This window comes from Ooceraea biroi, chromosome 2, assembly GCF_003672135.1.
Source record: "Ooceraea biroi isolate clonal line C1 chromosome 2, Obir_v5.4, whole genome shotgun sequence".
Lineage (NCBI taxonomy): Eukaryota > Metazoa > Arthropoda > Insecta > Hymenoptera > Formicidae > Ooceraea > Ooceraea biroi.
This window is the reverse complement of record NC_039507.1, coordinates 12,770,238-12,899,382: the sequence shown is the minus strand read 5'-3', so window position 1 is coordinate 12,899,382 and position 129,145 is coordinate 12,770,238. Positions and strand designations below refer to the sequence as shown.

General features: G+C 41.6%; 3 protein-coding genes and 2 pseudogenes across 5 annotated transcripts; 2 read left to right on the top strand and 3 right to left on the bottom strand.

The window, feature by feature from the left end:
- Positions 1 to 11,623: 11,623 nt before the first annotated feature.
- On the bottom strand, positions 11,624 to 99,668 carry LOC105278943 (protein artichoke). 3 transcript variants are annotated; one of them, XM_026968046.1, is made up of 6 exons: positions 98,937 to 99,668; positions 61,814 to 61,920; positions 20,044 to 20,436; positions 16,321 to 19,413; positions 14,674 to 15,011; positions 11,624 to 13,823 (listed from the first exon to the last, which is right to left on the bottom strand). In XM_026968046.1, exons 3-6 carry the CDS (start codon positions 20,345 to 20,347, stop codon positions 13,248 to 13,250), a joined length of 4,311 nt encoding a protein of 1,436 aa, XP_026823847.1. In that variant the 5' UTR covers positions 20,348 to 20,436; positions 61,814 to 61,920; positions 98,937 to 99,668; the 3' UTR covers positions 11,624 to 13,247. The 3 variants fall into 3 exon arrangements, with proteins under 3 accessions (XP_026823847.1, XP_026823846.1, XP_026823848.1); XM_026968045.1 differs by having other exon boundaries at positions 61,814 to 61,902; positions 98,937 to 99,665; XM_026968047.1 differs by lacking the exon at positions 98,937 to 99,668 and adding an exon at positions 80,687 to 94,650 and having other exon boundaries at positions 61,814 to 61,902.
- Positions 40,182 to 53,639, top strand: LOC105278942 (maltase 2). The gene is made up of 2 exons (XM_011338407.3): positions 40,182 to 52,670; positions 52,861 to 53,639. Exons 1-2 carry the CDS (start codon positions 51,430 to 51,432, stop codon positions 53,333 to 53,335), a joined length of 1,716 nt encoding a protein of 571 aa, XP_011336709.2. The 5' UTR covers positions 40,182 to 51,429; the 3' UTR covers positions 53,336 to 53,639.
- On the top strand, positions 53,743 to 61,820 carry LOC105278941 (annotated as a pseudogene).
- Positions 99,669 to 105,380: 5,712 nt separating the features above from the next.
- LOC113561488 lies at positions 105,381 to 106,215 on the bottom strand (annotated as a pseudogene).
- Positions 106,215 to 113,906, bottom strand: LOC113563656. The gene is made up of 2 exons (XM_026975586.1): positions 106,494 to 113,906; positions 106,215 to 106,401 (listed from the first exon to the last, which is right to left on the bottom strand). The coding sequence occupies exons 1-2, from the start codon at positions 106,652 to 106,654 to the stop codon at positions 106,239 to 106,241; spliced, it is 324 nt and encodes a 107-aa protein (XP_026831387.1). The 5' UTR covers positions 106,655 to 113,906; the 3' UTR covers positions 106,215 to 106,238.
- Positions 113,907 to 129,145: the final 15,239 nt, after the last annotated feature.

Below are 129,145 nucleotides of genomic sequence, written 5' to 3'. Positions count from 1 at the left end.
TTAACAAGCTGTGTACGACATTTTACGTATAGACACACATAACGCGTGACAGAATTCAAAACGCGCTTTGACAGAGGAAGAGCGAGAGAGAAAAATTCTATTCTTAGATCAAATCATGCACAACGCTTAAGAGAGATACAAGCGACATTCACGCTTCATTAAAACAACTTGAATATTTTCCAAATTGTTCGGTCCAACATCCGAAAAAAATTTTCCTCTCTCTCTCTCTCTCGTCTTCCTTTTTCTGCGTACCAGAGAATTCTGATTCCATCGTAAAAAAAATGCAGAGAGCGGTGGAGCAGGCGGATGACGAATTATTCACAGTTTGTCGGGAACGACATTGTAGACGCGGGACTCGCATTTCGTCGATAATCTGGTCGTAATAATCTCAGCGCGGAATGTCCGGGGTGTGTCCCCGGGCGTTAGGCTAGAATCGCATGCTTCGAAATGCATGGAAATAGGAAATCTCACGATCCGCTCGCAATAAGGTCTGCACGTGATCGCTGCGCCAGGCCTCCAAGCCACCCTCCTTCGCCCCGCATAGAATTGGCTGGAGACCAAGCCGGGGTAACGCTCTTATCGTATTTTGCTCCGCGTTTTTCTCCCGCCTTATTTACGTTCCCCCTTTTTTTATTTTCACCCCCGTACACATCCCTCGTCGTCGCGGCATCGACGACAACGACGACGACGACGATGGCGACGACGGACCCGTTGTGCAGACGACGCTGAATTATTTACAAACTTTAAAGAGCACGCCGTTAAAACCAAGCCGACTACGGAGCAACGTCCCGGAGCCAATGCGGATGATTTTGCTGAATTTTCAATAGATGTTCATAGCTCGCAATGTACCTCGGAGGAGTTTACGTTACATCAAATGCATCATAATACACTCACGATATCGCGTCATGGAAGATGAATGCATCGGTTTATTTTTCTTGGGACGATTCCCGCGGATTGCACACACATGCACACACACTCCTGTAAAAATACTCCGTTAGCCGATGTTGTAACAGAAAACAACACCATGTAAAAGGACGCGCATCAAATGGAGAACCGAGCGCACGATATACAATGAATGTATAGAAATAATGTTTTAACCCTTAGAGGGCCGGAATTTTTCCATTGAAATTTGAAATTTTTTAACGTAAACTTTATGCATATATGCAACCTATAGGTTCCGTAAAGTTCCCAAGTTCGTACCTGGCTCCTATATGAGCCAGTCCGGCCCTCTAAGGGTTAAAGAAAGTTTTACATGGTAATAAATAATTTATTTCAATAAATCAAATCCTTCACAAATTCATACTTGATATAGCATATTCGATATAACTTTATTATTTATTTGCAAAAATATTATATAACATATATATAGAGTAATTCGCTTAAAAAAAATAAGAATTGGTCCGTGAGGGATTCGAACCCCCGCCCGTCGATATTTCAATTAGATCGATGCTCTTACCGCCTGAGCTAACGGACCTTGTAGCAATCTCGTCCTTATAATAGTATTTTCAACATAATTATACCTTTTATTTATTAAAACGTATAATGTAATACTAATTGTACGTAAAAAATGCAAATAATAAGTTTATACTTATTATGCAAAGAATAAGTTAACTATTTCAAAATTTATACTATACTTATACTACATATCATACCATATGAAGTAAAAATTGCATGAAACTGAAAAAGTTTATGTAAAGTAATAAAACAATGCTGTAATTAATGCAAAAAAATAGACTGAAAAGCAATTAAAATTTTTAGGTTATGTAAACTGCTTGACAGTGAATATGAACTAAACATTGCATAAAACGTAAAAAAAACTATACAATCTTATATAATATTGATACAAGTAACATTTAAGATTAAATATACTTACAAGTTTCCACAGAAAAGGTTAAAACGAAGCACGAAAACTCGAGCACGTGTCGGTGGTTAGGACATACGAGTGATCACTGAAGTTGAAGGCTTGCCCGATAACTCGTCGGTTCGGTTAATTATCGGGCAGGCACAATTTTTTTGTACCGATATATAGCCACGTAAATATTTATTTGAAAAATAATTTAAATGTCAAATTTTTCCTTTTCTATTTACTAATTATAATTTTAAGATTCTATAGCTATATTTTATTTACGCAGATTAACCTAATATTGTGATAATTATCATCTTGACAAGTACTACACTTTTCTTAATAAAATTGTAAGAAATCTAACAACATTCGCGGTGCACTCGTTTGCGATAATTTAAACCATTTTTCTTATATTTTAAACAAAATGTTTTTAACCATAATTTTTTATATAAGACACTTAATAATCGAATAAGATAAATCAGTAAAAATATCTTCGTAATATTGTATATACAGCTTAATAAAAAATATAATTCCCATCAATGGCTAGGTAATGGGACGTGGTTAGTCATTGAGACTTTTACCTTACACAATATTAAAAAATAATCATAATAATTATAATATATTAATAAAAATAATTATAATACATTAATAAAATACACAAAATATTAAACAACGCTACGGATTTTTGTTACAAAACATAGATTTTATCCTATTGACAATTCAATAGTTTTAATACAGCCACTCTGTCTGGAGATTCCGATACGCAAGGATTAAATGACAGTTTGCCTTTTCCAATTTTCTTCAATGATTACACGTATAACTGAAAATGAACAAGTTGTATGTTGTAAAACTATTATTAGTATGAGATTGCTACAAGGTCCGTTAGCTCAGGCGGTAAGAGCATCGATCTAATTGAAACTTCGAAGGGCGGGGGTTCGAATCCATCACAGACCAGCTCTTATCTTTTTTTAAGCGAATTAGTCTATATATATATGTTATATAATATTTTTGCAAATAAATAATAAAGTTATCGAATATGCTATATCAAATATGAATTTGTGAAGGATTTGATTTATTGAAATAAATTATTTATTACCATGTAAAACTTTCTTTAAAACATTATTTTCTAAACCTTTATATATCTTTTTATTTAATATGCTAGTATATTTTAATTTTTCAACGTTTTCTATTAACTTTTTTCTTATTTCGCCCTCTCAGAATAAATGTTTTTACAATAAAATTATTTTAAATATGCTACAAATATTATGGCTAGTTATTAGGACTTAAATAATTGGACGCTAGGACATATTGCTTTTTGATGGCCATGTATTAGTACATCAAGTCTACTCACATTTTAATTAAATTTTAATTCAATACTGCAAAAACTGTGAAAGTTCTTTGTTTCTATATGATATAAAATAGTAATATCTTTCTGTATATGCAAATTATTTTTAATATAAATCTTAATATTTCGTTAAATTTTAGATATATTATCTTTGTATTTCTAAAGTGGCCAGTTATTGGGACTTTTACCTCATATTAATATTTTATTAATGAAAAAAAGATGATAAGAGTTCTGGAAAGATGGAATCATGAAGCTAAAGATGACAAATATTGATAGAAGACGGTGCATATGTATTTATATATAATATATAATAAATATATAATAATTTTGTCTTGGAATTTCATTAATTGTAAAATAACGCTACAAACTTTTGGTGTAACAACCCAATACAAAATGTAATTTCCGCATTTGTTTTTTTCCTAAGGGAGGTAGTATGGGGACGTACAAGTTCCATCAGCCACCCTCTCCCGGGAGTCTCGTCTTTGGTGAGTACGTCTCAAACAAGTCAAACAAGTTTAGATATTTAGAACTAAAAAAAGTTCTTTTCGGAACATATGCGTCGCAATAGGTCCGACAGGATGAAATCATGATTACAGAAATCTCAAAACAATTCTCCGACATAATGCTCGTGAGATTCTCGTTAGATCGCCTGCATTATCAAGCACTCGTACGAACGCTCCGTCGTAACTCACCCTGGCGCGTCATTAATACCTGGGCATTCGCCGTACATTATCACGCGGTATTATATGGCAGATCGATCCCATTTAGATCCCGGCTAGCAGCCTGCGAACTCGGGCTTCCCACTATGAGATTTTTGTCGGCAACTGCCGCTAAACCGCTCGGAAGATGAGCTCTCGTCCATTCAGCGCCTTCCTCCCCGATTCTTTCGCGAACAATGGCCCCGCGTATGCCGATTTTCTGCGGGGAGGAATCTACTCGAGCGCAGCAATGCGTTTTTATTCGCGTGATTGTCTGCAGAAAATGCAATCCGATTTAACGCGGTCATGAAATTATGCTGAATATTAATAAGAGGTGATGCGAAAGAAGACATGAGAGAGGTAGATGTGCAATTGGAAAATGAAGCGATAGTCGAATTATTGACACGTTTCTTGTTACTACACGTGTGGCAGTTTGATACGACACAGTGAATAAATACATTTGAAGAAAATCTATATATATTCTATATATCCACAGAATATAATCGCTTTGAAGAATTTTTTTGCTGGATCTACTGTATTTTTCCTGGGACATTCTGTATTTATTGAATACCGTGTGTTTCTTGCGGAAACGCTTTTACCGGCGGCTTGTCTCCCCAACGCACTAGGAAATCAACGTCGAACGCTCTCTCCCTTTTTCTCTTACGGATGGCTAAATCTTATTTTCCTAAAAGTTCAAAGACATTGGCAGCAGCCGCGCAGCAACGCTTAGCCGGTGTCAGAAGGGTCCTTTGATCCTGAGGACCTTTGACCGCTTTAAGTCTCTGACAGCGCGACGTTTGCGGTGCACAATAACTCGGTCACGCGGATCCGCGAATTAATCATGCTTGTCACCATTCGCGCGGTGCGAACGTGATTAGAAGAATTTTCCAAAGTCTCCGGAATTGTGCGCGAGCGACTCGTTTCACTCCCTCGTCCGGTAATTTGTCGAGAAACTCGGACTTTTCGGCAGAGAGGAAGTAAAAGAAAAAAGAAGAGGAAGAAGAAGAAATAAGAAGAAGAAGCGGAAGAACAAGAAGTTGAAAAGAAGCGCGAAGACGTCGGGGCGAGAATTTTTGGACGTGGTAATGCGAGATTGATGTCACCAGAGGCTCTTGGCAGCCGGCTTGTAAACTTCCCTTGCGCGGCCGAACTTCGTGATTTGACCGGAATCGAGTTAGCGCGCGCGGATGCGGGCGGCAATAAAAGGATGGAATTCTCGCTGCGCGCGCGTTTCATCTCGGGGGCCGGGCAATAATAGGGTCACGCCGCGTCCCGATTTTCGCCCCTCGATATATGTATGTATGTATGTACATCAAACGGGAGGAATATCTCATTCGGAAAATATTTTACGATGTCGTCGCAGTACGACGGGGGCGCAAATTCGCCGGCCCGTGAAGTCGAGTCGCAACCCCCGGGGTTGTATCCGCACCACCGCGAGTTCACGCGAGTCTCAACTTTCCAGCGTGCGTTCGGAATTAAGCGCCTTGCGGCATCCGTTGTTCCAGGATTTCTGGTGCGCGACGTATTACCCAATGTTACAGGAGACCGTCTTTCCCCCTTTCTCTTCCCTCTTTCTCTTCTCTCTATCTCTGTCTGCTACGCGCGCTTCCCTTAACAGCCACCCTCTCCCGGGAGTCTCGTCGTACACACCGCAAAACCGCTTACCGCGAATTGCAGTCTCTTATTCGACAAAAGCTCCTTCGCGCGCGGTGTACGCAGCGAACCGAGCGATATGCATACTTCATAGAGTGCGCCGGAGAACATTGACTCGTTCGTGCGTTGACGCTTCGCCCTCGCAGCCGGCCCGCAAGATCTGCGCGCGCGGAGTCTGCTTCTGATGTACGCGCGAGCGATCCGCGCGAAATTAAGCGAAACAAATGATTAAACGCCGCCGCCGCCGAGTGTAACGAGACGGTGCAGACTCCGCTCGATTCCTCTGCGCTCCTCCTCTCTCGGCGTCGCGCGAGCAAGAAGAAAGGAGCGTGTAATAACGGCGTACGCGAAATTATTTAAGCGCGAGCAGGTCGGATCGAGACTCGGGGGCATGAATCGCAAATGAGTTCTGTAAAAGAGCTACATGGCGCAGCTTTAGCAGAATGCTCGACAATTGCCAGGTTGAATTTTTCATCGGTACTCCGCATTGACAGGAGCCAAGCTTTCGAATTAAATATGACGGAAATGTAAACCGAATTTCGTCAGTCTCTCTTTTGTATATGTAGCCGAGCGTCGACGAGCTAGAGCTGATCACTCATTTAACAGTTGTTGCACATGCACGAGATTGGAATATTAATTTTGTAAGCAAAGTATCAACGTTTTTTATTTTTTATTGAGATACGCGCGGACATTATTGCCAACGTGCTCTGGATTCAGTACTGCTTATAGGGAAGAAAGTATTTCCGAGCACACAGACCCGGTAATCAAATAAAGCCCGACGAGCCCGATTTGCAGGAAAAACGAAAGAACGGTCGCGTCAACATCCCGACTGTCCTAGTTTGCAATATTTGCTTGTGCTTGACTTTATGTGCGCGCCTATACACAGCAGAAAATAAAAGAGCTCCCTTCTCGCAACACAGATCTTGTATTAACTTTATTAGAAAATCTTGGTAACTTCCTTTCTGCAACATTTATTCGTATCTCTTTCTCTCTTTCCCTTTTCTCTCCTTTGTTTTTCCTGTAAAATTTTATCGAAATTGCGAGATATTGACAGAGCGACTATGTAGCACGTGATCGATTTATATATTGCGTCGCAAATATATAGATTATTTATAAGCTTATTTATCTCTTATTTGTGTCGCAATTAATATTTCTATTTACCAAAAATTAATCACGTTACTTTATATAAAATATTTATAGAAATAACAAATTACAAGTAGGAATTTTGGAGGATTTAATATGAAATTATTCTATAATTATTATATCTCAGATTTTATTTTCCTCCCGATCAATATATGTATTAATTTATGGAAAGAATAAAGTATAAGTAGCAATTTGAAGGATTTAATATGAAAGCATTCTATAATTATCTCTCCGATTTTATTTTCTCCCTGATCAATCAATTAATCGATCAATATGGAATGACTAAATGCATCACTTACTGAACAGAAAATAGTATCCAAATGTTATTGATGGGGAGAGAGAAAGAGAAAGAGAGGGGGGGAGAGAGAGAGAGAGAGAGAGATGATGCTCTTCTTCTTTGAGAACGATACACTTGGAAACAATGTTAGATTTCTAGAGATACGTGTATGTGTGTACACGTCAAATGACAACTGCATCGATCGACGCAATTATGTTTGAGTAGCTGATAGAATAATAGAGATGCTTAAAAAAAGGAACGAATGTAGAGATATTTACTTTAAGATACGTTTCAATATAGATGCGCAACATGAATCATCCCTTTGTGTTCGCGCAAAAAAACTTGAAATAATGAAAATTTTATTTATATTTAATGAAACCATTATTAATATGCAACATGACTGCCTTTGACATGATACGAGCGTCAGGACATTTTATAATTACCTCATAAAGCATAGTAGCGGTGCACATAATGAAGGGACACACATGCTAAATATGCAGAACAATTAACTTTTTTTATTTTCCTTCGTTAAACAAGATGCCAGTGCACTCTGGAAAGCAAACACAAATGAATTACTCTCGCCAAAAAATAACGCAATGGCGATATAACAAATAAATAACGAATTAATAAATATAGAAATATAACTGATTTTTGTCTTCTGTCATTCAGCAAATATCAAGTATATTTTAAGAAGTGTGACTAAATTGCGAAATTTATGTTAAGTATGTAAGAAGTAAAATAACATTCTATTTAAATCGTTACAATTAATTTTGGAGTGTGAATTAGGATCTTATTTAAAAAATTTTTAAACACAATTGCTCGTTGGAGCAAAGCTGTGTATATTGTATTTTTAAATTATTCAATGAAAAGTTTTGATGATGGCCAGATATGAGGTTTATAAAGTTTTAACTTTAGAAAAACCTCTAGAAGCTTTATAAAGATTAAATTATAGACAGTTGATGTCATCTCATTTATTCATCATAAGAAAAAGGAAATAGTACAGTTTCAGACACAGTTGACCCACATTTCTATTTCAAATCGGAGAATTCCATTGGCTTTTATTTTAATGTATTAATATCGAGATAAAATCTTTTATATTTTACCAAATCAGATAGAAATAATAATTGCGATAGTAATAATAGTTAATAGTAGAATATTCTAATGATTGTTAAATATCCTTCAGAACTCTCACTTATAATTTGCTATTTCTATAAATATTTTATATAAAGTAACATAAAATCCATTTTAGGGCGAAACCTCATCCGTCTAGAGGGAAGCGTAATACCTTGTAATTCTGTACGTCCGCAAAATTGCTCAGGTGCTTTTCGTTAGACGGGGAACTTGTCAAACGGAAAAATTGATAGCGACCTGCGGGCTATCTTTTTTAGCTCATGCAACGTCTTCTTTTTTTTTACGGGTTGGTGATTTGCAGACAGATGGCACGAGAGCGTGCAATAACTCACGGTCTTTAACGTTTAAGCATCCCCGTGCCGTGTTTAAGTTTTAAAGTCCCTTTTTGGGATGTGTACACCCGGGTACTAGTAAATTACGGCTAGAAACAACTGTCGCGGACACCAGGAAAGGCCATTAAATTACAGACAGATTTGTAACTGTCCAATCAATTGATTCTAACGGAAGAGAAACATACCCGTGCACAATGAGTATTTATGCTTGTATGGCAGAATTGTCTTTTATTCGATCTCGAATGCCATTCACTTTAGAAAACCACACGGCTTATCGGCTATTCATTAATCGAATAATACCGACTATTCATTAATCGAATAATACCGAGCACCCGCTCACCCTTCATCGGGAGGATCCTATACCTTTCGCGCTCGGCTAGGCCAATTACGAATCTCCGCCGTGACGCGTCTACGGACGAGGTAATTAATTAACCCATATTAATTACAGTCGTGCAAGAATAATAGTCGTCTCTTCCCGGTGACATAATAGCGGGTATTCGCAGTGACGTTCCCCGCGCGGTCGCCATTCCCGGACCCTGCCTGACCGTCGGCGGCACTAACGCGTGTTCTTAACGGCGAGTTTCAATTTCCTGGTCACGGGTCACCGCCCTTGCGATTCCGGAAGAACGAAACCGGGACTCGCTCAGCCTCCCTCGCGCACCAGGAACAAATGAAATATGCAGAACACTTCTACTTTGCGATCCAGAGCCCACGGTAGCGGCGGTAGGCGCGCGGGGGCGCGACGACGGCGCGGAGGGGTTAATTGCAAGGAAATACGATAAAGCAGACGGGAAGCGTTTCGTCGAGACGCTGGAAAATTTATGCCAGACATAGGGATGGGTTTAAAGAGACGACCGTCCTTCCGTGGACGGGCACCGAAATAAACGAGAGCCAGCTAAGCATACTTCGCAAATTCCGATCGTGGTACGCGTTATTCTTGGAAAAGCATCTTGGCATTTCGTCTTCGGGTCTCCTGATGTCTCCTGAATCGTAATCGACGCTATATGTGCACAAGAGGCATCTCGATGCCATCGCTATTTGCGTTTCGCCACCGAATATCGGCGCCCGGCTTTATCTCCTACTTAGCGATGAATGAGAATTCCCCTATTTCGTAAGACGTGATTTTCATTTCTCACAATAAAACAGCAGAATTTTAGCAGAAAATATTGCACCAATTGCCTTGATTGATTTAACAAGCAAGCGAAGTTCGGAAGAAACACGAGTTTTCATATAATCTCGCTTCCAGCCAATTGCGCGGGTAAATCAGTGCCTTTAAACATCGTATTACCTGCGTTACTTATTTATTGTTTATTCATTAGCTTGACGATATCCTTTCAATACACGCAGATTGCGAGAGAAGTCGATATAAAAGCGATAAAAAATTCTGCGGAGCTTACCTCTTTAATAAGTTATCCTCATCCCATTCTCTCTCTCTCTCTCTCTCTTTCTGGTAGTCAGCTTCATATATTCCATCTGTCGTAAAGCTGCCGGCTTATCCACGATGCACTGACGAGGCCCGCGCTTGCACACGGGCTTACGAGATGAAACTCGTCGGATTCCCGCGGAGAGAAGAGCCGAATGAAATTAATATATTCTATGAATCGATCTCGTTTCCGATACAAACCGTACTCTCTGGCGAGAGGGACCGTATAATTCAATGTAATCCACGCGTGTTTGAAACTCAGTTTCGTAAAACCCTTCGCTTGCAGCGGGGGTGAGGGGTGGAGAAGAAAGAGGAGGAGGAGGCGGGTGATATAGTCGACGGAGGTAAGAATTACGTCGTTCTCTTGCTCTTTCTTGTGCTCGAAACTCGTAAGAAAAACCTGACTGGTTATGGTTCAATCTCGTCGCACGGCGGTATCACGGCCGTGGACGGATTAATACGTTCTATCGAGTCGGCTCGCGGCGCACACAGGTGTGGGAGATGAAAAAAACACTTGATTACAAAAGAATTTGCATTTTTATTACAGTGACGTACGTACGTGTATGTTACAGTACACAGGGTGTAACGGCAACGCATAGACACACAGACCTCGTCTATCGGGGTTCGAAGCCTCGCGCTTCCTCCGGGTCCTCTTTCCTTTTCATTGGGGTGGCGGAAGGCGGGCGGAAACGGAGCCTCTCCCGCGCGCGTATCCGGTAATGCGATAAATGGATGATCGTCGAACGCGTCGAGCTGGCGTTTCCCCAGAACGCCATTGGCGCGCAATTATTATCCCGTAATGATTTTTCGTAACGAGCGCGCCGGATATCGCGTCCGCGCGCGCTCGATAATCACATCCCTCGAAACCGAAGGGGTGGGTCGGGGGCGCGGGATCGCTGGAACGAAAGAGAGAGCCGGCCGTGCCGGCCGACATTAAAAATTCTTCTGCAGCAAACGCGATTTTTCGGCGCGTTTGCATCGCGACTGTAATATCGCGCGCCGATTACACCGGTTATCGGCGCGATATCGGTCAAGCCGATTCGCCGCTCTCTCTCAATCGGATCCCAAAAATGCTGCCCGTGTTGTAACGCGAGCTGTAGCTCGCGCGTCATGCATCGTTAACGCGAAACACGTTACGTCGCGTCATATCCGACCATGCATCGTTCGACACCGCGATAAAAGTCCTGATGCGTCTATCCCGTTGGCATCCTCCGGTAGAATCGTGGAGACTCATCGCGCCGCAGCTAGTTTACACTACTACTCGTTTCGCTATTGAAGAAGACCATCAGAATTCTCACGATAATAATCTCGGTAATATGTATGTCGACATCCTTAGTCATTAAATACATAGTTCGCCGATACGCGTGTATTTATATGTACAGCCATTTCGTGTATATAGATCCCCTAAACGAGCGTTGCCGCAGAACAATCCTCGTCGTACATTTGCGGATTTTCCAACAATGGTTAGCATTCAGAGTACGTACGTAGATCGACCTAAAAAGATGTATAGAAATGTTCTTGCACTTGAAATCAGACTCCACCGATAATTTCATATTCTGATCTGGTATTTGTCAGTCTTTTACGCAGTTGACAAAGTGCTCCATGCGCATCGTAGCGTAGAGATCGAGTAAAATTGCTAGGAGTTCGCACGTTACGTGTAACAGCAATCAAGGGATCGTTACTTCAGTGCACGCTGTACCGAAGGTACATCGACGCAACGTAGTTGGATCGCATCACAGAATCGCCCTAGAATGCTAACCGAGTAAGAAATACCGTTCTTTTTTTTACACTTGCTTTTTACACCTGCTTTTTACACCCCTCCTCTTTCATCTGCAATCCGCGCTTGCGATCGATCGCTCGCAGGGACGCGAACAATTTTTCCCATCCCATCGTACGTCCTGATGATGATCCGCACCTCGGCCCAATCGGAAATTGATGGTACCGCCGGCGAGCGTTTACTGTAAAATGGCATGCCATTTTGCGAGATTGGTGCGTGGTGACGTTCTAAACCGCGCGGTTTGCCAAGCCATTAAGAAAACACAATAGCCACTTCACAGCCGCCTCGCTCGATTCCATATCCGCGCATATTGGTGACTGGATTGGATGATATGTAATAGCGCATTGTTTAGTCGTAAATCGTTCGGCAAATGCGCTCCGTGTTACATCACCGGGACCAAGTCTAGCGTGCCTCCTTATGCTCATATAATCGTCCGCAGCACGCGCGAAATCGAGTTTCATACACTCTTGAAAATTTCATATTTCTTGAAGAAGACGGAGCGTTTATTCTACAAAGACACGCGGGAAGGGACATTCGCCCCTCCGAAGCACGAACGAATTCGATCGATCCCTCGCGAATAAAACGCGTACTCGTCTTTATACTCACGATAGTTCCTTGTACCTCTATTCGATATACTTTTAGCTATCTACATCGTGCAGCTTTGGTCTTTCAGATTGCGCGCGTCGGTTTAGACGTTCTATGTATATCCCTAGTATTCCGAAGATTCCAATTTAACAAATAGGAAGTTTAAAAGAATCCCACAGAGAGGTAAAAAGGAGACAGAGAGAGAGGAAGGAATAGACAGAGAAAAGGAACCTTGGCTGAATCGATCGCAATTTATATTCTTGATATAGAGACAAAGAGCGCTATTATATACATCTCGTCTTGTTCAAAAGCTATAAGATTTTTTAGAGTATACGAGAGCTGCACGTGTGTTTCACATATCATTTTTCCTATATACCTCTATGTATATATAATATATATATATATATATATATATATATATATATATTACCGAGAATTCATTTCCTGCTCTGTACAACTCTTGCGAGACACCCGCGTTCGTTCCTCCAATTCCATTTCGTTCAATACGCTCGTGAAGTGATTAAAGCTATTTTGAACAGAAAAATCAGACTCGTAGAAAATCCTTTATAAAATGCTGCGTTACTCGATAAAGATTCCATTCGCGCACGCATTTTCTCACCTACGTATGCACACTCACTCACACTCGAGCTCACTCAAACTCTCTTTTCGTTGACTTGTTTCGCGAAGGTCCTGGCGTAGCCAGGATGGTAGTGATGCTCCTCGGCAACGATGACCGCATGATCAATTCGATCGCTGGTGAGTCAACCACGCGCACTCTCTCCGTGTCGAATGCACGTCACTTGAGCGCGCGCAACATTGCTAATTGCGACAATCCCGCAGTTCTTGAAACAGTCAGTGGCGTCGTGTTCGACACACAGAATTCGACACACAGTCGTCCAATTTCGAGTATACCCTCGTTGGCTTGAATTCGAAACTTCCACGTCGGGAGCCCTTCGAACCGCGTTAACATGCTCGAATCGCGCATTCGATCCTGCTCACACGTTCGAAACCTCCACGAGTCGGGAGTTCCGTGGCTTTTCTCATACGTTCAGCGTGGTGTTCCCGACCAAGTTCGGGTGCTGGCCGTTCGTGTCCTGATTGGCGATCTGCCTGGCGGCGGTCGTATGTCCGGCTTCGCCGCTCTGTATGCTGAAGTGCCTATACGATATGTACTCCGGCGGTATCGGCTGCTGTTCCCTCTTGATCGCCTCCCGTTGTTTCTTGACTTTGAGATACGCCAGTACGGACACCAGCAGGAGGAAGACGATGAAGCCCATGCAACAACCGACTATCAGACCCAGCCGCCTTGTCAGGAAGCTGCTGACGCTGCCGACGTCACCCATTGCCGATCCATCGCTGCTGATTATCGCGTCTGGTGCATCGAGCGTTTTCACTTCCGTGCAACGGCTGGTCGAGGTGTCCGTCATCTGCGAGCTCGGCATGGACGCGAGTATCTCGATCTGCGTGAAGTTCAGCTGCTCCGTCGTTGGAGCATCCTCCATCCGCGACATCATCCAGTTACCGAGACCAAACACGCAGATCAGGTAGCGAGTGTTGGACGACAATTTCGACAATTTCACCGAGCGCGCGCTGGGCTCGAGAATTTTGGCACGTACCTGGAATCCAGAGCGGTTAAAGTGACGCCTGTGAGCTCGTCAAATGAGCCCCAAATGAGAAAGGAATTGTATTAATATGTACACTGAGAAAAATATCATGGCCTATCTAATCGGATAATCCAATTAAATAGTAACAAACGGATATATCCGATTAAATTGTATAAAAGACAAAGAAAATGATCGGACATATCTGATGAAAGTAATCGGACATATCCATCATTTAATCGGAAAACAAGAGTAACAATCGGATACACTATTTAATCGGTTTATCCGATGGAAATTTTTCTCAGTGTAATTAGTATTAATTATTAATGAGATTAGAATAAGTATTATAATATATCAAATTTTTTTCTAGCTCTTAATTAATAATAATTAATTATTTTGTGATTACTGTTATAAAGATGATATTATACGGAGGGATTGCGGGAACGTTATCGCGCAAACTATTTATTATTTATCCGGCGAGCGCCGGAAGTCGCCATTATTCAGTAATTATTAAAAATGCCGATAAAAATTCCGCTTCTTTCGGATTCGGAATAAAAATACTTGATTCAACCGAAGAGCCGCGTCGCTGTTTTGCGCTCGCGCCGATCGATCAGCGAGGACGGTGTCGAATGTGACGACAGGTTTTTGTAAAGGATGAGTTAGGACCTCGTTGAACGAGAGAGGCGGAACGAGAGAGAGAGAGAGAGAGAGAGAGGACTGGGAGGACGTCCACGGCTTTTATCGATTGAATCAAGCACCGTTTACACTTTACACGCGTCCCACTCGATTTACACTACGCTTTGCCCGCACGCGCTTCGTAAACGCCGACATTGTCGTGATATACAATACGCCTGCTTTTTAGTACCTCGTCAACGTTGTTGTCCAGAGCGTGATAGGCCACCTGATAGCCCCGCAGGCCAGAATGATTCCTGCTCTGCCACGACACCAGAACGGAGAACGGTTGAATGTCCTGGATCGCCAGTTTCAGGACCAGGGGCGCGGAGCAGAAGGCGTGTGGGTCCAGGTCCAGAAACACCAGGCCGCGCAGCTCCGGCGGCTGTTCGCACCTCAACAGGCCGCCATCCATGTCATTTACCCTGAGTCCCCCGCGATTTCGGCTCATCCCGCCGCCGACCAGCTTCTGATGATCGCGTAGCCACTCCCAGAGCTCTTGTGACTCGCAGTCGCAGTGCAGTGGATTTTCTACGCGGATATGACGTCTGCGATTATGTCAGGTTTCATATTCAGGGTTCTCGCGGTTCGATGTGCGATCATTCGCCCGATTCCGGAAGTCTCCGCGAATGTTCCTACCGCGTCGTCGTCACGAAAGCCTCGGGACTAATGAAAGATTCTACAGCGTTCTCGAATTTGCTATACATGTCGCGATGTTCGCAACCGACATGAATTACCGCTCGTCTTGTAGTCCGTCCCGTTCCTGTTCGCCGTGACATTCCGTAACGTGGCTCGCATTTGTGTGTTCCGTGTTCATGCCGTTCACTCGACGTCAAGGAGTTCCGAGTGTAACTACCCCCGGGCTATTTTCGGCTATGCTGAATCCGCTCGCATGCGAAGACACATCGTCGACGAGCTTTGCATGCGGCCAATCATCTCACCGCGCTGGAGATAGCTATTGTCGACTGTGCCGCAACATAATCCGTGCGAATGGCGACACGTGCGCTACTCACGAGCAATATTGTCGAATACAAAGAAACTTTCTCGTGCCAAGTCACGATAAACGGGTGGCTATAAACTCTGAAGATATTTTCTATGAGAGTTGTAATTTTCTAGAGTAGAAAAATAGAATACGGCACGGAGAAAACTACTATACTGTTTTATCATGAAAAAAGTATTGCATAATTATTTATGTATAACTGTATTTACAAAGCCACATATAGAGTTAAGGAGGGTGGTTGCTCAAATCAAAATGATAAGAATTAGTTCATATTTATGGAGGATATTCGTCTGTGGGAATTTGTCATCCATACCAAAATTAAAGACAATTGTCTGCATGGTTGTCGAATAATTAATTATTGAAGTTGGGCGACATAGCAAAAATGTTACGATACCTGTAATTTAATTCTCAAAAACGTGTTAAAAATGATAAGAATAATGCGTCGATTATTTGACAATTCGTTTTAGAAAATTGTGATACGAAAATTCGTTTGCTCTGTATATCTTGTTCTGATTGAATTGGCGCCCATTATCAGAGCCGACTCAAATGCGACATTGCCGCTATGTCGCCCATGTATAAAAGTATAACTTCAATAATTAATTATTCGACAACCATGCAGACAATTGTCTTTAATTTTGGTATGTACGACAGATTCCCATAGACGAATATCCCCCATAAATATGAACTAATTCTTATCATTTTGATTTGAGCAACCACTCTCTTTAAAGGCAAAGTCGATTATTGATCACGTGTGAATATGGAACTAGACTGGTGGAATGACTTTCACACGTATAACGCATAGATCAAATCGGGCGACATGAATAAAGTAATCCTACTTACCCTCAGCTCGTAGACTTCGTATTTGCGTTTCGAGGGGTCGAAAGGCATTCAGTGGTAAGTTCGCTAAGTAGTTTCTACTTAGATCTAGAATCCTGAGCTTCTTCAGCGGCTTGAACGCGTCCGGCGAGATCGATGATATCCAGTTCCCGTAGAGGTGCAACTCCACCAGATTCTCCAGGTGCTGGAACGTGCTCTTTCCCACTCCGCTTATCTGATTGTACGAGAGATCGAGCACTTGCAAAGCCTTCAGATCGGGCGGGAAGTCCTCGAGCTCTTTCAGACGGTTGTGCGTGAGATTTAGCAACCTGAGGTGTTCCAGTCCCTTCAGTCTCTCCTGTGGCAGCAGCTCCAGCTCGTTCACACTCAAATCCAACGTCAGTAAATTCGGTAGACTGCGAAACGCGCTCGGCGATACTCTAGATATCATGTTGCTGCCCATGAAGAGATGCATCAGCGCGGGGAACGCCTCAAAGTCTTGGCTGGTAACTATCGTCAGGTTCGTGCCAGAGATGTGAATCTCCTGCAGAGCCGGATACTTTGCCTCCGAGCTAATCTCGTGTATTCGTACGAGGGGGTTAGCCGTGACGTTCAACCAGGCCAGGGCCGGTATATTCTGAGCCGTGAGCGCCACGGCGGGTATCTGCCGGAATTTGTTGGCCGCCAGCTCGATCTTCCGCAGCATGTTCGAGCGGGCGAAGAAGTTCGCCGGAAGTGCCGTCAAGTGATTGTGGCTGAGATCCACGGATATCAGGCGCGAGAAGTTGACGGACGCGAATCCGGTGAGGGACTTGATGTTGTTGCCGCGCAAGTCGAGCTCCCGCAAACTGATCAGTCCGCTCAATCGCGACATGTCCACGTGAACGAGAACATTGTTGGCCAGCGAGAGAAACTCCACCGTGGTGGCGTTCGCGAACGCGTCATATGGAACTTCCTGGAACATGTTGCCGTCGAGTTTGATCTCCTTGAGCGCCTCCAAGCCCAGGAACAGCATCGCTGGCAGTACTCGTAGCAGATTGTTGCTGAGCAACAACTTGGCCAGATTCTTGTTCTTCGAAAATATCTCGGCCGGCATCCGATGGATCTGCGACGAGTCCATCGCCAGATGCTGAAGGGACGGCAGCCCGTCCAAGGAGTTGGCGTTGATCTGGCTAAAGTTGTTGTACGATATTCTCAACACCCTTAATCCCGGTATATCTAGACGGTCTAAGGCCGTGGCAGTGAAATGATTGTGCTCGAGATTCAACTCGTAGAGGTTGTTCAGCCCGCGGAAGGCACCGTGCTCGATCACGCTGACGGTGCAATTCTTCAGGTTGAGAGTCCTGATCGGCAGTCCTTCCTGGAAGATCTTGTCGTGCAGCACGTTCAAGTGGTTATTAGCCAGGTCGAGGACGCGTAATCTCTTGAGGGCCGTCAAGGCGTAAGGGTCCAAGCGACGTAGACCGTTATCCTGCAGATAGAGCTCCTCGAGCTCGTGGAGCTCCGAGAAGGTCTTGGCGGTCACGTGGCTCAACCGGTTCATACTGAGCTCGAGAAATTTGAGCGCCTGCATCGGCTTGAACGCGGTATCTTCTATCCGCGAGATGGAATTGTTTGTGAGATATAGGCGTTCGACCAGCAACAGGTCCCGGAACAATGGGGCTTGAAGACGAGTCAGCCTATTGTGGCCGAGCCACATGATCCTGACTGAGGCTTGGCCCCTTAATGAGTCATTGTGCAAGACGCCAAGTCCATTGTTGTCCAGTTGAATGGAGACCAAGGAGCTACCGCTGTTTTCGCTCTGGCCAATATCGTTCGACACTTGGAACACGTCGCCAAGTACCGCGAGCAGATTACCCTGCAGGTTCACGTGCTGCAGACTGTGCAACGATCTGAGCGCGCCGGTCTCCATGTCCGTGATGGCGTTGTTTTGCAGATGCAACTCCAAGAGGGATGGTAACGGCGCGAACACGCCACGTTTCACCTCGGTGATCTGGTTGTCCTGCAGCCGCAGCTCGCGCAGTTGCTTCGCCTTGGCGAACGTACCGACCTCGAGCTCGCGGATGTTATTACCGTCGAGCGAGAGCGTTGACAGATTCTCGCAGTGCTCGAGGAAGTCGCGCGGCACTTTCTCGATGTAATTTCCGCTCAAGTGCAGCTGCGCTAATTGATCGAGCGTGGTCAGGCCGCGCGCGTCGATTCTCCTGATGGCGTTCTGCTGGAGGTACACGACCGAGAGGCTCGTGCTGCCGGCGAATGTCTCCGCCGGTATCTCGAGTATGTTATTTTCCGCCAGGAAGAGCTCCTTCAGTTCGGGCAGCCTCGAGAACACGCCCCGGATATAGTGTATGTGATTGTGGCTGAGATCGATCGACCTGAGCTTTTGATTGGCACGGAAGGTAGCCACGTCAAGGAACACGATCTTGTTGTGGCTGAGGTCTATCGACTCGAGATCGATCAGCGATATAAAGGCATCTTTGTCTACCGACTCGACCGCGTTGTAATAAAGGGAGAGGGTCTTGAGGGACGGACAGCAGCGGAAGCAATTGAGCGGGATGTCCTTGAAATTGTTGCTACTCAGATCGAGGAAGTTTAAGGCGTCCAGCCTAGAATAGCCGTCCTCCGGGAGCTGCGATACTTCGTTCCAAGCGAGTCTCAAGGACGTGAGATGCTCTAATCTTCTTAAGGACGTCATGGGGAATACCCTGATCTTGTTCTCCGCCAGATCCAGATCCTTTAAAGTACTCTCAAGCCCGGCAAAGGCGTACTCCGAAATTTTCATGATTTGATTACCTTTTAGATTCAGTTTAATTAACGAGAGCCCGTAGAAACTGAAACTAGGCAGCTCGTAAACGAGGTTGGCCTCTAGTTCCAACGCTTTGAGTAGGCTCAGAGTGGCCATAGCCTTTTGAGGTACGTGAGGTAGTCGACCGAATACAAGTGCCAAGGATTCCAGGCTTTTGCTTAGTCGCTCGAAAGCATCCTCGCTTATTTCACGGATCGCGGAATGCGATATTTGCAGGTGCCTAATTTGCGAGCCCGCCGGGAATGCGGCGGACCGAAGTTCCTCCACCTTTCGATCTAATTCGTACACGCTCAACGATTGAACAATTGCCCCTGGAACAGTCCCGCGAGATATTTCATTTAACATCAGTGACATACTTTCGCCAGTCGCACAGCCCATAAGAACTAAATTAAAAGCTGCATTCTTCTTTCATTCAGTTAATTTTTATCGGACACATCTGTGAAATACTCTATCGAATAAATTCAATGAATGCGGAATAAAGGATTGGACAGATATTATTATTCTCCAATAAATGCCTTTGCGCGCAACGCGAGAATCCGTGTCATTACAAAGCGTTAAATCCGTAAAAAGATTTAATCGGCAATATTAAGCTAACATTTCAATCGAACGATATCAAGAGATGCGACCGTTACGCTTGTAGCTTCCGAGTTTGAAAATATTACAGTCGAGCAACTCTGATGGTTGTGCAGGCTCGACAATAAGAGCGACAACAAAAGCATCGCGGCTTATTGACTATCTGCGCGGACACTGCTGAATGCTCTCTTGAGCATTTTCCGCTTTTATTTCGTGCCGCAGCTGTTCTCGCCAGCACGATATTACCCCCTAACTATCCGACCACGTATCACACACGGGCGCTCTGGCTGTTCCTACTTATGTATGCGACGAGAATACATGTTCTCCGGTGATCCCTGCTTTTTGCGCGTTGTATCATGGACGGTTACCTTCCCCACCGGCGGCATGTATCACCCCGGACAAAGCGTTCCTGAGGGACTCCTCGGTGGCACCTGCGCACTCCAGGAACAGACCGCCGTTCTCGAAGTTGTAGCACGGGCAGCCCGGTATTGTGTCCGGTGGCGGACACTTGGCGCCTCTCGCCTCCTGCGTCGCCATGCAGGCCGCCAGTATCACCGAGTAGATGATGCGGAAGCTGTCCCGACGGCCGCTCCGCCGATTGTCACGTTCTTTGCACGACCGGGTCGACGGCAGTCGCCACTTTCGTCTGGTCCGTGGCCGCGTCGTCCACATATTATTATTATCGCACCGCTTCGTTCCCGGCTCGTCCCGATTCGTTCATCGTTTCTCGCGCCGACACTTGGACTTCACCGCCGCGGCTCCTGCGAACAATGCAACGTGAGAGTCAAATTTAACTGAACGTGCATGAATGCGCTCGCGAGCTACTAGTTATCTTCATGGCCCCGTGAACTCGTTGTCTTTGCGAATGTACGGTCGAATTCGACGTTTATCGCAAAAAGATATACAGTAAGGGCTGCCCAAATCAGGAGTTCGGGAGTTGATAGCAGCGTTGCTTGACTCTGACTGAGCGACGCAATTGTACTGTGATTGCATTTCAAGCTCATCGAATTTTACATGAGGACCATATTTGATTTGGTATATCGGATCTTTTACAGCTCCGGATAAGAAGTTTATGAATTTGGTCATGTCGAAAAACGAAAAATTGTGTAGAAATATTAACTCGAAATTGGATTATTGTCTGACACATGTGTGATATGATCAACAATCGCATTTATCACGTTAGTAAATAATTATTAATATGCGCCCTGTTATGTTATATATTTCTATATTTATAATTCCTAAGCTGTTTCTCCATTTAACCACTGACGCTTTTAATAATGCATAAATGTAACAATAAATACGACAAATGATTTCTTGAAAAGCTATGACTTTTAATCTGCATAGCTGCACGTCGAGATTCACATTTTTCCCTTTTTTTCGGTCACGACAACAAAGTCGATGAAACGCGAATCTTCTCGTCGAAACATTTCGAATGTCGCAGCTTGTTTCATCTACGTTACGGTCGCCCGCAGAAAAATACGGTCATCCCGGTTTTCGCCGCAAAACGTGTACACGCGTACTTCCGGGGAAAACCTCAATTTTCAACAAGAGAAACTTGCAATCCCGCGGGACCGAAAAGCCGACGGGTGACGTTCTCCAAGAGGGAAAGGAAAAAAGGTCAACAGCGCCGTTGGTCACCGCGCATTGGAGACTCAACGTCTCGTTCAGGAGATACCGATCCCGGAGATCAGCCACGACGGTCGTAATTTAATGCCCGCAGTAAATCGCCGTGGCTCGGGGATGCTGTCACATACTCGCGTGACCCGTTACGATCGGAAAAATATGAGCGGATTGGGCGGTTGCCAGATGGTGTCTTAAGATGCTCAAGGTGACGCGGGGGGAGGTCACGTGTACGAACATGATCGAGAATACGAAGTGGTAAATGGGTGTCGATTTCCTCCGTGCTGCCGCTCCTCGTGTACGGCACGTCATTCTTCGGATAACTTTGTTAGGGTCGTGCTTGCAGCACGAGAGGTAACGTTAGGTCATTGGCTGCACCGGAGTAGAAAAATCAATATGCCTGTGACTTCCGTGTTCGGAGAGGGGGAGATTTCATTTTTTAATCTGCTTGTGCGTTTATCGTTGTATCTATTTAAGCGTACACGGCTGTTTCGGTACCGACGATCGTTAAACGCTTTTTCCTTTTTTTTTAGATACACGTCATTGTTAATTTTTCGGATTTTCGCGAGAGACGCGCGCGGCTCGTCGCTTTCCCGAAAATTGCGGTAATTAAATTTGATTCCAATTAATGTCCAGTGAATTACATAATTCGCATTACACGATTGAATGATGCAAAAGTGAGTTCGCGTTCACGCCTGTAAAGTGATCGAAAAACGAATACCGTGAGAGCGATAAAATTATGAAATATCGCGGTCGTTGAGGCTAATATTATTAATTTTATCGGAACGTTAACGTCTGACGAGGACAATTGAATTGGCTTTATTGCAGAAATAGAAACGAGTTTAATTATGCAAATCCGTGATTTGCAAAAAAAGTCGAGGAGAGATAACGAGAGTACGAACGAAGTAAAAGCGCTCGGCGCTATTACCTCGAGACTAGACGACCTGCGTGTGCCATTGCAAATTTCGAGAGATATCGTTGTAATATATTGGATCCAAATTGTAAGGTCGCACTTTGTCGTTTGCCAGTCGAGGAAGTTGTTCCGCGCGGTAACTTCGGGGAGCTCCTCCCGCGCTATTCCTGTTTTCGAACTGAGAAATCTTTCATGTACTCGCGACGTTTTATCCTCGTAGGACTTGGCACAATATTTGCGTGGCGTTACGTAATGGCACAGCATTGGACAGGTTTGAAAATCCACTAGAAACGAGTACCTATATTCGCATCTCTCGCCCGTCGAATTTAAGCGTGCGCTTGAAAACTCGAAAGTAACTCGAAAATACTTGAAAAATGAAAAGAGTAACGGGAGACACACGAATGCGCCATCCAATTCCAATCCAGTCGCGCTAAAGTCGCTCCGAAACTCGACGAGGAGTCTGCGATTGACAGGTAACGCGAGATTCCGCGTGCACATCCGTGCAATTACATATATATATACACACGCACACAATAATCTTGCGGATTTCGGATCGCTGCCACGACGTGAGCTTTCGCGGAAGTTGCAAAGCTCATATTCCACTTTCCGTGGTTATTTGCTCTGCTGCGGAAGCTTCTCCGACAGAAGGGATGCTTACGCATTCGCGGTACGCGGCCACGAAGCAAAGGTATTTCCGTCGAATCACCGCGCGCGATCGGATCGGCGTGCGCGACGCGCTGCGTCGCGATGCTCGATCGACGGTCGAAGGGGTGGACGGACGCCCGTGGAACGGACGCAGTCCGTCGAGAAGCGGCGCGGACGATCGCCGCGAGCCCGCGCTTTACGTGCGTTCGAACGATAATTCCGCTCCGGTGAGGTACACGCCGAGTCGATTGGCGTTTCCGACGCCGGACGTCGAGAGACGGCCTAACTCTCTCTCTCCGGCCGGAACGTTCTGGTCCATTACCGCCGCAGCGAAATTGAATTTCCTCTGGGCGATGGCGGCGCGGCTTCGCGCCGCGCACAAGCTCGGATTAAATCGTTGCGGCTGCCGAGCAAACCACAGCCACTAATGAAGCGTACCGCGTTGAATTTAAAAGATTCCCCTGTCCCCGTCGCGCGACGCCCCCGCATCGGGGGTGCGCGAGGATCCCGCGTCCTCGCGCGAAATTGCCATCGGGCTCTCGCTCGTCTTGAGAGAGAGCAGGAAAGAAGCTCGCGAGAGAGGAATGGGAAAGTCGAGGGTCTCTAGCGGTCTAGTCGAGAGTGAAGGAGCGAGAGGGTGCGTTGGAGGAGCGCGGACGCAACCTGTGCCTATGATCTCCCCTCTCATCTCCCTTTTCCTTTCCTTCTCTCACCCTCCTTGGGAAGGGACGCCTAACGAGCTCTCCGACCACCAGAGTGCTTTGCAGTTGTTCACCTATTTAAATAAGAACCGCCGATGGTAATGAGAATGCAAATTCCGCGACACGCCCTACGCGAGCTTCGTCTCACACGCCATGGAATAATAAAAAGATGAGCGTCGCGGCGACGGGGACACTACCTGTATCGCAAGCTTCGCCAGGCAGCCCCCGTCAGAATCGCAAAAGTGTAGCTGGCTGGGTAACGACATCGGCAGCGGTTGCGCGACCGCTGGGTTTCTTGTACGCCGCGTTGCGTCGTCCGAGATCCGCGAAATCCAGATTAAGGCACTGATTAAGGGATTGAAAATTTAATAAGACCGAAGAAGAGGACTGTCACCTCTTTATGAATTCTGCATTACAAAGCGACTACAAAGTGACCACGCGCACGTATACGCTTTTGATTTACGATTGCGATCGTAAAGAAACAATATCGCGCAGCGTGCTTGATAACACATTGGACTTTACGATCGCGGAGGAGACGGCAACGACAGTCGCCCTCGGTCGACGGTTAAGAAATAAACGCTGAGGAACACTACTTGCAGATAGGACCGGATTTATACCGGTCGTACGGAGCCCAGCGCGATGGCGGCGCAAAAGGCCTTAAAGCAGAGTCATAAGAAACGACAAATTTCTGCAAAACGCCTCGCCGCACGCATTTATGGTCGATATTAGCTGGAGACGGACTTTGATTTTACGACGAAGACTTTACGACTTTGACTCTTCCGTTTCTTTCTTTTTTCCTCCGAGATGAGACAAACGTCTCTTCCGACGGCGTTTGATGCGCCGTTTTATCAGCTGCTACCGCGACTTGAATCCGCCTTTATGAAAAAAAAGTCATGACGGTATTAAAGTCATGTAAAAATATATTTAAAACGTTAAAACATTATTTGTGCGCTTGTGAAGCAATCTTAATTAACTCCTTCAAAGTGTCTGTTGATAGGGCGAGTAATGAGAAACAACGTTAACTTAAGAGGGATGTACGACCAGCTCCGCGAGATCGATTCCGTGAGACGGAAATGAAGGAGGCTGAAGACGATACAGCGAAGAAAGCGCGACGAAGCGGATCCGCTTTTACGACTTGTAGGGTCATCGTAAAGTAACATCGTCGAGATCGTTTAATAACTTGTTCCCCACCGAGTTCTGTTGCCCGGCGTCTACGTAATATCGCGCAATTTCTGCACGGAAATAAAACGCTTCCCTTCGGTTCAGCCCTTCCGAGTTTACCGGCTTTAATCGCGTATCGATCGCCATATTCCGTAATCCACATGATGGAAATCTTTCCGAATTGGCAGACGTTAAATTCCTAATCTATCGATTGATCATTAAAAATTGAGCTGTGCACGGATTGCAAGAGACTCGCTGACCCACTTACACTTACGTGCTTCACTTACATTTCACCACGAGAGATCGCGTGTAACTGAAATAAATAACGTCACCAAAAATATCCGATAAATTTTATTGAGCAATTTTAGAAGTAGATCTTCTTTTAACATGAGTCATCTCAATATCTCATCCCTCGATCTATTTATGTTTCCAGAACGACCGATTATATCTTTCCTATGTGCTCCTATGAGGAATTAAATTGGATATTAAATTGGATGGTTTCGAACAAAGGCATGAATAGAACCCGATTCTCCGGTAAATTTTACATTTGCTTTAACTTAAGTATTATTACAAGGTGAAAAAATGCGCGATAAATGACGACCTCCATCGACATTTCTGCCAATAAGAAGTGAATTTTACGTTCGCCAGAGGAACCAAAATATCGTGAAAGAACGCGAGATGAAATCAATCTGTACAAAAGTGATTCGATATCGAGCCACCTATATATCATCGCGCAACACACGCGTGCAGGCGCTATCTGGTGCATCGCAAAATACTTTTCCACTGCCTTGCCAATGCAAATCTTATCTCGACCTGCTACCGTATTTGTCCGACATCATTCTCGTTATCTGAACACGTCAGGCGAAGATTGCGATGAGAAAAAGTCACACTTTTGCCAGCTGCATTTTGCAACTGCACGCTGAATGCCTTTTTTCGTAGAGATAATTGACGTGCAATCTACATCGTAACGGTATCGTGCTGAAATATTTGACACGCGAGTCCACACGAGTGGAGCGAAACCGCATTTCGGCATTTCCAGAAACGCGCTTGTTGGTTTAACCCGTTCAGCTCGATATGAGTCCGAGGGAAATCCACGCGAATCGCGGAACGATAATTCCTTTTTTCAATCAAAGCCCGCGCTTCAAACCGGAATTTTCCACGTTAAGCCACGTTCCTCAATTAAGGTACCCGCGATGAATCCCCGACGAGGTAATTTATTTCGAGCGGAAAATATAAACGACGTCGGGAATAATCTACCCGGGGAATTCGCGATTAAGTAAGAGCGCAAGTTTGGATGGTCTTCGCGCAGATGGTACATCCGCCGCCGCTCGACGGCGAAAAGCTCCGTTCGCGACGGAAGAAATTACGCTCCGTAATCAAACGAATGCGTCGAGCGAGGTTGTGCTTCGTTGCAACGCGCGAGGTAACGTCGAGCTTTATTGGCCCTCGGCGTAGTAATTAGCTCGTCTGGATCGTCGACGAGCGTTCTCGACGAGCTGGAGTCTTTCGCGTTGACAAGCGGGCTCGAACAATCGGCGCGACACCCTCGAGTCCGGTCACGAATACGGTGGATGGACCCAGACCCGGGAAATAAAGGAGCGAGGAGCGTTAAATCGCGACACATCGTACACCCGTTACGGGCTATTGATTTTAAGGCGCACAAACCTGCTCGGGGTACAAAGCACAGCGGGTATAAAATATCGCTGGCGCAGTCTCGAGAATAAACTCTGTCTCGGCGTCGACCCGGTGGTATAAGACGGTATGCAGGCACGATGCATAAAACAGGGAAGATTGGGCGCGCCCTCAAAGGCAGCTCAACCTTGTTGATCCGGCAAAAAAGTTCTCTCGACGGTGCAATTAGTACGGGGCGCGTGAAACAGCTCGGGGAGCATCCAGACTGCAGATAAGATTTCATTAGCCGTAATTAGCGGTTTTAAGGGCTAATTACCGCAGGGATTAAAAGACAAGACCTCTCTTGCTCAATTCGCGCGGGATGCTTCGCGTGAGATGGCGCAGTGGATAAACAGATACCTCGTGTGCGAAAAATGTTTTTCATTACTGCAAATCTGGCACCTTTTCTAATCTTTTCTCGTAACGTTTGTTTGTACAATGCATTCGCATATACTGGGCGGAAATTTCGCTGGAAACTGATTAAGAACGAGTCGTATTTATAGCTAAACTTAGAGGCGAGAAGCATACATTTACATCCGGCCTCTGCAAAATGCAAACAGGAGAACGTAGACCGGAGCAGTTTACGTCATACGGTTTTTCTTGGATGTAAATGTCATGCGACGCTGTATCGGATTCTTAAAATAGTTCGTGGAAATAGGCGGAAAGCACTTTTCAGATTTGTATGCATGAAATAAACTAACAATTGAAAATAGAACACCAACGTCGAATTACCATACAATGTAATTTAAAACTGGAAACTAGAAAACAAAAAATAGAATATTCGCTTTAATTGTATAAAATATAAAATATTGCCTTTATGACAATATCAAGAGAACTTGTGTCTTCTATTAGGGGTGTGATTTAGTTTTGAGGGTTTTTTTGCTCAAAAACGCATGTATTTAAATATGATAATGAATGAATACCTTAATCAAAATATTTTCCTTCGTTTTCTATAACTTTTTCCCATCTTTCTGGCAAGAGATGGATTCCATGACGATAAAATGACTCTTCTTTTGAGTTGATCCATTCGTCGACGAATTTTCGCACTTCTTCGAAATTATGAAAGTGTGTATCCTCTAAAGCGTGTTGCATCGACCGGAACAAATAATAATCGCATGGAGCAATGTCCGGAGAATACGCGGGGTGCGGTAAGACTTCCCATTCAAGCTCTAATAGTGTTTCTTTCACTGATAACGCAACGTCAGGTCGAGCGTTGTCATGAAGAAGAATCACTTTCCGTCGTTTACTCGCAATTGGTGGTCGTTTTTGGTCCAATGCTTGCTTCAACTTGTACAATTGGTATCGATAACGATCAGCCGTGACAGTCTCATGCGGATTTAACAGCTCATAGTACACTATCCCACCAAATACAGAGCATTACTTTTGAACCGTGAATATTGCGTCTCGGAGTGGATGTTGATGGTTCGCCTGGATCCACCCATGATTTTCTGCGTTTCGGATTATCAAAATAGATCCACTTTTCATCCCCAGTAACAATCCGAGACAAAAGACTCTTCTTTTTTTGCCTGGCGATCAACGAAATGCAAATGTTCAACCGGTTCGCAATGGCACTTTCCGATAATTCATGTCGAACCCATTTCCCTTCTTTCTGAATTTTTCCCATTTCTTGTAAATGTTTGGTAACTGTTGTACGATCAACATTTAATGCTCTGGCAAGTTCTGGAGTGGATCGTGTTGTATTTTCGTCCAATAATGCTTGCAAATCTGCATTTTCAAGCTTTCTTGGTTGTCTCGAGCGTTCTTTGTCCTTCACATCAGTATGACCACTTTTAAAGCGTCTAAACCAGTATTCACACGTCTTAATTGATGGGGCAGAATCACCATAAGTTTTCACAAGAATTCTATAACCCTCAGCCGCAGTTTTCTTTTGATTAAAAAACAAAAGCAACGCATGTCGAAAATGCTAAAGAGCTTTCGGAAGTTGCATTTTTACGATGATATAAACACGACTGTTATTGCATCTATTGCTATAATGCTACTAAATGTCATGGATAATGTCAACACTGTAAGAAACAACAATTATCGGAAACAGCTATTGGAACAAACTGACACTACAGCCATCTGTTGCAAAACCCTCAAAACTAAATCACACTCCTAATACATTGAGCTATAAAGTTCGTAAAATGTGCTATATTGCTAGACTGTTATCAACATTCATATTATGCACGAGTATCTATTTTGTTTGCGATCACGATCTATTTGATTTTTACATTTGACATGATAACGATCGTACGATCTGATAATCATGTTATAGGTTTTCTTTTCTGTTTCGCTATCGGAAATGATCACGAAAGGTATTATATAATCTGATAATCATGAAAAAGTCTATATCTTGTTGTGCGTCGAGATCTTTTTCACTTGAAGCCTGGCATCTATCGATAACAGAAATACGAAGGTGTTTGATGGAGACATCGTCTATACTTCTATTTATTTATATCATTCATACATACAATTGATTTCTTGAGCTGCAACGACATCGATTCCTATTTCTCATTTCTATTCGGCGACATTATGATCCACATTCAGAACGCGCTTACAATGATAAAAGCGCCTTTAAAAGTAGCTTAAAAATCCTCTGATTGGCCCCTGAAAAGCCATATTGAAGGCTTTTATCGTTGCAAGTAAGCGCGTTCTGAATATGAATATCTATTTTTTCGAGCGTGCTAGTTACTATGATGTAATCATGCATAAGTCATCTCGAAGATTGTCCGCAACTTTAGCGGCGTGTATCTTCTTGCGAACTGGAAATGGAAACGCGCGTTCGTCGACCGAGGGAAAGTTTGGCCGGACACGAACTAAATCGGAGAACGTCTCGTTGGGAGGTCGGTGACACGATAATCCGCAGGGCCAGCAAGTTTTATTACGGGATGACTTCTCCGTATTTATCAGATGAGCGCCGCTGGATAAGCAAATTCGGCATACAAAAGCGCGGGTCTGCTTTCCGGTTCGGTCTAGTGTGGTGCGAATTTCGCGATTCTGATTCCGGTCGGGCATGAAACGGGGCGGGACGGACGATCCAATCTGCTTGTAAAAGCAGAAACGCCGCGAGGTCCGGTCTTCTCTCTCGCTCTCGTAAATCCGGGTGCCGCAATCTCGATGGATTACGTACACTCCGCTGCTATTTTACAATGCGTCCGGTCCGGCGAGCTCGGGTCTCGCAACTTCCTCAATCTACGCGCTTAGATCTTCCTTTGGCCGTTTGCGTCCTCGCAATAAATTTTCTACACCCGCCCGTGTCCCGAAATATCTTTTCTTTTTACTCCCGCCACGAGCGACGACGACGTTAAGCCGCGAAAGTAGTAAAACGCTGCCGATCGCTTCCCTAACGCGAGCACGTAACGCGGATATAAAGTTGCGCGGAGATAATATGTCGCGCATCCGGGGGAGAGTAACACGTGAGCCGGCGAGAAATTCGTACGGGGGTAGTTCCGGGGTGTTACGTTAAGACCCATTAATGTAAAAACGACAACAGCCGTTCTCCGCGCAAACAAGGATCTCCGTTTGCCCGACATGCCAACGTCAACGCGAGTCGTCGCTTCTGTTTCGGAACTTTCGCCTTTGTGTCTGGGGGATTCAGCTTTGCCCGCGAGAAGAACGACGGCTGGCCCTTTGTGAGTGCCTGTGTTGAAAGTCCGGGACTCGCCGTGACGTTTCCCGAATGATTAAAGGGGAATGTGAGTTCCCGTACGCGGAAATATATATTTTTCACGGTACATGTCACAGTGGCGCAAGGAAAGGAAATTTGGACGATGACGTTACACGGTCTCCGGGATTCGAGAAATCCTCGTTGAAACTGCGTGAAGGACTCCGTGCAAATACGCACGCGGAGCAATCTCCTTTTTCGGCCACGAGCCCTTCAACGTCCAAAGTGGAAAACATTGCGTCGAGTGCGAGTGCGTGCAGTCGAGTATTTTCCAATAATATTTGGCAACGGTTCGCAAAACGGTTTACGTGCTTTTGTCCCGCTCGGATTGAGCGTCATTCCGTGCATTGCGAAATGAACAAAAAGCCCGCATTTAAAGGGACCGCGTTACATTTTCGTTCATTTGCTTATACACAGGAGTGATTTAGTAATTCCGCCGCTCCGCCCCGTTAGCGCAGAAATTACGCTGCTCCGGAAACTTTATAATCCAATTGGAAAGTTTCTCGCTGATGTAATAACCGCGCTTCAGTAACGAAAAAAAAGTACGGCGCTTTTTGCAAGAGCTTGAACGATGTCGATAGCTACACCGGCCGGTTTTATCTTGAAAGAAACTTCGAGCGCAACGATTGTCACAATGCGATAAAAGCAGGGGAGAGAGGGCAGATTACACATGAAGGCGATTTAAAGCATTACGTGCGCGTACTCTCGAATTACTCGCTTGATTTTTGCGTACACGTTTGTTAATCGCGCATGGAATATTTCATAATGTAATCCGATGTATTATGCATTATTTGCATGTTGTAACCTTTCTTCGATACGTGTTAATCAGGAATTAATTATCTATTAAATGCTAATGAAGGGAGGATTTGCGCGCTCGGGATTATTATTTATTATTGGATTTATTATTCGTACACACAGTTTTGTGTGTTGCTAAACACGCATCCCGCGGTGCACGCGCCCGGTGTAATTATTTCCTGAAGTACTGCAGTACTGAGTACGGAGTGCTCACCCCCAAGAATATTTAATTAGTTAATTAATTTAATCGAATTATGAATGAAATGGATCACTAATTTATTCTTGCAAATTAAATTAGTTGCATTAACTGTGTCTTCCATTGCCGTGTGTAGCGCGCGCGTGCGGAAGCTCTGTCCGCCGCCTCGTCGAGATCCGGCACGATTTCGCTCGTCGCTTACAAACGCGCGGAAGAGCGGTATAATCTACGGCGGCGTTCTCCGGGATGAAGCCTCGATGAAAACGCGTTATCGCGCCGAGAAATCGGCCAGTTGTGTCGGTGACGGAGTTTACGACATGCACGTGTTTTAGAGCGGGCGCAGCCTCGCCGTGGTTCACGGATTTTCTGCGTCCCGCTGCGAGCAAGTTAAAGGACAGTCACCCGCGGTGCCGCGTTACCATAGGCCATCCACTCGGCCTTGAGCGAGCTTTTTTTCCCCGGTGAAAGAGCTTCCACCAGGTGGGAGGATGGTATGCCGTTGAGATAACCGCCGGGCGGGAAACAACCACCGCTGCTGATGACGACGGCGATGACGACCGACGTCGGTGCCGGGCGGATCTGACGGAGAGCAGTCCGCGCGTTGCATTTTATCGCAACCTAAATCTGAAATGGAGGCGAATTCTCGCGACAACTGGGGCCGGTTTTTCCTTTTTCCTTTCTCCTTCTGGTTTTTTGGCTTTTTCTTTTTCTTTTTCTATTTCGGCAATATTGTATTGTAACGCGCGGAGCACCGTCCGGTGAGATCCGCATTTCGAATTGGTCCAAGTGCTTGTCCGACCTTTCGCGCGGACAAACGACTTCTCTAACGAGTGAAACACAAAAAAAAGAGAGAAAAGAGAAGCCTCAACTCAATCTGCTGTCGGTGAATCGTCATGGCCAGGATTTTATTTACGCGCTGCGAACTTCTCTATGTAGCTATCTGTTAAATGACAGAACGGGAGATTAATTATTTTATGGCCTTTACTGGCGTGCTCTTGACGCTCCGGTGAAGTGGGAATCTGCGTTGGTTGTCCATCTCGTTGTTTTCGCAGCGCTTCGTTTTTTCATATCTGCGTAGCTTTCAATCCTGATGAATCTCTTGTTAGAGAGGAAATATTTTTTCATAAAGAAATTAAAGGAAACGCGTGCGCAAATTATACATAATTCAATTTGATACTTATGCTTATTCTTCGTTCATTATCGAAGTGATTCGTTATCTTTACAAAATGTAAAATTAAAAACCTCAATTATCTAAAGTTCGATAAAAATAGAAAATAAGAAAGTCGGATAATTACATTCTATGGTTTATTAATGTGTCTAAACATTTCCATATGCTGTACAGCACTTAAATTGAAGTTGAGAAAATCTCATCTATAGAGCTTTTATCAGTAAATCCGAGTAATGCTCACCATCAAGAATACAATCGCTATTTCAAACAACGTAACAGTAGATATACAGCCGATTAGCTTGTTAACGATGCACTTCTTGCGCATTTTGCTCGTGAGAGCACTCAACAGAGAGAGAGAGAGAGAGAGAGAGAGAGAGAGGGGGGGGACCATTATAGGTAATAATTTTCACCGGCGCAATACGTGTACTTTAGGTGTTGGAGGCTCTCTTAATGACAGGGTTAAATAAGCTATTCCAGCGTTTTAGTTTCATTATCAGCGCATTTGTTTCCATCTTTACTTGTGGCGCAACCGTGATGACACACGAAAGCATTCCGACACTGTAATTGAAAATATAATAACAACATTCACTGTATTAATTAACTGCGAAACAAATGAGGATTCATTTTCGTTTCAAGTTTTAAATCTAATCAAATCTGAAATATACATTCTTCTAAAACGTCTCCTATATTTCTTTCTTTATTTAAAAAAAAACTTTATTTTAATTTTGTTGCGTTTCATAAAACATATGTCGGCTTCATAATTATTTTCTTTTACAGATTAGGAATACGTGATCGCAGTATCCAGCGTAATCTACCGTGTAATAGCGAACTATACTCGAGTAGAAAAGTACAATAATTCGTACATATGTGCACTGCTCGTACCTCGCGCTTCTTATCAGGAAATGTCAGTAGCAAGAATGTAAGAGACAGATTCGCCGATATTTTAGCCTCTTCGTGGGAATTGGAAATTCGTATATCGGAATTGGCTTTTTTCCCGCGCGCCGTAACTCAAACGAGGTTTCTAGTTCCAAATGGGGGAGCAGATTGGTTAATCTCCCAAGGGACAGCATATTTCGCGGTATTATTTATTTGGTACGCGGCACGACTTTCTTGGCCAATAAAAAGATCGGGAGCCGTTGTACACCGGACAAGCATGAATAAATGAATAGATGGAACAATGCGGACTACCTGGAAATTTATGACGTTCTCGTTGAAGAATTTATATTCTGCATTAACAATCTAAATAAATCCAATCGAAAAACGTGCTTCACACGCACACGCGCAGAGGAACCCCGCCAGCTAAATTTCCTCATTTGCATATTTAAAAGCAATCGCGAAATCTCGGTGTACATATTTCAGATTTCCCAAAACGCGTGGTAAAAAGGAGACAAAAATCTCATTCGGTCATAATTGGGCAAGAGAAGAAAGTGGGGAGCGATATCAGATTTAAAAAAAAAGAAAAATTGCCTGTTATTTACTAGTGAATTATTTCGAGGAAGCGTGGCGCTGGGTAAATGAATTCATTCGATGCTACCGCCGGCTCGTATTACGAATGGACTGGTTGATGGGGTTGCACCTGGGTATCTATCCATTTTACGACGTCTCGGGGCGCGTTCGGCTTCTCGTCACGTAGGTAAGCTGCCCGGTCGGGAGATGCAACGGGCGGGAATGCACGGGGCAAATAAGTTATCACTCGGACGACGTAAACACTCGCGGCGACGGTAAAAATGCAATCCGCTATCAATGCCGTATGTTTCCGCGATGCCGTGGAAAATGCAAATTCCATTTCTACGTGGCACGTAGCGTCGCGGAGATACGCACGCCGGCGTCGCGACGCCCAAAGAGTGCGGCCGCGAGCCTTGATTTATACGCGAGCCGCGGGAGCGCTCGTACACCCTATGATTTATATGTGCCGCGGCGCTGGAAAGTGGCGAAGTCGGGAAATTGCGGGAAGAACGCTTTCCCAGCGGGACGCGGTCCGGCGGGTCGATTAATTAATTAATTCAGGCGAAGAGCGAGCGCGCGACCGACGTAACAACGCGGCGAACACGACGTCGACATGGACGCCCCGTGCACTTTCGAAAGATTAAAGTACTCGTTTATGTCACGTTATCACATGATCTTGGAGCTCCTCCTGAAGCATGGCTCTGAAAAAGATTACTATTGCTCGAGCAAAAGATAGTCTTTCTTGAGCTTTGACAGAGTTTCCTAAACGCGAAATGTTTCGATATCGTTTTGAAAAAAGCGTTTATGAAAAAGCGCGCAAAGTACTATGTACAGATATACAGTTGAAAATATAAATCTACTGCAGCGTACATTTTGCACATTTTAAATATCATGACTATTTCATTATAATAGAGAGAAAAAAAAGATTAAGAGAGAAAGAATCATGAAAAAAGATTTAACTAGCATTTCGAGAATTTTTGTAATTTTTAATAAATTGTTTCATGCGTATTTCTCTTGGTAGCGTGCAATATTTTCTGAAAATTGGACTTACCGTACAGCAAAAGAAAAACAAATAAACGAGAACAAATTGATCCGCAATTAACTATTCTATCGAGCCATTTTTGTTAAAGAGAACATCGTTTGTGCGTTGCATGAATGGCTGAATGGTACTTGTATACGAAAAAGGTCAAGTTTTAATTTCGCCTGACGTTTTAATTATTAGCAGAACTTGCCGTTGTACCGTCGCTGCGAGGTATGTCGAACAATTTTATGGGACCATTGTTCCTAGCAAAAACACACGTCGAAATATTGCAAGTACGTTTAATGATGCATACCTCTCGTTGCTGCTTATAAACTTTACTCATTTGAAAAAGTATATTACATCGGAAATGTTACTCCGAAGTTTTTTACGGTTCATATTACGTGTACACGAAAGCGCGCGTTTATGGCGGCTTGTTTCGACAAAACAGATCGCATACTCTCGATGTTTAGTCGCAGTCTCCATATGAATACAGAATTTTTACACTAAAGGCTCTGACAAAATTTACACTTTATAATATTGAAACACAACCATCAAAATCTTCCAAAAATCTAGTTTCAAGTGTCAAGAAATTTATATAATTTTCTCTATTATTAACACTTATTCGATTTCACTTCTGTACGCTTCTCTCAGCTGCCTCTTCAAAAGCGAGGGAGCGTAAAACAATAGCTGGCAGGGAGAAAGGAGTTTATTACCGTTTTACAGTCGACAGCTTCTGCCGGATATAGGATTCGTGGACCAGCACCTGTCTACCCTCTCGTTTCCGACAATTGAATCTTATCTGCTGCTCGGCGTTAACGACACGATTCTCTCTCGGAAAGTTCTGCATTCCGAAACGGAAAGAAACTATGGTATTATAGATGAATCGATTAAGCTCGACAAGGAGGAGCTCCTTTAAGTTTTATCTGATAAAGATGTATATATAGCAACTCTGACAATACATTCAATTCGGAGCACAATCATTTTATGATTATAAGTAAAAATAGTAATAATCAAATACTCACTAAAGCGTTCTTTTAACGCATACATTTACGTATCCCCTCGAGAGCAATTTAAACAAAATTCCGATTTCAGAGAGTACTTCGAATTTGAAGGCTGAATTATGTTGGAGATTTTATCGGGATCACGCATTGCCAAAATTTTTTCGCCAAAAATATGCCGCGGTGCGGCGTAGTCGCGCAAAATGACCGGAATAAGCGCAATTCGATTATTTAAGTAGAAGCTAAAAGAGTGAGCCGTTGAGTTAACTCCGAATTTAATTGGCGGCTATCAGGCGATCGATTGGATGTGTTATACTATAGATTCGGCACGAGAGATGAATATCGCAAATTCTCAGCGTATCGCGTCATGTTGCATGTCGATCTATCAGGTGCTAACGAATCAATCTTAGTGTTGTAATTTAATGTATTGTGCTCGGCGGTAAATTGATTGTGTGGAATTTGTGTGTGTGTGTGTGTGTGTGTGTGCGTGCATGTGTGCGTGACTGTGTGTGATCTTAGTCATTGTATACGTGCATTTTACTGTCAATGCGCTATTGTTGCATCTCGACGTTGTCTTAGCGAATGAACAATAGCCCCGTTAAAGCTGATGTTCGTTTTACACTAGTTACGAATCGGTACTAGTCCTAAAACGATTCGCCGAATCCTGACATTTTACGTTGCATTGTAAGGCACAAAGTGTTTCGCGACGCAACTGCATTTTCGTCGTTGGCCGAGCTCATTTTTCAACATCAATAAAAGGCGACAATTCACGAAAGTGCTACTTCATGAAAAGTGATGCGAAATATTTTCAGACATCAATAATTCAGCATTTTTATTTTTCTCTGTCGGATATGCAAAGATTGCTTTTAATATTTTAAAAACTTATGACATTTGAAAAAATTTGGGATTCTCTCTCTCTCTCTCTCTCTCTCGCTGTTGCTTCACTTTAAAAATAGAATCGTGCAAAGAGCCGTATATTTGTTCCAATTCTTTCAGCGTTACCATTTCATCGATCGCGTTTATTGCAGAAGAAGCTTTGTCGCGCACACGTATGCGAGTTCAACGGACGAAACTCTTTTAATCACGTTCTCTTTTGAAAGCTTTCTAGATCCGTTTCTGTGTATCCGGTACGGTGGCCACTCGAATCGGTTGGAATTGATCCTTCACAGTTAGCCAAATATTGACAAGTGTAATGACACTCGGGGTAACCCGCAAAGAGAACCGTGTCAAACCTTGCAGTTTCACGTGTCATCTAATTCAAGTAGCTGCCATTATTTATGATGTTTTGCGGGCAACGTTATAGTAGTAAATTTATAATATACTGAGAAAAATTTCCATCGAATAAACTGATTAAATAATGTTTCCAATGGTTAATTTTGTTCTCCTATTAAATTATGGATACTTCCTTCATCCTTTATCGGATATGTTCGGTCATGTTCTTCATCGAATATTAAATATATAATTTAATCGGATTTATCCGTTTGTTACTATGTAATTGGATTATCCGATTAGATAGGTCATGATATTTTTCTCAACTATTTGGCTCTGCAAAATTATATCTGAGCAAAAAATATGTAATAATATGCAGAAATATACCAACTTTTATTTATGTTATAATTACACAATTTTCCTTTCGTAAAGTTTGAGTTCCACAACAACGAGTGAATAACAAAACTGTTCAGATTCGAAAGTAGTAGTGTATTATAAACTACTCTCGAGCTTGCGAAAGCTATAATACCGAGGATTTAACCGATGTATAAGCGTACATACATGCGACTGCGTGAATTACGGCTGGTGGCGTAAACTCCAGCTAAAGTAACTCCATAAACACCTTAACTACCGTAATCCAAATTATTGATGACGTTAATCTACACAATAAAGGCCACGGTCTTTTTAGCGTCGTGATCTTATTCTTCAGGATATAAGCGTAGCTCTCATTGTCAGCTATTCCCGCATGGATCTTTTTCTTCCTTGAAATAACGATAAGAGAAGAAGCGCTGTTCACCAATTAATTGCGCCACTCGTCGATTGTATTCACGTACAATGCTTTGCCGTAATTTCCGCGCTGCGTTAACAATGTGGTTGAGTAATGTAACGATCGTTACACCGCGGCTAACGTGGTCGGCTTGAGCGTACGCGCAAACGGAAAAGTTGCAAATACCTTGAACGCGAACGTAACACACGGACATACACATACACACGTGTACACGTGTATACACGTACGTGTATGAAACGCCAGCGATCCCTTCCTTGTGTGTATACTTTGTGGATTATTTCTGAAAAAATGGCGAAACTGAAAAAATGATTTAAGAAGGAAAAATATGTCACACACACACACACACACACACACATCTCCCGCATTACCGCGAGCGGTTCACCGCAGTTCACCGAAAGAAGCAGAAAAGAAAATAATATCGTTACGACATTTTCGCGTTTTCCACATGGACGTTTTTACGCGCGGCAATCTGTTGTTGCGGGTGAGTTGAGAGGGTGGGTTTCCATCATAACACCCCGCGCACTGCGCGAAAAAGATTTCAGACGTCTCGCTCGCGCGGTATTAGCGAAATTAGATTTCTCAGCCGGGCACTTCGTTACACGACCGGGATTGCGATCGTTCTTACGTGCGATGTTATTTGGTGGTTCGCGCGAGCGGTGCGAGCGTTTAAATCATGCGATTCCCTGACATTTGAATAACGCAATTTCCGGGTATTACCCGAGGGGGTGTGAGGTGGAGGGATGGGAGAGAGGGGCTTACACAACCCGGCTGAAAATAATCTGGCGCGCGGATAAAAATCCCGCGCCAACGATACGCGCGGAAACGGGGTGGATGTCAACGTTCTCGCGATTTCTGCGTTTACCTTCTCCTTTTTTTCGTGTATAATGCGCTGAGATGGGATTACGTCATATTACCAATTCCTTGCTCAAGCAGGGAAATGCAAACGTACGCGCGTACCGGAACCGCCTTTTTGCCTCTCGTGCTTTCGTGTCTTCCGTTGCTGTTTTGCGCGCGCGTTTCTTTTATCCGTACTGTAATCGCATTACGTTTAAGCGTTTCTACCACTCGCTGCTGCTGAGCTAATAAGGAGTACATCGCGATTTTATTTCATTGATCGTCACGCGAGTCCGCTTCTCGGAGCTCTCGTTTGCCATTTAAAGTACACAATTCATGGAAAACATATTTTAACGTACGCCGAATGGAGTCTGGTAATTTCTTTTTTTATTTTAATTTCTGTATGCAAAACTTCCAGTATTACTTGACACATAGGAAGTTAGACGGTTCCTTTTGGCAAGTCTTCCAGCACGATACTTTGGATTTAGCGAAAAGTTGTTAAGTACTGCGAAACTTTATTTGGAATCTTACTACCGCGCGCAGTTCCGCGGAGGATTAAAGTGTCATAATCATTAAGCTGCTTTATGCACATTTCGCTGGAAAATCTTGAAGGTCTACCGCGATTGTTCCGCACGCCCGGGATACCTACGATTTGCATATCGCCAGCGCCTTTCCGCACATTATTTTTGGTTCCGCGATCCAGGCGAACGTCGTTGCATTTTACTGCACTTTGCCACGTTTCATCTATAACAATGCATTCGCCACGTTTCACCGTGGAAAGTGTCTAAATGTTTAACTATAACCGAAGTTTGCTCGGATTACAGTTTTCATTTCTTCGGGCATATCATATATCCTTTTAGGTGACGCAAGGAAAGTTTGCAGAAATATTGTACGTAGCAATACCTCGGCAAACACATTTCTCTTACATTGTGATTTACATAAAAAGTAATTATTCTTATTAATGTATAACTGCAGCACTTTATATACGTGTCGCAAAACTGAGCTAAGCGAGATGAAACTTGATATCAATTTCTGAACTTGAAGTAAAATTTAAAAATTAATAGAAATAAAATTCCATGAAATCGTAGAAATATAGATATATACTCGCATATACAGACCATATTTGCACGGACATTATATGAGAGATATTCGTTTAAAGATTACGCGATATTCTTGCGAAGCCTAGTGCTATGTATAGATTTCAACATTGTACGCTTCGTGTGTTTCGCCGTCGTAACGTTTTTTTTATGTCATGACAATATATCTTCGAACAAATTCAAATATCACTCATGACGGAATTAGGACGTTAGTTGGCGCGATGCTTTGACGTAAAAATGGAAATTTCTGAAGCAATGAATATGTATTAGATCATACTACGACGTAAGGAAAATATTTCAAAAAGGAAATTTATTTAAATGGAAATGTATTACGTGTCTTCAATGTATTACATATTTCCAATAATGTATTGATTCAATTATTTATACCTTGTATCAGTTGTACATGTTGACTAATTCAAGAAAGAAAGACTGCTCTGCGATGCGTGCTTATATACCGCACGTTATGGAAACATGGAACATAATACATAATATTATATATATATATATATATATATATATATATATATATATATATATATATTTAATAATCGAGATTGCGCACGCACATATTATACAAAGAGAAAACGGAAACGCTTTTACTCCATTCTCTTCCACAATGTCAGAGTTTAATAAGTAGAATTCAATATAAGTTGAATTTAAAAGTTGAATGAGCTCTTAATGCCCATGATCATTTTACTCCTTTTCTGCGAGAAAAGAATTCTTTCCATCCAATCAGTCTTAAAGAGATTAACTCTTAGAACTTCCTACCATTTCCTTAGGGTAATATCCAGTTAAGCTATCTCGGTTGTTAATTACAGCTATTTGCAGTTATCAGTTTCTCAACATTAGTCGGTGACGTGAAATGCATGTTTATCCTAACGAAAACGTGTTCTTTGCAAGAGAGCCATTTAGAAAATTGCGTTACCCAATATTTTATCGAAAAAAATGCAGCTTTTCATCAGTTTCTCTGTCGCGCTAATTAATCACATAAATTGCGATTTATTCGTGTTCTTTTATTTCATCATTCTACCTATTTATTTCGTTATCTAGCTCGTTGTATCACTAAAAAACTGCAAGTGGAATATAGTCCGCTTGGTTGTCAGAGTTGCATTTCGATTAAACGTTAATAATTCGACAACTTGTTTACATGTGCCTGACAATATCGCAATGTGCCTATATGCTTTGCGCTTGTGGACCGACGTGCTTCTGCAATAATGTGTATGTACTGGAACCACCTGAATGCTTGCGTATTAAGGGAATGTGAGCTATTCGATAGCAAGTGGATATGTAGTTTACGTTACCATGTTGTTTATATAACGTGCTATTAATAGCTAAAGTACTGAAATTAATATAGATCCGAACTGGAAAGAGACAACTTTCGAGGAGCAGTGCAAAATGATAGCTTTGCAAATAAAATAAATAACGGACATTTATCATTTTATTCACTGTGCGCGCAGCAAGTAATTATCGCATTACTTAAACGATTATTAAAAAACTTATCGCACAATGTGAACGTAACGATGATTGTTATAATCCGAGCAGATGAACATTCAATATCGGCAAACACTCGATAAAGAAACTTAATATTCAGCATTAACAGTCGCGTTCAGAGGAAATTACTCGATTTAGATAACTAACGGGTCTCGTCGTCGTTGAAGGGTCGCGCCGGCATGATTTTGTAAAATAATATTCGCAATTGCGCGCATATCCATACTTTCATGAAGCTAAATGGCGTAATATTGATCGGAACGTAACGCCGCACTAATTATTAATCAGCCATTATACAGTCGCACGTTTCAACGAGCGCAAATCGGCAGCCGCAACCGCATGATGCTCGAGAATTCATCGTCATTCATGCGTCCATGATCGACGGAAGTAATCCTCTTAGATCACACGCGAGATCGGCGATAATGATTCGACCATGCTCGCCATCCCCGCGTCTCTCCGTCTCTCCGTCTCTCCGACGTTGATACTTCCGTCGGTTGCAGAAGTAACGGCCCGCTTTGCGCGCATACCCTCTCGTCAATCATCTCGATTATTTGAATCGCATCCGCGTAATTATCGGCGCATCCGCACGAGCCAAAGGGGAGGCGCCGATCGATGACACAGATTCGACAACGTTTCTGTCAGCACATAAGCGTATCGCGCGCGTATCGGTCCCAACTGCTCACGAGCGCGCCGCCCCGAAGCGAGCAAACATTTTCGATACATCGATCAGATGTGGGTGGTTTTTTTCCCTTTTTCGCTCGCTGCAGCGCTGATGCAGCCGCGTTGTGTAGCGGCATCAGCATCAGCGATAGTCGTTGAATGTACAAGCGACTAGACGAAAGCAGGCGGTTTCCCGGCATGTGCGTGCGTCACGTGCCATCAGTATCGCTAATTGCGCCAGCCATTAAGGATCCTCCAATTTGCACAATGCACGCTCGTTACGATTAGCGACTCCGTGTTGGCCGTGTATTTAAAGTGTCGTATATCCGTCCCGTGCGTCGATACACGCTGGGAGATGCTGCTTCCTCCCTTAGGCCGCGCGCTTAGGGGTGGCGACGGTCAATCGACAGCGCGCTGATAAATATACTCGACGCCGGATTCGGCTTGTCACGCTGCACTGTCGCGGCCGTATAAATTATTTTTCCGCATCGGACATATCAGTGGGATGTGTCCCTAGACGGGTGAGGGGTGGATGAGAGGAAATGCGATAGCAGATGATTATTCATGCACAGTCGGATTCTGATTTTCTCTTTTCTCGAGCTGCATGCGGAGATGGCGACCCGAACGCATTCATCACGGCAGAACTTGGGATATTCAGGACTCAGGAGTCTGTCTGGAAAATGCGATTGCGATCAGTAGCGATTACTCTCATTAGGCATGGTCTCGCGAAATTCTCTTTAAATTCAAATAGCAGCAATCGAATTTTGCGCGACGTAGGCGCTACGTTGAAACGAGCCGTGAACCTATTGTGGGAAATATTTTGAACCTAACGTGTAGATGTATTTTTGTTACAATACGCCTGAAATGGAACAGGGACAAATAAACGATCGGCCTAATATTGTTTTCGAGAGAGACAGCAGTTGAAAATAATGAGCGACAGATGAGAGTCCGCGATGAGAAAACGCGTTTATCGATTATTAAATATATATTATATTTTAATAAAACACCTACAGTATTGTGATACTGTTGCGACTTGCATTCCTTAAACTGATGTGAAAATATATTTAAAATGTTAATTTAAAACTACTATTTACACGTGTACCTTACACACGCGTGACTAATAAAGTTGTTGCGTTGCTCTGAAACAAGCACGAACAGCTTTTGTAACATACACACGGGAAATCGTAAAAATACACATGACACTTAATTTATTCCACTGTAAGATACACGTTGCATTTTGATGGCGAAATCGCGCATATGATTAACGCGTGCAGAGATTACATGAATTTTATACGAGAAAAATACCCTTTCCCTCTCTCCCTTCCTCCCTTTCTCTCTATCTCTCTTTCTCTTTGGGCTCTTTTTACATTAGCTATGCGAATCGTGTGTATTGCAACGTGCCATTAATGGCTTTTGGAATGTTAATTTTGAACTTGATTACATGCATAATTTTAATGCAAATGAATCCATTAAGAGAAGACGTAGCACGATAAGAGTTTTTATGTTCATTTTCGTCTTTGATGTGCTCGAGGAGCGAGCCTGATTTCCCGATAATTAACTTTAATCTTACAAGCATAAAGAACAAAATGAGAGAGTTCTTTTTCCAACACACCAAGTCATTTATTTTTTAATCAATTGTGCATCTCTCATGAATCGGTCATTTATTTTGCTAATGAATTTATGAAGCATGAGGCTGCACAACTCGAGCGCAAATTAATTGATACGACATTTGAAATCGCAGTGAATTTAATAATTAATTCACGTTCCTTGCGATTCGAAGATAAATAATATAACGAGCATTCGAGTGAATAGATTCTCCTCGTCATCTTCAGATTACTTGCTGAAGCGATTAATGTCAAGTCGCGTGATATCATTGGCTTCATTAGACCAGGAGTCTAATGAATAACGTCGCCGAGCGTGTTTATATAAGCCTAATTTTTCCACGTGCATTCGAGAGATCCCGACGTTATTAAAAAACGCTAAGCTGAATCGGGGAAAATCCACGAACGGAAGAAACGCCGCTAACAAGTGCTCGCCACCGAGAAGGAGTCATCGACGCGTTCGCCGTGCGGCAAAAGTGCGTGCACGTACGCTCGCAAGTACGCGAGCGGAATTAGAGTGCAGACGTACATTGCTACCCCCGTGCGTTTTAATTATGGCCGTTCCAGGCCGCTCGTGCACGTCTCGCACGTCCGCGCGCGCGCCCGGGAATACGGCACGCCATTTCACTCGAGATTATTCCTCCTAATTATTTTAATTGCTCACGTTTACGGGACACGCTGCGACAGACTGCCCGGCGAGCGCAGTCCGGCGCGGAAATGTCCGCGCGAGACGTGATTATCACGGAAATAGATATCATTTATGAATGCAACGGTCGCTGTTTTCTCTCGTACCTTACGCGCCTCCGGTAATTAGCGGTCTCTGCGAAACAGGCTCGCACCTACTTGTTTAATAAATCAACTGTCTGCGCTTGGTGCTTGGTAAATATAATGGTTTATCGATCAATACGAGAGAGCGTGAGAGGGGCGTTCCATTCGATGTATGTACAAGAAAGTGCAGAAAGAAACGCAGATTTATCGCGGTTGTAATATCGACTGTGATGGCCGATAAAATCCTCAGCGTCTCCCGAGTTACGCAGCGGCAATAAAGATGCCTTGCCGGATGCAACAATACGCTTCGCGGGAGGAGATAAAATTCCGATTATATCAGCGCAAAACTTCCTTTACCGTCGCGCGTCACCTTGCAGAAGCCGCACTCTCTTGTGCAAGAGAAATATTTTTCTCTTTAGCTTGCCGAGCGCGCGTCCGAGCCGTATTTTATCGTTGATGCAGCTGCATCGCAGTGTCGCGCGGATTTTATGCATCGCGCCGAGCTTTACTCGCGCGCGCGCGGTAGTGAAACGCGCGGATTCACGTAATGACATTTCGATCGTCCCGAAGAAGAACGATCGTTCTCGACGATCGCTTCTCATCAACGAGCGTCTTCTCGCGTTTCTTGTACGTGCGGCTGGGTATGCGGCATCGTACCCCTTGCAAACCGGGAGGGAGGGGTTCCTCGCGATCCCTCTGGAGACCGGTGAAACATTTTTCGTCGTCGGCTCATAAATATCCCATCTCACCCTCGCAACCCTTCCTCTTTTCTTTCCACGGAGCCGTTCTTCTTCGGGCCGCCCAAGCGCGGCGACATAAAGGGATCGCGCGCACCTTAGAGCGCGATTTTCTAGCGATGGGGGCCCGGTGCTGGCCCGGTGACTCGATTCATGGGTTTACTATCTGATCTACGGGCTTCTTTCGCGCGGAAATCCGCGCGTCTCGGGCATATAAACAGGGGGCGGCTATTGGAGTAGCGTCGGGGTGTATTCCCGGGGGTGTTTATAGGTGTTATCGGTGATTTTCGTTCGTCGCATTATCGGATGCACGAGAAATCCCCCGCGACTCGCAAAACGTGGCGTCGTTACTCCGTCATACTTGCCGGAAGCGTCAAGCACGCGACAAGCTAAAGCACCTTGTGCCTGTACGCTGAAACAGACCACTTGCTGATGAAGATCAAAGCGTTCTGCGCTCTGGATCAATAGCTACCTTTGCTGAACTTCCGCAAAATACTCGCACCGGCGAGATGTTTGTATCAATCGCATCTTTAATTATTCTTAAATTAGTAAATATAACTTTTTCTATATTTTGCTATAGTTTTTCTCTTGAAATTCAATTTCTGATCGTAACCCAGAAATCTTATTCTGGGAACCTTAATCCGGAATATTCATTCATTTATGGGATTAGGTAACCCACCGTTACGAGGTAAATTCAAATCAATTCTATTAGTATCTATGTAATAAACGAAGGATTCGAACGGCAACAGGGGTAAATGAATATTTTATCAGTCGCTTACGGATTCAAACAGATTAATTCGAAAGTGTAGAAATTGTCGTAATTTTTGCTGATTACCATTATTTCTCGACGTACTCGCGTGCAAAATTTATTCCGCACTCTGCCTGTACCCGCTGTCTCCATAAATCCCGCGAGAAGAGTCTCTCGCTCAGTCTCTTTACTCTCGAAAATATCTCGCAGCGTTTTCTTTTAGTTTCCCCTTTCTTCTCCCGCGACTCTGCTGCCACTTCGCGTTATCCTGAAATTACATTCGATGCGCATTACCGGGCGTCTTCCGCAAAATCAGTTTCCGTCCGTTCGACGCTGTTTCTATACAAAGTGAACGAGCGGCGAAGGCCCCACGCGGCCTATGCCGCCTGTGATTTCACGTCTCTCTCGCTCATTCTCTCTCTCTCTCAAGGGAGTTTCCGGCTTTCCTTTACGACGGCTGCATGCGGTGGTCGTGTAATGAAGTGCCAGACAGTGCCTCGAAGTCGTTTACATCGGAACTCGACAAAGTTCCCGAAAAGGGTCGGCGATGTCGACCGACCTCGAGGAGTCCGCCGTCTCCCCGCCGATTTCATGGCCGGAAAGAGACGACGACTGGTCTACTACTACCACTACTCTTTGTCAGCGAGGCGCATAATTATAAAAAAAGGAAAGGTACGAAAAAGGACAAGCACGAACGGAATGAAAGATGTTCCAGAACTTGATCCGTGCGGCTTTGAATTACGCGCTTCTGCGATACTCGTCGACGTTGAGTCAGCGCGAAGTTTTTAAATAGCGGTGTACAGGATTGCATAGGGCTCAGAGTCCCTCTGGTCGCGCAAAGTCACGTCTGACTTTATAACGAGCACCAGCTCGGAAATCAGAAATATCCCTTTTCAGCTCGATGTGACTCTTTTAACCCTTTTTGCGCGACGTTATCCGCTCGTAATATCGATGCGCGCGCGCATTTACATTACGAAATTAAATTTGGTGCATCTTTGAGCTACCTTGGGATTCTGAAAAGAATAAAGCTCGGAAAAGTAGCGCACACGAGATCTTCCTTGACCTCCTTTACCTCCTTTACCGCCTTTTTTTCAGGTACTTAATTTGCCGCAATTCTCGGATGCGTACAACACGTTGCTTTGTTACACGTGTAGTGTGCGAGTACAGAGGATTAAAGGTTTAAAAATAAATTGCATTTCTGTTTTGTTCGTGTTCAGATTCGCATTTACTGATATGGGTAAGCCTTTTCCAAAAGCGCTTTCGACAATTTTTGGCTGGGTATTTACGCAACTGCGAAAATTGAATAATACACAATTACTCGTTATGTAAAAATGTGTTTTGCAATTGCCGAAATATTATTTTACTTACTGATTAAGCGGTATGAAATTACAATTTGCAGCTTACAACGCAGTGTAATGTTGTTACCTTTGTTGTTCACCGTGCACCTCGTTATCACTCGACGTGCGTGCGTTTGTTTAATTGTGTAACGCGGCCGTAATACTTATTTAACGAAACGTTGATGAATATATGTAGGTACTATCAAAGTGAGTTCGAGTTTTATAAAGTGCGATAAAACATGCGCCATTATCGGATATTTTTACATTTTAACATTTACGCGATTATCGAATGCGTAAAAAAACCGAGCAACCAAATAGTGTTTGAATGTACTTTTCTTTGAATCCCCTTTCGGAAAGCTAATAATGTTAGTGCAGTGGCAGGGAACTTTTTAAAATAAATGTTAAAGTGTCCACGTAGTTCTTCGAGCTTATCCAAAGTTGGACGGAGTGGAGTATTCTTCGGCGAAATCTAGATACGAAAGTTCGCGCGGCAAATGGAAGGAATGTCATGAATTCTGGTGGAATGTGCTACCTGTCGACGATCGCCTGCAAACGCAACAGATGCCGCCCATCACTGCGGAAACGAGATACCGCAGTTTCTGAATAAGATATACGAAAATCTTTGACAGCTTGAAAATTGGTCATTTCGTCATGCCTATTCCGAGAGAAGCAGCCGACTGCTTGGTACCAACGATCTTACGTTTCTCGATCAACCGGAAGTTTCAAGAGAAAGTATAACTATTCGTTACCTGCTTGTGAGTCTCTCTCTCTCCCTCTCTTTCTTTCCCTCTCACCTCCTCTTTCCCTCTCTCCCTCTCTCCCTCCCTCTTTCTCTTTCTCTACCTGTATCTCTATCTCTTTTGTTTCTCGCGCAACGCCAAATGATTATGCGACGGCTTCCGCGCTTCGAACTTTTAGCAACTTCTGAAAACATTACTTCGCAAAAGTTGGCGAGATAAACTTACCGGTGTCGCCGGACGCAGCTCATAGGACTCGGCGAGTTGCGAGAAAGAACTCGAGACTGAGTTCCGCAGAGAGGAACAGAGAGAGAGAAAGAGAAAGAGAGAATCGCACCATCCCCACGAACGAGGGCTAATAATCCGGGAAGTTAATTACGGCAGTAAACTGCGAGGGGGTTGTTTGACTACCCCATCGCTCTGAGGGTGGTTGACATAAGGTGGCCTCGTTACACCAGCTATGCCCAGTTTCCGCCAACGTCCTTCGACAACACGATCGCACATCGTGAAAAGCGATTCTCGGAGCTCGCGAGAATTAACAGCGTGCCGCGCCGAAAATCATGCGGAAAATCAAGCGTGCACCCCCTCCGATATACAACGTGAGCGGGCTTTAATTAGATGATGGGAGCGCGCGGCGACGGAAATTGGCTCTCGTCACGAGAGGACGCGATTCCAAACAGCTATCATTTTTGAGATCAGCGAGATAATCGCGTTCCGATACCCCGTCATTAACTCGCCTGTTCGGGGTGCTTTATTACTTGCACGATGCGAAATTGTGTTTTGTTCATACGTCGTTTATTTTTCTTTTTTGTTTTGCGGAAATTGATAAGAACGCGAGTCGATTTTTGTATTAAATACACGTGTGTCTTAAATATGGAATATATTTCGAGATTACGTATAAATAAATGTTTGTCGCGATGTCTATGCGTGTTAAAAAACGCGCTTTATTTATTAATTTGTTGCCTTATAAAGAATAAAAACGCGAGCGCACGGGCAATGTTCGCACAGAACAAACCAGTTGCAGCGCTGCAATGTTAATTAAAAATAACTTAATGTGTTTTGCCGCCAAATATTACACGTACGATAAGCTTAATCGAGTGAAGATGGAGCGCTTATGTGTTTCAACACATTTCCCGGGGGTATGCTAACATGCTAACATAATGATAAATAACGTCACGGAGCAAAACAAAAATTCGAATGAATTCCTACGGAAGCAGGACGGTGAGAATAATTCCGCTAATAAGAATGATGTATCATCTCGACGAAATTGTCTTTATCGTCCGTCCGGATAATGAATGAATTAAGTTGGCTATAAGCCATGAAGAAAATTACCCGTATAAATAACACCCGGAGAGAGACAAAACTTCACGGTAGTAGTCGTATGAGAATTCTTGCTGACGGTAATATTTCCCGACCGTCTCGCTGCACTCGTAACAGTAAATTTTTCCGCGGAATGCGGAAATGTTCCTGTGTTCCCTGGAGACTGCGTTTTTAATACGCGCCCAATTTACGCATTATCGCCGTATTGCTTCTTCTCGCCTTTATGAAACCGGATTTGCGATTTCGCGCTCCGTAGTTCTAACGTTTTTATTTCTTAAAATTTATTTAAGGAACAGAAATATGGTTGAAAGTCTCCACACTTGTATTATACAAATTTTCAATTGCATCTTTATCACTTACAGATAACTTATTTCTTCAATAAGCTTCAATTATTTCGCTTTTTTTCGCCTAATTGATTAAGAGGCTCTTTACGAGACTATACAGGACTTTTTAATTCAATTTGACGTGATCTGTGGGCGAAAGGTTTTTACCCTTATGTGAAATACCCTGTATAAGATCTCTATTTATCGGACAATTTGCCAAAGAGATGTGTAACAAGGAAACTCATACATTCGCAGCAAAAATGATCATACATTTTTATCGGAAGATCATGCAGGATTCGTCCAGAATATCACACTTTTCCATTTATCGGACAATTTGCCAAAGAGACGTGTAACAAGGAAAACGATACATTCGCAACAAAACTGCTTGTACAATTTTATCGGAGAATCCTGCAGGATTCGTGCAGAATGTCACTTTGTAGAAAAAGGTTTCTAAAATTTTCCGTACACTTGATACTTTTTCCTTGTTGCTCTGTTTATCCGATTCATCCACTGTCCATCAAATGTCGAGTAAGAATATTACTCGACATTTGAAAAATATGAGAAGCGAATTGTCAAGCCATGGACAATAATATCTTTCAATGTACGAAGAAATACCACTCCATTGCATCTTTTTTCTGCCTCGAAGAAGGGCACGAATTTCCGATTATATGAAAATTTTTTACCGCATCCTCTGCATAATGTAACTTACACCCGTAGAATGATGTTACTTTATCGCGGAACAACGTTTGCTTCAAAGGCGGTACCGCGCCATTGAAGTTCGCAGGTATAAAAGCGAGAAATTTTCATAATTCTCCGCTGAATATTCGACACGGGTGTAAGAGGTGATGAAAGATAGAAAAAGCTCTCCAACGATGTCCATACGATAGTGGGAAATTTATTCTCGATAGAAAGCTCGGTGCGCGGCCGCGCGTGCGAATGTTAAATTGGCCCTCGGTGCGGCGGTGCCGTACTTACAAGAAAGTAAGAAATGCGAGTGGCGAACGCGCACCCCCGTGTAATTAGGGGTAGGCCGCGATAGCAGGTACGAGGGTAACACGCATAAACGCCTCGCACACGCGAAATGGTGCGGTTCTGAATGTTTGCCATTTTTCAAGTGGCCGCAACTCGAAGAATCTTATCGGCGTTCGCAAAGGTATAAGGCGCAATAAGGTAAGGTCAATACCTTTTCGCAGGAAACTGCAAATCTCTTCCTGTCTAAGAGAGCAAGTTATAATAACGCGCAGGTTCTGAGCGATTCCGCGAATCTCTCTCAAGTGGCCGGCAAAATCGATTCCCGTGCACGTCAATGCATCATCAAGAGAAACCGGCGCCTCGCTCCGGGGAGATCTCTCGCCGCGTTGCGTCGGTGGAATCTGCTGCAGCTCGTTTTGAAATGCAACATTATTTTGTGATTTCAAACGCGATATTGCGATACGCCGGCGATACATCATGAAACGTGCAGCACGTGTAAAATGTTTTATGGAACGGCATCGATTACCTCAAGGCGAGTTAAGCAGTGATACCCGAGCAAATATTGCATCAAGGTATCTCTCATTCCGTATAAGTATACAAATTAAAGATAACAAAACTGGAATAATTTCACGTGCTGTACACGTGATAAGTATGGCGAATGATTCCTTCATCTCGCTCCTATGAATGTTGTGTTTAAATACAAGTATACAGATTAAAGATAACAAACTGGAATAATTTCACGTGCTATACACGTGATAAGTATAGCGAATGATTCCTTCTTTTCAAACATCTCGCTCCTATGAATGTTGTGTTTAAAAACTAATACTAAACTCCGCAATAAGTTCTACATTTCTCAGTTGTTGTGTAAAACTTTAACGCCAGGAATATTTCCGTGTAATTAACACAGCTGTGTTTGCAAATGATGCAAAAGAATTGCATAAGAAACCTTCTGTTATCAATTGACGTATTTACGAAGAATGCAAGTTATCGTATTATTATCAATTAGTCATTCCTGTGCAACTACGGGCTTATCAACTGCAAGTGATAATATACAAAGAACACATCTGTTATTGAGAATTTTTCAGAAGCTCGTAATATAAAAGCGCACGAATCAAACAACCGAGTAAAACAGTCACAATGTTTCATCTGAGCATCTGCGTCACAGCACTGGTCGCTCTGACCAGCTCGGTTTCCGACGCGAAGACGGGCAAGGATTGGTACAAGAACAGTCTGGTGTACCAGATCTATCCGAGAAGCTTCAAGGACAGTAACGGGGATGGCATAGGCGATTTAAATGGCATTACGAGCAAGCTGGAGCACATCGCCGACATCGGCGCGGACGCGTTATGGATGTCGCCGATCTACACCAGTCCGCAGGTAGATTTCGGCTACGACATCGCCAACTTCACCGACATCGACAAGGATTACGGTACTCTGGCTGATTTCGACAAACTCGTGGCAAAGGCGAAGTCTCTCGGGCTGAAAGTAATTCTCGATTTCGTGCCGAATCACAGCTCTCACGAACACGAGTGGTTCAAGAAGAGCGTGCAACGGATCAAGCCTTACGACGAGTATTACGTTTGGCGTGATGCAAAAATGGTCAACGGCACCAGAAGGCCACCGAACAACTGGTTGAGCGTCTTCCAAGGCTCCGCCTGGGAATGGAACCCCACACGAAAGCAATATTACCTACATCAGTTCGCCAGTGGCCAGCCGGATCTCAACTACCGTAGCGCCGCGTTGCAACGAGAGATGAAGAACGTGTTGAGCTTCTGGATGAATCGGGGCGTGGAGGGTTTCCGCATTGATGCCATCAACCACATGTATGAGGACGCGCGTTTTCTAGACGAACCCCGTGGAAATGTCCCGGGATTGCCTGACGACGACTACGACACGTTGGATCACATTTATACGAAGAATCTCCCCGAGACTTACGAGGTACTCAAGAGCTGGAGGGAGCTGATGGACAATCACTCGAAGGGGAGTGACACGAAAATGATCCTGACTGAAGCCTATACCGACTTCAATCTCACCATATTATACTACACGTCCGGCTCGACGGTGCCATTCAACTTCATGTTCATTGCTGATCTAAACAACAAGTCCAGTGCGGCTGATTTCAAACGCTTGATAGATCGTTGGATAAATCATGTACCTGCTGGTCCTGCATACGTCGCGAACTGGGTGGTGGGCAATCACGACAATCATCGTGCGGCTTCGAGATTTGGCGTGAAACGTGCCGATCAGCTCTCCATGCTGGCGACCGTTTTGCCCGGCGTGAGCGTGATTTACAATGGCGACGAGATCGGCATGGTCGACAGGAATTTCACGTACGCGGAAACCGTGGATCCCGCTGGATGCAACGCTGGACCGGACAGGTACTATCGCGAGATAAATCCGAACAGAATCGTATATTGTTACACAGTGTCGTAGATATGGAATTCGAATTCACAAACAATATTATTTTATTTGCAAACCATGCGTCTCCTTAATTCAAACTTTAACCATACCAGTCGGACTATAAATTGTCCAATATTTTAATTGCATTTTGCCGTTTTGCGTTTCCAGGTATCACCTGAAATCTCGAGATCCGGAGAGGACGCCGTTCCAATGGGACAACACCATCAGCGCCGGTTTCTCCACTAGCAACAAAACGTGGCTTCCGGTGAACAGCAATTACAAGACTCTGAATTTGGCGGCGCAAAAGATCGCGTCCGTCTCCCATTACAAAGTGTTCAAGTCCTTGACGCGATTGAAGAAGAAACCCGTCATCGAGCGGGGCTCCCTGGAGACCGTGTTGGTCACAGAGAAGATCTTGGGGGTGGTACGACGGCTCGACCGATCCGTCGTGGCGCTCATGGTTAACTTCGCCGACACGCCGGTCACCGTCGACGCCAGGACTTGGATGAATATTCCAGAGCAGTTGATCGTCTATGCGCCCAGTGTGCACTCCAAGTTGCGTGCAGGATCGCGCGTTAACACGGCTTTCATTACCGTGCCCGGCTCGGCCACCGTTGTGCTCACCACTCCAGAATTGGTTTAGTAAATTCCTGCCTATCTCGTGCTCATGGATAACTCGCCCGTAGCGCAAACTTTCGCGAATCTATATCTGTAGATGTATACAGAGTCATATTCTGCTGGCAGATCGTCTTTCATGAGAATGAGACTAGATATGAAGGTGTAACAGGACGTAATAGAGAGTAAATTTGTAGATGTTGTCATCCTGTCGATTATTTAGTTGCAAGTAACTATTGTGATAGTATATAAATTAATGCTTAATCTGATTATTTACGTATATATTTATAAAATTTGTACTTTTAGTGGAATAAATTTTACCTAAGCATAAATACGTATCGTTTTTGATTGCGCAAGACCGTAAAGTTGCGTAAATTCGTAAAACTATATCGTTCAAGTTCTCAACTTAGCTTCCACATGTTGGGTTAATAATTAATTTTCTCTTACGTAATTAATCCAATATTAACTTTGTTCGCAAAACTCTGGCTTTTCTCCATTAAAGTATTTTCAGTACACACTAGATAGTTACGGTTATAGAAGAAAAATGTGCAGTGTTTAATTAATATTAGTGTTTTTACCAAAGTAGAATTATATGAAAATATATTATCGCTTTCTATAACACATTGAAAAAGAAGCTATTTTTTTATATAATATAGCCGATCTTTTCAAAGTAAAATTAAAATGCATAACTCTGTCACGCAACATGGATAAATATTTTTTTATTAAGATGCAACCACGATCTTATTAATTGAAAGTGATAACAATTTTTCATTTCTTATAGACTTTTAGAAGCTCCTCACATATAAAATTAAGCACATCGGAGAGAACAATCGTGAAATAGTCTCTATGTTACGAGCGAGCATCTTTATTACAGCGTTGGTCGCTCTGACCAGCTCGATTTCCGATGCGAAGACGGGCAAGAATTGGTACAAGAACAGTCTGGTGTATCAGATATATCCGAGAAGTTTCAAGGACAGCAACGGAGATGGCATAGGCGATTTGAATGGCATTACGAGCAAGCTGGAGCACATCGCCGACATCGGCGCGGACGCGTTATGGCTGTCGCCGATCTATTCTAGTCCGCAGGGAGATTTCGGCTACGACATTGCTAATTACACCGGTATCGACAAGGATTACGGTACTCTGGCCGATTTCGATGAACTCGTGACAAAGGCGAAGTCTCTCGGGATGAAAGTAATCCTCGATTTCGTGCCGAATCACAGCTCTCACGAACACGAATGGTTCAAGAAGAGCGTGCGACGGATCAAGCCTTACGACGAGTATTACGTTTGGCGTGACGCAAAAATGGTCAACGGCACCAGAAGGCCACCGAACAACTGACTGAGCGTTGTCCATGGCTCCGCCTGGGAATGGAACTCCATACGGAAACAGTATTACCTACATCAGTTTGGCGTTATTCAAGCGGATCTCAATTACCGTAGCCTCGCGTTGCAGAGAGAGATGAAGAACGTTCTGAGTTTCTGGATGAATCGAGGCGTCGATGGTTTTCGTATAGACGCTATCAGTCATATGTACGAGGATGCCCGGTTCCTCGACGAGCCACGAAGAAACATGTCCGGACGATGACTACGATACTTTGGATCATATTTACACGAGAAATCTTCTTGAGACTTACGACGTTCTCAAGTCCTGGAGGAAGTTGCTGGACAATCATTCGCGGACCGCTGACACGAAGATGATTCTGACCGAGGCCGACGCAGATTTCGCAACGTATTATAAATCGGGATCGAACGTGCCATTCAACTTTATGTTCATCCTTGAGTTGAATAATAAGTCTAGTGCGACTGACTTTAAGCATCTCATTGATGGCTGGATGAATAATATACCCGACGATCCGGCATACGTCGCAAACTGGGTGGTGGGCAATCACGACAATCATCGCGCTGCATCCAGATTCGGTGAGAAACGTGCCGATCAGCTCTCCATGCTGGCGACCGTTTTACCTGGCGTGAGCGTGATTTACAATGGCGACGAGATCGGCATGGTCAACAGAAATTTTACGTATGCGGAAACCGTGGATCCTGTCGGATGCATTGCCGGACCCAACAGGTACTATCACGAGTCGGGTTGAATCCCAATAGAATTGTATTGTTACGTAACGTGATATATTTATGATGGAATTTGTAAATGCACTATTTTATTCACGAGTCCTGCGTTTGACTCTTTCGTTTTCGATGAGATCGTTGCATTATAAAATATCTATTATCGATTATTAGATCGACAACTTTTCTATTGTAACATGACATTTAATTTAACATTGTAATTTAATATCGTATGGGCATTTTGATAACAGTTTGAAGGAATAGATCCATTTACATCTAACATAAGTTTTTAAAAATCCGTTACATATATATCCGACATCTAATTTTCAGCTACTATTACATATTCTTTAATCGATATTCCTTCCTTTCATCATCTTCTCAGATATCATTTAAAGTCGAGAGACCCGGAAAGAACGCCCTATCAATGGGATAACAGCACGAGCGCGGGCTTCTCGAGCAGCAAGAAAACGTGACTTCCAGTGCACAGCAATTACAAGACTCTGAATTTGGCGGCGCAGAAGGCCGCTGCCGTTTCCCATTACAAAGTATTCAAGTCTCTATCACGTCTGAAGAGGAAACCCGTCATCGAGCAGGGGAGCCTGCAGACAGTGCTGGTCACCGAGAAAATCCTAGGGGTAATACGACGACACGGCGCATCCGTCGTGGCGCTCATGGTTAACTTTGCTGACACGCCGGTCATCGTCGATGCCAGGACTTGGATGAATATTCCGGAGCAGTTGATCATCTATGCATCCAGCGTGCACTCCGAGCTACTTGCTGGATCGAACGTTGACACGACTTGCATCAGCATGCCCGGCTCGACCTCCGTTGTGTTCACCACAGCAGATTTGGTTCAGTAGATACTTGATCTTGTGCTCGTGAATAATTCTTCAGTGACGCGATGTTTCGGATATATTATAGTATATGTGCAAATCTACACGAATCAGAGTCTGTCTGTTTCCTTTTCTTTCTAGAAACGTGTTGCTTTGTAATATAAAAATAACGTAAATATATTGCAATAAAATGTATGTTTAGAAATTTTCTAAAAGATTAGAACTTATTTAAGAGTTAATGCTCTTTAAATTGGTTAACATAGTATATTTGTTTCATGTAGCAACAATATGTTTTAACGTGACATGAAATCGTAATGGACTATGCGTATTTAATGCTTGGTGCATCTTTAATGTAGTTAAATGTTACATGTGAGTTTAATGTGAATACGCATGACATGATAATAAATGTTTTTCCTTTCTCTTTTTGTTCTCGGTTTGTGAAACGCGAAATGGTAGCACGTAGAATCGGATACCATGTTCTATCATATTGTTTGATATTGCGGTAACTACAATATATATCATATATGTATAACAACATGAGTTTGATCTTTTAATAAATATTAGGCTTTGACAAATACTGATAGTACTTTGTTCAGTTCGATTTACATTGCAACTTGCAAACTGCAACGCTGTTTGTTGTTTGTGTCTACGCGAATAAACCAGTAGCTTGTAACACGCTGAATATTATTTATTATTGGAAAATCCTCCTCTTTTTCTCTTTTTCAATTTCTTCCTCTTTCTCTCTCTCTCTCTTTCTCTTTCCCCTCGTAAAATCCCAACGCAAATTCACTTTTCCGTTCGGTAAATATAACAAGACAAGCAGAATTTGGACATTTGTCTGATTTACGATTTCATTTAAAGCGGTTTAACAGAATAACACTCGGCGCTGTGAAAAGCATTAAAACTTTAAAACGTACAGTACGCAATGGGGTAGAATTAAAAAATTTATTAACTCTATCAACATGTACCTTTTTCTCGATCATTCTCCCTTCACACCTATCACAGTATCTAGTAATATCAGCACCTCGCTTATTTTTGACGGAATAAGTCCATGCGAATCGTGAAATTTTTCAAGTCAATACAAGTCATACAGAAGCAACGTTAAAATTTGAAGTCTCCTTCTCCATCACAGGAAGCATTCGCGGGTAACAAAGAATCTTTGCACTCTCCTATACTTGGATACTTGACCGATACGCAGATTGCCGGGGAAAAGCTCGCGCATCTTTCGCCATGTTAAAATGGAGAGGCGAGAGAAGAAAAAGCAAAGAAGAAAATAGATTCGCGACAGAGGAGAGAACCGATAGTTCGATCACGATGGCTGAGGTGTCGCACGGAGAGACGGGTCCATACGCACAGTCTCTTCTCTCTTTCTCTTTCTCTCTTGCGTGCTCGTGAGCTGCACATGAGCACTCGGAAAAATTCTCGAGTTTTCATGCCGACAGCCGGCACTATGCACCGGCGCGCAGTACCAATCACGCTGAGTGCACATTCTTCAACCTCTTCTGTCTGCCAGCCCCGCCGCCTTCGTTCTTTCGTCCCCGAGACAGCCAGAAGAGATGCACCACTCCGTCGCTGCCACCACCAGCAGCGCTCGGGGTATAGGGCGGTTTCGTTTGTATATCGTATGTACGTATACCAGCAAGGGTGACTGCGGCGATGGCGCATGCATAGGGGAGGCATATAGTGTACGCTGCAAATCGCTGGATTGCAGCTTGCGATTTTTAACCACCGCTATATCCTTCTTTCGACCGATACCCTTTGAATTTGAACGCGAATCAGCATCGCAATCGCGGATTTCGGATTTTTGAATTATTTAATAAACGCGGCCGGTTGGGGTGCGTGCCTCTGCTGCCACGTCTCATTTGCTCCCCGGTAAGTCAGAAGTTCCTTTGATTAATTTCCGCCAACCAGCCGCAGTCGGTCGGTTCTCCTTTTCCACATTCTCGTCTTGCCTTCTCTCATTTTTACCTTTGTGTGCTGCGAATAATGGACATCCGAGGAAGAGAGAGAGAGAGAGAGAGAGAGAGAGAGAGAGAGAGAGAGAGGGAAGGGAGAGAGAAAGAGGGAGACAGCTGGTCCAGTGCAACGGCCACCGCGCGAAATTGCATTCTTTCTCACTTTCCATATATATTCCGTATGCGCGAGCTCTCTTTGATATTTAAGAGTATTCGACTAAATGAAAAATCTTTGTACCTAGTGCGTGCAGGATGCAATTGCCGAGCGCACAGGCGCGTGTTCTTGCTTTGCAGACTAGGGAAAATTGGTTCGCGTTTCTCTTAATAATGCAACAAAATATACGGATGCAATCTGCGATGTTAAAGATCAGCGTATTTGCAAACGGACCCTTTGTGAAGTTCTTTTCAAGAAAATAGCAAAGTAACTGACGACCGGCAGACGAAGCAGTTATTAAAGTGCCCCTGGATAACGAAAGAGTGATAAAACGCAGAATACGTAAACGGTAATATGAAAATACTTATCCTGTGCAAAAGAGAGAGCGACGTAACAGCAGCATTGCCAGTCTAATATGCAGACTAACGACAAAGCATCTAAATTAAACTTGACAAGCACGTTAACAAAACATTAATAAATAAGTGTTCCAAGTATATCTGTACCGAGATGTTAATAAATGTAATGTAAAACACCGTACTTAGTATTTCAATAGATATCATAATATTGCCATATTATGTATCACTTTCAGTATTACGTGCGTAGACTTGCTCGAGGATTAGAATCGTGGAATTATTTCGCTCGGGCGTGAAATTATAATAAATACCGTGCATTATGCACGGCTCGTTGCAGCATAGCGTTGATTTACAACACATAACGATACAATACACGCCATGGAGGCCAGTATAAAATAATCTCTGTCCGAGCATTAGCTCTGCCCTCTCTCCCTTCGCTTTCCCTTTTTATGCATGTGCCGCGACTACTTACTAAATGCGCGCTATGTACTAAGTGGATTTTATGTACGCTCCGAATCCAATTATCCTGAATAATTTATCGTCGAATCGCAGACGTTAATGACATCAGACCGAATTAGATAAGCTTTTCATAATGGCCCCATAAAAATAACGGCGCATATGGCCCGCTCGCCACTCGGCCTTTACTCGCTAATGAATCATCACTGTCAGTGACACAAATGGAACTGATAATTACGTTATCCCCGAATCATTGATCTGTCGCGAAAATGAGGCTTCGTTTTGCGTATCTCGACGAGATATTAATTAGCCTTTCCGTGAAACAATAATGTGTTTAATCCGCTACAACGGCGTTTATTCATCCATCAACGCGTATAAATATAATTGACTTATTAATCAAATACGAGAAGAATGCTAAGAATATCTTAATTCACTGAAATAAAAATAAAAAATGAAAATAGTATCAATAGAAAGGAAAGGATGAAAAACACAAAAAGAGAGGGAGAAAAAGAAGAGATTCTGAAATTTTTTATAGCCACCGCGTCCAATGATTTATTGTACATTGTATATTAATATTTACGGATTCCCGAAACATTGTCACTTTGCGGTATGTTGAATAGAATTCACTCGTTAGCAACGCGATTCAGCGAGCATTCTCGTTCGTGTATGAAGGTGTACCAAACCCGTGCGTGGATTTACGCACAGCGTCAATAAAATTTTATTCCCGTTGTTTCGGGTGATATTTCGCGTGCATTATTGACTGAGTTTTTCGGCGTATGATAACGCGATCGCTTTTTCCATTTCCATTTATAAATATCCCGTGCATTTAGCACGTTCGCTGAACATTGGCACGCATGCGTCTGACAATGTGAATGGAAATAAATGCGGGGGAAAAAAGGGTCGGCCAAATGGATACGTGCGGCGCAGCCCGTATCGGATACTCTTTTGAAACACACGTTTCTATCGCGCCGTTTTGCAATAAGAGTCATCGGCCGGTGGTCGATTTGTATTCAGGCGTGACGTAAAGGGAAACTATCTCGACATCGGTTTAATTGGATAGGAAAAAAAAAGAATCGAATCAACTATTTTGTTCTCTTGTGTGTTACAATTTGAGATAACGGTTTCCGCGAATCTGGCGATTCCTATTGTAGTTCGTCAAAGCATTTAGACAGTACGAATGTGGTAAAAAAAAATATTGTAACCATCGACCTTTCGTCGATTATTTCGATGCACAAATGTGCATTAAACATCATGTCACTACATTCAATTCTATGTACATATGTGTGCGCGTTCGTGTTGGAAAAATTTAAAAAATTGGAATTGTGAATATCAGCACAGCATAAACTACTATATTATTTTCGCAGTGTATTTTTTAACATTTTTTGAGGCAGAAAATTCTGGTAATAAAATACCAGGCAATATTTGAGTTTCGGCTTCACATGTTTGTTGCAACTTCATGACCATTCCTCCGTGCGAACACGTAATTACGGGCGTAGCGGTCGCGGCGTAAAATCACACAGAGCATATTACATTTAACACTTGAGGTACACTAAGTTGGCATACTAAGCCAGCGTAAAGTGGGTCATGTAAACGTCGTCATCGACGTAGAATACTGTGCCGTTGCCGACATTGCATTGCTTCTCGCAACAAAGCCTTGATTTGTCGCAGTGTTTATGCGGCAAACAATGCTGAAACCTTTGACGAAATAAATAATAGGAGCAATTTTGCGCGACGCGACGTCGAGAAATTTGCTAGAAGATGGGAAATGCGAATAAAACAAGATATCGCAAAAATACTCAATTTTGAGGCTGTCCAACGTGCGGAAAATAATAAATAATATGATATTTCATCTTTGTGACTCTGCTGTAAGGTTTGAGAGCGACATGACGCCCGAAACGCTATTCCAGCGACCGCCTTTAAATATCGTTCTTTTATTCCATGATTTTCCTAAGACGCCTTTGCTACGGAAATGATGGTGCCACCGCATCACCGCGATAAGAAATGCGAAAATGCCGCCGTGAGCATTTCCACGAAAGGAAATGTCATCCGCTCGCAATGAAGCAGAATTTTTCACCTCGCTTCTTTTAACGGTAAGTTAGAATTTCTTTCCGGCGCGGAACTAAGCGAGCCCGAAATTCTTACAGACGTAAGTGTACTTGGCACGTCGTTGGCTACAGAGGAGAGAGCGGAGGAGCACCACGCAGAAGAGCATTAGGAACTATTTATCAGTTGACTTTCCATTTCTCGTGCACCTCCTTTGGGTAGAAATGGTGCTCAGTCAAGGAAAAAGACTTTGAGCCGCGATAGGTTCGCGGAGCAAGAACTTCAAGAGTCAAGAAGAAAATGTAAAAAGGGATCTCCTTGATTAAAACTATCATTTGTCGGGATCGTGTTTGCGAAACTTTGTCATTCCACGTCGAATGACGTGACTCCGGGAAATTGGGTCCTTACTTGTGCGCTTTATTTATGAACTTTCCAAGTTGACTTTGGCTTAAAAGATTGATTAAACGCAATTTGCATAATGTAATTCAATGTGATCCACAGAAGAAAATGTTTTGAATACGGTGGACGTACAACATCTTGTATGTCTTGTTATCTGTGGGCATGTTACGTAATGTACGCCAGTCGATGTGCAGGTGTTGCTCAACAAATTTACCACAAAGTTGTCTACTAATCAACTTGATTTCCATACCTCGCTTTGCACCCCCGTTACATCGAAAGTTGTCGATGCACCTTAGGCAGAGTATTTGTGCTGCCACACCATTTTGCCACGCGGGAAATCTGTAACAAAAGAAACCGCTTCAATTTTTGTGAGCTGCATTCTCGTTCGAAGTTCGCAACAATGTAAAACATTTTCTCCCATTCATCTCATTCCGTCCATTGTTGCAACGTACAAACGATCACAAACGAAGTACTACATCAGAAATTTCCTCTCTTAATTACGAGTGCCCGATAAAGAACCGCCTGATAGATTAGATTTCCGTGAATTAAACGGATACAAAGCCGACGGACTTGCGGAGCTAAAAATACGGTGAAAAAGCCCGATTGCGAAATTAGCAGAGTCGACTGGTATGCTTGCTGAAAAAAAAATCGCCAAAGAGAAAAAGAGCAGAGATAGAGAGATGGAAACGGAAATACGAATATCTTCTCGGACGGAGAGATACCATAGATTGCACATGAGAACTTGATCCACGTGCACGATCCCGTGCAGTATTCCGCCACGCTCGGAACCGTATTAATCCTCGGAAGAGTGCTTTACTCGTGATTTAACTCCGCGCGTTCGACGTCGTGAGCGCGAGCGGGTAACGCCGTTGCAATGCATCAGAGGCGTGTGTAGCCCGCAGGGCAGACGTAGGTAACTACGTTAGCCCCCTTCGTGACGCTCGGTAGGGTCCTTTGAGGGTGGCATGAGTGCCGAATACCAATCAGTTATGTCAATTGGCCCCAACAAAGTAATGAATGGTAATTGCAAGCCGCCGGCTCGCACGTCTGTCTCCTCCCTCCTCGCGCCGCGCGCGCTATCCGACCCTTCGACCGATTTCAAACACGCTCCCTCTCTGAACTGCCCATCGTTCCTACCCCTGTCCGGGGTTCGCATCCCATCCCGTCCCGTCTCTCCTCTCTGAATCGCGCGGATCCGGCACCACTCGCAAACCATCGATTTTAAACCGTCTAATCGGATTTTCACGTGGGACAGGCGTCCGTAATCATCAGCGGATTCACGCAAATCAGCGTATCGGAGTCTCGCACAGCCGCCGTTGTCGGAAGAGTTCATCAACGATTTGCTGATGAAACAGGCGAGCGAGAGAGAGAGAGAGAGAGATGCTCGATTATCTTCAAACAGAGCTAAAATTATAAATAGGATAGAATATGCTATTAAAAGATATAGAACGATAGTTCAGGAACCTAAACTTGGAATTTCGATTTGGCCAATATCTGCTATACGACGATAATTGTAACAATAAATCATGCATTGACAAGCGTATTATCGGAAAACGCAGATTAATATCAAATATCTCTAAAATTACTAACATCTCGCTGCTACCCGAGTATTTCAAGTTTGGTCGATCATGATTCTCAACATATTACAGATCCTATTACTTTGTCTAATTTGGAGCCACGCGCGGATATAGTCTTACTCGTGGCTGCACATTCAAACGCTCTTATCAAGATTTCATCAATCGCTTAGAGCGCTCATAAAGTAACGTTATCAGCCACCTCAAATTCCCACCGTAGACGCTTCTCGGAGCCATTTTAAAATTCGCTTAGCAGACTACCACCTTTTTTTGTAGCGCGCGGGGAGATTTAAAGGAGGAAGCATGCGCTTTGCACCCAATGACGCGGCACGTTTCCCGGACATGTGGTGAAGGAAAAACGACGATAGGCGCCTGCCTATCTGTTATCTGCTAATTACGCGCCGCGTAATTACGAATCTTGCATGACCCAGGTCTGGTTGGTCGACCGCGATGACGTCGGAAAAATAGGATTCCGCTGGTAATTATGTTTTGCATTTCTGCGTGCAATTACGCTTGATTGCTGCCAGCGAAATTTCGCCGCACGAAATTTTTCGAGGGAAGAATCCTACCCGCTTCCGCTTTCCTGTCTCTATTTCTCGAAAGAAGATGTGTCGCGCGCGTAGCGGCGAGGAAACGCTCCGGAATCGCATCCCTAGTATCTTTATTGCCGTTATATAACGAACGTGATGCAAAAGCCATGCCTCGGATGAAATTTTTCGCTCGTCTCCGTGCTATTCATTAGCGTGGAGAGTCTTTGAACCGAGCCGCGATGGAGTTCGCGAGTTTATAATTGTAGTTTACAATGCGTCACGTAACGTAACGGGGATGCCAGTTCCGTTCCGCATCTTCCTCGTTTTGACGTTGAAACTTGCTGTTAATCGTGCAACGCAGTTATTACGCGGAAGCATAGCTTCCACTTATCGTGTTCGAATAGCAAATGCTCTGTTGCTTGCAATAAAGAAGTTTACTAGAATTGTAACATGTAAATCTCGCTTATTTGTTGAGAGATTTAAATACTGGGTTGTAACAAAAGTTCGTAGCGTTATTTCAGTGAAATTCAAAGACAAAATTATTGGATCTATATATACATAAATATTTATTCAACTACATATGCGCCGTCTTGTTCTACTAATTTGCTATCTTTGTGGTAGCTTTATAATTCCATCTTTCTAAAACTTGTTATCTTTTTTTCATTAAAAAATAATTAACGCTACGGACTTTTGTTACCATCCAATATAATTGCATGTGACCTAAAAAGATAATTCGCAGTTTTCAATATCGACATAAAGAACAGAATTTCGTCATTGATGCTGCACAAGAAATTAAAAAAGTTAAAGACTGAACTGCGTGTTAAACAACATATTACCACATTTCTTCTTCAGAGAAAACGCCCCCGGATTTACCGTGCAAAACACGCAGCAAGTACAATAGTTCCGTGCACCGTATCCTGTTTATCGAGCATTTTGAAATTACATCTGCAATTAATCGCGCGCTGAAATCGCTCACGCAATGATACGCACACCAGCTGTGTTTGTATTAATTTGCGATGATAATGAAACGATTGTTTGCCGAAAGTTTCCTTCGTGTGATTCGACCGCTGTTTATGATTGAAATCGATTTATTTGTGCATTAGCGAGAGAGCATATCCGTCACGTGCAAACACCGAATGCGAATTCGCGATACCGAAACGACGAAAGCGAGATGCTGGCAAACATTGATCGTCTCATGAAATTGAAATGCAACGGCATATCGTTGTTTACTCATTGTACTCCGTCGATTCCGTAATCAATTACAAGAGGCTCCGCGTGCATTCCGCCGCATCTCGCACGCAATCCGTGGCTGCGAATTTTTCCGTCCACGTGATTGATTGCCATCGCGCTCGCTGATAGCGAACACCTTAATGTACCGCGATGTCTCGTGCGCGATTATCGCGCGAGTTTCTTTTTTTCACTCGCCAAAGGGCGATTGAATCTTCGGGCGAGCGACGACGCAACGCTAATAAGTGCAACGCCCTCCGGCGCGCACAATGCGCCATGCGCCATGCAGTAGTAACGGGATTCGTGCAAAGTGCTCGCAAATCAGACTCGATAAAATGGTAATCGCACCCCGGGTGGAAGTTCGCTCAAACGTCCGTCCGCGGGGACGGGAAGGAAAAGAAAAAGTGACGCCAGGTCCTTTTCTCGCTGACAGCTCTTTCCGACGCGCTGCCAATCAGCACCCGGGCCGAAGTTTCTGCTTCCAGAGCACGCCGTAAAATGCATGAAAGGATTGATAGTCCGCATTGGAGCGTGATATAATTCTGCTTTGGAGGGAACACGCGACAAAGCTTGAAGAGAGTCACAGAAATGCGGCAGCGACTACGGTTCGTGCGTTCGATATTGGGAAATTCGACGCGAAGGGTGCAAGTTCAAAGAGAAGGGAGAAGAATATAGAAAAAATGGAAAAAATATAAAAAATAAATAGAAAAAAAGATTGGTCGCGGTCATAATGCGCGATTGCTAACAAATTTTACGCTGGAATTTTCGCGCGAGATCGCGCAAGACGCGCGAGTTCCGCGCGCTCGTGCAATTCGTGAAAACTGCCTTTATTCTCGCCGAGAGTTGAATGAACTTTTAAAAGAGTTTTTTTTCGGTGATTTATTCGTGTCGTACGGTGAGATTTACATCCGCGCGCGCGCGCGTGTTCGTTTCTCTTTTACGGAGTGCGGAGAAGCCACTCTTGCACCGGAAAACGATGTACCGAGATAGGAGTTCTGCTCCAACTTTATTCTAGCCGGGTTGTCACTTATGTACGACTAACTTACGCAGCAGACACAGATGCGGAAATATAAAAATAATAGAAACAGAGATCGTGCGATCATGCCGACACGATCTCCATTTATAGGTATGGATAAAAATGGATAATAGAAGGATTTATTGTGCGTTAATAATGCGTTTGATACATTCAAGACTGTTTTATTCGTGCTACCACGTATTTCCGTAACAATAATAATATTGTGCCGTCGAACAAATACGATATTACCCAACTGGTGGAAATACGATCGACCATCCGTTTGTGTATGTAATGCAGCAAAATATTACGATTATAATGTTACGAGGAATATTTATATTTTCCATCTTTTATGCTCTCTCTCTCTCTCTCTCTCTTGTACGCTGATAAATTTTTAACTGTGTTTTAACCGAATGAATCATTACAAATTTGTATATTGAGTCACGTCGCAACGCAGTAAAATTTCCTTTATATCCGATTATTCTACAATTTACATATGGTGTGTTTATTGTATAAATACACGAATATATCGTACAGTTAATTTCGAGTTACCATATAATAATCGTCATTGCATTGTACGTGACGGGAAACGGGCGTGGTCGTGACGGCTAATTTCTGGATTATTAGGCAAGTCCTATTAGCATTAACGCGAACTGATTCTATCTCTCACGAAACGTAACAAGTCATTCATCAACAACGCCTGAGTAATTTGCAATAATGTGTGTAACCAGTTTTTCCTTAATTTTCAGTAGATTGTCACTTTAATTTTGTTGCGCGTATTTTTATGATATTAAGTATTTACGTGTTTATCCGAAAATTATTTACTCCAAATATTTCTTGTCGAATTAATTAAATAAATTAATTAAATTTAAATAAAATTAATTAAATATATCATAACATATTATAATACGTTCAATAAAATAAACTGCTTAAAAAAGGCTTTATATACAAACAGTAACAGCAAGATATTATAAATAGATCATTATATTGATCAAATGGATCTAATTCTGAACGCAGTTGATCGTCTTACGTAAAACTCAACATTATTATTCTGAATTTTGCGTACATCCGCGTGTGCATCTTGAACGGTAGTCTCTAAGATTTCTCGTTGTACGAGCGGAAACAAAGAGGTCGTTAGAACATTTATATGGTACGTTGCATCGATGGCCCGAGTAAAAGCTCCTTAGCTTGCCGTGCTGCAGTTGGTGAAGTGCACCAATCGGTGCGGTATATCACCGACATCTGCACTGTACGTCGACTGATGCGGCATAAGCACGCCTCGCCTTTGTCTTACCTTTCCGCGGATATTTCATCTCCCGGGCTCTTCGGAGGCAAAATTCAGATCGTACCGATTGACATTCAGATATCGTGCGAAGCGAACTGTCTCAAAGGGCCGATTTCGTTGTTCATTCGTCCAAGCACTTTGCCAAGGCAAGTTACGTAATTCCACGCGGCTGTTATTTACGCAGCAAAGCTGAGATCGAACAATAATTTCCTGTGCTTTGAAATTTCACTTTTTAACTCCCTTGTCGCAGCTTTACGTCTTCTGACAGACGAGTTCAGACGAGTAAAATCGTGCACGTAAATGTCGCAAGGAAAGAGTCATAAATAAGAAGATCGCTGTCGGCAAGATGCACCTTTCAACGATATAAGGATCGCGGATGCGAAATTTATCTGCGGAATGCTACTACCCGCTACATTTGCGCGTACAAAGAAACGCGTGCTGCTTTGAACGTCAGCAACGTCGTCGAGAACTCCCATACGATTATGGCCGTTCTTGATAACCAATATCCGGGCATGCGAACCCCTGTATCGCTAGGTACATACATGCCGGATGACAAATATGCTCTTACGCCTATGGCGCATATATTATTCATACTGCTATTATCATAACGCAATGTCGACTGGTTTACGGAGCAAAGATGCCACGCTCGACAGTTTGGGAGTGCACGAGAGAGCGAGCGAGCGAACCGATCGTCGATCTCGCCTCTCGAACGACGGTGCATGATCACGTTTTTACGATCCAGAATTTTTTTAAACGTATCGGCGATATTCCGATATTAAATACGGTATACATTACGGTATACGATACGATACAATTATATACGATGGGCATTTGTAATACGTCAATGTAATCATAATTTGCATGTTTTACACGCGCGGTCGTGATAAACTCGACAGTGTTTTACGCGGGCGATCTGTGTTTCTAACGTAGCAGTTATCGGGACAGTTTTAACAGCACGGCTATGCATAAAAAGAGACGTAAAGGGACTGTTACGCTGTCTGCCAGCGCGTTGCGGGATGATTTAATGCTAATGATGCCACGGATCTCGACTTGCATCATATTTCACGGATTGCGATCGCGCGGCGACGTGGATGGACGGCGGCGAGCACTTTTGCCGGATGGATCTCGTGGATCGGGAGGAAGTGTTCATCGGCGAAATGAGAGTAATGTACTTGGAGCACGTGCGCCAATGATGATAGATAGTTTATGTGCTTCACACAGACGAGGCGGCTTGTGATCCACTGAAGCGGCTTCGTTACAGAAGGTTCGCGATGGATACTTGTGCAGTCAGACGTTGATTCGTTCTTGAGAAATTACAAAAATGTTTGACTAAAGACGCTGTAATAATAAAATAAACGTTAAATCCGTTTTAGATTATGCAATATATTGCGCAAGATTTGACGCAATTTTTAAGGGGATCCTGGAGTCGTCTGTATTACCGACGGAATAAATGAGTTTTTTAAATAAATCTTTTCATTGGTTGCGCAGAATGAAAAATCCTTTTGCACGATGAAAGAAATCCTTTTGCACGATATCAAGGACTTAATCTTGTGCTCTGTTGGCACGCTTGGCCATGATTGCAGACGTGTAATTTTCAAAGAAATGAATCTTTTTTATTACACTTCTAAATTCACTTCTAAAAGCATCCTCGTATTCGTTTATTGTGTCCCCAGTGTGGATGATAGTCATTTTGTATGTACAGAGTGCCAAATTTTTATTATTGTACGACATTCACCAACAAGCTCATAAGATAACTGTAATTTTCGATTTTTTTCCCATTTGGAAAGTAAAGTCTTGTTTTCCACACTACATTATTTTATTTTTATTTATATTTTCATCGTGCAAAAGGATTTTTCATTCTGCAAATTCAATAAAAAGATCCATTTCTTGAAAAATCACTAATTTCGTCGGTAATACAGACGACTCCAGGATCCCCTTAAAGCAAGAAATATTGCAGAATATCATACACAAATTGCAAACAAATTGCATGTATTTTATAACTAGCGTAAGATATTGAAAACATACTCTATTCTGAGCAATTTTTTGTCTGTTGGCCATGGTTTGTACGTTTCGAGATCTGTTTTTTTTAGCTGACCTGTCTGCACTAATACAAAAAGTATATATCTGTTCGTTTTAGTTGTCTGTATTAACTGAACTGTCTGCCCTGCAGAAAGAACCTCGAAGAAAAAACAACTTTTATTACTTGTTTGTTTATGATTAGTGCAAAGTTATAATAATCGTTACTCGCCTCTGTATTATTCATTTTGTTACATAGTATGTTCCTTATTAATAAGCACGCTATTCCTTTATAACTGATACCCATCCTCCATGTTTTTAGTTTGTACATATTGCGTATACAAGTGCATATTGCGTCAAATAAAATGTACAGTATAAAACAATACAATTTAACAGTAAGCAATTCTTGCAGCATAAAATTGCTCAAAAAATTGCGTCAAATCTAGCATAATATATTGCATAGTCTAAAACGGGTTTTAGGGTAAATAGATTTGAAAGATATAAGTATATTATATAATCATCTTAATTAACATGAAATGTGATTTAGAGAAGAAACCGAAGGTATAAATATAATATAATCTCCTTCATTACTTTCGCGATTTTCAGATTTTAATTTGCCAAGTGGATTGATTTCAGCTTTTAATAATTACGTGTGAATGAAGGATCTAACTAGAAAGAGTTTGGAAAAGCTTAAATCACGATTCTGACTAATTAATACTAGTTTTTAATCCACTTTTGCTTCTTTACTAAAGCATGAATATTAAATGGGACAACGAGAATATCGAGTATTGCATACATTTTATATTGAAACTATATTTCACAAAATATATGTTATCACAATAATAAGTAAATTACAATCATAATTAGATTATTATAAATATTTTTAAGACAAGATCAAAAATAACAGGAAGGCTTGATAGTAGATTAATCCTTAATTAATTTCTGGACCTATTTCAAAAAGTATAAAATAATGATATGTATTGTATGTGATACGAATCAATTCATTTAATCATTTAATCAATGTATGAATCAATTCATAAAAAGTACGTCCTGAGATTAAGCTTAATGACTTTATGCACCGTTGAAATTTAACGCGGAATCAATTCGCTTCGTCTTCCGTACTTTTCCGAAATTATAAGTTGGATTCGATCGTGGGGAAGTGGACGCGATTCATTGGGATAGACTCCAAGTTTATTACTCCCAACTTTTCGGGTAGTGAAAGTGGAATGGAGTCCCAAGCGTGCTCCAGGGACTCGAAGAAAGACATTCCCAGATCGTTACTCGACGTTTGGCTCCGATATTGAATGAGAGTCCTTTTCGGACTTGTACTAAAAGGGAACATTCAAGATTAAAAGACGAAAAGAGATACTTCGTAGTGACGTCTTGATGTAGTTACTTCGATATGTCGTATCTCGACTAGTCTGTTCAATTTGTATGATAACGACCAAGTTAACGCATCCATTTAGCCGCATTTAGCCGAATCTGTATCAATCATAAAATAAAAATCGTATTCATTTCTTCGCAATGCACTCTGTTTATTTGCGAAACGACATAGCATCCATAAAACAGCAAATAAACTCGATTTGTTACATGTTTATGTAACTGCACGCATATATCATCATCCGAAAATTGAACGTTCGCGTTAGTTCGTTCACCAAACAGCGTGTTGTACTTTTCGTGCGTTTGTATCCCTGACGTTGCTTAATATAGCAATAGATTAATTAAAGCCATCGTATATTTTACTTTTGCTGACAATTATATTTAATGGAATATTTGTTTTTTTTTTCATGGAGGATGTCGAATTATTCATCGTAATTGCATTGCTCTCGGAAATGCAAGTATCCTTCCATTATTGCACGGGCAAATACAACTTTAATGACGATGCGCGCGTGGGTACGTGTTTGTGCGCTGCTGTAACATTTACGTAGCGAACAATTGCACAAATTTTTTAAGAGGCGTGATTATTAATAAATTATGTCGGATATTGCAGTTCTAATACGAAATGACGAAATCATCTCGCCCGTATCATCGTCTACAGGTATAACATAACTACTTGCGTGGTTCGGACGCACGCAGATAGGAAATTAGTTTGTTCTCGCTAATCGTGGCGTATGTGGTTTACGCGTATGCTGCAGAGGACCACGCTGCCCTCGTAGGTTTTGCTATCTTGTGTGGTGTATCTGAAATCTGGACAGTGACACATTGTTGCTACGTCGGATATTTCTCTAACAATGAAGATCTGTCACGATGCGTCCCATCATCCCGTATGACGCGCATCTGACGTGTCATGTGGTTTTAGGATTAAACCGTATTATCGTCGTGCATGCCATGTATTAAATTTATAATTGCAGGGTAAGGTAATTTCTCGTTATGTCTAAGGAAATTCCGAAATTCCACTAATTTTAATTACGTAGAACAGTACTGTCTGAAATGCTGCGCGTGAGAGAATCCTAAATCTATTTTGTATCTGGTTCTTAAGATCGATGGTAATAAAAATCTACAAGAGCATTTACTATTAAATAGGTATATTCAACGTAATAAAAGACGGTAAGAGAAATCAGTGTTCGAAAATATCATGATATTACATATTACAAGTATCATATTATCAGATATTTATGGAAAATCAAAAATATCATAATACATCAATTTCCTCATTTCATAAAAAAAAATTTGTATATGGTAGAATATTTTTATTTATCGATGCTTCTAAAATAAAAAGGATAAGAATAAAAGAACATTTATCTCATTTTTTTTTCTAAAAAGAACATTTATCTCCTAAAATATTTGAAGAACAAAATAACATTTTGTTGCATTTAACTGCACAAAACATGTTAATTAATTTAATGATTTTTATAATGATTTATTGAATAAATCAAACGATATATATCGCGATATATATCATGATATGTATCTATTGATATATATCCTCGAACTCTGATAAAAATATATAAAAGCATTTACTGTTAAGTATATTTAACGCAATATCTAACTAAATAAATTTTCCCAAACTACTTTAATTAAAGAATCGGTTTAATTAATTAAATGACCCGCGAATAACGTGCTATATATAAACTTGTTTTCCTGTTGTTGAGGTGAGAATGCAATTTGCCGCTCCGTATCTCTCCCATTCATTTTTATTGATCCTTCGTCGCTGCCAGGAATGCTCAAGTATACGCGGAAAAGAGAAACGCGATGAGATGAACATGCGTTCCTCACTGCGGGATGAGAAAAGCACAATTCTATACAGTAGTGAGATGACTCCTAACGCAACAACGTAAGATCCTACAAAGATATCCTACATGACACGACGATGATCACCCCATTTGTAATGACACGAGCCATCAACTGTCGTGCACGACGTATGCGAACGAATTTGATTTATTACGATTAATTAATTTTGACAATAAGAGGTACGAGCAACTCGGCCACGTCGAAAGCACATACAGGGTGAGCCATTTTAAACAGTCCAGTTGAATATGTTGAAAACCGAGACCTCTGTGAAGTTGGCCCCCTTCTTCAAAATTTGAAAAAAATAAGCACAGTTCTGATTGCCTCCCGAAGAGTTCTAGAGTTCTCAGTCCTTTTTAGAAAGAGTTCTGCCATTTAAAGTAACGAAAACACCATTTGAAACACGGGGGGGGGGGGCTAACTTCACGAAACTGAAAATTCAAACGGCTATAACTTTTTTGTTTTTAATTTTAGCGCTTTGACCCTTAAGAATAATTTGTAGAACTCTTTGGGGGGCCATCAGAACTCTCAATAGAACTCCGGATTTCCCAAAAAAAACTTTCGGACCCAAATCTGGCGATCGTGGTGGCTATAATATCGGTTCATTTCGACCTATCCATCGATTGGAAAATGCATGATTTAAATATGCACGTACTTGATGTGCATAATGTGGTGGCGCGCCATCGTGCTGATACCAGAGTCGTTGTCTGATATCTAAATCAACATTTTCCAATAAAGTGGGTAATTCGTTTCGTAGAAAATGGAGATATACCTCATAATTTAACGTTCCTTCAAAAAAATAAGGTCCTATAAGGTAGCCATTCACAATTCCGCACCAAACATTTAAGCGCCACTGATGTTGAAAATCTATCCGTCTATACCAATGCGGATTTGCCACCGACCAATAATGACAATTGTGACGATGTAATTAGCCTGTACTGTGAAAAGTAGCCTCGTCACTAAATAAAACAAAATTAAAAAAATTCATCATGCCTGAATAACTGCTAAACTGCTAAACTGTTAGATATAGCTCACACAAGTCATAAATATTTCTTATGCAAAATTCGATAATCTTTTCAAATATGCAATAAAAAATACTAGTTTCCATTTAAAAAACCAAAGTTGACCTTCATATGTCCTCGAAAAATGACCTTGGTAAAATCACAAGGTCACCACCTTTTGACCCCCTCGGAACCCTACAAATTTCACTAAAACATTTTGTTCTATCGGACTCGGTTTTCGACATATTCAACTGGACTGTTTAAAATGACTCACCCTGTATATGCGTGTATATCGCGAAGTTATTGTAAGTGGTATCGATCAAAGCCGTCCGCGGCGTCGCGACTTCTAAGGCTCGCCGTTGTTTTCGTCAGTCCGCGGCTCCTTAGATCCGAGCGAGCCAATGAGAAATCGGTTTCGGACATAGGGGCGAGTCTCGGGTCGCGAACGCGGGATCGGTAGTCCCTCAGTCTTAATACGACAGTCCTGCAGGACGCGAAGACATGGTCGAGTAATCGAAATACGTTATAAGCGCTGTAATCGAGATACGCTGCATACCGACTCAAGGTTGAACGTCCCCCTAGGCGTCGTCGAGTACGCGCATATACATAAAGTCACGAGCCTTAAAAAGGTATACGCGTATTGTAAGTGGCTCATTGTCACGCAGAATAAACACTGTTTGGTAAAAGACGAAATCGTAGTGAGTGAATCATTCGTACCCACGTTGTTCACATAACACCATTATTCTTCCTGTCGCATTTATCGGGCTGCGCCGCAATTAATTTACAATTTTCAGTGAATCTGCGCGCGGAAGACTACTTGACTCTTATTTTATCGACAAGATCCATCCACGGAGGGATGAAAAATTACGCGACGAAGGAAGGATGATGAAATACGACGGCACGATGGCTATGCAACGCAACAACGGAGATTAAAGCTCACCGCGGTAAATCTCGATCCGATCGATACCATGATTTGTTTTCGGTCGACTGGTCCGTCGATATCAAAGCATGGAGGTCGCGGAGAAGCGCACGAACAGCAGCTGGAACAAATGATAACGCGTGCAACGAACGAAGCAACGACCGGGGAAAGATTGCCGCATATTTCCGAGGCAATCCCAAACCCGCTGGTATGCCCTTTTCCCTCCGAGAGGAGGCCAGCAACTTTCCAGATAAATCAAATATTTAGCGGAGCGTGCGAGGTCGGGAAATAGAGCCGGGTTAGAGGGTGCGGGGCGAACGGCGGGTAGAATCTCCTCGTCGAAGAGCTTCCGCAGTCCGGGCTGTCTGCGCGCCCCGCACGCTCCAACCCTGGAAACGCGATAATGTCGCGCGTAATTAATTCGCCGTTGAAGTTACGTTCCGCCGTCCCTCCATTCCAACCCTCCTCGACCTCGGTCGGGCTGGAAATCGCGGCGAGAGACGCAACCCCCTTCGGAGATGTCGGCTGTTTGTAAATAATTCTAATCGAGATATCGCCGCGCGGCTACATGAAAATTGAGCCACCCAATTCGCGGCGTATTAATCTGAATGCGAGATAACGTCGCGCGATCGCACCCTCGTCGAGTCGCGCGCCCGCGAATGTTGGAGTTGCAATCCGTTCGAGGGAACGTGTACACACCGTACATGTACGTGCGTTGGAATTACGTCTCAACGCGTATGTTTGCACGCGAGTTATCGATAATTTCCGTGCTGAACGGCTTCATGAGCCGAGCCTCGAATAATTGGATCTGTGTGCACAAGTGCGAGTAGCTCAAGCTGCATAAGGCGCGATCAAGTCACTTGTGCAATTTGTCTATGTGCCGAGACTATCGCAGTATCATTGTCGATTAGATTATCGATATGCTTGCTGATGGATCTGAAAGCGCGAATGTTTTTATTTTTTTGATTAATGTTGTGCAGATTATATGTGGGTTGTTGGGATACACCAGGGGTTGGTCACTGACAAGGAAGGTTAGCCAACCCGGAAATTCAGAAAATTCTGAAACTTTGTGTGCATATAGAGTAGTTTATCCGTAACATAAAACTATTTTTTTTCATGCTGAATTACAATTCAAGGGGATGAAATCACTCCTTGAAGAAAAATATAGGTATTTCTATTTTGCGAAATAACTGCCAAACGGTGGAAAGATATAAAAAAAAGTTTATACAAAAGTTGCATCTCTTTTATATGTCTACAAAGCTGTGTACGGATAAGTATCGAAAAACTAATGCTTTTCTATTTACCCCCTCCACCACCCCTTAAAATTGAATTTTTTTACTTCGTAAATTTACGTCAAAGTACTTCTCCCTGACCTCTTTTCATACGTCGTAATCAATTTATGTCTGTTATATTAAAAAAAAATAAAAACCTTAAAAGAAAAACTCCCAATTCCGCGCGTTTTAGCAGTTTAATTATTAAAATGATTTTAAAAAGTAATATTTAAATTTCTCGTACCGTTGATTTTATAATAGCCTCTTGGTTAATGCGGAAAACAGAAATAAAATGTTTGTTAAAATAATATTCACAACTGTTTATTAAAGCAACTGTATATATGATATAAAAATATAAATCACACGGGATAAGTCGATAAGGCGATAAATGGAGTTTTGCACTATCGCGATCCATTGGAACGTCTTTCCTCGCATTTTTATTAGATTATTTTGTAAACCGCACGATAAATAAGATGTTGCATGAACACGATATTGCATTTTGACATTAAATGACGCAGATTCATATTGATGCACCGATAACCTTGTCGAACTTTCCGATTTACACAAAAAATGCGGATTGATTCTACAAATTACATATTACATATTGTGTGATTGATTCTTGACTTATTGTTAATATATATTAGTAACATATTCTGTAACGATATAATGATGTCACAATATTTAAATCATAATGTATATCAATTTCAATCATTGTTCGCTTATTTCAACAAGGTAGTTTGTACCTATTTTCAACGAATGTATTAATTAATTTTATTAATCCTCATATATATAACATTTGCATTCGTACATTCGTTTTTTGTACATTCTTTATAGTTTACTTATACATTGAAAATGTTATTAATCGAGTACAACAATACAAGTGTTAGTAGTGACAAATACAGTAAAATTTGCTAATTGATACAGTAATGATATTCTTCGTAAAAATGTTTAAAACAGAAATATTAGTACACGCTCTATTGTTTAATTATACATTACAATAGTTATATTAGTGCAAAATGATAGATATACTAAAAATTACGGATTGTAATTGGTACAGTAATGATATTCTTCATAAAAGTGTTTAAAACAGAGATAGTCGCCACACCATGCACAGCGTATAAAAGCGGCCATCCCACAAATACTACATTTGGGTATATTCTTTTCATTTTTGAAGTAACAGAAATCTACAGGATTTTGAAATTCGGCAGGATGAGTTTCTACATATCTGCTTTTATACCAACCATATTGAAACAGGTTTTTAAATCTAGGTGAAGAAAACTGATTATGGGTTAGTGATTGCAATTTAATTATTTCATTACGGGAGTGTAGATTAACATCTCTCTTCAAGAATTACATTATCCGAAAATGTTCGCACAAAATTTTTCCAAACCCGGAATCCGAGCACATCTAAAGGCTGAATCATTCCCGTTGTCTTTTTTTGAATGGTTAAAAATTGTACCTCTCTGTCTTGTGGAATGTCAACTGCTCTAGTTGTCTTGGGCAGTGTCCATCCATGAATGAGTAACATGCTTTTACGGCCAGTATTCGGTAGATACACTTCGCTGAACCAAGTTTTAAAATGTTCAGACGTGAGTTTTCCTGATTTTGAAGCTTGGATGTAAATGTTAACTGGAAGGAAAAGAGTTTCTTCCACCCTCGGGCCAAATGTTCCCGTAGACTCCTTTAAAACTATGTATAGTGGTGAAAGAAGACGTCTACTTGCTGAAATAATAGGCATTATAGTATAACTGTGTGTTGTAGAAGATACTGATTGAATCATTGCTTCAACTGTTTTTACTCCTGATTTCGTCAATGTTCGCCTAGAATGTATTCAAGCTTGAAACCACTCTCGTCTGCATTATAAATTTCTTCAACTCCAAAAACTGGAATGTTTGACTTTACGTTTGAAATAAACGATTTTGCGATATCTTGTAAGTTGCCAATATCTTGAAGCGTAAATTGCGTCCTGAATGTTGTTATCTTGCGGGAAACAATTCTGTGCACATTCTTGAATTTTCAAATCCATCATTTACTTGCCTTGAATTCAGGTAGGTCCACTTGCTCCTTTGCCTCCAAAGCCCATAATCTTAAATTCATGTCATGAACAATAGATTTTCTATCACATGCTTCTTCAAACTTTTGCAGTACATATTCCGTAATAAATGTAAATTTATCTGCATTTGTTCCACCTTTTTCTACACTTGCTTCCCATCTGTATAGCTGCTGTAAGGATTTAACCTTATGAAAACTATTCTGTACGCTAGTTAATGTCCAACGTGCCTTCTTTCCACTTTTCCAAAACTCTACGGCCTTTCTCTTATAACTCAAGTCGACCTTCCCATCTTCATCATCGACAATACATTCTTCATATTCAAAACTGTCTTCTTCTTCTTTTTCTGCAGGCGTAATGTATTCTACAATTTGTGCTCCATGGGGTTCTGATGGATCAGCAAAATCAAGCACGTAATCATGTTCAAATGATGAACGTACGTCTTGCAAATTTTGTAGAATATCACGAATTTCATTATGCACTTCAATTTCAAAAGGCGTTATAGGTGCCTGTGTTATACTCGCAATTTGAAACGTAGTCGCTAACATGTTTATTATGTTCGCAACATTAACCGGCGTCATTTTCTATCAGGCAAACTTTTCAACAGAATGCTGATTCCTGTCGTAAATGAGACTGGAAAGTAATACTTCCTCGGGCATATTTACATGAATCGAAAACCGCGATTACATAAACTTGTTCACCGAAAAAATGTTGGAAAAAAGATTATAAGTTGCACCATTTTCCTCATTTGCGATAGTAGTCCAATCTATGCACCAACTTATCTAATTTTTCGTGTGGTTTGCAAAACGGATAGACACATCCGTATTACGTAAATCGGAAAGTTCGACAAGGTTATCGGTGCATCAATATGAATCTGCGTCATTTAATGTCAAAATGCAATATCGTGTTCATGCAACATCTTATTTATCGTGCGGTTTACAAAATAATCTAATAAAAATGCGAGGAAAGACGTTCCAATGGATCGCGATAGTGCAAAACTCCATTTATCGCCTTATCGACTTATCCCGTGTGATTTATATTTTTATATCATATATACAGTTGCTTTAATAAACAGTTGTGAATATTATTTTAACAAACATTTTATTTCTGTTTTCCGCATTAACCAAGAGGCTATTATAAAATCAACGGTACGAGAAATTTAAATATTACTTTTTAAAATCATTTTAATAATTAAACTGCTAAAACGCGCGGAATTGGGAGTTTTTCTTTTAAGGTTTTTATTTTTTTTTAATATAACAGACATAAATTGATTACGACGTATGAAAAGAGGTCAGGGAGAAGTACTTTGACGTAAATTTACGAAGTAAAAAAATTCAATTTTAAGGGGTGGTGGAGGGGGTAAATAGAAAAGCATTAGTTTTTCGATACTTATCCGTACACAGCTTTGTAGACATATAAAAGAGATGCAACTTTTGTATAAACTTTTTTTTATATCTTTCCACCGTTTGGCAGTTATTTCGCAAAATAGAAATACCTATATTTTTCTTCAAGAGGTGATTTCACCCCCTTGAATTGTAATTCAGCATGAAAAAAAAATAGTTTTATGTTACAGATAAACTACTCTATATGCACACAAAGTTTTAGAATTTTCTGAATTTCCAGGTTGGCTAACCTTCCTTGTGAGGTAATCTTTGTACAAGGTCTAGGTAATTCTTAGGGTAGTCTCGGATAATCTGAGGTAATCTAAGGTAATCGTGATACCACTGCCCTATAACTATCTCACTTGCACTCTCTCCATTCGAGTGAGACAGCTATTGGACACCAGCAGCGGTACCACGTCTTGTAATGTTTTCTCTCTCAATCGTTCGACTTGTGCTAACAATAAGGATGCAAGATCGGACTGCGATTGTTTCGCGCGTATGCGCGATATATATTCATTCTGAACAATCATCGAGGAAACTACCGGCTGAAATCAATACGGAAAATACGGCATTGATAAATTTTGATAATAAATTGAAACTTTTGCCAAGTTATTTGATCGAACTGTTGTAGTATTAGGTAATCTTAAGGAATCTGAGGTAATTTAAAGGTAATCCGTATCAAGGGTAATTTTTGTACACTGTAACCGCTAGTGACCAACCCCTCGGGATACACCTTGATCAAAATATTTCGAGTGGCTGCTTTAACTTTGCAAGAGTCGCCGTGGCTTGAAAATGCTTTTAGATAATTACAAAATACAATGCTTCAACGTCCTCTCGTGTAAGAAGAAATTTTAGATTTTATAAAGTTCAACACGCGAGCGATGGGGTATTAACCCCTCCATTATGCGTTCATCGATAACTTTGTACATGTTTCGCATACTCTGTTGCATAATAATTGAAGTAGGAAGTAATTGGCCGCGTGGTTTAATTTTGATATAGTATATTCTAAACAATGTAACACGATATTATCACAGAGTATCAGTATCATACAGCTTGGAGAAGAAACAATTGGAAAGTCTAAGCAATAACATTAATTTGCAAAATTTAAGCAACAATATTAGCAAGATACGTGTGATGCTTGAAGATTTTTTTCTTTTCTCTTCTCTTCCCCAACGAGCTTATTCGTCCCTTTCTTATCACGCTCTTGTCAGCCTTCTAACAAAATACTCCCATCTCCTCCCGAATCTCGCAATTATTATGCAAAATAAATGGCGCGCGCTATCCGCAGCGCACAACCGCTATCAAAATTTGCTAAACGCGCGCGACACCACATTACTTTCACACGTCGTGTGACTTAACATCACCCGCACCGTGCACGCGCACCGCAAATATATTGCCGGAAGTTTGGCGCACGTAACGCACGATCCGCCCGACAATATACGCGCGACCGTAGTCGCTTTTGTTCCCGTAACGGGCGTGGTATCTGTCCCGCATCCGGCGACGGGGCGCGGATCGGCGCTGGCAGACGCGGCGCGACGCGACGCCCGACCGACCAGACGCTTTAATGAAATCGGAAACTAATTTTGCGGTCATCAGGCCGATTATCATCGACATGCGCGGAAACTTACGGAGCGACGTCGTCTCTCACCGCCCTGACGAGCGAGCGTGTGACCATACGTCGTCGGCAGGGAGAAGCTGCGGCTTCCTCGGAACGGAATTTGACGGATGTCTCCGTGGTCGAGAAGCGGGAACAGCCTCTCTGAAGGATCTCTCCGGCCCTTCCTGGGGCGAGGCTTGCGAGGGAAACGGCGACACGTCGACGGGGACCGTGTCGTAATTAGTACGCGCAACTTTGACGTCTTGAGATGGATCGCGTCATTCCTCAAAATCCACTTTCCGGCCGCTCGCTCGGCACAAGTCGTTTCTCCTCCGCAGACCTCCTCCGACCCCGAATTTGCCACGGATTTTGCGGAGCAAATAAGCGACAAGGTCCGTTAGCTACATTGGAGATTTCCTCCCCCGTTGCCTCCGTATAGGGGTATCGCGCGCGCCTTTGAGCGACGGTCAAAGCGAAACGAAGTAATTAATGCGTCCACGTTACTCGCGCGGTTTCTCCAGCCCTTAGTGGGAGTTCTGCGTGGGATGATGCAAATTACTGTTGATATATCTGGCGGGAGAGTTTTATTAGAGATTAAGAGAAGAGATGCTCGCGCGGGATACGAGATTATTATCCGTTATGGGGTTTCGGAGTTCACGAGGTGTTTAATTTTCATCGGCCATCATGTTTGAGTTTCGAATTTGACGTGTGCGTTCTCGGGGATATCGTGTCGCTGCGACATTGCGATGCAACGCTCGAATTAAGATTCGTTACAAAACATTCCGCGCGCGCGCGCGCGATTAATTACAGAGTTAATTGTAAAGATAAGCACGCGCGCGCACTGCGCGCGCGACGGATTTGCGGCGGAGCGTTTACGTAGCCTTCTAATTGATTTTAACAGCGCGAATGCGAATGCATTGTTTCACTCGGTGATTTAGCGAGTACGCGGTTGCCCAGTGCGCGAACGCGATACCATCGATAACACGGCGTATCAATATTACGCGGCCACGTATCGTAATCTGCGCGTGTAGCGGAAAGCTCCCGTATAATCCGATCAGCCAGTAACAACCCCGCTCATGGAAATATATTTTTGGACTTGTAGCTTTTTTCCCCCCGGTTGGGCGGAGATTTCGGCGCGGCGGGAATTATGCGCTTAACAATGCGGGATACCCCCGTGGGAGACGTAACGCGAATTTTCTGTGTATTTAATTAACGAGCCGGTGTATCGTTATGGTGTCACGGAGGTATATGTTGAATTTATACGCGTTAAATGTTGATTAAACCTGAACGTCCCTTTTAATGAGCCAGTTCGCCGGGAATTACGAAGATTTCATAAATGGGCGAGCGAAATAACGAGTTTGCTGACAAAAAAAGAGTGTGCATTAACATCAGCGCATTAACGTATTCGCGCTGTTGACGCGCAATCGGATATACGTCGGGGCGCGTAAATAATACGGCGGGCGTATTTGACTCGACGCAAAAATGCGTCAGTATGCTGTCATTTGTATTACTATCAATCTCGATGTTATTACCATATAGAAACACCCGCACGCGCACGCGTATATATATTCCGCTCTCAATTTTCTAGTTCACCAGTGATACTATTCGACGTGACATTAGTAAGCTGATACGGTGCACATCAGTAAGATTCCTGTTTATTCAATCAGCGTGCTGATTACAATATTATTCCGATCGCGTAAATTAATTTACGATTAAATTGTATCGAATTTCTTTTTCTACGGCAAATATATATGTATAGGGAAACCGGGGTTGATTGTCACACTTTTCATTTATGAATTTTTTATACTTTATTTTTATGCACAAAAGTGATGCCGTTGTTAGATTCTATCCTTAACGCATCCTAAAAAAGTTAGTTGCAATTTTCTAATGATTTTAAACACACTTACAAGAACTTTAAAAACTTTGTGCAAAGTGTGACAATCTTCCCCGCTGCAGGATTGATTCTCTCAAACACAGGGGTTGATTGTCACAGTGTATTTTAAGCATGAACTGAAGAATATGACATACAATTAATAAATCTAATATGAATCTAATTAACATATAGTACTGATAAGAAATAGGAAAAACAAAATAAAAAATTCTAATACTACTAATTATAAGTAAATACAAATGAAACAATTTTTAATATCAAGAATCTATTCTAAAAAGTTGCAGTTTTGGTAAACATAGAGTTTCTAGACTAGAATGCTCAAAGCATAATAATGAAACATCTGCTGGACAGATGTTTAAACAAGAGGCTTAGGTATTAAATTTAGGTTTATTAAATATTTGAAAGTTATATTTTCATATAAAAAAATATAATTATTGTATGCGGGTTGTAACTGGGTTGTCCCAGTGTGACAACCATCCCATAGCTTCTGAAACAACCAGCCCCACTGGGCCATTTTGTAAACTAAAGTTTAGCTGTTAGTCTAACCTAAAGTAGGGATTTTGTAAAGGCAGAATAAAATACTTCAAATCATGGCCTATTAACTATATATAATAAAAATAATGTCTATGTTATTTTAATAATTAATAAAAATACTTTAGTAACATCATAATACTTTATCAGCAAAATGAGAAATCGTTTTTAAAAATCGATTTTATGTAATTATGTTCATGAAATTACACTCACTGTTTGACAAATGGATGGTTGTTGCTCTAACAATACCGGCAAACTCCTTCTAGCAATTCTAGCAACCGAAAAATCAACACTGTGACAACCAATCCGTGTGACAACCAACGCCGCACAGTGGGGCAACGCGGCCAAAAATAGGTTTTGAGCAATATTTTTATTTTCCATAATAACTATTAAAATCTGTTGTATAACATCTCAAAGTATTAGAAACTCTATAAACATCAAGTATTTAAAAAATTTAATGTTTTTTTGAGTATGTAAAAATAGCTAAATTTAATTCATATTTTTGATCAAATATTCGAAACAGTTTGAGTTGCTTTTAAAAATCAACTAAAGGCAATAAATGTTTTTAACGTATTGAATTTATTACTTACTGACGTTTAGAACTTATTTAAAAAATTAAACATTTAATTGTGTACATAAGTGTTTCTTAAACAGTCCCTGAGTACTAGGCTAATTTCAAGGAAATAGTGCAAAAGATCATTCTTTCAACACATTTTTAATAATGATATACAACAACAGACAAGTTGTGTGATAGATGGAATTCTTCTTTAACATCTCTCCTAAGTGTTGGTAAAAATCTCCTTTGCAGATATTTGCAGATGTGAAAATTACGAATAATATAAAGCGGAACGTTTTTGTAAACTATGACGCCGGACAGTGTTCCGAATTATATGCGAATACGTATGATTATACGTTATTCATTTTTCCACACAACATACGTGTGTATGTGTGTACAATATGATAGGTCACCATTCTCCATCGAGAGGTAGTGATCGTTTACACCTGTATACACCCACTGCTATGCATACATTTCAGTGTATAAAACCGACAAGTTTTTGTTTGGATTTGAACTCACAACTCTTTAGTTCCACAGAGTAGTGCTCATCTCTGTGCCACGATCGCCACTTATAATACTTTTAATAAGTTATTTTTATTATTGGCATGCTTAATTTAGAATTTTTAGTTCACATTTACGTGTATAGTCCCTCCCTCTAAAAGAAATAAACGCCCCTGAATGGATACATTACACATAAATCCATAATTCAAATATACACCCTTAATTTTACATATCTCGTAAATTTCATCGAAATCTGTTCAGTTTTACGGATTTTATAGATTTTTGGCCGTTTTTCCCCCGATTTGCCCCACTGTGCGCCGGTCTCCCTATATGATGAAAATGCGTATCAGCGACCGAAAGGATAAATTAAATAAAGTTGATGAACGCGATAGTTTATAGCAAAGTAGTATAATCCCTAATGATTGCGGCGCGATCTCCGAGATCTTGTTTGCAAGACTGTATCTCGCCAGCATCTGATTGTGAGTCGGCTCCGCAGGTTGCGTCTTTGTTTACCGTCTTGTCTGATAGTGCTCTTTGCACTCGGGAGCGTCAGCAGTAGTCTACTTGTTTCCATTTCCCCCGTTGCGGTACTTGTTCTGCAGAATCACGTCTCGGTGCTCGAGGGTGAGCACAAAAGTGCGTTACATTAACGGTATAGCTCGTCATACGTAAACCCCGCGGCCTCGTTCTCCATAGCGCTTAAGTTCTGCGCGCAGTCACGTTAGCTGGAAAATGGCGAGGAACATTATCTTTTTCGCCCTTTGTAATGCTCTGAAACAGCAGGTTTTAATCTCTCACGGGTCGGAGTCCCTTCTGGCTCGTTCGGGATATTTTAAATTCCCTTACAGTGAAACCTGTAATAACGACCGCCGTGGCGCTACGCGCTCATAACGGAAATCATGTTCCCGAATTTGATGTATTGGTTGCGGTATGTGCCCTCAATGAAACCGATGGAAAATCGAAGCGCGCGCTGGTCACATTGAAACTTTCTTAATTATGGATGGCATTATGTGAACGACGTTCTCCGTGATGGAAGAGAGAGAACACGTATGTGTGTACATGTATGTGTGTGTGTGTGTGTTAGAAAATTGCAGGCACCACAGTCAGCTGCGTTCGCTCACACATTTAGACCCGTTTGCATCAATAATGCGAGTCGACTAAGCTGGAGTGCCTCGTGTTCTCTTTCGGATCGCGATTCCGTCTGCAGTTACGTGGACGAGGGAGAAAAATTTAATTAACCCAAACTGCCATTAATTTCGTCGTTCCGCGTGATGGCCACCCGGGCATTCCGGCTCTCGCTTCCGCGCAAAATGGAAGAGCGAGATGGACCGAAACGGACGACAAGTCGGAGGAGCAAGCGTCGACGTAATAGGAGGCACGGCGAGACGCGATCTCGCGATAGTCAGCATTCGATCGCGCGCTACACACGAACGGATCGACGAGGAAAGGGAGAGAATGGGAGGATATTATAATGAAATCGGTTTTCGCTTAGCGCTCTCTCAAACGGTCTTTATTAAATCTGCGATTTCGTCGCCTCTCTTCTCTCTCTTTCTCTATCTCTGTCTCTTCCTTTCTTCGCCCCTCCTTTTCTCTCTCTGTTTCCAACTTTCCTTCTTTTTTTTATTATTATTCACAGCTTGCGACCCTTGCGGCTCTATTCCCGGTGACGGTTGGAGGTGAGCCTGTCTATTGCTCCCCGTTCCTTTTTCCTTCTCGACTTCCGCCGATCTCGGGCGAAGTTACAATGGCGCCGCTCACCTTTACTGCTGGATGGTCTCTTTCGTCCACCGTGGTGGATTGAGGGCGAATAAAACCGTAATGGACATGAAGCGCTTAGCGGTAACTCGACGTATTCACTTTAGCTCGCGTTCTTGTATTTCGCGCTCGCTGCGCGTTGAACGTGTTCTTGGTTTCTCTTCATAGCCAGACCACCAGCGGGCTCTCGCAGATGCGTCCCTTATTGAATAAAGTGCTCCGTTTAGACGAGAAAAACAAAGTGTTGGCTTCTTCGAAAATTTTCCGTCGGTGCTGCGAGTACAACAGATTCAACTTGAGTGTAAATTCTTATGTTTGGCGATACGCTCCTTTATCAGTCATGAAAATGTAATAAAGGATTAGCTTAGCTGCAAGAGCGTTCACACTTACTCGCGCGCGCGCGAGGGCGAAACTGCAGCATCATCACCGCGCAACATGATAAAGCGTTTTAAAGTTTGACAAACTTTAAGCGAGACGGCAATATAATTATTGAACATAAAACGCGTAACCGCTGTAATATTCCGAGCTCACTCTAGAGATAAAGGAAATTTATCAAATCCTTTTTTCTCAAGTTTGATTAACTTAATTTCCGGAAAATGCGATTTTTTTCAAGAAATCATCGTAGATGGTTTCTCTCCTTTTTCCTTCCTCTCTCTCTCTTTCTGCCTCTTTTTTTTCTGAAAGGCGATGTGCGGAAAGTGTTTCTTCTCTGATGCAATAGAAAAACTAATTTTCGGCGTGATCTGGGTTTCATCGCCAGCGCTGGAAACACGGCGAACGGAATTAGGAGAGCGCTGTTAGCCGCCGGGTAAAATGGGCTACGGGTCTCGCTCCGGTCGCGCAGTTAATTTTAGTTTCGTTTGAAACATTTTATGTCGGCAATAGCCGTAGGCAATTCTCTTATACCCCGTTCGTCGGGGTATGTACGGGAAAAAAATATCGCGACGTTCCTGAGCTGTTTGGACAGTGTCGCGTTTCGAGTAAGTAAATCATCGAAAGCGTCCATTTTGCCGGCGCACTGCGAAGGCACGCCGATTCGCACCGATCGCTGCTCCAATAAACGTGCTCGTTGTTCGGATATGTCATGCAAAAATATGTAAAGCGTACCGCAAAAATTCATAATGAAAATGTTTCATAAATAAATGCGCGCCGCTCGTCGTATTTTCCGCGTGTAAATTCACGTGGAAAATCAGTGCGGGCCGCGGCGCGCAAATGGAATCCGCCGCGTTGAAAAAAATTCTGGTCATCCAACTGATGCGTTCGTCTCTTTCCAATGTTTTTGTTAAATCTTACAACTTTCTCTCTTTCTGCATCAGGGTCGATCGGTTCTATTTAAAACTGGACGACGATAGTCGTTCTGGAATTCAACCTGAATCTCGTGGTGTTAAATCGTCAATAATGCAATCAATCAATGACCCACTTGCGAAAGGAGAGCAACCGATCAGGTCTACGTACATTAATATTTAAGCAGTCTTATAGCGCGTCTACACACACACACGCACGCGCGCGCATATAGCGCATATCACACTTTGCCGCAATTTTCGGTTACGTTGAAGCATGCTCTAACATTTATGACGCGAATAAGGTCGCGCGCGCGTGCGCAAATCGTTGATAAAAAGGTCATTGCACGACATGGTGGATTTTATAGCAGGTCTTTCTGTAAGAAAATCGTGTATCCTGCGATCGAATTTGTGATCTAACGCACGCGTGTGCGCGCGGTAAACACAATGGAAATAAATAACTCGGCGAAAGCGCGCGCGTAAATGCGTTTGACGAAATTACACAGAGATTACAATATAATGCGTATCGCGAAAGAAGGGATTTATCAAACCCGGCCTCCCGCAAAATCTCGCTCTGTTCCATTGGAGCGTCATATTAGGTATATTACGGATGCACAAATCGCTACTATCGGATACTTTCAATCAGAAAAGCAATCCGCTGTTTTCGGCGATTTCTTTCTTTCTCGGCTTGCCCGATTCCGGTTGAACGAGTATTTTACAAATGCGTGCCGCGTGCTCGTATCATGCGGCGCTCTGGAAATCGGTCATGCTCCAACTGTTTCCGATATCGGGAAATCAGTCGGAAAAGATATAGAGTTCTACCAGGCGGTACCATGCGGCGCGGCTTAACGAACTTTTATTAAAATCGAATTCGAGACGCGCGTTGCTCGCACGCGTTGTCAGAAACGCTTGGCACGGGGTGAGAGAGATGAGCAGGCCGGCGAGCAGGCGCTTTGTGTATCCAGCGTGACGATGAAAATGTACGTGGACATGAAAGCAGATTAATCGTCGCTAAGAATGTGAAGATAAGCAACGAAAAATCAGAATTCAACGCGCCATGTTATACGAGCGAGAAGGGATTTTTAATTTTGTGCAACTTGTATTTTTCCCGATAAAATCAAGGCATCAAGTTTTCCGTGCCACGACGGAGGAATACGTCATTAATTAAAATTACAGCACTCGACTTTTGTTGATGCCCGGGACACGGAGGATGCAACGTGCATCGAGAGATGCATATCTGACGCACTGTGTGTTTATTAATTAAAAATATTGATGTGTATTTCGGACACGCCAGACTCGGCAAGCAAAGTGATAATTGGCGAGATAGCCTTATACGTAAAATCCGTGTCGGACGTGACGTGGTACGGGGGAGGGCCCGTTCCGTAGCGTAATAAATAACCGATACGGGCGTGAAGTTGAAAAATGACGAGGGGATGCACGGGGTAATGCCGCCGTAACATCGAATTGCGCGCAGCTGCAATTGTATAACGACACTTCGCTCTAGTATCGATAAAATACGCCGCACTCGGATATGAATACTTGTGTCGCGAGTTTTCACGCGGACGCCATGGAAGGGAGATAGAAAATCGAAGCTGCAAAAATATCAATTACGGGAACATTAACGTTAATTTTGTCGGCTCTTCTATTCCCTGCGACCCGGGTATATTTTTGCTACGATAATTACGATCGAGAGAGAATCTCGGGAAGAACTTGTTATCAGGCTACGTTCGTTACCGCTAATAACTTGAAAAATCGTGCCTCGCAATCCAGGCGAGAACGAGGGGAGCGAGAGTTCGCGCTCGACTACCGGCGCGCGCTGTAACCGCGAATCGATAATTCATCCGGGCGCAGTTGCAATCTTCTGAAGCATTAACCGGCCGCCCGCATTTCTTCAGCACATCAATTTATTATGCATGCCGTGAAACAAACTCGTGTAAAAGCGGCCGCCATAAAAGCTCGAGAGATAGGTCAGCGTGCGAGTCCGCAGCGTCCCGTGTAATGGACGCCTCCTCAAACGTATGTGTATGTCAGGAGTGGGCGAGGTGGGCGAGGGGTTGCGTTCGTGTTGTAATGTCCCGGCGGGTAGTGTTCCCGTGGGAACGCGGCGGCGGGGAATCCGCCCGGGGAATTGCATATGTCGTTCGTTGTCAAATATTCAAGTCAATCTAAAGTGCTGTCGGTACTCGGCCAACTACGTCCCGAACTAATCTAACCAGCTCGTGAGCAATTGAACAGCAGCTTCGGAAAACGCGCTAAGTCGGGGATGTGCGGTCCGCCAACGAGCGCGAGCGTGCATCATGCAAACGCCGTTACTGCCGCTGCGGCGCTATGTGGTTCGATTTATATTTATTGATAACACGAATTCCCGCTGGTAAACGCATGCCTACAGGAGCGTATGCTGAGCGTCGAACTCCGGTTATTAATTAAACAACAACGAGAAATATTAATTGAATCCTAATTTTGCATGTGTCGCGCAGCCAAGTTTCCACACGAGAGGGACGTGGAATAAATGAGTCATTTGCATCGTCTTCCCGCGACGAACCAAGGGCTCCTTAAGCTTGTATCGTAATACATTTCTTTATCAAAAATCGTCGATAAAAATGAGATATTTTTCTTATTCATATGAACCATACGAAACGCACATTGCAACGCGTCATGTAACTCCGACTCCAGGCTCGCTTGTTAGCTGACAATCATTGCGAGACTTGACGTACAGATAAAAAGTCCTAATTCCATATTCTTTGCGTGCGCGAAAGCGAATAACAGAGCGGAAACAACATGTATCCGTACGTGAACGGCAAGTAGACTAGCATTTCTATTATGTCCGGCGCGACCCGATAAAGCAAGCTTTATTTTTTCCTCTTTTACAGCGATCGGTGCGAAAATCAAGCTTACGCTTGTATTTGCTTTTAACATAAAATTTCCATACGCGCACCAATTCCGCTAATAATCCGATGTAGAGTACAGTATACGTTTTATATAATAAAGAACGTGCGCGCGTTTTTCGTAAAACGCATTCAACGTGAATCTATCTCAAACGCGGTATATCATGAAATTCTGTGAAGGTAGCGAATATTATCAAAATTCGTTTACGTTTCGGCGAGTGATCCGCAGCGAATCAAAGCGAATCAACGTGAAAATATGCTACTAATGTGCAATTTAGTTACAAAGTAGATAACAGGTTAAAGCAGATTATCGTTATACATGCAGCCCGTTTTGCGTGCGATGTCGATATCGAACTGCAGAATAATTATACCTTTAATGTATTTACACGCCAACTACGTTCATGTTATCATCATTTAAATAATACTTTAGTTTCCTCCAATACTACATGTGTAGTGCGTGCGTGACATGAAAATTACTCTTACCATACTTAAAGTGATAAGAACGTGCAAGGTGTTACGAAATTCTTGGACAATCTAATCTATCCCATTTATTTAATATCTACTAATAAACTAATAGAACTATATTATATATTTATTTTATGACACATACGACATAATGCAAATTGAAGGAGACACAAAATTTCAAATCGATAATTTACTTTGCAGAAAATCAACTTATTATTTCTTGTTCAAGCGACGATACGTCGTCCGGCGTTATCGTTAAAGGATAATGGCTGTCAGCGCAAAAATGCATTTCATTACGTGGTTGGCTGTAACGTAAGAAAATGCCCTAATGACGAAATTAATTACGCGAGAAGGAACCTAGGTCCGGCAAGTTTTTAAAGTCTGGAGGAAGTGGCCGCGAGAGAGAAAGGCATTCTTACTGTACATGACCCGGTGCAAGTTTCGTGAGACCCTGGAACGCGATACCGAGCTTGGCCGAGCTTTTTCCGTCGGCGTGCGAGGTCACATAAACAGCACGATGCAGCTTAAAGAGGACCTCACGGAGAAATACGTTCGGCTGACTTGCGTTGCCTGAATTACCGGGGAACGCGCATCGCCGCCGCAATCTCGGCGAAATTTTTCGCATTAGCTATTAATCCACCCACAGAAATGCAGCCGAGTCCAACGAGCCTCAGTTTTGCGCTTTATTAAATTTATCACGCAACAGCGAGTATCATGTACTTCTTTGTGAGCTTTTTTTAATTCCAAGAGTTTTGCAATTTCTCGACTTGAGGAACTTGCGACGAGGCCTTTCATTTCGTTCTGTTATCACAGTTTTTTTTTTCGCCACTTTTTCGTGAGAAGATTGATTTTCCCCTGATACTAATGTGGCTGTTCGTAACTTGTCGGACGCAAATATTTATGAAATCAAACCACTTAAGTACACTTATATAATACCGAACCGATATTAGATGGAACATCAATTCGGAGCATCTCCGACTCTGCTTACGTAGTAGAGTTATAATTTCGAGAATAGCATATGAAACTCTCGCTCCTACATTAGTTAAAGCAAACCGTTCTAAATTTGGAATTGCTATTTCATGGCCATGTTTAGGTTTATCCTTGCTCACGTGGGCAACGTACGGGCAACATTCGCCTTAACCCGCGGCTTAATAGTATAGTAGGATATTTTCAGGTATACAATAGCGGAATCAAAGAATGAAAGACGAAGAGGAATCGTGGTACACATTCGATACAACGAAAGCAACTCGCTCTCGTTCAGAAAATAATTCTCGCGTCGTCATTCCTGCACAATGCCGGCGTACAGTGTGTTCCTCTCGATTACGTTACAACGCAAAAAAACCCCATGAAAGCCACATAATGCGAAGAATCTCGCGCGTGTATTATTGTTCGCGAGATCCGCCCGGCCATTCGTGGACGGCGATCGCTTTAAGGAACTCTTCTCACTCCTCGGTATAGCGGAAACCACTTGCAAATGAAATTCCATCTGGATATCTCTTCGTGCGAAACCTCAAGGTCTTTCGCGGAAACACCACCCTTTATGACACCGGAAACCTCGAGCGGAAACTTGGAGGCGCTCGAGGGGTATTCCGCTGGCCCGGCGGAATTTTTCAGGGGTGGCTTGCGCGTAATGAGAGCTCGCACGTGTACCATACGGTTCATGCACGGCGATATTCCCTCCCTCTTGATCAGCGGCGAATAAAGTAAGTGTTCGTGTTCGCTCGGGGTGTTTTTACGCGGGCGAGCGCTCGCGGTGCGGCGGTAACGCAGATTACCAAACAGAACTCGCTCGCCCGACTTCGCCAAATGGTCTCCGTAATTTGCGGGCTTCTATTTGCTTTATCACGCGCGATAACAAACTCGCTTTAGGATTAGCCAGCGCGCTATTAGATTTTCATTAGCTTGTGCGCGCTGTGCTTTTTGCCCCTCCCGCGCGCGCGCAAGCTTGTTCGTTTGTATCTCTATTTGACTTCCTAAAATATCCCATTGGGTATTTTGGAGTTACGAAAATTTCGAAATCGATGCCTTAGTGAGGCGTGTACAAACGGCGCGGACTCGTTCAATTTTCGAGTCTCCTGGGTATCTCATGCAAGCTAAATTTATTTCGTTTTGTTGCCGAAAATGGTGTGGAATCGCGAGCTCGACAAATATAGCGTGAAAATACCTTTCGCGCTCACGCTTTTAGTGAGAGAATAATGTAATATCGATATTTCAAATATTAATTATGGTATATATGTAACACTTCATACGTGATATATTATATTACGTTTTCGCGACGTGTGTGTATATATCACATTTCACAGAGGAGGATTTTATTTGGAAATAAATGTGTTTAATAATTTATCACTTGCGTAAAGTTACTGAAACGTGATACCTAAAATAGCCGTGTACGCAGTAACGTACACGCTTTGTAAGTAACAGTATCAGAGTTGCGTGAATTATCCAAGTAACTTATCGCAGAACCGACCAACGAACCTTCCGATTATTATTACATAACATGGTTGAACTTGTTCCTGTCAGAAAACGTTATTGCATAAATATAAAATATATCGCAGAATCAACTAACGAACTGTCCGATTATTATTACATAACATGGATCAATTTGTTCCTGTCCATCAGCAAACGTTATTGCATAAATATAAAGTCGTACTTTTTTTACATTATTAACACGCCTGAAATAGTGGCCGTTGTAAATTAAATACGAGTTAACGGAATTTAAATTTACGTCATCCGGCGAGTGCCAGTAGTCGTTAACTGACACGATAATTTACACGTTCTTTTTCTCTTATTTAAGCACATTATCATCGAAATAGTGGCCGCGCGGAGTATCTCCGCGGAAAGGGAAGAAAATTCCAGAGAGAGAGAGCTTCCAAAAATTATCATTTAAATTGTCACTCAATATAACTTTTCTCTGGCATTATTTGTATTCGTTTCTTTCCACTTTTGTATCCAGCTGCCCGGTAATAGTTCTTCATCTTGTCGGATTAGGTATTGTGCCGGCTGAAATTTATTGTCCGTTGTATCTTCCGGGGCGAGAAGTATAAATCTTGCGCGACTTTGAGCGTTAAGCGCGCTCCGCGATGCGGGATAAACCGCTTTTATAGTGTCATGCTGTTCGATTAGCCGATTCGCAATTATTGGGGAACGTTTCGCGGTAACGCCTTGATAATGCGCTCCCGCTGCATTTACACATAAATTATCAGCCGGTAAACGCGTCAGTCGATTCGGCAAAACCACGATTTTACATGCGGACGATTGTTACAACTCTAACTGGATTATCGGGTTATTTGTTCCTTTTTAAACGAGCGTTTCTTTTTAAACGAGTCAAAAAGTGTCAGCGTGCGCAATATGACGGGATATTAAAATTTCAGTATTAATAAAATCCAGAGAAATATTGAAAAAGGAACTGTCTAGCTTTCATATTAATCGCGAGAATTTTTGAGCTTTTGAACGGACTGTCCATTATAATTACTCCGCCGATTACATTGACAATGCTACGCGAACTTTATCAAAGAAACGAGTCTTCTTCACAGAAAGATGAGAGATAAGAAAAGTAGAAAAGGATGACAAGAAAAATAATATAAAATCAGCGAAAAAATATAAAAGTGATATAAGTTAACTTTTGAGTCACGATAGGGTAACTTAGGGTATGATGGCCATACGGAAAAGATGGCCAATGGCTGTAATTTTTACAATAATTGTTAAATAGTGCATTTTGGTACTCAATCTCAAAGATAATTAATATTTACAGTAGTTAATATACGTACACTAATCGAAATAACAATATTATGAATAATATCTAACATTTTAATTTTCAATTACCTGCATAGTTTTTCATGTGTCTAGTAAAAGCTGCTGTAATATGAAATAAATTATAGTTAAGCTGCCGTAATCAAAATTAGATACATAATACAGGTATGTAACTTGTAATTTGAGTTATAATTTGTATTTCCGTTATCATTATTTATTTATAAATACTATGGCTATCTTTCCCTCACAGTTTGGATAAGATGGCCCACTTTTTTCAAGATAAGTTAACGTATTTTAATTGCTAACTTCTTTTTGTTTATTTATCCGTTAAAACATTATGCGTTTTGTTTATTTATGTGTAAGAGTTCAGTTGTCAAATATATATTGTCAAAGAAATATTGTCAACATAAAACTAAATATGTGAAATTATATGTATGGTTAACTGTTAAAATATTATACGTTTTATTTATTTATGTATAATAGTTCAGTTGTCAAATATACATGTATTATATAAAATAAATATATTGTCAAATAAATATTGTCAAAATAAGATTAAATATGTGAAATTATATGTATGGCCATCTTTTCCCTAAAAGTCAGGTAAGATGGCCAATGTTTATGTTGTAATATTTTGATAATATAAAAGTTCTAGTAATTATTTTCTCTTTAATTTCGATAGTATTACATACTTTAAGCTTTAGTGAAATAATATGCCAAACGCCATTAAAAAATAACAGAAATAAATGTATGTTTTTTGCATTTAAAAAAACTACGGCCATCATACCCTAAGTTACCCTAATAAATAACTTTTTCAAAATTCCTTTCGTTTTACAAGGATTGATGCATGTGTCAAATTACCGAATAATAATCGGAAGTGTCGTACCGAGGGATCGTGGCGCAATCGAAACGACGTTTCACGTACGACAATCTACCTCGCGTGTCGTGCAAGATTGTTTTGACAGCAATTTCCTATCGATTCTTCGAAACGTCCGATTGTAGGGGCGAATGCAGCATTTCCAGCCGTCGAATCGAACGAAAATTACTACCCTGTAGCCGATGTCGGGCTATAGGAGCGTACAGCGGCTTGCTACGAGATTCGAGGTCAGCTATATGTAAAAGCCGTCCGCGCTACTGCGAGGACCCTGAAAGAACATACGACCTTCCTCTTCGTCGCAGCTACGTATCGATCTCGATGCAGACGCCGCGGTGTCCGCGTCGCGGGAACGGGAACGCTATCGGAACCGTACCGGCTCGGTTCTTTTTGTGCTTGACCAACGCGATATCCCGTAACGGTCACGTAGATTGCGTTGCGAGCACGGCATCCATCGCGATGCTAATCTGTATTCACGGCTTTCATCGAGGTTTCATCGCGGCTGCTTCATCACCGTCGTCGTTTCATCTTTAATCCCTTTTCTCCCGTGTCGGGCGGCGCGAGGGAAGCTTCCCTCGCGTAGCAAACAGCCGCCGAGAGTAAAGTTTTGATGGATATGTGAAACACGCGTATCCAACGTAATTTGTCAAGGATCCTTCTTATGTCCGCGCATCCCGCCCGCTCATCCTTCGGAAATAGGTGAGAAAATTTCGCCGCCACCCCACGTCGATAACCTGCTCGAAAGTTCCGGCGAAACTTCTTAACCCGAAACTTCCCGTGTTTGACGTTACGAGAGAGTGTCCCCGGGATTATGCATTTTCATGAGCAGTCGCTCATGGCTCCGCTAAACACGAAACGTTCGAGACGAGTACGTCCGGTGGAGAACCCGTTCCTGAAGAAGCTACGACGCCTGAAACTCGAGATCCATGGCCGCGGGCATTTCGTAAAATAGAAATACCGATCGCCCGAGCGGAGCAAACGCGCGCTTGCGGAATTACAGGGCGCATCCTGTTTGTCCTGGTCAGTTAGCTCGTTTTCGACCGTTAAAGGTATTGTCCGTCTACCCTCCGCCGCGTCCGTTCTTTGCTACCGCTGCTGCTACAATTTGACTAGGACCACCGCAGGTAGGATCTATCTAGCGTAGCCCTGCAGTCGCAGCTAAATTGTTTGACATGTCTCGTTCCCACGTCTAGCGTAACTAAGTTCACGCTCGTTCCACGGATTCCGAGACGCCCTCCGGCAGGATATCTCCCTGGAATCTGATTGTACCTGGAGATGTCGGACTGTTAGACCGACTCACCGCGGCTCCTCCTCGCCCTCCTCCTTCCCTTTCACCCCGGGAATCGTTATTGATACCGAGGATTTTCAATTTGAGGCAACCGACCCGCTCTTGGGATAAGCACCCGCTCTTCATCGTTTATTATCAAATATCTTCGCTGTATGCATGTACGTAACGCGCGTGTGTCGTATTTGCTTTTACGTCATATCGTTCCCCTGCCGCGTCAGCCTACCTGCGATAGTTTCGCGTTGCATGGTCAAGCAAAATATTTTTAGTTATTAAAACAAAAAAAAAGAGTTCGTCAAACAAAAAAATATACATAACAACAAACAAATGCAAACAGAATCTGGAAAATGCGTCGCGCGAGGAACGATTTTTAGCTTCGTTACATCGTGTTTTTCCCTTTTCGGCGGACAGGCGAGCTGTTCGAAACTTTCGTAAGTTCCTCTCGTTCGCGGATTGATATTAATAACCCCTGCGCAATCAATATCAATCCCCAGTTTTATTGCGCGCTATAACTAATGATCAGTACACACCAATATCCCGCAGTAATGAAAATCGGGTAGCCCGAAGCGCCGGCCAAGATTGCAGGGTGGTTTCTTTCGTTTTTCGCTCTCTTGCCCCGATCACGTCGGCATTCATTGTGTATTCCGAGCTGGTATTTACCGCGATGACGTAATTAACTGAACTCGAGGAGACTCAAATTTCGTCTTCCCTTCCGTCCGATGGAACATCAGCGCGCGCGTGTTTGCTCGGGAAATTGTTTGACGTTTAAGACTTGATTTCAGTCGCCGCATCAAGTTTTGCCTCGCTGGGTTTGTTACGTTTGTTACGTAACGTTGTTTCGTCCCGTCCTATCAGACGCGGGAAATTGGCACCGGGATAAGCAAAGACAGATGGCGACCAATGGTGGTCTAACGACGACTTCCCTCGTACGACCCTTTGACGAGTGTTTAACTAAACGTATTTCTCGACAATATCGCTTCACTGGGCAATTGTCGCGAACAAATACCGCCGTTAATAGAACGCCTGTGCATTGTGTGTGCAGCCGTGTTCCACGCATACAGAATGCTCAAATCGAAAGTCACGCGTTCTATATTTGGATACCGTATTTGGAACTGGTCGGTCAATATAATAACGAGCAAAAGTAGCCTCGTGGGGATTCAAATTAATTTGGCGTTTCTGTTTAATCTAGGACGGGCGGTAGGCGCGGTCAAAATCCGCGCGTTATTTAAATTTTAAATAATTCCACAACTTTCGAAAGCCCGTTTATGCGTGGATGTACGCGTGCGTGGCTCCACTTGTGCTCGCATTCTCGAGCCCGAAACTTGTAAGATATAAGTAAGCGCGCTTTGTGGGATTTATTGTGGATATTAATGGTGGGAATGGGTATTCTACCGTTTTTCAGTATTTGAATTCCGAGATACGTTGCACTATCGGCCTATGGAACCCTTCAAGTCATGGTTTCTATGATAAACGGAATATTCGCACCAGAGTCTGTAATTTCTGAGAGAAATCTGAATTACGGAAATTTTATTTTGTTGCATACTTTTTTCAGTTTTACTCAATCCCGAGACGTAAGCCTGTGCGAGCGTCAGATTTAATCTCAGGGACCAACGGAAAGAGATCTCGTCTTTTTTCTAGATTATTTTTTCATTCTCATGGATGAAAACGTTGTGCGGGCCAATCTCGGACGAGCGAAGAGACAAAATTATTTTCCCTTTAGCTCTACTCCCTTCAATTTTCTCAAGAGTGTCAATTATCGTTGGTGCTAAAAGTGAATTGCTTAATTGAAATCTCTTCGCTATAGCAGAAAAGAACGAGACAATTGTTTGAAAATGGTTTTACCCTTTTGATATATAATTAGCTTTCGCAATTTAAGGCAAGAGTGACGTGTAATAACGTAAAATAACGGTAAGGCCGCTCTGAATACTTCACGTCACGCTAAACAAGACACTCGGGGGTAGGCTTTTGAGCGCTCGACGGCTTATCTCGAAAATATCATTCGAGCAGTACTATAACACCTCTCACGGGATGTGAAATTTAACCTCCGTTGATTCGCGAGGCGATACGCGGTGTTTAATGACGTTCTCCATTTTTCATGCACGGCGCGTAGGAAAAACTGGCATAATCTATCTGCATGCGGGATCGTGAAAAATAATATCTACCGTACACGACACACTCGATTCACGCGTAGCTCGTGACACGAAGCGCGGCCGACTTTGCTCCGATGCCCGCTCCAAGCAACGTCAAACATCGATCACGGGGTTCGTAACACACGGCCGCCAAAAGGGGGTGACACGAAAGTCGCGGGAGACGCGACTCGCGCGCGAAATCGCAGCGGCTGCTGCAAGCAAGCAAGTTGCCGAATTTCTACGGAAATTCGAGAAAATTCCGTGGAAAACAGAGCAATTCCGATCGCGGGCGATTATCGATCGGGACCGCGCACGTCGTCACGTATTTACATGTACGTGCGAATGTATGAATGGATTTCATCGATCTCGAGCTGAGCATTACCTTGTGCTTATAACATGATCATGGATCATCGATAGATCCCTCCGTGGCACCGTGTATCGCTCAATGCACGCACTGTATCACACACACTACTATCAGGGAGTAATACGTCCCGTTGACCACTGCGCGCTTCCGGTCTGACCACGTACGCCTGTGATCACTAAGCCGGCGCGCACGATCGCACGTTGATCGGAATAAAAATATATACGCGTCGACGACGAAAAGACCAGGTCGGAGCACACGTGGTACCGCGACGTGCGCCCACGGTAGACTGGCGCCCGCGCGTTCGTCTGGCTCGTTCCTGACTCTCCCTACTGCCTGGTCGAGTTGAATGGGGTGGCCGGCGGGGTGGCTGTGACTCGATGCCAGCGAACATGCCGGCTACCTTGAGTGTCAAGTAACCCATCTTGGCGACGCTTACCAGCGAGTGTTTATGAGTCTGATGCAATTCGTTCTTATTATGTGTACCGAGTGTCCCGTAAAATTTGCATCAAACTTCCGAGGCCTCGTCGCTGTAGCAAATTTGAAACCGGCTTCTTTCACATCCTCTCTCTCTTTCTCTGGTTAGCGGAAACTTGATTGGACATCGTCCTCTCGCGCGACTCGTTGAATTTTTAATGTTAAGAAATTTTCTAACTACGACTTTGCATTCTTAAAGGTGTTATTCTTAACATTAAATAGTTTCGCGGAAATGTTTTACATGTATAATTTAGATTCTTGCAGAAGGATTGTAGAGATAACTTAATAAACAGGTATTTCAAGGTCTATATATTTCTGATTTTACAAAATACTTAAATATATTTTCTTGGAGTAAAGATATTGAAATATTAAATCTACTTAAGTTTTCTATAAATGCAATAACATTTTCATAGAAAAGTTATAATGGAAGAGCTTGACTAAAATATTAATGCGCAGCTTGATTTCTTATTTTTCAAGTTGAGTGAAAGATTTTCCTATCACAGTGGGAAGAAGTATTCAATATGTAATGAGGAATATCTTCTCTTTTACGATCAATCCCAACATTATCTTTGGAGAAAGAACGAAGAATGTATCAAAAGGAAATTTCAATTTAAATATTACTTTATTTTGTCGGTATACTTGTGTACGTCATCAATTATGATAAAAAACATATACGGTATAAAAATAATTCTCACATGCACAAGTTATGATTCAAGAACCCCAGTAGCGATTAAATTATATATTTGCATTACACTACGATATATTATAATCTTTGTACACAGTTTATTAATCATTCATGGAGTTCCACTAACGTTAATTAAATTAATGCATTAGTAAACATTGCGCATTAATACTTTTAAATTATATAGTATTTCTCATAATATCCTATTACAAAAGTAATTTTTATTATATATATTTATTATTATATATTATAGTATACTATTTATTGTTATATGTAATACATATTGCACAACATAAAGTGGAGTGCATGCTTTGGCCGAATGTAATTAAGTTTGCAAGATGTGTACGAGATAAACGTGAAATCCGAGATTACAAGCAATTAACTTCGATTTTTCGCAGGATACTTTCGTTTAACGTTGCTCAATCCACGACCAACGCTAATTTTTCAACTTGAATAAGAGTATTTAGCTGTCTGTCTCGCGTCAGTCAAACTTCTCGTACACCGCTATGCCTTGATAGCTGTACCTTCATTACTGCGATAAGCTACGTTGGGCAGCCGCTTAATCGCCTCGAAATTCTTTGCCTTCAACTCGCGAGGATGTTACCACCTTTACAGGCGAAAGTGGTCGTCAGTCGACCGTTTAACATGACACGATGTATCGATTACGACAGGATCGCTGTTCCGTGTTGGCATTCAACGTGTCATTTGATGCCACGAGCATGCCGGTTTTGCTACATTATATCACTTCATCATGCTTGCTATTTATCAAGTTTTAAAGGTATAATTAGTACATATATGAGCGAAAGAGGTTTTTTACCTTGCATCCTGTAAAGATAATCTTTTAGTCATTAAGCAATTCTTTGCTTTTTTCATTCAGTTGGATCCAATCTGCACTAATCTCAATCTTTAAAGAATCAGCCGAGCGATCGAGTTAGTTGCGATCGTTATACATACTGGAGAACTCGGAAATGACTTCCGAGTTCCGAAGTGAATAAATTAAAATCTTATGTGCTAACCTTTAAAGTGCACTCCCTGGAAATTTAATGGCATATTAATAAATCATTTAGAAATTGAACTACTGAACGCGACTAGTGCTTTTATTACTTTCAGAGTAATCAAAGCGAAAAGGACTGTGTTATTCAGAAAGTTTGGCTCCAGCGAAGGCTAAGGTCTGTTACCGTTAGCATTGAATCTTGTGTAGCAAACGAGAGTTAAATATTTCCTTTTCAGTATGCTTCTTTTATTAAAATTTCGCATAAATAAGATTTTTCGTGTTAGTTAAATTCCTCAACAATATTTCCTTATAAATTACCATTATTAAAATTATTCACGAATATCTTATATATAAAATTACATTTACAGACTCTGTCTGATGCTTTCTGAAATTTAATTTAAAAAAATTAATATATAGATTTTTTTCAGTTAAAATGAAATCATTGAGATCAAAGTTACTAAATACAATTTTTTTATTCTTCATAATAAGAATATTACAGCATAATATTTGTTAATAAGATGAAGTTTTGATCTAAATCAAATCCTAGCCACAATCTCTTGGAAGCTGATTGAGCTTGTAAATTTCATCCATTTCGTCAGTATCAAACTCATACTCTATATATTCATTTCGGAATGTTCTGCCTTTCACTAGCAAAGCTGCAGTTTCGGAACATTTCAACTACTTGTGTTCTGCTCCAGAACGATGTTCGATTTCGCGCGGTACATTACTGTCCTAAGACATGTTTCAACAATGCATGGATTTCATTGCACGTTTCCATAACAGGACGAATATCTTTTTGTCGCCAAGAGTTACTTGCATCTCGTCTATGTTCCGACAAAATCCACAAAGTATAAAGCAATTCAAGTCAACAAACAAAGTCCTTCTTATATTTCAACATGTACGCTTTCCTTTCTGATAGACGAGAAAATGGAGTACACTTAAGTGTATAAGTAAGCTCTACCGTTGAAAACACTCGCCGCGCACTTAAGATGATGCAAATACAGGAGAATGGTTGATAAATCATATTATTATGATTTAACTAAATCCATCCATTTCCATCACGTTAATTTGGGAAGAATTATACGTCGCAATATCGAGTACAGCGGAATTTATGGTGCAGCAGTTGGTACGAGACTAAACAGATCGTACGGCAGAATATCGCAAAATTGTACGCTTTCTGAAGTTTGCCGCGCACGCTGCATATTTGATAAGAGCATATTTTACATATTCCGCATACATTTCGTCTTGCGCGAGGGGCGCAACAGTGAATCACGTAATTCTCTGTTGGACATGCCACCATTTACTCCGGAGTACGGAGTTATGGTAATTCTAGTGATGCGCAGATCAGTACTCGCTGAGATATTGAATGAGGTTTCAACAGGAATCAAGTAGTTCCGTACAAATGTTCTGCCCTTTAATAATTTAATCCAGTTATCGGGAGCTCTGGGACTTTAGGCGACCAGAACTGTTCCATCTCGTATAACTGCGAGCTGTTACCTAAATCAAAATTTGCGTAACGTATACGATTAATATACGGGACGTTTCCGTGCCAAATGCGTAAAATTATTCGTGCTATTCTCATCTCGCGTTTACAAACACTCTCTTTTTGCAAAAGGAACTCCAAGAATTTAACTAGATTATGTCAGGAATAATAACGTATGCAATATTAGGAACGCATATTTGGTCGACGGAAATTAAATTAAATGTTAAATGACGTACCGAGGTAACGCTATTTCATTCAATGCTACTCAAAACGTCGCGATTGTAACGCCTTAAGAGCGTATCACACTAGCGGCTCGCGGCTGCGACCGCGATTGCGTTTGCGACTGCGTCTGCGATTGCGATTTCACATTTGTTATTGGCAATTGCACTTTTTCGAAATTGTCTTTTTTGCACTTGTCAATGAAAATAATACACTTTTGTTATTATTCTTTTTTCTTTTTATGTAGATATCTTCGAATAAATACAAATATATTTGTGGATCTTGTTATCAAGTAATTCAGAAACGTGATATACATCTCAGACAAAGCATTTCACCTGCTGAGAGACTATCAGTACACTACATCACTTAGCAGCATGTTTCTTCCGGCTATCTATTTAAAAATTTTCTGAATTGAAAGATTAAAAACAATGTTTCTGTTTATTTCCTAGATGAAACTCAGGAATCTCTTTCAATGAATTTTAGACTTGGGCAAAGCACTATTTCCAAAATAATATAAGATACATACATTGCTCTGAGAAGTATTCTTCAAAGTACATTTCTAAAAATTCCTGATTCTGAAAATGGAAGTGGCTGATGACTTTGCGAAAAGGTAGAATTATCTATGGCAAACACTGTCGCATAGATCCACTTCTAAAATCTGGATCCTTATAATTATAAGGATACATTTAGTATCGTGTTACTTGCTCTCGTTGATGCCCAGCTAAGATTTATTTACATTGATGTTGGTACAAATGGACGAGTATCAGATAAAGGAGTGTGGAACAAATGTACGTTCAAGAATTTATTGGACAAAAATGAACTGAAAATTCCTCAGCTAACTATTTTATCTGGTACAGACAAGGATTTTCTATTCGTCATTATAAAAGATGAAGGTTTTACATTATCAGAAAAAGGTACTCATACCTTTCCGAAAATGCATTTGGTACCACAGCCAGTCGTTTTGAAATTTTTAAATTTCCAATAAGATATGATCCGGATGACGCTCGTGATATTATAAATGCTATATGTTGTTTACATAATATGCTTCGAACTCGTGCTGTTGGACGTGATATGTACACATATGTACACCATCATCATATATAAATAGAGAAAACCGAAGAAATATCCTGCCTAGTGACTGAAGAAATAAACCAATTAAGGGTTTAGTGAGGTTGCAAAATAGAGGCTACTGATATGCTCCGTTACTTTAATAACATTTTTTGTTAATAATTAATTCATTAATTCATTTTCGCATTCTTTACGGCTCTCTGGGAATAATGTACGAAGCTTGCTTTCTAGATATGATGCCAAAGCATAAGCTGTATCATTAATTGTTTCGGACTGACTAGATGAGGCTGTACAAAATTGTTTGAAGATCTCTATAGCTTCCTCCATCAGTGCAAACGATTTTTTCTTTGTTGCTCCTCTCTTACGAAATAGATCCTCTGATCTATCTTCTGATGGTCGCTTTGTGTCTGCAGTGACATAATTTGTTTCTTGCTAAGCAATCTGGGAAAAGTACTACAGGGTGCAGGAGTAGATTCAAAATCATCGTGTGAATCATTAATATAGAGTTTCCTTGTATATTGGCTTTTTACAGAAACATCTTTCAAACATGTACCATTTAGACCTATATATTGTTGCGTCCAGGCGGACCTAGCTCGACGCACACGATCCCCGCATGCATGCACTCACGGAAACGCTCGCGCACCGAAGAAAAGCACACTTCGTTAGTTAAATAAGCGGTTTATTGCAAATCCACAAGCGAGATACAATACGTCCGGTCCAAATCAAGTCAGATCCTATTCTGTCTATTCCAAACTGTTTATTGATATCCTTGACGACCCGTCGCTAAGAACCCGCATCTTCTCCACGACGGCCGATCCGCGCTCAGCTGACAGCCGACCGGCTCGCGCTACACCGGGTGGCCAACCCGGACGTACCAATATGTTGTCGCCACTTCCACTACGCTTCGACTCTTTCATTGTTCTTAAATTTCTAGCGAATGTATCTTTTATATTTTTGAAACGGCTTGACACCATAGCACCTATATATATATTTCTATTTCATTTCTAAATTTTTTTATTTTATTTTATTTTGTTTAGTCCAACTGCTGTGCTATTTCATTCCATGCTGCAGTCTTTAAATCAGCGAGTCTATAAATTTTATTCGTGCAGTCTCAAAGTAGAGATTTGGACTCGACGAGATCAATTAAACAATAATCAATTTCTTTCGTAAAATGTCTTTTTGGATATTTTTAGGAACTGTCTCAGTAAAATGTCTTTTTGGATATTTTTAGGAACTGTCTCAGTGTTTCTGAGATGCACATGTAGGAAAAATATGAAATATTTAGCGACTGCGATTGCGATTGCGGCTGCTGTTTGGCAGACCGTCTATTTTTTTCGAGTCGCAAACCAAACATCTGCATCTCAGAAACTGAGACAGTTCCCAAAAATGTCCACAAAACAATTTACGAAAGAAATTGATTATTATCTGATCGATAAAAACCTCACTAAACCTTGAATTGGTTCATTCCTCCAATCACCACGCAGAATATTTCTCCGAATTATGTCCTCCCTATCTATATACGTTGATGGTGTGTACATGTCACTACCAACAGCTACCATCAGTGCTTAACATATTATGTAAACAGCAAATGGCTATGATGACAACACGAGCATCATCCGGATCGTATCTCATTGCAGACCTGAAGATTTGAAAACGACTGGCCATGACCCCAAATGCATTTTCGGAGCATCTCCTAGCACGAGAAAGTCTGTAAAAAGAAAAAATTTTGAATAAATTAAATATGTGTGTGTGCGTGCGTGTGAGTGTGTGTGTGTGCGCGCGCGTACCTATAATTAAAAATTCTTTTATCGTTTCTTCCAGAACACTATTCTTTAGGGAATGGTATTAGTACGTTTTCTGATAATGTGAAACCTTCATCTCCTACAATGATAAAAGGAATATCCTTGTCTGTACCAGGTAAAATAGTTGGCTGAGGAATTTTCAGTTCATTTTTGTCCAATAAATTTTTGAACGTACATTTGTTCCACACTCCTTTATCTGATATTCGTCCATTTGTACCAACATCAATATAAATGAATCTTAGTTGGGCATCAACGAGAGCAAGTAATACAATACTAAATATATCCTTATAATTATAATATAACGATCCAGATTTTAGAGGTGGATCTATGCGAGAGTGTTTGCCATCCATGGCTCCAAGGCAATGTGGAAAATTCCATCTATTTTCAAAATCATCAGCTACTACCTTCCATGCATCTTCACAATCAGGAATTTTTAAAAATGTACTTTACAGAATAATAATCAAAGCTTTGCATGTGTCTTTTATTATTTTAGAAATTGTGCTTTGCCCAAGTCTAAAATTCATTGACAGCGATTCCTGAGTTTCACCTAGGAAATAAGCAGAAAAGTTTTTAAAAAATCTTTCAATTCAGACAATATTTAAATAGATAGCTGGAGGAAACCTGTTGCTAAGTGACGCAGTGTCACTGATAGTCTCTCAGCAGGTGAAATGCTTTGTCTGAGATGTGTATCACGCCTCCGAATTAAAGGTGTTATCTTAGTAACAAGATTCTCAAATATATTTGTATTCATTCGAAGACATCTACATAAATGAAAAAAAGAGTAAATAAAATAGCAAAAAGTATATTATTTTGATTGAAAAGTGAGAAAAAATTGAAAATCTACTCTATTTACCTTCGAAATTTATTTGGATCCTTCAACTGTAATTCTAAAAAAAGGTTATGATGACACCCTTTTTCTTTTCTTCTTGCAACCCACGGTTTTATCCATATCTTCCTGCGTGGAAGAGTCTCGTAGTAATGTTTTAAAATAACAAACATAAAAAACGCACACATTTTTTTTCAATTTCTCAATCGTTGGAAATTTCTGTCCATTTTGTGTAAAGAAGTGGTTTGGGAATCTATTTCTATTTTAAATTGTATAAAATCAGACAGTTCAAAAATGATACTGTATATAAGTGACACCTGCAATTGTCAATAACAAATGTGAAATCGCAATCGCAGACGTAGTCGCAAACGCAATCGTGGTCTCAGCCGCGAGCCGCTAGTGTGATACGTTCTTTATGCAGAACACTTGCATTCTGTTGTCTGGTATTTTCGTGTTTTTTTCAATAATCAATATAACCATAATAAAACACAATAAGTGCATAATTACTAATCAACAGCATAATTCCCTTATTTTTCTACAATTCCTTACTGCTGATTGTCAACGAAATTGAATTTCCGCACAAAATGATATCGTACGGCATTATCGATCTTCAGGAATTATTTCTCCGTCCTGGCACAGAAATAATAAGAAAGATTTCTAACTTGAACAGCTTTTTATTTTTTTTGTTTTCGCGTTCGGTATGTGCTATGTTAATTTCACGTCGAGCTACTACTGGTATTCTTTGTTATCTGTCTTAAACGTGAGTTGGACGTGCACTCTTTGCAGGTCAACATGCTCTCTCTCTCTCTCGTCTATCCGTGTCACACATACCGAACGCGAGAGCACGGTACATGTACTACGTACGTCCGTTTTCTCCATAATAATGTAGAATTCAAGCAGCGTTATCGTACACGACGAGTAGCTCTTACATCCAGTTTCTCATTGCAAGCACAATATACAGCAATGATTCGGTCAAATAAATAAAATGATCGAAACTTGATTTCTCTATATTCTTGGAATTGCGACAATCGATATAAACGCTAATAAATTGAATACGACAAGTATAAGACAGGACGATGAAAGAAGTGAAATATATTGTAGTCATGTGACAGTCCTTTTCAATTTTCAGCAGAACTTAGTACATGAAATTATTAAATCTATTTTTGAAGAGAATAAATGCTCACATTGGCTATGGATGGTATTAAAAGAACCTCAAACTATTGTTGTGCAATAATTACTCGTGTGACCACTAAACGCGACATATTCCGCATGACTTTTATCATTACTAATGGAAACGTGAAACAACGTGACAATACACCATAATGTATTTACGGTGTACGGCGCTTAAATAAAACAATAAACGGGATAAAATCGCACACGTCAAATCTGACAGTTAAACGTTAATACTGAAGCGGATTGTGCAAATGGTACGTCAACGTTGTCGGAAATTAAGCGACGGAAATGTCCGTAAGTTAAACGCGGTGACAATATTTTTCTCGTACGCAATACCGCGCAAGCTCGTACGTCACAAACGCGCGGGGAGATCCGCATTCCGCCACCATATATTTTTTTCGGGTGCAATTCGCGTTCGCGCACGTGTACGTACAAATATCATCCGCAAGGACTCGCCATTAATTGTGCTTCAACTATCATCGTCATTCGAACGTGCTCCCGCCACTCGATCGCCTATTTGTCACCTGGCGATTGCAAGAGGGATGATCGAAATCCGCCGTGCGCGAACTTGTCAACCGCGATTTTTAACAACATGCAAAGGGCAAAAAACAACAAGGGCGTACACTCGGAAAAACGTAATTCGCATTTGAATTTGCTGTTTTTTTCCAGCGAGTTACCTTACCTCTGGCCGACACGCAGACTGGAATTTCGCTGACGTTATTGTTTGAAGTGCCGGTTAAAATCAACGGGCAACCTTTCCGAATGTAATATGCATGCTAATCACGAACACGGTATCCCGCATGGCCCGTTAAAGTAGCACGTGCGGATACGTCGCGATAATTAGACGAGGTATTACAATTATATTTTACGTTTTATATTTTACGTTTTATGTTACCTCACTGTGGTTCCTCTACTGTGGTTTGTCCAATTTGTGAATAAATTCAATACGTTTCTCATGATGGTTAATTAAAAAATATCGCTTTTTTAATATTCATCGCGTCTCCCCTTTAAATTCTTGATGGGGTGTATAAAAATTGCAAACATTATCTACAGAATTATCCAGTCTAATATTTATCTTTAATTAGCAAGCACACGAATATGCACAAGCACACGAATCTTTATTACGTTTTTGTTATCTTTGATGGACTCTCTGAAAATAATATCTTTTCTTGTTTTATAATTTCTCCACATCAGACTTTATTCAAACTTATGACGACGTTTAATTCTTGATATTTAATTGATGCAGATGTGTGTCGAAGATATTATCGTATATTGATGCTGGCCGTATTTAATGTACGCAAATATTATATAATATTATATATCTTTTACTAAAGGAAATTGTAAATCGTGACCAAATTATATATAATACAATATATCGCGCGCACAGTAATAGATATTCTATTAATATTAACTATTATGTGTACAATGTCATAGCGACTAATATATTTCTTTCAAATTGAATATTGATATTCGATATTTCGGTTTAAGCGCGTTAACAGAAATTGTGTTCCGTTGATTCACATTAATACCCAATACTACCAATGATCAATACTATTGATTAGTAACTCCCTTTACACGTAAATGAGCAGCCTATTAGCAATTACGATTGTCAATTTATTATTAACTATTACAATCTCAATACCTCTAACAATCTAATATATATTCTTATTAAATAAAAATTGAGTGATTTTTCCTTAGAATTACTTTTTTCCGCGCATTATAAATAAAACTCTGTAAGTATATCTTTAGCAAAAGTCAGTACGCTTAATAACAATATGAAATACTTGATTATACATTGACAATATAGACATTTCCTCTTTTCAAAATAAACTAAGGTATATCTCTCTTTTAATTAGTTCTATGTGTCACTTATCTCTATTTGTAAAGGCGCGCTTATGTTTAAATAGTTTTCGAAATAGTATTTTGCATATATTGAATATGAAGCAGTTTGCATATTCAAAACGTAAAAGCAGATAATAGAACCATGACTCTATTATCATGGAGAATCAGAAAAGGACACACGAAGGAAAGCTTGTTCTGCCTAAGCACTGTACTGTCTGTTCTTTCAACTTGGTCGTCGCATTTTCGCTTTCTCTTTACTGCAAGGAACCGACTGTGTAATTTTGCGATACATGTCGCGTTACTGAGAATACTGCAGAATACTTGCGAATATAGTCTGCGAAAGTAGAATAAATGCATGTACTGTAATGCATATAAATGCGATAATTTCTTAAAAAATGTAAGTTTCTTAAAAAGTGTAACAATGACAGTAAAAGAAAAAAAAATTCAATTTTATAATCCTATAATCAATTGTTTGTTACCCAAAATTTATTAAGATATATAATTAAATACGAAATATACATATAATTAACCCCCTTAATTTAATTCAATTTAATTAATTTAATTTAATTCCCTCTCTCAAGTTCCTTCTTATTCTCCATTCTATATAGTGATGAAATCACTATATAGGCAAGAAATTATGGTAATTATTTAATTCAGAAGATACCTCGCCAATGACCTTGACCGTTACATATATTATACAGATCACCCTCCTGAGTGCTCTCCAGAAGGTTTTAGCTAACGATCATTGTTTATTAACCAGTTCAGTGGTAATGACTCATATATGGGCGTAAAGAAGAAGTGCCACAAGTGGTAATGACTCATATATGGGCACCTTGAATAACTCTGCCAATTGTGAACGGATTTGCGTGAAACTTGCTATACTTAGGGTTTTTGGATCGCTGAATATGAATCCGGAGTCAAAATTGAGAAATTCAAAATGGCGGACCCAATATGGCGGCTTCTAGTGACTAACGGTATTTATTATGGATAATCTTACCTCCGTTATTAGCTGGTGAAATATTATCACGACCCCAGAGTGCGTCACAGGGAGGCTACGGTAGGATTTTACACTCCATGTTTTTGTTTTTTATTTTTTTTATAGTTTTAATTTTTTTGTTTTTTTAATTTTACCTTGGTTCCGTATATAATGAACGATTCAAAAAATATTATACCAGTCTTTAGTGCATACTCAAAATAAAATAACGTTTGAAATACAGTTTGAATATCTTGAACCAATCCGTTATCTGTGACCAAAGAAGCATACCGAGTGATACATTTCCATTATGGAATTACAAAGTTAGTCACCTGAAGCCGCCATTTTGGATCCACCATTATGAATTTCTCAATTTTGACTCCGGATTCATATTCAGCGACCCAAAAAACCCCTTATAGGTAAGCTTTCATGTAAAATATGTAATTATTGGCTCTTTCCACTTTTGGCACAAAACGTTGACTTCGAGTCCACCACTGAACTGGTTAAAAAGTTATTAACAATAGAAGTTGTATGAATAAGTGAATAGATGCTAAGTGGAATTAAAGATTGGGTTAAGTTAGTATTTCTTAAGGAAGGGATGCTGGAGAGGGACAAAGTCCACGTATTTATTTTTCAACTTTTAAAATTTTTTAAATTGTTTATATCATATTTCACAATTTTATGTGACAGAGAGAATAAATGTTCTATTAGTTTCTTAATGTTGTAGGTGTTGAAGAGCGTGAAAAAGTCTTTATCCTTCATACATCCTTCATACAGGATGGTCTACTTACTACTAGATGAGAGATATGCCGAAACCGACAAGAATAACTAGTCACTTTGTAACGTACAACAGATGTAATTCAATTAAATTAATACACGCATCGGAGAACGTGAACAATATTCACTCACTCGCTGCTCTTGCACTTTGTCTCTCGGTTTCTTGATCTATCTCTCTATACTTTCCTCTCTGTCTATTTCGTTTATGTCCGTCTATATGTCCTCCATCTGTCCTCTTTGTTTTTGTTGCTTACCTATTTATACCGATCACAAAGCAAACAGTACTTTTCGAAAATTATCAATTGCGCGAAAGCACGCCAACTTGTTTGTTTCACGTTGGAAGCCATAAGCACCGTCTCAAGTGTTTATCCCGGAAACAATTAGTTTCCTCGTCAAGTCCCGAATAAAATCTATAATGTATTAGTACATTTCAAATATACTCTGACAAGCACATCAACGTAAATCTTTATCTTATTGTACACTTTCTCATGAAATTTGTTTAGATTAACAATCTAAATATTCGCCATTCTGTTCAATAGTAATGTAATTTCCTTCAGTGATAGATCATGCACCTGTACGAGTCCTTAGCTATTTACAATGATAATGAAAATGCTCTTGTGGAATTTTTGATTGCGAAAGGTGTCTTTGCACACTAAAATAAGTCCAAAATGTGAATCGATAGTAAAACTTATGCGAGATTTAACTAAATTGAAATATCACTGACATGATGTATAAGATAATTCATAATAAGAAGAGGCGCAAGCAGTAATGTAATTTTAAAGTAAATGGTTTGACTGGGACATGGTGTGCACATAACCGACTATCAATCAATAGCCACTGCTTGCCGTTTGATTGCTTATTTTCTTATGATCCGTCCACCTCGACAGCATTTTCTCGAGCATAGGTCAGCTCACGTATACGGTTATAGATTGGTTTTATTTCTGTCGCGAGCTATATGCTATTTACATCATAATTACTTTATTAGTAATATATGTAAAGTGCTGCTGCTTTAATGAATTAATCTTTTAGTTATATACATTATAGATTGACATGTAAGTGAACTAATTAGTGGAGAAGGTATTATTGTCAAGATTAAAAATATAAAATTGGAAAACGCAAATATAATAAAGAACGTCTAAATTATCGGTCAGTGGAGTTTTGGCGGTTGACCTGTATGACAGACATTCAGGTCGTATATTTAACGTACCTGTCCAAGATCCGTCAGCATGTACGCTACTTGATATTATAAAGCAATGAATAAAACCTGGTTCAACTATAATGTCAGATTGTTGGAAAGCATAGAATGGCTTGCAAATGGAATGGCAAAATGGTTATCCACATTTCATCATAGTAGCTCAGTATAAACAAGTAAATCATAGATATAATTTTGTAGATCCAGACACAGGTATCTATACTCAACATATTGAGCGCATATCGTATGCGATAATATTCCACGACATAGTCGAAAAACACAGTATCACTACGTATAAGTTATTTCATTGAGTTTTTTTTTAAACTTTAAAACATCCAGTCTAATATTTCTAATATTTTGTTATCCAAGCTTTCTTTTCCATTACGGCTGAATTGTATTGAACATCGTTCGGTAAATAAAAATACATATAAATAAAGTAAATTTTTTGTCTGGGACGTGAAAATTTTACTGAGAACTGTGACTTTAATATAGACAATTAAAAAAATTTTAATGTAAATAGATGGGAGGGACAAAGCCTCTTCCCCGCATCCTTTTCCCAAGAAATCCTAACCCAACCCAACTTTTAATCACTTATTACACTTAGTATCAATTTACTTATTCATATAACTTCTTTTGTTAATAACTTTTTAATAAACAATGATCGCCGGCTAAAACCTTCTGGAAGTCACTCAAGAGGATGACTTTTTTAATATACGTCAACGTTAAGGTCATCAGCGAGATATTCCCTAAAGTATTTTCGCTAAATAAAGTAAATTCCCTAAATAATTACCGTAATTATAAAAAAATATTCCCTATTAATTCCTATATATTTTTGACATAGACAAATCTATTGTCCGTTTTAGACTGTGCAGTTTTTCTAGACACCCAATCAGTTACTGTGTAGTATTACTGCATTCTCATTAGTTGTATCAATACTGTGTAGGAAATAGACAAGAACTTGATTGAGTTTTGTTCAGTAGCTGAAGTAGTGTTCCTGGTAAAAATATGTACAGTTTGCCTAGGCAACTGCCCATATTATGACAGAACTGACAACTAAGGTTAGAGTAAAAAAGTAAACAAACTACAAATAATAAACTGTATATTAATAATAGAATTGTGTTGTATCTTTGATATATGCTAATATTATATGTGCTAATTTCAGCGCAATATATATTGCGCTTCAAAGATTTCCTGTACTGTAATTTTTATTAATCTTAAAATTGTACAAATAAGTAAATATGCACAAAATATGAATTTTACTAGGCCAAAACTGCCCATTTTATGAGCAACAAACTTGTATTAATCGGTTGAATAGTTTCTTTATCCACTTATTGTTCAGTTTTTGTTCAGTAAATGAGTTTAGATTTTGTGCAGCTTTTGTGCCCAGTAACTGCAGGAAAAGCGTTACATCTTGATCGAGATCCCAACAATTTTACTCGTCAGTTATTGGACAGAAGATAACATAACTGTTCAATAATTGCTTAAAACCTGCACGAAATTTCTACCAGAATAGATTTGATACAATTTCTTGAGTAATTTTTTGCTGCAAGAATTGCTTGCCATTGAATTGTATTATACTGTACATTTTATTTAACGCAATATGCACTTGTATACGCAATTTGTACAAACTGAAAACATGGAGGAACGTATCAGTTAGATAGGAATAGCATACTTATTAATAGGAACATATATAAAAATAAATACAGAGACAAAGGCACAATAATACAGAGGCGAGTAGCGAAACGATTATCATAATTTTGCACTAATCATAAACACACAATAAGTGACAAAAGTTTGTCCTTTTTTGAGGTTCTTTCTGCATTAGTGCAGTCAGCTAAAACGAACAGATGTATATACTTCTTGTATTAGTGCAGACAGTTCAGCTAAAAAGAACAGATCTTGAAACATACAATCCATGGCGCATGCTAGCAGACAAAAACTTGCTTAGGAATAGAGCACATTTTCAATATCTTGCACAATTTACGAAACACATGCAATTTATTTGCAATTTGTGTATGATATTCTGCAATATTTCTTGCTTTGAAAATTGCGTCAAATTGTGCGCAATATATTGCATAATCTAAACCGGATGTAAGAAGGCCACAAACTCATGCTTTGAGCCAATTCGACTGATCGCGGTATCCCGAGGCGTGCTCGATCTTATTGTTAAGATCAAAGGTGTTTGCGTCCGTTTAGACGCCATTGTAGCAATCTCGACGCGTAACCACGAGAGGGATCATGCATAATGCGTTACGCAGGACGGCAGGGCGCGGCAAGAGGCCGTCGAGATTCGGTTGGACGACTGAAATCTCAGCCTCGATAACGTACGCGCTCTATCTCCGGCGTGCACGCGTCGTTCTCCACTCGCTCGTGGATATGTATGAAGGGGGCCCATCCGGGGCGAGATTTTGGACGACTTAAGTACCGGCCGCACGATCCCCGGATGTTGCGTATAGTCTCGAGCCCACCTGCCCCCCCCCCCCCCCCGCATAATTGCCGTCTATCCGAACGTTAACCGTTTCCCCCTCGGCTCCCCCTCCGACAGTCCCGGTAATTCCCGCCGTCTGCTGGCGGTCGTCTTTCTTTGCTCGCCTTTACCCACCCTCGCATTACCTCGCCCCTTCCTCTATCCGGCGTTCTATTCCATTTCCGCCCTTTCTTTCTTACGTCGCGGAACAACGTGCGACGGCGTCAAGAGCGGAGCCGGGAGCCGCGAGATTTGCATTTCTGGCGATGAAATATGCATTTCCTGTCGCGCGACGATCTCCCGCAGACGATCTCGCGCGTTTCGACATCAGCTGCTTTCTATTAATTAGCGTCGCGACGTAACGACGACACGTCCACCCACCTCCTCCCTCCCCGATACACGAGCGCCGCTTGTTGCAGCACGTGACGCAGCCCGCCGCCGTTCCGAGTGTAAGATAGCGAGAGAGAACGAATCGTATCGACGAATCGTCGTTATCCACTTGGGCCGTGGAGCGGATTAAATAAATTACGGGCGTGTGGGATCGTTGAACGTTTCCGTCGTGCCTACGTACGGCGTGGTTGAGAAACGACATTTACCACTTTGCTGCGGTTGGGACATACGACATGGTTGCCATTAATGGCGGTTAAACGATGTCCGTGACGAGAGTCGTTCTTCGTTTCTCGTTTGGCGAGAGAGCAAAAAGCACGCCGCGCGTAAAGACCGTTTTAGAATATGAAATATAGTGCGCAAGATTTGACACAATTTTTAAAGCAAGAAATATTGCAGAATATCATACACAAATTGCAAACAAATTGCATGTGTTTAAATTGCGCAAGATATTTAAAACGTGCTCCTGATCATGAGTTGTATGATAATCGCCTCGCTATTCGCCTCTGTATTATTCGTTTTATTATACACTAGCATCCCCCATCGCGGTTTCGCTCGCTCTATAAAATAAGTTTATAGAAAATAAGTTTATAGAAAATGATATAGTCTATGACATTCCAGGGACCCTCAAGATACTCATACTAAAATTTCAAGTCGATTGGTTCAGTAGTTTTAAAGATCCTAAGTAACAAAGGAAAATGTGACTTCTCTTTATATAATAGTAAGATATACACTACCGTCAAAAAGTTTAAGACCAAAGTAACAAATAGAGATTAAGATAGAAATACAAAATAAAATTGCTTCAAATTATAATGAAATTAAATTTTATTGGAAAAAGAAACACGAAATAGTAATAATAAGTAATTGACATTATCTTTTGGGGATGAAATTATATAATTAAATCTATTAATTTCTTTAGTCCTAAACTTTTTGACGGTAGTCTATGTTCCTATTAATAAGCACGCTATTCCTATATAACTGATACGTTCCTCCCATGTTTTCAGTTTGTACATATTGCGTATACAAGTGCATATTGCGCAAATCTTGCGTCAAATAAAATGAACAGTGTAAAACACAATATAATTTAATGGCAAGCATTTCTTGCAGCAAACAATTACACAAGAAATTGCGTCAAATCGAATGGAATATATTTTACAGTCTAAAACGGGCTTAAGTAGCACTAGCTAATATAATTCTTTTTTTTTCTTGCCTTCGGAGCTTACAGTAAGACTATTGTATTCACAAATGATTTGGATCGTTATGAATTCGCTTCGAAGCTCTTCTCGAGAACGACGGACTCAAAAGACATTCATTCTTTTCTCGTTTTACAAACGTAGTAATTGCATAGAAAAGTACCGGTTAAAGACGCGCATGTAGCTGAAGCTTTATCAACTTTTACAAACTTTTGTACATACAAAGTTTCATGTAAAATTTGTCAGAAACATCAGAGACTTCGGAAGATTGGGACTTTATAGTTTATGGATCAATACGTTTCTTGCCGATCGCTCTGTCTCGCCACGTAACGAAACTTTATTTCGTGAGATGTGATCTTCAGAGGAGGATAATTAAGTATAATTAACGAGCAGAACCAGAACGCATCGAAATGCTCCCCGCAGCATCAATCACAGAGCACGGGGGGGAGGGGAAGCTCCCGCTTGAATTTTTACGAAGCGGTGCAAAACTGTAATGGTCGAATGTTTCCCTACGATGGTGCAATTCTTTTATGACGGGATAAACGAGCTCCCGTGCCGTGGCGTCTACGCCGTCGAACTAACTTCCGGTGACTCGTTTACAACAGACCGAAAGTTTTCGCTCGCGTCTGCGAAAATGTCTGCTTGGAAAATCGGTGGACGGCGGACGCGACGAGCCTCGCACTCCTTCCAGCGGGATCTGATTTTGCGACGTGCTCTCGCGGCCAGACCAAGTTCGTGGACGGCATTTCAAAGAGCGAACCTAACTCACTGCTGCGTCCTCGTGTACCTACGGAACTCCGTCACTTACGAGTTTAAGATAGACCAGGCTGCTGTGGCCACGATCCCTTTCGGTTGTTGAGATTTCTTACGAATAACGATGCACCCTTAGTTTTATCATTGTAGGTACACTCCGATCGAGAAGCGTCGATCGTCGAGGTCCCCAGTCCGTTATATTGGATTACGTTACGGAAGCGAGATTTTCTCTCCCACAAGACTATTTTTCTTGCGCCACGCGCATCGAGGTCCATGCTCAGTATCACCTGTATAATTGTTTTTATTACTTGCTGCTATACATCGTGTGATGAGCTTGAGAATAATGATTTATAATGCGTGCGTGTATATCTACATTTAAGCATAGTAACGAAGGATAATTTAGTTGTATGGAAGTGAAATTGCTGTTTTGGATTTTATAATGAAACGGAAAATTAAAATTATGCATGAGGTAAATTTTATCGGTAGAGTAAACGTGCTTGCCTGTGCCACATTTTCGCACACACTTGCGGTGCTAATTGCTTTCGTATTTATCATATCTAAATATCACATAAAAGTACATTTATTGCATATGAGCCTTCATAAGTAAAACACCGTTATTTGGATAATATTAAAACACATAGCTCTTTTATGTTTTTCATCTTTATCTCATAATTTTAATTAACAAGAAAAATAATGATAAGGTAACGAAACTAAGTGAAAATTCGTGCATCAGACTTATTTATCGCGCAATTTATTCTGCGCACTGTGTGCAAAGCGTAATCTAATAATTTCGCTCTTGACAAATCCGGAAAACAAACAATTTGTTTGTTCGCTTAATTCTCGAAAATCACGTGCTGATACGTAGAGTCGCGAAAAAGTTTCCACGCAAATTAGTCATGTCGGTGAGATGACACGAATTACCATAGGCAAAGATTACCATAGGTCCCCCAGATACACGTTCCCTTTCATTACACACACTCGACGACACACTCGTCATATTCAGTAAAATGAATATCGTCTCAAATGCCTTCATCTTTATATGAGCCGCTCATTTGCCAAATCGATTAATTCCACAAAACAAAAAGTAGAGAAATTGATCAAGCGACGCGGTAGCGTCGCGACGCCAAGTACATAATCAAAAATAAGGTTCCGAACAATGAGAGTCACTGTATAATATCGAGTGTTACCACTTTTATTGCATAAACGTCGCGCGCTACCATCAAGCGACGCGGTAGCGTCGCGACGCCAAGTACATAATCAAAAATAAGGTTCCGAACAATGAGAATCACTGTATAATATCGAGTGTTACCAATTTCATTGCATAAACGTCGCGCGCTACCAAGTAGCTTATCTGGAATTTATGCCATTTGGCAGGTCATATCAACTTATGATTAAAATATCTCAGGAATTAAAGCCGTAATCAAAAATCTAACGGCACTTGTATAATAAAATGTGAATGCGAGCTTTCGATCGCGACCAGTTCGAATAAGATTGGTGCAGTCAATCCTGAGATATTATAATCGTACGTTAGAATCGTGACGTTCCGTTTTCCGTATTCTGGTTCAGACTCACGTACGTATGTTCGCACATACACATCCAAAGCGATTTTGTCCCTCAAGCTGCTGTTCGCACATGCATGATTTAATTTATTATGAATTAAAAATGATTTTAATAATATATGGGAAATGTTTTATTTTACGATAAAGATATAAATCGCAATACTATAAAAAAATTATTAAAAAATTATTTAAAAACTTATTAAAAATTATTAACAAATGTGATACATAGGAAATGTTTTATTTCACGATAAAGATATAAATTGCAAGTAATTGCAAGCAACATCATCGACAACGACGACGATGACGTTGCACCACGTCGACGACGACGACAACAACGACGACGACGTTGCACCACATCGACGACTACAACGATGACGATGACGTTGCACCACGTCAACGACGACGACGACGACGACGACGACGATGACGTTGCACCACGTCGATGACGACGACGACGACGATGACGACGACGATGACGTTGATGTGATGCAACGTCGTCGTCGTTGTCGCCGTCATCGATGTGGTGCAACATCATCGTCGTCGTCGTCGTCGTCGTCGTTGTTGTCGCCGTCATCGACGTGGTGCAACGTCATATTAGTTAGTGAGAAAGGGATTAACTGCACCAATACCACAAATTTCATTGCATAACGTCGAGCGCTACCACATTCATTGCATAAAATTATAAAACTCATAAAAATGATTTATGTGAAAGTAAAGCTATATTGTTAAAGTTATAATAAAAAATATTGTAAATCACATAGAGAAATTTTGTTAACAGAAAAAAGTATAAAATATATAAAAATAATTTACATTATATAAAAATCAAAAGATTATTCTTAATACAATTTATTACAAATTGCATCGGAACGATGTACGTGTTAGCATGCAAAATAATTGATAATAAAACATATAAAAAGAAATTATGTAATACTAATTATATGTTCAAAAGAATGTAAAACTAAAATATAATCAAATTTTAAAAATTTACAAAAAAGAGTGAGATCCCTAAAAAACCTTTTTAAAAAAAGAAAAAATATATACGCCAAGTACATAAAAACTCCCAACTTGTCAAAACTCAAAACTAAATATGAAATCAATAATTAATTAGCCAAGTATCTAGAAGCAGTTTGAGTATTTTACCCAAACGTTTTCCATGCATACTCTCTTATCGCATGACGACATTGAAGTATTTGGCGTGCCCGAATCACATTAAAACGTCCTGTCCTACCTATAAGAGACACAAAATCATTTGCGAGTCATTATTGAAAATCATGAAGATACAAGATACAATACAAATCAAGATATTGTACAAAACAAGAATACATGACCACTGCGATTCGGGCACGCCAAGTACTTCAATGTCGTCATGCGATAAGAGTATGCATGGAAAACGTTTGGGTAAAATACTCAAACTGCTTCTAGATACTTGGCTAATTAATTATTGATTTCATATTTAGTTTTGAGTTTTGACAGTTGGGAGTTTTTATGTACTTGGCGTATATATTTTTTCGTTTTTTAAAAAGGTTTTTTAGGGATAAAATAATATACATTCTTTTTAAAAATTTCTTTTAAAATTTAAATTAAAATAAACATTGTAGGATAATGTTAAGCCTAATTATTAAGGAAATTTATTTTAAATGTAAAATGTTAAGCATTAATCAAGTTTTGCTTTGGCAAAATTTCTAAACTTAAAAAATTCAAAAAGTGAAGTTAATCACTCTGGCCTATGAACGGCTCATATTATCCTGATTTCCGGCCGCCTGTCACGTTCGCGCGCTCGCTGTCGTCGCCTGTTCGGCCGCGGAATTTTATGAGGTAACGTCACCATGGGGGAAGCCGGGATTATGGAATGCATTCGTGAGATTTAGCGATGGCAAGTACATGCACGTACCATGTATAGCCCTCCATTGCAGGGCTGTTTAGTCCCCGAGGAGGCTCTGCCAGGCGACTGCTTCAGACCGCAATTTGCTCAGACAAGGCGAGATAAAACTGCGATATGTGGATGTGCACGGATCTCATTTTCGTCATTAGTCATTACGCGTTTGCAATTATTTTCACGACCTTACGTTAATGATGATCGAAGTGAACTGAATGATAACTCGTTTTAGCTCAATCATAGATACGTTACGGAGAGAAAAATGAATTCTATAATAAATTCGGATTTCTCTGAGTAAGGAAAGTAATTTATAATTTAGGTGCAGCAAGAATAAATTCCGATGATCTCGTTTCGATTCTGCAATTTATGCTGGCAGATATATCTAAAGCTAACGAAATAAAATCATAACTATTTACTGTTCCATTTAAATAATTGCCGATAAAATAAATACAATTTACAAGTTGAATTTTATTATCAAGCTTAAAGTGACGCCACTTCCTGTTATTAGTGCAAAACATAATTTTCGATCGGTTTAAGAAGCTGCGAGTGGAAATGACATTTTCGAAAGCGTACCGTCTCGGTCAAATTCTATTTCGTGAATTAAATATTGCTTGCAGACTGTCGCGCAGATTTCTGAAATTAGCTCGGCATTGCAAGTTACACACCTAGTGATTTAAATTATTAATATCTAGTCCAAGAATAATGGAAAAATAGGTCACGCTAAGTGCGATACGTCGAACAAAACTCTGGAAAATTTGTCATACTTTCATTTTCAGTATTTTCTTTTATATTTTATATTTTTTGTATTTTCATAGTTTCTTTCTTTTCACGTGCATCCATTTTGATAACCATATCTAATATTAATCCAGAATGTATAAACGTTATTTAGAGAAGGAAATCACTTGACATGATAAAATGCTGTGGTTCTATGTATTAGTGTTTAAGATTTCCCCGATAAAAGTTAGCACCGTTTTAGAACACGTCGGTTATTAATGAGTCCAATTACCGTCGTGAGCACTGCATTCGTAAATACTCAACGGGGCTTCAATTTAACTGCATTTTTTATGACTCACAATTAGAGAACCGGCGATTTTTCCTGCGAGAATGCCTGCCAATGCTTAACAATGTCTCGATGCCGTTTTATGCGCGGCACTCGAGTTTATTGCCACACAAACTCCAACTCCATAGGGTGGATAGCATCGTCGCGTATATCCGAGGTAAATAACGATCGACGGGATAACTGCAGCGTCGAGCGAAAATATGCGCTGTATTAGGTGAACTCCTCGCGCGCCTCGATACCGTCATGAATAATTGAAAAGTCACGTTGCAGCCTCGCATCCGCGATGCACCCGCACTCGTGATGACAAATTAGTCGGCACCCTCCTATTCCGCTTCTCCTCCAGTAAAAATGGCTAAATGTCTCGCGAGGAGGCCGCGAGACGCCGTAACTCACCATGCTATTTGACGATCCTTTTGTAATGTCGGGAGCTTCTTGGAGGAGGGAGCTTGCATGTGCGAGCGAGCGAGAGAGAGTGAAAGCGGGGAGGAAGGGAGGGAATTCCTAGATCTGACTTTCAGATCTGCTCTCGCAAAGGGGGCGGTGTGCGGCCACGGGTTTAACCGTCATGCCCATAAATTACTGACCTTGATACATTACCACGTGGTTGCTCTACTGAGTTCTGCATCCACCACCGTCTTTGATATATTGTACACGCTGTATTCTCGCACGGTCGCGTGCATGTATAGTGCCACGTGTGCGCGCAACGCGCCTAATGTGCACGTTCATGCAGCGATTTTAATACTTCCAAAACGCGAACTCCATCCGAACTCCCATAAAACTGTCCGCGTACGTTAGGAACTGCCGGATAAAATGCGGACGTTTACGACGTTACATACAATACGGAGATACTTTGCGTAATGACCGAGCGATGCTGTTTTACGCCGCAAGAAAAATAGTCTTGTGGGAGAGAAAATCTCGCTTCCGTAACGTAATCCAATATAACGGACTGGGGACCTCGACGATCGACGCTTCTCGATCGGAGTGTACCTACAATGATAAAACTAAGGGTGCATCGTTATTCGTAAGAAATCTCAACAACCGAAAGGGATCGTGGCCACAGCAGCCTGGTCTATCTTAAACTCGTAAGTGACGGAGTTCCGTAGGTACACGAGGACGCAGCAGTGAGTTAGGTTCGCTCTTTGAAATGCCGTCCACGAACTTGGTCTGGCCGCGAGAGCACGTCGCAAAATCAGATCCCGCTGGAAGGAGTGCGAGGCTCGTCGCGTCCGCCGTCCACCGATTTTCCAAGCAGACATTTTCGCAGACGCGAGCGAAAACTTTCGGTCTGTTGTAAACGAGTCACCGGAAGTTAGTTCGACGGCGTAGACGCCACGGCACGGGAGCTCGTTTATCCCGTCATAAAAGAATTGCACCATCGTAGGGAAACATTCGACCATTACAGTTTTGCACCGCTTCGTAAAAATTCAAGCGGGAGCTTCCCCTCCCCCCGTGCTCTGTGATTGATGCTGCGGGGAGCATTTCGATGCGTTCTGGTTCTGCTCGTTAATTATACTTAATTATCCTCCTCTGAAGATCACATCTCACGAAATAAAGTTTCGTTACGTGGCGAGACAGAGCGATCGGCAAGAAACGTATTGATCCATAAACTATAAAGTCCCAATCTTCCGAAGTCTCTGATGTTTCTGACAAATTTTACATGAAACTTTGTATGTACAAAAGTTTGTAAAAGTTGATAAAGCTTCAGCTACATGCGCGTCTTTAACCGGTACTTTTCTATGCAATTACTACGTTTGTAAAACGAGAAAAGAATGAATGTCTTTTGAGTCCGTCGTTCTCGAGAAGAGCTTCGAAGCGAATTCATAACGATCCAAATCATTTGTGAATACAATAGTCTTACTGTAAGCTCCGAAGGCAAGAAAAAAAAAGAATTATATTAGCTAGTGCTACTTAAGCCCGTTTTAGACTGTAAAATATATTCCATTCGATTTGACGCAATTTCTTGTGTAATTGTTTGCTGCAAGAAATGCTTGCCATTAAATTATATTGTGTTTTACACTGTTCATTTTATTTGACGCAAGATTTGCGCAATATGCACTTGTATACGCAATATGTACAAACTGAAAACATGGGAGGAACGTATCAGTTATATAGGAATAGCGTGCTTATTAATAGGAACATAGACTACCGTCAAAAAGTTTAGGACTAAAGAAATTAATAGATTTAATTATATAATTTCATCCCCAAAAGATAATGTCAATTACTTATTATTACTATTTCGTGTTTCTTTTTCCAATAAAATTTAATTTCATTATAATTTGAAGCAATTTTATTTTGTATTTCTATCTTAATCTCTATTTGTTACTTTGGTCTTAAACTTTTTGACGGTAGTGTATATCTTACTATTATATAAAGAAGATTTCCTTTGTTACTTAGGATCTTTAAAACTACTGAACCAATCGACTTGAAATTTTAGTATGAGTATCTTGAGGGTCCCTGGAATGTCATAGACTATATCATTTTCTATAAACTTATTTTCTATAAACTTATTTTATAGAGCGAGCGAAACCGCGATGGGGGATGCTAGTGTATAATAAAACGAATAATACAGAGGCGAATAGCGAGGCGATTATCATACAACTCATGATCAGGAGCACGTTTTAAATATCTTGCGCAATTTAAACACATGCAATTTGTTTGCAATTTGTGTATGATATTCTGCAATATTTCTTGCTTTAAAAATTGTGTCAAATCTTGCGCACTATATTTCATATTCTAAAACGGTCTTTACGCGCGGCGTGCTTTTTGCTCTCTCGCCAAACGAGAAACGAAGAACGACTCTCGTCACGGACATCGTTTAACCGCCATTAATGGCAACCATGTCGTATGTCCCAACCGCAGCAAAGTGGTAAATGTCGTTTCTCAACCACGCCGTACGTAGGCACGACGGAAACGTTCAACGATCCCACACGCCCGTAATTTATTTAATCCGCTCCACGGCCCAAGTGGATAACGACGATTCGTCGATACGATTCGTTCTCTCTCGCTATCTTACACTCGGAACGGCGGCGGGCTGCGTCACGTGCTGCAACAAGCGGCGCTCGTGTATCGGGGAGGGAGGAGGTGGGTGGACGTGTCGTCGTTACGTCGCGACGCTAATTAATAGAAAGCAGCTGATGTCGAAACGCGCGAGATCGTCTGCGGAGATCGTCGCGCGACAGGAAATGCATATTTCATCGCCAGAAATGCAAATCTCGCGGCTCCCGGCTCCGCTCTTGACGCCGTCGCACGTTGTTCCGCGACGTAAGAAAGAAAGGGCGGAAATGGAATAGAACGCCGGATAGAGGAAGGGGCGAGGTAATGCGAGGGTGGGTAAAGGCGAGCAAAGAAAGACGACCGCCAGCAGACGGCGGAATTACCGGGACTGTCGGAGGGGGAGCCGAGGGGGAAACGGTTAACGTTCGGATAGACGGCAATTATGCGGCGGGGGGGGGGGCAGGTGGGCTCGAGACTATACGCAACATCCGGGATCGTGCGGCCGGTACTTAAGTCGTCCAAAATCTCGCCCCGGATGGGCCCCCTTCATACATATCCACGAGCGAGTGGAGAACGACGCGTGCACGCCGGAGATAGAGCGCGTACGTTATCGAGGCTGAGATTTCAGTCGTCCAACCGAATCTCGACGGCCTCTTGCCGCGCCCTGCCGTCCTGCGTAACGCATTATGCATGATCCCTCTCGTGGTTACGCGTCGAGATTGCTACAATGGCGTCTAAACGGACGCAAACACCTTTGATCTTAACAATAAGATCGAGCACGCCTCGGATACCGCGATCAGTCGAATTGGCTCAAAGCATGAGTTTGTGGCCTTCTTACATCCGGTTTAGATTATGCAATATATTGCGCACAATTTGACGCAATTTTAAAGCAAGAAATATTGCAGAATATCATACACAAATTGCAAATAAATTGCATGTGTTTCGTAAATTGTGCAAGATATTGAAAATGTGCTCTATTCCTAAGCAAGTTTTTGTCTGCTAGCATGCGCCATGGATTGTATGTTTCAAGATCTGTTCTTTTTAGCTGAACTGTCTGCACTAATACAAGAAGTATATACATCTGTTCGTTTTAGCTGACTGCACTAATGCAGAAAGAACCTCAAAAAAGGACAAACTTTTGTCACTTATTGTGTGTTTATGATTAGTGCAAAATTATGATAATCGTTTCGCTACTCGCCTCTGTATTATTGTGCCTTTGTCTCTGTATTTATTTTATATATGTTCCTATTAATAAGTATGCTATTCCTATCTAACTGATACGTTCCTCCATGTTTTCAGTTTGTACAAATTGCGTATACAAGTGCATATTGCGTTAAATAAAATGTACAGTATAATACAATTCAATGGCAAGCAATTCTTGCAGCAAAAAATTACTCAAGAAATTGTATCAAATCTATTCTGGTAGAAATTTCGTGCAGGTTTTAAGCAATTATTGAACAGTTATGTTATCTTCTGTCCAATAACTGACGAGTAAAATTGTTGGGATCTCGATCAAGATGTAACGCTTTTCCTGCAGTTACTGGGCACAAAAGCTGCACAAAATCTAAACTCATTTACTGAACAAAAACTGAACAATAAGTGGATAAAGAAACTATTCAATCGATTAATACAAGTTTGTTGCTCATAAAATGGGCAGTTTTGGCCTAGTAAAATTCATATTTTGTGCATATTTACTTATTTGTACAATTTTAAGATTAATAAAAATTACAGTACAGGAAATCTTTGAAGCGCAATATATATTGCGCTGAAATTAGCACATATAATATTAGCATATATCAAAGATACAACACAATTCTATTATTAATATACAGTTTATTATTTGTAGTTTGTTTACTTTTTTACTCTAACCTTAGTTGTCAGTTCTGTCATAATATGGGCAGTTGCCTAGGCAAACTGTACATATTTTTACCAGGAACACCGTAAAAGGCAATAACCGCTGCGAACTTTTATTTCGCGGCCGCAATTCAGAGAGCGCAATAGGCCGTGCGCGCGGACGGACAGCCGGACAAAGCCCGGGTACACCGTACAATTTTCTCGAAACGAATGCGTCGCCGTCCGCTCGGCGGCGACTTCTTTTGTGCGCCCGGCCAACCGGTAGCCGGCGTGAATCACATTAACACGGCATTTCGCATCGGGTCGATGCAACTTCCTGTGCTTCTCCCGTTCCTCTTCCTCTTTTCCTGCTCTCCCTCTCCCTCTCCCCCTCCTCCCCTCTCTCTCTCTCCTTTTTTCGGTATCATCCTCTTTTCCTGCTGCTGCTGCTGCTGCTGTTGCTTGATCAACATCCACCCACCGTTGCCTTCCTTCGGCGCAACTAGGATCGCTTTGCTCCAGGATCGCTTTGCTCGTTGCTTTCCCTATCGCGTCCTCCCGGTGCAATTTTAACAGTGGACGAGCGCGCACCACCGTCAGCCAGAGGATTCCCGAGCCGGTCTTTTACACATCTTCGAAAAAGATCGCGTCCGCACTTTAATGAAAAAACAGCCTTTTCCATGGTGCGGCGCGGTGCGAGGCAGGAAGCCCTTCTTTTTCTTCGGTGTTCCCGGGGGATCGAGTGCACCGCTTCAGTGGTGCTATATCGGAAAGAGAAGGGGTGGGGGATATATTGTATAATGCAATAGCGAGAGATAGTCGGCAACGGCGCTCGTGCCTTTTTTATGAGCTCGTTTGACAATCCTTTATCTTCGCGAAAGCCTCTTTGCGCGAGGCTCACGCGCCGAGGCAGTTAATAAAAATTCATGTAACGTTGTCTCGCTCGCGCAAGAACAACGACTCGACACTAATTCTGCCGAGGATGAACAGAAGGCTACGAGACGGAACATGGGGGAGGGAAGGGGTTAGGGGAAGATCACGGCCCGGGCACCGGCGCGATAGCTTCGCCAGCCCCTTCCTGATGATAGGATTTTATTAAATCCGAGCTATTTGAGTCGCTAATTCGGTTACGAACACGTACGATCGCTTGACTGACATGAGTGCCTCGCTAAAGCAATTCCATAAGAGGCATAGAGAGAGAGGGTGTTATCTTGCTTCATTATTCTTTCGAAGGAATAAACAATAATGAAGTTTGAAAAAATTTATATTCTTAAATAGCAGGTAATTAATCTTACATGTTCAAACGTTGATCTGTTAAATAAGAAATAGTTCCGAGACGTTAAATCGTTCTTATTATGAAACAAATATTTCTTAATAATATTTTTTATAATTAAATAAAAAAGAAATAAAAAGAATTTAAATATAAGTTAATACGTTGAATGTGCTTGGAAAATAAAATGCGATTATTCCGAATGGTTTGGTTGGCGTGTCACGGTAGATGGATTTTGCACCCCTAAGGGATTCGCAATTTGAAACGGTCCCAGCATCTGTCGCGACTGGTTCGCGCAACATGTTGAAAGTGTTATTAATCCGCTCCCGAAACGTATGAAACGTCAAGAAACGTATGAAAGGATACGATTCAGCCGCATGATTCATGAATAGGAAAACGCGTAGGAACATCCTCGCGTAGGTAACATGGAATACCGTGGTTTTCCGTTCGTACCATGTCGCTGGCGGTAGTAATACACGCGGCAGTCATCTGTGTTGCACGAAACGATGATACCGAACTCTCGTGGGCGCTTGATGTTGTAACCCCCGGTAAAGTGGGTAACAGTAATGAATACGGATCGACAACCCCCAAGCGCCGTCACATTCGGTTCAGTCCCTTCGCAATAATCCTCGCAAAGAATTGTCGAGACTTCGCAGTGGCATCCGTCAAATCAGGCGTACTTGTATCGGGAGACTAGGAAAATGATCTTAAAGCTGATTTTTCACGTCGACTTAATTGCGAGAAGATAATTTCCAGCATCTCCTCCTGCCTCATTAATTTTAATTAAAATTTCCTTATTCTTTGTTGTCTTATTATTGGGTTGTAACATAAATAAGGTCGGTTCAATATTTTTTATTTATTAATAAAGTGCAGAATTACATTCAATCAAATATATAATCTCCATTATTATTTATGACAGTTTTTCATTTTAAAAGCAACTGGTTAATATTATCCGAATAGAAGTTCATCCTTCAAGCTTTGGTTCCCAGGACGAAATTTCACAAATCACTTTTGCACTGCTCTTTCTGTTATTACTACTTTTACCGTATACACTACAAATTTTTCGAGCCGTGTCTGCAATAGAATTGTCTTGTTTGAATTCCCACAGCATTATATGCTGAGTATGTACTTTTAAGTTTTCCATTTTAAGGGTCAAATATTAAATTTCAATAAGGTGTTGTGAACAGTAGCAGTAGTGCTGGATTTAAACTGACTACAAGTGGCTTCTTGTTAATCACACTCTGAGAAAAATATCATGGTCTAGTCGGATAATCCAATTACATAATAACAAACGAATATATCCGATTAAATTGTACATCAGACAAAGAAA

What these genes read in the sequence shown, in the direction of transcription:
- LOC113563656 (XM_026975586.1), bottom strand. Translation starts at nt 106,654, where the DNA reads ATGTGTGCGTTTTTTATGTTTGTTATTTTAAAACATTACTACGAGACT. An exon ending in GATCCAAATAAATTTCGAAG is followed by an intron (nt 106,402 to 106,493) that starts GTAAATAGAGTA and finishes TCATTTATGTAG; the next exon opens with ATGTCTTCGAATGAATACAA.
- LOC105278943 (XM_026968046.1), bottom strand. Translation starts at nt 20,347, where the DNA reads ATGTGGACGACGCGGCCACGGACCAGACGAAAGTGGCGACTGCCGTCG. An exon ending in ACATGCCGCCGGTGGGGAAG is followed by an intron (nt 19,414 to 20,043) that starts GTAACCGTCCAT and finishes GGACTGTTCCAG; the next exon opens with GGGCAATTGTTCAATCGTTG. An exon ending in TGGACAACAACGTTGACGAG is followed by an intron (nt 13,824 to 14,673) that starts GTACTAAAAAGC and finishes TCTGGATTCCAG; the next exon opens with GTACGTGCCAAAATTCTCGA.
- LOC105278942 (XM_011338407.3), top strand. Translation starts at nt 51,430, where the DNA reads ATGTTTCATCTGAGCATCTGCGTCACAGCACTGGTCGCTCTGACCAGC. An exon ending in TGCAACGCTGGACCGGACAG is followed by an intron (nt 52,671 to 52,860) that starts GTACTATCGCGA and finishes TTGCGTTTCCAG; the next exon opens with GTATCACCTGAAATCTCGAG.